General features: G+C 38.7%; 2 protein-coding genes across 10 annotated transcripts; one reads left to right on the forward strand and one right to left on the reverse strand.

Annotated features, from left to right (window-relative positions):
- Positions 1-10,244: 10,244 nt before the first annotated feature.
- On the forward strand, positions 10,245-95,014 carry TANC1 (tetratricopeptide repeat, ankyrin repeat and coiled-coil containing 1). Of its 7 annotated transcripts, none has more exons than XM_062637862.1 (26): positions 10,245-10,444; positions 32,442-32,516; positions 46,304-46,507; positions 56,568-56,669; positions 59,354-59,475; positions 60,433-60,625; positions 66,967-67,224; positions 69,490-69,615; positions 71,699-71,980; positions 72,853-73,004; positions 74,237-74,468; positions 75,684-75,850; positions 76,452-77,059; positions 77,497-77,605; positions 77,823-77,945; positions 78,992-79,228; positions 79,865-80,050; positions 81,431-81,509; positions 85,660-85,793; positions 86,457-86,580; positions 86,702-86,877; positions 88,058-88,190; positions 89,060-89,151; positions 90,232-90,378; positions 91,524-91,624; positions 92,444-95,014. In XM_062637862.1, exons 2-26 carry the CDS (start codon positions 32,456-32,458, stop codon positions 93,792-93,794), a joined length of 5,499 nt encoding a protein of 1,832 aa, XP_062493846.1. In that variant the 5' UTR covers positions 10,245-10,444; positions 32,442-32,455; the 3' UTR covers positions 93,795-95,014. The 7 variants fall into 7 exon arrangements, with proteins under 7 accessions (XP_062493846.1, XP_062493843.1, XP_062493841.1 ...); XM_062637859.1 differs by lacking the exon at positions 10,245-10,444 and adding an exon at positions 19,757-19,850; XM_062637857.1 differs by lacking the exon at positions 10,245-10,444 and adding an exon at positions 23,316-23,370.
- A 360-nt stretch (positions 95,015-95,374) lies between these two features.
- Positions 95,375-121,660, reverse strand: WDSUB1 (WD repeat, sterile alpha motif and U-box domain containing 1). Of its 3 annotated transcripts, XM_062637866.1 has the most exons (12): positions 121,557-121,572; positions 119,166-119,333; positions 116,263-116,684; positions 113,579-113,763; positions 109,807-109,899; positions 108,927-109,020; positions 106,726-106,759; positions 105,251-105,291; positions 105,052-105,158; positions 103,887-104,066; positions 98,781-98,921; positions 95,375-95,629 (listed from the first exon to the last, which is right to left on the reverse strand). In XM_062637866.1, the coding sequence occupies exons 3-12, from the start codon at positions 116,658-116,660 to the stop codon at positions 95,466-95,468; spliced, it is 1,437 nt and encodes a 478-aa protein (XP_062493850.1). In that variant the 5' UTR covers positions 116,661-116,684; positions 119,166-119,333; positions 121,557-121,572; the 3' UTR covers positions 95,375-95,465. The 3 variants fall into 3 exon arrangements, with proteins under 3 accessions (XP_062493850.1, XP_062493851.1, XP_062493852.1); XM_062637867.1 differs by lacking the exon at positions 119,166-119,333 and having other exon boundaries at positions 121,557-121,660; XM_062637868.1 differs by lacking the exons at positions 119,166-119,333; positions 121,557-121,572 and adding an exon at positions 121,190-121,402.
- Positions 121,661-121,896: the final 236 nt, after the last annotated feature.

Here is a 121,896-nt window from a genome sequence, read left to right on the forward strand (position 1 = left end):
ATGTACTTAGAATTTATTTAAATACCATGGTGTATGTGTAATCTGGTTTTACTAGTGTACAGTAATTACACAATGCTAAGAAGTCTAGCAGTGTGAATTTTGACTGAAGTTCTAGAACCTCTCAGCTTCCCCCCCCCCCTTTTTTTTTTAATAGCAAAGCTGAAGTGAACATGATTCTAAGTTATCAGGGCACAACTGAAAGGCATGTTTCTTTTTGTTTTAATTTAGGCTGAGGTGTTCCATGCTGAATGTATGCCTTAGTTGTACTGCACAATAAGAAACTTGAGCAAGTCCTGGGAAAGATTCCCATGCAGTGGAAAAAAAATCTTTTTCCTTGCATTTCTGTGTGTAAGGAAATCTGATTCTTTTCTTGGGATCCAAACAGTAGGAAGAACCAAGTGAAAACAGTCTCTGTTTGAATCCGTCTGGGGGTGGGGAGGATGAGTGAGGGAAGTAAAGGGAGTTGAACCTCTGGGATGAGAGGGCAGACATGAAGGAGGAGGAGGAGTCAAGGTGAAGACAGTGATTTGAGGATGGAGTTTAAAGTTGGTAGAAGGGGATACGGGCCTGAAAAACAATGAGACTGAGCATGGACTGGTAGTAATACAAGCTTAATAACAGGGAGGAGCAATTGTAAATACAAGTACAGGCAGTACCCTTGAGCCTTGCCTGCTTATGCTGTCAGCAAAACACAGCACAAATAGTCAATCCTGCCCAGTAGAGAGGATCATACTCTCCTACTGCTAATTTTTTGGTTGGGTAGCTCAGCTGACTGCTCTGAATTTAATTCTGCTGGGACTGTTCTTTGGTTTGGTTGGGTTTTTTTTCTTTATTAATGCTTGCAGATGAATAGCCATTAAAAATGTAGTTGAGGAGTCCAAGTAGACATAATATGAAAGGTACTGCTCAAAAATGTTTGTATTGTCAACGAGGCTTCTTTTTATTGTGTGCTTTCCAGATGACTGCAGTGGAAAGCTATTGCGAACGTATGAAACACTCCCTCTTACACAGAGAGATCACAGGTGGGCTACCCAGGATTAGTGTTAGCATTTAACATGAATATCTGCTTCATTTCATCCATCCATAAAATGTAAATAACTTTATATGTTGATTAAAGATTAAATTATGATCACAGGAGGTGGTGATTAGTAGTATGTGCAATAAGCAATTTGGTTACACCTTGAATAAGTAGGAAAGATTAAAATAGTGCTGCTCCTATGAAGACTGCTAGGGTTTTTTCCCCAGATTTCTTAACTGGTAGCTACTTGTAAAATATTATCACTGTTATTTGGACAACAGCAGCAATATACTTTATGGATATTTAAGTTGTAGCTACATGATTTGCAAAACATCTAGTTCTGCGTTTATCTATCCTACACTTTCCATTGCCTGAGCTGACTGTATATAAATAAGTATCAATATGAATGTAAATTATGTGAGTTAAAGCTGTCCGTATGTGAATTGATATATTCATGCTATCAAGGCCAAAAATAGCACTGTGCACTGTAGTATGTCAGTGCTTCCTACAGGAAGACTGTTAGTAAAATCTGTATAATTCTTATCTTTATCCTTTTTGTTTCTGAGGGCCTTTAAGGTGACTTTCTGTGAAATAACCTGCTGCTGAAAATTTATTTATATTCTGGCCAAGGGTTTAATGCAAAATGACATCTTGCAGGCAAAGGACTCTGTCTCTTCCAGAGTCAGATCCAGCTTTCCCCTGGATGCTAGATTAGTAACTAGACACCCAGTTCTTCTAGCCAGTTTGTGCTTAACGCACACCTCAGTGGAGAAACCATTTGGATACCATTTCCTGGTGCCTGGAAGAGATGGGGCTTCTCACACACTACAGAAGTAGGTAACTTGCACCCTGCTATGGAGAGAGTTGCTTCCTGCTGTGAGGAGTTACTCAAATACTGTGGGAATGGAGATACCTGGGATCCTTATTTCTACCTTACATCCCTAGTGTGGTTGGAAAAATTACTAGCTGTGTGCAAATTGCTCTGTGGGAATTCAGCTTGTTACTGCAGTGCTTCATCACTGCAGCTGTGTAAACACCATGTTGTGATGCAATGTTAACATGGCTACAAGTAGCAGTGAATAAACCAGTGGATCTGACTGCCCTTCTCTTGGTTCTTTATTTGATTTTGTACTTTGTTTTTTGTTTGGTTTAACTGAATGTTATTTAAACTGTTAGTATGCTCAGGATAGGGATGGCATGCTCAATGTAGAAGACAGCTGCAGGAAATTACTTTTGTGACAAATCATGGCATGCACTGATTGCTTATGGATGTAATACTTCTATTTTAAAAGAACCTGTCTACTACTACGTGCAGTGCACATTTAGCAAGTTCAGTGCTACACAGATGAGTTAAGCATATACAGTAATTCAGGTTCTGGAAGTATAGTGTCTACTGTATTGGCAAACAGGAGTTATGCAGCATAGGGCTCAGCATGTGCTTCTGAGAGGCTTCTAAGAAGCAACAGTCCTGGAAAAATGAACCCATGCACGTTCAATGCCTGGCATCTGTGTATGTACAGAACATAAATGAAGTGGTAGTATGGGACTTCCAAACAGCCTCACAGGAAGCCTGCGTTAATGTAAAGTATCTTCCATGTTCTACCTGTGTAAAATTTTCAGGTATAAAAAGAGGACCTAACAAAAAGTCAGGAGGCCAAATTTTGATAAATTATTTCATTATTTTTCTAAATGTAAAGCAGGTGCAAGCTCCTCTTCTGCTGTAACATACCTTGTGGAACAGGAAATCCTGGCAACTGATAGTTAGGGTTCTTTTTTCCTGCTTCTTTAGGATGCCACCAATGTGGTGGCATTGCAGGTAGTGTTTCATACTTGCTTTTCATGTCAGTAACACTTCCTAGACTTTGGCTGGAATCTGGAAGATTTATGTAGAGAACAAACTACCTCTTCTGCTTAAATGTATTTTGTAATTGAGACCATTGTATAATTAAGACCATTCTTTTTCAACCAAGTCTATTTTTACTCATATTTTGACAGCAGCACTATCAGTGCATTATTTTCTTATAATTTATTTCTATTTGTTAAGGTGTCCTGCTTATAATAATATTCTTAATAACAAAAGCTAAACAGGAAACTAAAACTGTATTTTAAACTAGTAAAACAACTTAAGTTTTTCATCCTGTTTGTGCCTTCCACACTGTAATCTTAGTTTGTGTTTGCACCATCATTGATGATACTATAAAGTTGTCTTATATTTTAGGAAGTTTGTTTTATTTAGTTCAATTCTGAATTCAGTACTTTGCCTTCATTATTTAAATATGAACTAAAATTAAATATGGAACATAATGAAACAAGCACAGTTGGTTTGCTAAAAGGATCAAAACCTTGTAGGAAGCCTATTTTCAGGCTTCCTGAGGGTTATTACAAATGATGCAGGCATTCTACAAAAGTGGCATGGTTTCAGGAAATTATTTCTTCTGTTGATCATTATTTCATCATGTTGATGTAAATAATAAGGGTTAATATGCAGTTGGTTTTACCTGTAGACCTCAAAACACCTTACAGAGATAGGAATGACTGAAGCCAAGTGGCAGTAAAAGTAGTGAAAACTGATTTCAGTAAATGTTGATTGGTTCAATGTACTGGTAAACTTGGTAATGTCACACATTCTATTTGATGGCCTGAGTAAGACATACGGGCCTTGCAGGGATGGATTTCCTCTTGGGTGAGGAAAGTCTCCACCTTTAAGACCCTGACATGTGGAGGGTGGATGGTACTTCACAGAGCTATGTGGGAATTTGGCAGTGTGCAACTTTAAACTGGTCTGCAATGAACTATAGTAACCCCCCGGCTGATCAGTTTAGCTGCAGAAATGTGTACTTCCTGCCTCTGGACCACTTGTGATTTAAATTTTTCTAAAGAGGGTAGGTGATGTTGGGGTTCAGTGTAGATATCGGGGTTCCATTTGTTCTGGCTTCTAGGCCTATGGCATTGTCTGTTTCTTGTCCTCAGCTGAGGACAAGAGTAGCCCAGCAGCTGATGGGCTGCTGCTGTGCTAGTATTCTGAAGAACACATTACTGAATCAGATGTGTACTGTTTTCAGTCTTACTCAGCTGCTGTAAACTTTAAAGGCACTTTGACTTCCCTGCTGAAACCAGTCATAGTTTTCCCTTTATTCAGCAAAACCATAAAGAGAACAATGATCCAGTGCAACAGCATGTTTATTATTCTTGTCAAAGCTGGCCATGGATTCTGCGCCTCATCATTACTCCACTCTTGCTGAATTTTAATGAAAAACTTTTAGATAATTTTACTAGCAGAATTTTCAGTCTGGCACTTCATTTATAACAGGCCACCAATGTTTAGTTCATTCTTCAGTTGAAGAGGAAGGACTATGCCAATTCTGAAGTCAAAGCATTGCTGACTCTCCACCTAACAAAGACTTTCCAATTCTCCGGTTGTTTGCTAACACTTAAGATTTTACAGTGGTTTATAACTCATATCAAGAGTAGCTTAAGAAATTTCAGTACTTTTATGTGTATACTGGTTTTGCCACAAGAGGCTGCTATATGCCTATGGCTTATTAAGGTTCTGCCAGCTAAGTTAGTCCTCAGAAAACAGCTATTTTCTTACAAGGAGGTATATTTTAATCTGCCGAGGAAGTTTCAAACTAAAAAAAAAAAAGATTAGTTTCTGAAAACATAATTTGGTATTTCACAGAAGACATGACTCCCTAGAAGTTGTAAAGAAGCAAAAGGCATAAACTGATGGTAGCAAAAAGTGGTATCTGATTCCTTATCTTTACTATTAAGCCTTGTTGCTTTTGTAGATGCTTTCACATTACATTCCTAAATGTGGTCACTTCAGAACAAATTTACTGCTTTATGAACCAGGCAACACTGAAAAGTTGCAGTGTTTCATATTCAACAGTTACACATAAAGGGATGAAATTTCTGAAACTGATATAATTTATACACAGTTCACTTCTGATGATTAGTTCAGAAGTTATTTTTATGTAACAGAATGATTGAGACTTTTTCAAAGCTATTCTAAAAAACTTTTATAATAATGGCCATTATCTTAGATGCATAATAGGCATTTACTGTATACTGAAATAGAGCAGTCACAAAAATTAAGAGTAACTTTAAAATTTAAATTCAACCTTCTACTTTCACTGTTCATAACTTTCTTAAATTCTGTCTAGTTTAGATTTTCCATATTTGGTATGTTTTTTCAAAGTTAAAGAGTTGGAGCAAACTGAACTATCTTTAAGCTACACAAGCCTTAAATATTTGTTCTTTTTAAGTTACTATCAAGAAATGTCAAAAACAGTGAAAAGCAAGATTATCTATTAAAAAACAGCTGAAATTGAAAACTTTTAACTCTGTTTACTTTGTGGCTCTCAGCTGTAAAAAGTAAAACAAGTCAAAAAGCCAAATTTAGACCGAGATGATTTTGTTGGAGCTGTTCATGGATGCCAGCCAAAGATGGGTAGGCATGTAACTGCTGACCCACAGTGTGTGTGCAATTGAACTCATCCATACAAAATCTTTCTGAGGTTTCTAAACACACTGCTTTAAAATTTGTTATGAAGAGCCCTCCAATTATGTTGAAAACTCTGGCTGCTGGTCCTTTAGTAGCAGCCTAAAATTGGCCTTGCTGCCTTGCATTGTAATGAAGAAAAAAAAAAGGGGATAGCTAGGGGGGTGTGTGTGGAATGGGTGGCAGAATGTCCCAAAGCTCTGCAGGCCTTGGCTTTAAGGAATTTAGAAATATGTCTGGCAAAATTGGATGCACTGCATGCATTTGCTGTTTCAAATGCATATACTGTTCTAAACTAATAAGCTTAAATGACCAGACCTTCCACAAAGGCCAGCTTCCCATATTTTTTTTCCAAATGTACATAATCGAAGGATTTGGGAATAGGTGTACAGAAGAGAAGCAAAGCATCAGGAAGGACAATAATAAAAATTAAGCTGGGAAACAGTGGCCACAAAAGAACATAAGGAACAAATTATTAATGAAAACAAATGTAAGGGCATTTGCAGTATTTTAGTTGATATCACTGATTATTATTTTTTACTATTTATTATATTAACACTTAAGCAAAGTAGCATCTACACCTATGGAAACTGCTGACAAAGCATCATAAGAGAGTAAACATCACAAATACAACAAGTTCTGATGTATTATCACTGAAATTACAGAGACTCTGTACAGAATGTGGCAGACAGCAAGTGCAAGACATAAGTTGGTGCATGTAGCGATCATAAAGTAGTTTGACACAGGTAGTTTGTAACTTGATAGTAAGACTCATGTTTTGCCTGTAAAGCATGTGTCCAACTTCTAGCCTGGTTTTGTAGAGAAAATGGGCCTATGTGTAATCCATGTGTGCATGTGTACTTGTTCTCCTTCCTCACTTTCCCTGCTGGCTTTAGAGCCAGTTAGTTCATTTCACATAAAATCAACCGAAAATAATACTTCAGTGGAATGGTATTGGTTGAAAACAGGTAGCCAAGATGAGACTACCTCCTGCTATTCTCCTAGTACACAAAAATGGCATTACAAAAGGAAGCAGATGAAGACATCAAATAACAGTGTACTGGACAGACATTATGAATGCTGCTTTTACAGACAAAAAAACATAAATGAGAACTTAGACCTTCTTAGACATCTGCAAATCCAACAGTCACAAAGCTATTGAATATAAAGTGGTGCTGATTCTACTATTTACAGAACAAGCTGTTTTCTTAAAATCAGTAAACTGAGAATTTTCTACCAAATTATTATTTTGCATGAGAATGAATCTGACAGGATAAAAGCAGCCACACTGAAAGAAAGCTCCTAGAATTTACAAAATTAACTTCTTTGAAGGACCCTCCAAACCCAAGCATTGAGATAGCAGGTTAAGATGAGAAGCCCAGCTAACATAAACAACACTGACACTGAGCAGAAACAGTAAAGTCTTGATTTTTTTATTTCCCCAGGATTACAGTGAACACTGCAGCTGTTATATTTCAGCTGTGTCTGAGGTTCTTGTTGTCCCCTCCACCCCAGAGGCTTTAAAACTACTAGAAGCTTGCATGATAATTCTGAGACTCTGAGGACAGCCATAACCTTTGTAAGAAGAAAAAAAAAAAAAGAGCTGAAGAATTTCAGTGGCTGGGAATGGACAAATGATCTGAACAAATGACTGTAAGGAGCAGAGGGCAGAACAGTTAAAGTAGAAAAACAGCTGTCGGCTAAATTCTTCTCAAAAGGAAGCAACTGATGAGAGCAAAAATCTTTATGTTGCTGGTAGCAGAAGCATTGCTCTACTGAGACAAACAGGGGAGCACTAAAATCAAGCCCTAGTTAAAAATATTTTGATTCTGAGCTTCCCTGTGGAACAGCAGGACTGAAATCCACTGTAAATATAACTTCAGAACTTCTGGGTTCATACACAGAGGAGGAGACAGTGAGCACTGGGCCTGATGAGTAGTAGATCCCAGAACGGTGGAGTCGTAGCTCAGTTTTTTGTCTCAGATTTCAGAGACAAAGACAAAATCATAAAGGGGTGCCAGAACTAAGACATTTCTCTCCGAGAGAGAAATTTCCTTTATTTCCAGATATATGCCTCATCACATAGTCAAAACAGAGGGAAGAAAATGTGATCAGGAGGATTCTCTACTGGAAGAAAGAAAAGCTGCAGGTGGAGTAGTATGCAGCATCCTACCCACATTCTGGGACAAGCCTTCAGCTACTTAGCTGCTGAAGTGACAGTGACAGAGGTGCAAGAGAACCAATGGCTCTGTGGTTGTGACCCAGAGATGCTTTGACTCCATGTCACTGTGCTCTGCTCATGCCATACAAGGCAGTCATGTCAGATGTTCCTAAGAGGATGCTCTTCTTGTACACAAGCCTGTAAGTTGTTTCTGCACCACAGAATGGAGTCTCTTCTGTACCCCTGACATTGAAAGATGCTCTGTGAAATGCAGAGATAGTGGAGAAGAGGTTCTAGAATATCCTGGCACTGCATTCTGTAGTTAAATTAAAATTCAGCTTTTCATGATGAATTGCATATGAAAATAAATTATATTTTTCTGAGAAAAGCCTTAAAAATTTAGATGTATTTTGGACTGTCCCTACATTTTCCTTGTTTGGTGTGAGGAGGATTAATTAATTAATTATGTGAAATTGTATTCTAGAAATTACCTGTAGGGAAGCTGAGTACTTTGGCCTTGTCCAGGTAATAGACAGAGCGTCAGACATTTGGGGTGGAAGAGGGAAGCAGTTTGAAGTTGGGAGAGAACACATAAGATGAATATTTCTGTTAATATTACTAACTGTTGTGCTCATAATGCTGGCATTCAAACCATTACTGCTAAACGTATGTCTTAATATTTAAAAAAAAAAACCACCCCTTTAACACTACAGCCATTAATGTGAGGTGGTTATCTAAATGTAAAAAACAGCTAGAGATAATGCTCTTTAATGGCTACTTTGCCACAACTTGTGGGGGTTATCAAAGGTGGCATTGACCTCAGTTAATGCACCAAAGTAAAACAAAAATGCTTCATTTTCTTCTAAGCCACCTTTTCATAGCATCATAGGAGCAATTAGGTTGGAAAAGACCTTTAAGATCATCAAGTCCAACCGTTACCCCAGCACCGCCAAGTCCACCACTAAACCATGTCACTAAGGACCTTGTCTACATGTTTTTTGAGCCTTTACAGGGATGGTGACTCAACCATGGCACTGGGCAGCCGGTTCCAATGCCTGATCACCCTTTTGGTGAAGAAATTGTTCCTAATATCCAGCCTAAACTTCCCCTGGCACAGCTTGAAGCCATTACCTCTTGTCCTATCACTTGTTACCTGGGAGAAGAAACTGACCTCCATGTTACTGCAACCTCCTTTCAGGTAGACAGTGATAAGGTCCCCCCAGGCCTTCTCTCCAGACTAAATAACCCCAGTTCCCTCAGCTGTTCCTCGTGCTCTGGGCACACTAACCCTTCACCAGTTTCATTGCCCTTCTCTGGACCCACTCCAGCACCTCAGTGTCACTCTGGTAGTGAGGGGCCCAGAACTGAACACAGGATTCGAGGTGCAGCCTCACCAGTGCCCAGGACAGGAGCATGATCACTGCCCTGGCCCTGCTGGCCCCACTGTTTCTGATACAGGCCAGGATGCTGCTGGCTGCCTTGGCTGCCTGGGCACAAGCTGGCTCATGTCCAGCAGCCATCAGTCAGCACCCCCAGGTCCTTTTCTGCTGAGCAGATTTCCAGCCATTCTTTCCCAAGCCTGTAGTGTTGCATAGGGTTGTTGTAGCCCAAGTGCAAGACTCGGCACTCTGCTTTATTGAACCTCATACCATTGGCTTTGGCCTATCGATCCAGCCTGTCCAGATCCCTCCATAGAGCCTTTATATCCTTCAGCAGATCAACACTCCTAGCCAACTTGGTGTCATCTGCAAATTTACTGAGGGTGCACTCAATTCCCTCATCCAGATCGTCAATAAAGACGAAGAGCTAAATACTTTTACTGCTAGGCATCATCTTCAGCCTTCAAATTGGTTTTGCAGCTCTCTCCTGCATCCTAATATTTCAATATCTTGGAAAATATGGATAGTCTGGAAACAGTGTTCTACTGTTGGTTTTACCAAAGCTGTATCATCCATGATGATTATATTCAGAGTAATACCACCTCCCTGTCCATGATCACTAATCCTTGTTTACATAGGCAAAGAGCGCACTAGGTCTTTTTTGGTGCGACTTTCATGTTGCATGGCTTTACCGCCACAGCCCCAAATCCTGTCAAGAAGTGCCACTTCTCAGACCAGACCACATCCCTTTCTATATCGTGGGTGGGGGACACTGTCCTCATTCCTGAACTTAGAATTCCCAAGCTGCCTGTCCTAAATCCCTTGCATGGCCCACTTCAGCAGGTAACCTGGATCACTCTGATACATCTTCTGTCATTATTATTCATATTCCGCTCATCTTTCTGTCCTCTGCAAATTCTTACAGGCAACTGTAATGTAAGCGAGTCCCCAAGGGAGTGCTTCTGCTGGTGAAACATTCGCCTACGGAGAAACGTGACGTCCATGGGGGTGACCCCACCAGGCCGCGGAGGGCGGGCATCGTAGCGGCAGCCCCGCTGCCCACCTTTCCCCGACCGCCCCTTATGGAGCTCCGGACGCGCAGCCGCCCTACTGGGCCTGGGGAGCTACGGGCCCGTGCTAAGGCAGCGCCGAGATCTGCCGTCGCCGTCCGACTCGACTCCGCTCCGTTCCGCTCCGCCCCGGTGCACCCCGCCCCGCGGAGAGGCCCTGTGGAGTGGCGGCCGTGGGGTGCGCGGGGCGGGGACTGCTGCTGCCGGCTCCCAGTGAGCTCATCCCGCCGACGCGCCCGGCTGCCCGCGGAGGAGCCCTGCTTGGGCCGTGCCGCGGGAGTGCCTGGGCGCGGGGGCCGGGTACCGCAGTCGGAGGTAAGCCCTTCCTCCCGCTCCCCCTCCTCCCGGCCGGCCTGTCCAGAAGGCTGCGCGGGGGCTTGGTGGCGGCGGGACGCCACTCAAAACTTTTTGGCCGAGGAGAGTGTACGGGGAGGTTGGACGGGCGCGGGGCGGGAGCTGAGGCGTGCGGTGGGGCTGAGGCGGCGGCGCTGAGGCGGCGGCTGCCCCTGCGGCGGGGCCCGGGCCGTGGCCGTGGCCGGCACAGGTGGGGGTAGGGCTGGGAGGAGCGCGGAGAGGCGCGGCCTGCGGCGGCCGAGGAGGCCGGAGGGCCCGGGGGCGGGTGGCGGGGGCTGCCCGGGCCGGGGGGACTGGAGGAGGTGCTCCCGCAGGGGCGAGGCCCGGGGCTGCTGGGCGGCCGGGATTTCCGCCTCCCAGCGCATAGTTTTACGTTTCTGTAACTAGTAAAATCTTTATTCCTTTATTAGTAGAGATTCTGCGTTCTGGAAAACTTGAGTTCTTTGTGGTTACTCGTTTGTGATAGCAGAACGCAAAGCAGCCTTGCTGAGGAGACATGTCACGACTGTCCCATTAGTAGTATGGCAGCTAAAGTTAAGGCATATGGCAAATGCAGCCGTTCATTACTCAGTCAGGCTTCGGATCTGCATGAAATGTTCCAGGCAGGGTTGGCAAGAAGGGAGATGTTCAGCTGTTTACCTTTCTAGATTGAAATGGACTGTGTAGGTGCATGTGTGCATCCGTTGGCGATGACCTTGTTTTGATTACTGAAACAGAAGGTCCTGCCCTTGTGTTTCTCAGTGTTGCCTGCTGTGATCTGAAGGATAAAATGATAATTTCATTCTTCTTTTAATATGCGAGTTACTAATAATGTATAGTAACTGTGTGTTTTATTGCATACTTCCTAAGGCGTTCTGATTTCTCAGTAGTATTATTTCAGTTAGTGGTTTGCCTTAGCCTCATAATGCATATTTATTTGGCAGAGAGTAAAGTGGGTCCTTAGTGATTGTTTTCAAAATACAGTGTAACGGGACACATCTTTCTGTGAGGATGAACCGCGGGGGTGGGAGGGGAAAGGAGGCTAGATCTGGCTCAGTGTGATAACTGAGTGGGTCCCCTCAACCCTGTTCTGTTTTATACCCACCTCTTTCTCCCCCTCGTGGCAATGCAAAAGTGGCACTCATCTGGGCTACTCTAGGGGTTGTGTTTTCTGACTGATGAATCAAATGCTGCTTTACCATTTGGAAAGCTAACAGTTGGCAGTGTGGGAGGTTTGCTTTGGGCTCCTGTGGTTGCTGGGTGTAAAACAGTTTGCAAGAGGTCTACTGTTTTGGAGTATGTTAGATGTTTTACTCATCCAGGCTACTTCAGAGATTTGTGGGATTATTCAGGATATGTGAAAGGCCTGTGTTAACTCGTATTTTTTGATAGCTGCTCCTTAAAAATAGCCTGATGCATAAAAATGCCACGTAATGAGGGAAATAAATGTTTGGATCCTGCAGTTCTCCACAGTAGCTTGATATGCAGCTGTCATAAATGAACTTTTCTCATTTTTTCTGATCTGACAGTTGGGAGCTTGAAAAATAGGGTTATGTTATTAAATAATGCTAATGAGCAATGTAAGTGCAAATACAGTTTCTTTCTGCTGCTGCTAGGGCAATGGATTTAGAGCTTCGTTTACATGGATGCCCTAAAGTGCTGGTTGTCCTGCTTCCTCAGTTTAGTTAACCATTGGAATGTCCAAATGGTGAAGAATTATGTCTGCTTCTGAGCCAAAACATATTTGGTTCATGGCCAGAGTTGCTCAGCTTCCCATAGCAGTCTGTAGGAAAAAGGCATTTTGTGTGTTGAACCACCGTCCCAAAGTTGATGCCATAGCAACACTGTGATCTGAGTATATACTTCTGAAGACAGCTAAGCAGCCTTAGGAGAGGTGTTCTGTTTTTCTTTAGCTGAACTTCTTAGTGTCATCAAGGTTAAACCTTTCTTTGAAGATGAAAGATTAATCTGCAAGCCTTCAAACTCATCAACCTGATCTGTTGGTTATGTGCAATGACACCTGTAAACATCTGTAAGTTGAAATAGATATTAATGGCTTTACAATTAAGATTTTTCTGTAGCAATGCTGCCATGATTAAAAACTTGTATTCCAAGCTCTACCAGGAGCTGGACCTTTATGTTTTCCAGAAAAACAGAGAAAGGCCAGCTTTGGGTTTTCTGTATGAGTAAGAGTTGAGAAAACTGGGTTAGTTTGTGTCTTTTGGTTGCTTTCAGCTCTCCAGATTTAAAATGGAGGTTGGAGAGTTTATTTATCACAAAGCTGTGGCAATTAAAAAATTAAAAGATATACGGCCTGACAAATGCAAAGTCTTAGTTTTAAAAAATTTGTTTGTGTATAGAAGGCACTGCTGATAGAAAACTGACTTCTGAACAATAAGTAAGGCATAGTATAACACCAAACTGAAAATAAAACCCGGAAGCAAGCACTGAAACACTCCATGATCGTCACCGGTTTTGTATTTAGTTTGAAAAGTGCCTTGTGTTGTTGTTGTTTGTTGGTGTGTTTTTTTTTTCCTTTTTTAAAAAAAAAGGAAAAAAAATTATTTTGGTGGAGTCTTAAACTCTGTGATATTGTCTTGAAGGAAGTAAATAAAGGGATCAGTTACACATTAATGCAGAATGTTTATTGTGTGGCCTAATATTAATGTGTCTACTTGCTATGCTATATGTTACTACCTTCTTTTAAAGTTCCTTGTTCAGCATGGCTGATTAAATCCTTCAGTATTCATTGTACTTAGAAAATTCTATGAGGATAGTCCAGCATGCTTACCTGATTAGATTATTTATCCAAGTGTAAAAGACAGTATAGAGGTGGCAAGATGCTTTGTATTAGGTATTTAGCTTTGCCATATACCTTTAAGAGTCTAGTGCAGAGTACCTTTCCTTCTTGCTTATGCTGGAGACAATTTTAGGTAGGGAGAGTCTGAAATGCAACACAGGTTTTCTGCCATTTTTGTTTTGTGCTTCAGCAAAATAGCATGCCAGTGATGTCCTTATCATAGCTAAAATGTTTTGTTGCTTTCCCCCACCCTGTCTTTCAGCTGCATAGAGAGACTAATCATGCTGAGTTTGCTTTGTAGTTATTTCAGGTTACTGTGCGGTATAGGCTTTCTTGTCACTCCGTCATTATAGTTCATGTTAATGTAATGACTTTAACTTTTAAAAGGCCTGTTTCTTTTGCTGTGTTTTGGGAATTCTGTTTTTGTTTTTTCCTTTGCACTTACTGACAAGAGGCACATTAAGGTATAAGCTTGATCTATAAAGCCACTTTGGTACTGGAATGTTAAACTTTGCAGTATTTTAACTTCAGTGCTTGGCCTCCCTGTATAATGTATGAAGAAGCTCCTGTGTGCAAGTAATACTTGTACAGGTTTGGAAGCAGAAGTCTAGGTAACAAAAATTGTCTATTCGTTATTTCTCCATTACGTGAATGGGAGTAGTTGCTGGAATATATGCTTTGTTTCCAGAGGTAGTGCCATCTCCAATTTAGTAATTCACTTCTTTACTTTTCTTGATCTGGAATAATCATTTCTAAAGAGGGTGCCAATTTGAAAACAGAAGTTCCACTAGCTTGCTGGATGAAGCACCTTGCAGATCAGCCAGCTTGCCAGATTTGAAGTGTCTCCTCATCTGTGCCTTGTTGTGTGGGATGTTAGTTCTCAAGTGTTTGCAGAGAAGAGTTTGCTATGTTTCATTGACTATAAAATGTTTTCAGCTTGAGAATCTCACAGGGTCTTAAACAGGGGTCAGTTTAGTGATAGCAGTGAATGAGTTTTTTTGCATAGCTACTAGCAGAAATTGAAATTTCTCTGAAGTCAAATCAAGAACTGCTTTTAGGATCTTGATGTTATTGAAGTTGGTGGCAATGCTCAATAAATTATTGCTCATTTGACCTTTTTTTGCAAATACTCTGTGTCAGCAGGCCTAGGGGTTATGGGGTTTCAGTGTTTGCGTAGTGACTGACTTGGTGAAGCGCTGCTTTGTGAAGTACTTCTTGGGCACTTTTGAAATACAGAAGACCAAAATAATTTGGGGATAGGGCTGGTCCTGAAACCGTCTAGTTCTTCCTCATGTGCCTTCACAGCTGTGAATTCAGCTGTATCTAGACATGTATGAAATCAGAAAACTAGATGCAACTTAGAGTTCTAGTAGTCTTGGATATGGCAAACATGCAAGGTACAAAGCTATAGATACATGTTGTTTTGAATCTCTGCTTTTTTTTTTGTCAGCTGCCTTGAATTCATGGTGTTCCTTTAAGTTAGAACTTGTGAATTATCAATAAATGCAAATTTCCATGGTTTAGATTTCTGAATTACAGGGTGGTGTCATAAGAGAAAAGACCTCTGTAGCCTCTGATAGAAGAGTTGTCATTCTCATTCTAGCCTGTGGTAGAATTTCCCCTCTCATTGGTGATCCAGGTATTACTCGAATATAACACCTTTTTTTTAAAAAGGTATATCATATTCCAGCATTGCAAGAATTAACCTCTCAAAGAAAAGCATGAAAGGTGAATGTGTGACATGTCCCACATTGTGCAGGAAGTGAAACAGTTGCCCTGATGGAGTGGGAATGGCCCGTGTGGGTGGTGTCAAGAAGGAGCCCCATGGGTAGATGCATCTTGGGACAAGGGTGGTGTGTGCATGTGCACATTTGTCACTGGGCTCAGTAGCTGAATGTAACCCTCCTTCACTTCAAGCTGTTTCTTATCCTTTCCCTTCTACCTGTATATTTGCCTTCCCTTGCTCAGACAAACCTGCAATAAAAATATTCAGGAATTAGCACGCTTTTAACAAAGTCTGAAGATTTTGTAAGGAGTCTTTTCTGCTTAATCCAAGCTACTGTTGTGGTTAGTCCTTTTAACTTGTCTGTCAAAGCACACTTGGCCATGTTGGGGAGCCTTGGCTTCTGGTTAAACTGCTGACTTCCTCCATACGGGTCACTTGCTTTTAAGTTTATTGAGTTAGCAGCTGTTGTTAGTGCTTGTGTTACCTGTACCTAGTAGCATTTAAAACACCATTTCAGAAAGATGTAGAGTGAAAGGGTTACTTTTTTCTTTGTTTGCTGTATATTTAGTATATTTGATCATTAACAGTTTTAAAAACAAAGGTGCTTGTAAAATGTTTGCTGCATTGCATTGGAGTTTGTGTATATGGTGTGGGTTGGGGTTTATTTTGTTTTATTTTTTTGTTTGTTGTTGGGGTTTTTCTTTGGCTTGTTTTTTGTTTTTTGTTTTTTTGTTTTGTTTTAGTTTTTTTTAAGACTCAGTCTTTTGTTAAATTTAGATCCAGCAGGAGAGAAGCTGGAACTTGTTAGCAACACAGGAAACGCCCTGAAAGAACGTTTTTGATGTGCATGTTTGTGTGTAAATGTGAACTCTGCAGCTATGTGGCTGGAGTTAGACTGCAGGGTGCTCTGCTTAGCTTTGAATAGTTTTGCACCTTTAAATCTTGTATTAGCTTCTAGTGGAACTTTGCTGCCATGTACTTTGTATAATTATTAATTATTAAATATCTGTGACTGTCAAAAGCTGGTAGTTTTAAGTCAAATTCTGAGTATTGCACTTAAAATAGCTGAGGTGTTTAACTGTGGAAAAGACAGAGTCCAGATTAAACCACTTCGTTTTATCTGGAAAAATACCAGATTTTGAGAGGTCTAGAGATTGAGCTGTTCTTCTTTCAGTCATGTACAGTGAAACTAATTAGTATCTTTCTTCACAGGTTCCTTTCCTTCCAATCTATATTTCTGACCATACTTTAGCAAGTTAGGATTTAAACAATGCGCAAGTAAAAATAAACAGGAGCAAAATATGACCTTTTTTTAAACTTAAATGAGGTGGAAGTTTCTAGAGAGTTTAATGTGTGAGTTGGTTTTGATTCAGGCTTGGATTTTTGCTATTTTCTGTGTTTGTTTGTTTTGGGGGGGGTGGTTGTTGGTTTTGAGCAAGAATGACAAAACACAGAATATTCTTAATGTGGATTTTGGAGGGAGACTGTTTCACACCAGAAATGCCTTTGAGTTTATTTAGTTAATATGCCTCAAGGTCTGTTTTATATTGGGCTAAATTCCCACTGAGGTCACAAAGGGTTGGGTTTTTTTTTCTGTGCTAGTAAGGCCTGAGTTCCTGGATTTTTCTACAATATATTCCAGAAACTGGAAGTTTGAAGCAGAGAGGGAAGAATATTATTGCCACAAAGTGTAGACATGGTTTTGCTATGGCAAAGTAAAATTTTCGGCACTTCCCAGCTACTGATGCAGAATCTTTGTGTTCAAGCAAGAATTGCTTTGAAAAATGCAGGAGACAATGGAAAGACATAGTGGGGGAAAACTTTACTTTATCCTCAGATAAACTACATTTGGCAAAGGTAGAATGGAATACAAGAACATTGTGTCTTCCAGCATGATATACCAAACTAATGTACAGTTTCAGAATCCATTGATATGTTTTAAACTCTGGAAATGAGAGCGCGGTGTGTGGAGTTTTTGTTTATTCTCTGTCTAAGCTATTTTTTGGGCCACTGTAGCGCATTACAGACGTATTTTCTGTAAGGTTGAAGGAAGTCAATCAATGAGTGATGGCAGCACTTTATTTACACTCATTTAGAGGTACTAGACATATTATGAAAGTTTGGGGAAAAAAAAGATCTAAATAGTGCTGGGTTTATTTTTGCTTGACCAGAAATGCTGTATTTTGTTTTTAAAAGACAATAGGGAAAGAAGGACAAAAGTGACATTAAGTTACTTTGTTCTGCTGGAACTCAAAGCTCCGCACCAGAGGAATATACGAAATGGTTTGTTAGGACTTTTTTCTTTTTCTTTCCTCGCACCCCTGTGCCTGCACAGAAGATTCTTCTAAAGCTCTTGCATCCTCTGCAGCAGAGTTGCATCTTGGATCACACTGGGCAAATGGGCTTCTTGAGAGAGCTCATTTTCGTAATGAAGTGTTCCAAGACTCTGCCTAACTGGCACCTGAGAAATCTAACATTGTCCCTCCAATCTGGTAAAAACAAGGTTTTTTTCTTCCTTCTTTTATCATTTCTGCTAATAGGAAAACTAAATGCTTTTCTCCTTAGCAAGCTTTGCTTGTGCCTTCTTCTTCAATTCTCAGTTTTCCCCATGAGAAAAATTGAATTTTGTTTATCTGCATTTTTTTTCTTCAGTTTGTAGGATTTTGAGGTGAGTTCTCGTTGATCTTAGATCTGTGTTGTTTTTTCTTTTTGGTTTTTTTTTTCATAAGTCAGTGAACTCGGCTCATCTGATTTACATGGAATTTGCAAGCACCCCATTAACAGGTTAAGGTGAGGCAATCTTGACAAACTTGTAAAGCTGTACACAGACCTGAGATTTTCATGAATAGTTAATTTTTTGAAGGATGCAAGTTTGTATTCCACCACTACTTAATTTCTGGTTGTGAGGATTTAAATGTGGGGGTTTTGGGCACTTGCCTGTGGAGGGTATGCTTTCTGGCATCTGAATTAGAGGATTTAGTGGTGCTTGGCTGCTTAATTACTGAAAGCAATAGGGCAACTGTAAAATTTTAATAAATATGGGCTTGCCAGGTATTTCATATTTTTGGTAAGAGCATGTAAGATCTTGTCTACACCAGGGAGTTACTGCAGAATGAGGCAGGGTGTGAATGTGGAGCACTTTTCCCCTTGCATAGACAAGCCTTTAATTTTTCTTCAAGAGCAGGCTCTGGGATGTTCCATGTATGTTCTCCCTCGTGTGAGGTCTGTAGTGGACTTATGGCTAAGTGTAGTAGCTAAAACCTGTATCTAGTTTATGTGAATAATCTAATTGATTTCAGTAGTCTGCTTTTGTAAAGAGAGTACACCACATGTTGGGTTGTGACAGTACTAAAGGGTTTGCTTGTAAGCCCGTTGTGGTAGATACTGCCTGTCATAAACGTTCAAACAGAGCTAATTTTAACGCTGTGGCAACGTCTCTTGATGCTACTGCATTGTACGTTAAAACGAAAAGTCCTTTAAGGGAAAAGGAATTGGAAGAATATGGATGTTAGAGTGTTTCCTTGTAGTTTACACTGTAGAAGAATGCCTGAGTCTTGTCCGTAAAACAGCATAATCAAATAATTAAAAACGGAAGGTTTACATTTCACAGCAGACATAAAAAAGTCATGAGAAGTGAGGAGCATAGTATTTCTCCTTTGCCACATTCCTATGGGTGAGATTTCAGGAGACAGTGAGACAATCTAACAGTTTGTTGTGATTCAGAGGAGTGGTTTTCCTTCCTTCTGTACCAGCCATGAGATCCTGCTCTTTTTCCTGTGTTGTCTCCCTTGCTCATCTGAATCTTCAGTGCAGTTCAGAAAACACAGAAAACTGTAGCAGCCCTGGCACGAGGTAGAAGAAATATGCAGCTGACCCCTTTGGCTGTCTTGTAAAGACTTGTCCAGTATGACTTTGAGTAAACTGCTTTTTGTTCCTCTTAAATGGACGTAAGAGTACTACCCTCCCTGCAGGTTGCTATGAGCTGTAATATGCTTTAAGATGCTCTAGGGGAGAAGAAGTAGTATATACAGATGTGTAGGGTACTTTCTGATTCACCTGCCTTCTAGATCATGTAACTTAAATGTTTAGTCTCTAGGCAGCCTCAAGAATGTTAATGTTAAATTCTCAAGTTCACTAGTTTATTTTATCCACTTGGATTACCGCTTTATGTGTGTGTATGTTCAATTGTGCTGATGTGTTATGGACAATGATAACAGTCTTGGTATGTATGAGCTTTGTGTTCTACTTATTTCTGCCTTTTAGGGTCATGTAGGAGTTACATGTGGCTCCACATTTTTTGGTGTTTTTTTTTTTGGGGGGGGGGAGGGGTGCGAATATCGGTTTGGTAACCAATCAATTTAGGCAGTTGCATTTTCTGAAGGAAAGAACTCTGTCTGTGTTGCATTTTCAATACAGGTTTCCAAGATCATCTTGTATGACTTGCCCTACTTGAGCAGGCGCACTGGACAAGATGACCTCCAGAGGCCCCTTCCAGCCTCTGGCATTCTGTTCCTCTACCATAACCAAAGAAGTCTTAATGACTGTGGTTATTTTTTGTCATCATGGGTATTTCAAGCTGCTGTTGCACACATACCAATCTACCTCTAGTAACTGAGGCTAGAAGATGCATACCCTAATGAAGAAAGTAGCAACATCAATTTTACACCAAATTAGTGTATCTTAAAAGTCACAATGAAACCTCCAAAAATGCTTACTTAATAATAGATATGTTTGTCTCTATTTTTAGGCCTGTGAAGCAGGAAGTATCTAATGTGTCCTTTGTATAACAAGTTTGGCTAGAGCTCTGCATTTGATTTTTGGCAAAAGCAAGTGGCTGTGATTCCCAGCCATTTCAAGATAAGGTATTTTATGATTAGGGATTATAGAAAACGTACTGTCCCAGAATTTCTAAGGATAGCTGACATGGAAAAAAAAAAAAAAAGAAGTCCAGAACATGCACCTTTATTGGGAATCGGTGTCTAAAATGGAGGCCTGTAGTGTTATGAGAAAATTAGTAGTAAAACAACAGCTGTTTTGAAAGAGAGGAAAATTTCATGAAAAAGCAGAGAAGGAAATCCTGAAGGTGTCTGAGGGCCCACAATGTCAAATTACACAAACGAAACTGCTTCCTTGCCACTTTGCATCACTTGGATGGGAGTGATGATAATGCTGTTGATGGCTTTGCTGTATAGTTTCCTTAATGTATTGGTAAAGTATCCAGGAATAAGATTAGCTTTGGTTTAAATATAGGAGTGAAAGTTAAACAGCCAGCACATGAGTGAAAAGATGACGTACCAGCGTGGACACACTGAAGGGAGCTGTATTGCTGCCTCCTTTGCTTTAGACTTGTTTCAGTCTTGTTTTCAAACTCCTGAGTGGACCAACTGTCAACTATCACAAAAATTTTCCTCTTCTGAGAGACCTTCTTATCATCTGTGGTGATCTGCCCTGCTGAGCTACCTGAAGACTGTGTGGCACTGGCTATTGTCAGGCAGTGTATGGTGCCAGTATGTATCAGTACTCTGTAAATTCAGCAGCATTTTGACTGGTCCCCTTTCCTATTGTTGTGTAGAGCAATTCTGCCAGGAAAACTGCCCATGCTTACTGTGAACTTGCTTTTCAGTAGATGAAAGACTGTGGAAGAAGCCTTCACTTCTAGACAAACATATTTTCATTTTATGTCCTACAATATTTTCCTTGAGTTGTATGCATCTATTAATCAAATACTGCCAGGTTTTGATAGTGCCTGCTTTGACTTTGTAGCAAATGATTTCATTTACCATTTGGAAGGAATTTGTTTTTCTTTTCTGAAAGGATCATCGGTCTGTTAAAGTCATTGGAACTCGGTGATTTTTTTAATTTTATTTTATTTGGCACATACAATGGGCCAGACTACCTGCAGTAGATGCAGCAGGTGGCACTTGAGGTATAAAAAACATCCCCTCTCTAAAAGTGTGCCTGAAGACTGTCATGCTGTGTGTTTATATATAGTCTGGTGGTAGAATCATCTCATTTTGAAGTAGAGCAAAGTTTCTTCAAATGTGGAGCTGCCTCATGTTTTTTTTCCTTTCTTCTTGTTTTGGTTTACTGGTTTGTTACGTGTAACTTTGTAGACAAACAAATATGGAAATCAGTGTGTTTGTTGGACCACATGCTAGTTTTGTAGGTCCCGAAGAGACCTGTAGCGTCAGATCACTTTGAAGTCACTGGGTTTTTTTGGATACTGCCTAGAGTACTGTTTTGAGAGCTGCCTCATCTTACCAGTATGCTCCACTGAAATTCTCAAGACATGCTCTGGTCAGGCTTGATTTTCTTGGGATTTTTTTTAGTATTGAGAAGCTGAGAAGATCTCGGTCGGTGTTCTTTAAACAGAAAAGAAGTAAAAGTGGTAGCTTTGCAAGCTCCGACTTCAAATACGCATCTTAAATCTGAAAATAAGATTACGTCCAGGCACCTGGATAAGTTTATGTAGGGTATGATTTCTCATCTGCAGTTTTTGGTAAGTTGAAAGCATTAAGCAAGTTGAAAGTGTTATTGGTTTAGCCTAATAATTTCTTCTAATAAAGTATTTTATGAAATTAAATCCCTTTACATGAGATAACTTCCTTAAAGCCTTAAGGTGATTGAAAGAAATAGTAATTTATTTGTTTCTCTATGTCAGCAATAGTCTAAAAGCCGCAACAAACAAGCAGATGGTGGTTTACGTATCTCAGCTGCAGTACTTCATTTGCTAAGCTTGTGGATTTTAGTGACATTTAGTAAGTCTAGTAAAATTAAGTCATTGGTACGCAGACTCACTAGGTGGACTGTATAATCTTCCCAGTAGTGATGTATGAAGGAAATGCAGTATTCACCTACTTGCCTACTGTGTGATGGGAGAACTTGTCCATCCTTTCAGGGGAGTCTGATGGTATGACTTAAAGAAAATCGAGTTTTGATTAAGCCAGTTCTCTCCTGGAACATTATAGACTAATTCTGTGTGTGCTGTCTGATGGGAAAACACTGACCATCTTAAAAAAAGGCATGTACTGAAAGTTGATAATAATTGAACTGTCATGATGTCATTTTGCTGTCTGCTAAATGAAATTTAGTGCTTTTCTCCTGTGGAGGAGAGTATAGAAATTGTATGTACAGCTGTAGGAGACAGTTTGTGAGTTTTAAAGTGAAACAAATCCAATATGCCAGGTAGGGTTTCTTAATCAGCTGGTAGGATTGCATTGCCATGCAGAAGAAATGAACTGTCACTGGGCTCAGAATTTTCATGTGGTGAGCACATCGCTCCTGATGCTGTAGGAGAAATTGTGTTCTTCCCTTTGCTGTAGCACAAAGAAGAGAGGATCCCTGATCAGAAGTAGGTTTTATGTAGCCCTTTGAAAATTCTGGGCAAAATTATTACAGATTTGTTGTGTTTCCTATCAGTTTGGTACTATTACATGAAGTTTGTAGGCTATCCTGTAGTAATAATTTTTTTTTTTGCTAAGTAGGTATTACTTCTGATACTGCTTGACTTTAACACTAAAAATATTAGTTACATCTAAATTGATTTCTTCTGCTTCTTCCCTCAACTTTCTAGATGATAGTGATTCCTTAATAGTACATGTTGTTTCACAGGAGCAGAAGAAGCTTGCTTAAATACATACTGCAAAGAGTAACCCATACAGGCTGCCTGTTGAGCCTTTTTTAAAGAAATGGGGGATCTACAACTGTTCTAATGGCTATACTGGAAACTGCATAATGCCTGTCTAGTCCAGAGACCACAGTCTGTTAAAATATTGGGTCATTTATCGCAGATACCAATGTGCTGTCTTTCCCTGTTTTCACTTTGCTAGATCATCTTGTCTTCAGTTTTCTGAGTCATGAAACAACGTCTAGAATTGCGGCAGTATGGAGGAAGCAGGTTTAAACTGATATAGAGTGGTGGGATGAAGGAAAATGGTTTTGCCTGCTGAGCTTTGTGAACTGCAGCCTGTATAATGTGAGATGGATGCATTCTGCATTACATTTACTTCTGACTGCTTGGAGTGAATCATGTTTTACAAGCAGCTTGCTGACATTCACCTGGAAATTAGGACAGTTGAGAAACGAGAGATGCATTTTATTTCAGTATGCTTCATCTTCCATACTTTCTGGAGAGGATGGTGCTGTCATACCTGTAACATACAACTACTGGGTAACAGAAGATGTGATTACTATGAGTAATAGGGTTAGGATTTTGGTTAGTGTGTTGTTTTTTGGGTTTTTTTTTTTTGGTCTTCCTTTCATTTTCTGTGTGCTAGTAAAGCTGAAATAGCAGTTCTTGACCTAGTTTTCATCCAGTTATAGGCTCTTGATTTTCTGCTGACATGGTGTGTGCAGGGTGTCACTTCTGCCAGCTGGAAAGTGGTGAGTTTTCTTGCCTACTGTTTTGACCCTCTAATAATCGATTTTGAAGTAGAGGGTTTGTTGCTTTTCCTGTTTTAATATGAGGAGATGGAGAGAGATGGGATAAAAGTGGCCATTATGACAAAGGCAAGGAAAAATGTACCTATTTCATTTTCATTCATATTTCATTTTCCTTTGCTTCCTCCTGCCTCAGTGCAAACTGTCTGTGATGCCCACTGGTTCTGGGGGATTGGTGGCTAGGATGCTCATGACTGTGTTTCCCTAGGACATTTTTAAACCCTGGTGACATTATTTCATTCCAGAATGTCTCTGCCTAGTGACCTGCCACTTAAAGAGGGGGCAACTTTTTATATTTTTTTGTTTTGTAACCTTTTTATGGAGGTGAGGGTTGTTGCTGAAGACAAGCAGTCTTCCTCTTCCCACCTGTCATCATTCTGCTCTCACCACACCCACTGACCTCCTTTTGTCCTCTGAAGTAAAAACTTGTTTTGCTGAAGTCTGTGCACACTGATCCCTTTCTTGCAAAGTTGGAGGAGAGATGATTCATTGGATTTAGGAATAAAAGGCAGTGGAATGATAGAATGTAATATAGTTCTGTGATAGCTAAAGATAAAACTGAAGGGAGAAAACAGTCCTGGTGAAAGTGGAGTTTAAGCTAAATGAGATGAGACTGGAAGAGCACAGTGGATCTTTTGATCCTTTGAAGAATTTGACGGTATCTTGTAAATGACAAGAGCTAGAGGGGTGAGGTTCAGAGAGAAGCCTAAATAGCAAAGATAAATAATTCAGTAGAGCTGAGAAGCAGGATTTTTTCCTGGTTTTTGTTAGTTTGATTTGGGATTTATTTTTTTTTTCTTTCTGTTTTCCTTTTTTTGTAGCTCATAACTGAAAAGAAGGGAAGTTTGTAGAAAATGGTAGGAAGGTATGGTTTTGGCATTTCTCTGGAGGGGCTTGGCTGAATGGGAGGAGAAAGGAACAAATAAATTTGTGTACAATCTCATCTGTAGTCAGATATTTTTCATATGAGAAACAGCTGCAAGTCTTTAAGATTTTATGGCTCCTCTGTTGACAACTGCTGCTGTTTTTTCCCCAGCATGGACAGGCAAATGACTCAGCTGATGATTCTTCATCCATATCATTGCTGAATCATTCAGGTGCTTATGACCTTTGGAGTTAATATTTCTGGCTTGAGAGTGCTCTTCATCTGTTTCAGTGCAAGATCAATTTCTTTGGTGCTTCAGGGTAGTAACAAGTAGCTGAAGAATAGTAATCTTTAAAATTGATAAACAGTCATTTCTCCAGTATCTGGCACCTGACCAAGAACATTTAGACAGCAGTCAAGTGAAGACACCAACCATCTTTGCCCCTGCATTGGCAGTCCTTGGAGACACTGGCCAAAATAATCTGCAGTAGGGTGAAAGAGTAGCATAGCAGAAGACTGAGTGGTTGCAGGATAGAATAGGTACTTCCATGTCATCTGGGAAGTTAAATCGAGAACCAGACTGGTGGGAAAAAAGCTACCGCAAAAGCACATTCTAATAGCTTATGTGATAATGAGATCTTTCTCACGCTTCCTCATCTTTCACCTCTTTCATTGTATTTTAATAGTGCTTCAGGGCAGAATTCCACTATTTGGAAATGAACAGCAAATTGGAAACTTTGGTGTTCTTTTACAGTCTCCTGTTAAATTGATGCGTAGCTTTCAGGAATGTCAGATAAGAATGGGGGGAATATCTCATAGGTAAGATTAATAATAATTAGGTTATTGAGTAAGGAACAAATGCCGTATAGCTTGTCACTTCTGTATCTGCATTGATCTCCCTACAAAAGAAAAGGGTAACGACCATTAATTGTAAAATACTTTCAATAATAGCTGGTTAACTTCAGTGAATTTGTTTAAGTTTGGCTCAATACAGCCTACTGGAAGGATTAGTTTATTTGACCTCTCCAAAAGCGATTGACTCTTGTGGCTACATCTCTGAAAATAATCCACTGTGATAGTAATGCATCTAAAACATGCATGCTGCAAACCTTTAGGGAAGGTGGACCAAAAGTTAAGAATGGAAACAAAAAATCTTGTTACTGATGTTAGTATCTGTTGGTAGTTGCCATACATGAAAAATATTCTTATGCAAGGAAGTTGCTGAGTTTTATGGGAGACTCGCAGGCAGAGTGAAAACATGGAGATATGTTTTCTTCTGTCTTTCTGCTTTTCAAAAGGGATTTCATAGGTAATGAAATACTTAATTTGTGAAAGATTTAGGAGTGAAGTAAACTTTTGTGTATGTCTGTGCTCAGAGCAATTTACATAACCTACCATTTGTATTTTATAAACCTGGTCCTGTTCTGGAGTCCTTCACTTATAAAAAAGCTGATCATAATGAAGTCTTAAATTGAAGGACTTTCTGCCCCTTTCCCTCATGCTCTGAATATAAGGCAGTTGTATGAAATGTTGTGTGTATCTGAAGACGACATTTGAACTGGTGGGAGGACAGCACCCATTTTAAAATGTATTTGACATGAGCTAGGGTGGGGGATCTGGTTTTGTAAGCAGCTACCATGATCTTTGATTGCATAAGCAAAAGCATGTTGAGGTATTTTCCTTCTTATGTAACATTATTAATATTGACCCTTGGATAACAAGTCCACATCTCATACCTGTTGGAAAAATGGAAACGACAGTTAAAGTTTTTAAAATGCCTTGAAATCTTGAAGGAAAGAAAAAACCTAACCGAACAACAAGCAAGTGCTTTCAGGGGCAGAATTTAAAAACTGGAACCAAGAAAACCTAAACCTGAATTGTTTACCAAAGCAAAACAATTACAGTAGCTGAAAACTTCTGAAATCTTAGTGAATGATTTTCTTTAAGCTTAGTTGTGGGGAAAGCAGAAATACAATATGCTTAGAAAGGACAAAATGCCAGCATTACTGGAAAATACCCTACTAATACAAATATTTTTAAACCAAAACAAGATCCAATATCCCATGTCTGTTTCAAGGGACAAGGAAGTATAAATATACAGTATTGCTGTTCAGTTCAGTCAGTCTTCTTGAAGTGTGCAAGATGGGTATGAAGAAATTTTTTACCTGAAGCTGAAATGCTTTTGGATACCTGTCCTAAAGCTTTACAGTTTGTGTAACCAAGTTTGCTGTTGGGCTTTTTGGTTTGGTTTGGTTATTTAAAAAAACACATAGCTTATTTGTAATCAGGATTTTGAAACTGTAATATTTGGTTCATTTCCTAAATGGTTCAAGTACGCACCTTTGGGGATTGTGAATGAATGTAGAAAAACCTAAGGTGCTGGCCTAAGGACAGTTTATTTTGTATTTTTCTGCCTGCTCAGAGCCCTTAGTGCTTTGTCTCTCCTTGAGTGTAATTGACATACCAAAAGGTGAATTTCTTTGGAAGTGTTTATCTTTCATTTTTTGCAGCATTTTATAGGGGAGAAGTCAGGAAATGTACTTTGCTTCCAGGTAATGGGCAACTTTTGTATTGGCACAGTATGTGTCTTGAATAAGCAACTGTCTCACATGCCATTTCTGTTCTGTAGTGGAACAGATCCTTAGAGAACCAACTGTCTGCACAACAGGGAAGTTGGCCTCAATTCCAGAAAGAGAAAATCTAGGATGGAATTGTCCTTGATTCCTTTTGTTTGATCTCTTATTACCCCTAACCTGTATCCTAAGAATAGGAGTGATATATACTGCAAAATTTCAGTTCTGTATCAAGCTTCTCTGTTCTGCCTAATAGGAAATTTATACCTGCCATGTTTGCAAAATAAGAAAGTTAAATATAATGTGTTGTTTAGGTGTTCTTTTTTTCTTTGTTGTTTTTTTTTGCCACTCTGATCTAGCTATGTAGAATATTATACTCGGATTCTGAAATTCATTAACAGCTCCAGATCTACCATTGCATAATGCAGACTTTCTAACATGGCACATGGTTAAAATATGGAAAAGAAAAATATTTTCATATAAAAAGCAGAGTGCAATAAATACATTTGGACTTTTATTTTCTTTGATGTCTTATCTTAGGAGGTAATCTGGGAGAGGGTGTTTGTGTATTTAGATGCTTAGAGTTATTTTTCTTTCCTTTTGGAATCTAATAATTAGATTTTTTTGATCTTGTAGTACTGGGAGGCATATGCCATTTAAAGTAAGAGTGAGGGAGGTAGAATTTACTACATTACAGCTTCTGTAATGGTTTTATTCTAGTCCATGTCATTCTCCTCAGAGTCAGAAAGTGTCCTCTCTGTAGCCCCTGAGCTAGTTTGTATGCTGCCTCTGCTAGGAGTTTGATCTGAGGTGAGTTTTGTTGGACAAAGGGAACATATTTGAACCAACCTAAGGGATTTACTCTTGTATTTCCTGCTATTCCCATCCCCCTTCCTCAGTATGTTAGGTACATTTCAAGTCGGTTCTCTTTTTTTGGAGTGTGAGTGGGGGTTATCCTTTAAAAGCAGTACATGCAGTATAGTGGCCTGCAGGATGTACAGGCTCAAAGGAAATAGTGCATTGTAAATGGTACAGTGTGAAATGCATGCAACATGTGGTCAGGGGTACAAATGCTAATTAGAAGCCAGTAACTAGTGGTGTACCCTGTGGGTCAGTATTGACTCTAATCCCTCTCAACATCATTAATCACATAAGGGCTGAGGTTGGAAGGGACTGTGGGAAATCACCTTGTCCAACTTCCCTGCTCAAGAAGGATCACCTAAAGCCACTTGTCCAGGACCACATCCAGATGGTCCTTGAATACTTCCAAGGAGGACGGGAGGCCCCACAACCTGCCTGGGCAGCCTGTGCCAGTGCTTAGTCACCTTTACAGTAAGAAGGTATTCCTGATGTCCAGAGGGAACCTCCTGTGTTTCAGTTTGTGCTCATTGCCTCTTTGTTCATTGGATTACTCTTTGTACCCATTACTTTTTCCACTGACTATTTTTAGGCTCACATTTCTCTTTGAGCTGCTAAGGAAGGTTTCTTTAGCACTGCACCTGTTCAAGATCCTTTAAATGCGGTTTATGATTACCATATTTTTCTTAAGAAAGATCCAGTTCTCTTGCATCAGTGTTATTGTCTTCACCTGCAGTAGGCTACCCCCCATGATGATCAGCTCTGTGAAGCCAAACTCTTTAATAATTACCTTCTTGTATTTGGTTCCAGTTGTGTTTCACCACTAAGCTGTATCGCTTTTGGAAAGAAAGAAAAAAAAAAATCATGCAATGGTCTCTGTAGGGCAGAGCTAGATGAGACATGCTCTGTGAACTTCAGCACTTCAGCTACTATTTCTTCCTTTTTTGCGTGGTGATACCAGTTGGATTTTAATAAAGTCACTACTGTTCAGCAAGACTTTAAAGATTTTAAAATGTTTGTAAGTAAAATTTACTGTACAGCATTGAGGTATGTCGGTACAATATACACTGAATAATTTTAGAGGAAACATTAACATTTCAAAGCCAGGCAGAAGTTGGGAAATGCCAAATTAAGAATGTCTCTGCAGCTCTATTTTGACTTCCCATTCTTTTACATACAGTTTATGTTTCAGCCTTGAATTATATGATTGAACACTGTTTTCTTCACTAAATGCTCTAACAACCCAAGAATGCTTACTAGCAACATTAAAAGCTACAATACCCTAGAGTACAATTAACTCAATTACAATGTACTGAAATGACCTGAGAAAATTTTAATTTAAAGGAACTTTCCAATTACATGTAAAGATGGGTTCGAAAGAACGCAGGACCTTCAAGTTGTAATATTAAGGTGAAATTTAAATATCTATGGTTTTGGACAAATGACCAGTGTTTAAATATGAAGCACAAAGTCTGTAATCATTCCAAACTCATGCAAGGACCAGTATCTTAATGGTGTGAAGTGGTTGGAAGGATTTGAGGTGAATCACAGCAGTTGCTTTCAGTTGTTGTGAGGTGGTTTTGTTTGGTGGTTTGTTTTTTGTAGGTTTTTTTTTTTGTTTGGTTGTTTGTTTCTTCGTGGTTTTTATAGAATCACAGAATCAGCTAGGTTGGAAAAGACCTAGATCAAGTCCATCCAAGATCATCAAGTCCAACCTTTACGCCAGGACTGCCAAGACCACCACTAAACATTGTCACTAAGGGCCTCATCTACACAGTTTTTGAACACTTACAGGGATGGTGATTTCACCACTGCTCTGGGCAGTCTATTCCAATACCTGATTATCCTCTCTCTGAAGAAATTTTTCCCAATATCCAATTCAAAACTCCCCTGGTGCATCTTGAAGCCATTGCCTCTTGTCCTAAACCTCTTGTGGCTTTTTTTCTTTCTTTTTCTTTTAAGAGTTCTGTACTAAAATTAGAAAGACCCTTTTAAAAATGATGATCAGGAAGGTAGGAAAGAGAATGCTGGTGCTGAGTTTGGCTGATAGATAGGAAATGGCTATTACAGCTGTCTGGTAGCAGTGCTGTACTCAGCAGTACTTTACACAGTTCTGTGATTTGGGAAGCATCAGAGAAGCCTGGTCTTTGAGCAAAGAACATTCACTGCAGCACTTGTAGTAATACGTTGAACAGCTGAAGTATATGCAGTGCACACTGGATGTGCCTGTTTTTACAGCCACTGCTGCCCACATGATATGCACGAGGAGGAAGCTATTCTGAAAGAATACTTAATAAACTTGGGAAGTGAACCATTTGGATTTTAATAAAAATGTGTTTAAGGTGTTTGAGTGGCCTCTGTGTGATACTGGCCCTGCGGTGGGGCTGTAAACGAAGTGTAGCATTCCTGGGCCCAGGCAGTGTGCAAGGGCATTCCTAGGTTAAACAAAGTCTTAGTTTGCATCTGGCTGTCCTTCGTACTAGGGGAGCAGACAGGACGTGCTTACAGAATGGAAGATTCTAGCACAGTTTATGCATAAAAGAAGCACAAATTTTGATTGTGTGATCCAGCCTTCAAATTTCTAATTTCCTAACTTCTGTGTTACTTGGTCTGTCAAGAGTTGATACATGGGATAGATTGTTCCCTTCTGTGTTAACAGTCTTAAAATATATAACAGGCTAATGAGGTTAGGTCTCTCCTCAAATCTTCTGCTCTTAAAAATAAAATTGCAGTGTCTAGACTGATGATATTTGGCATTATCTTCTCCATTCCCTCCACCTGCTCCAGACCTGAATTCTGGAGCACACAATGGGACAAAGGTGCCTTGAGAGGCCTCCTTAGTATGTCACAGCGTGGAATAATGACTTTCTTTGTTTTAGGGGCAGTGCTAGTCTTCATACAACTCATGAAAGTGGTTTATTTTCTTGTATCATCAGATAAGCTGTTTCCAGCTGACCATGTCTGAGTCTCTCAGAAATATTTTTTTTTTTTTTTTTTGTAATGGTGTACCTGAGGCCATGACTTGTTTTTCCTTGTTACTGCTTTTTGTGAGAGCTGTTGTATAAGGGAGGAGTGCTTCTTTTTGCCTTTGTAGAACTAGAAGGCATTAAGTACTGGGAAGGGGGAAGCGAGTGGGGAACACGTGGCGAGTGAGAGTGGAGCTACAGTACTTAGCTGTCTTTCTCATCCCCCAGTAATTAGCTGTTGGGGAACATGAAGTATATGGTATTTCAAAGGAAGTGACCAGAGCTGCAGTTAAATTTTGCTTTTGCTTTCTGTGTATAATCCTTAGATACTTTGCCCAAGACACAGCACAGAAGGTAGCATGTTTGCTGCAAGCTTGCCCTGGGATCATGGAATCAACTAGGTTGAAAAGACCTTTAAGATCATCAAGTCCGACCCCCATATCCCAGGACTGCCAAGTCCACCACTAAACCATGTTACTAGTGATGTGATGCGTGATCCTAAGGAGTGTAACTCATCATTACATCTTGCTTGAGGTGCTGTTCTGCCACACAAAAAACAGCTGCCTGTGTGCATGGAACTGACCCGGGGATCTGGGCATTAAATATAATACAGGCTTGAGAAACCTCACGGCTTTCTAATGAGTATGTGTTGTATGTGCTTCAGGTTGTTCACAGAAGCTTAAGAACCAGATTGTACTGATTTTTCTTTCTGCTTTATTTCATAAATATAAGTGAACTTTCTGAAGAACCCATGCTTTTTGAATGAAAGACTTGCTTTTCCTGTTGATTCCATGTGGGGTATATGGCAATCCATTATGTAAACCAGCATAGTCAGAATACATACCCTCCCCCCCCCCCCCCCCCCGTTGCATTTCCTGTACTGCAGGTTTTTTGGATTTTTTTTTTTTTTTTTTTATAGAGAAAACAAATGAAATTAGAATTTACAGATGCACTAGAAAGCTTTTTGGGAAAGAAGTAGTATTCATAATTCCTTTTATATCATTTTCCTTGCTTTGTGACTGAAGATAGTACCTGAAGCAGCTTAACTGTCTTCCAGGTTTGCACCCTGGATATATTTCTTTCTTAAAATTATTAATCCTCTGAAATTTGCAGCTGCTGCTCATTTTAAGTTGATTGTTAAATTTGAGATACGGAAGACAGAAATATGTGTGTGCTCTCAGGCACGGATAGATGGGCACAGGGACATGTACATAGCAGGGCAGTGATTTAGGTGTTTCTGTGTTGGTCAGTGTGTTGCATATACATAAGGAACAGTTGTGTAGTGATACCCTGTTCCATATCACCTATCTGTTCCATCCACCTGCAGTTTGGAGTCTCCAGCTGGTAGCAGGTTTCCAACATGCTGCTTGCTCCCCTGGCGATGCTGATGAACTCCCGTCAGGAGTTAGCCCTTTATTCTGCTTTATTTTCACCAGTGTCTTTCCCTATCTTACACCATGTTTAGCCTTATAACCTTAATTATATGTGGAATGTGGAGAATGCTGTATTATTTTTCTGTATGAGAAGACAGTGAACTCTTAATTGCTTAGTTCAAATATTAAAACATTCCTTGTGCGTCAGGAGTTTGCTTAATCAAGCTACGTTTTAAAAAATAAATGTAACTATCAAAAAGTTTCTTCTGATTGCCTTGCTGTTTTGTTTGCATTGACCCTGTCTTTACTTTGTTCGGTTTTGTGTGAATGGATGTTATTAATGTTACATTTATTTTTGTTTCTTTTTATTATCCTTTAGGAGCAACATTTAAAATGTTAAAGGCAGTTTTAAAAAAGAGCCGAGAGGGTGGAAAAGGGAACAAGAAAGACTCAGGTATGAATATTAATGACATATTTCGTGATGTAGATGAGTTGTGTCTTATAAATCCAGCAATTAAATGTATTCTGGCCCTGCAACGATGCCCTATCTCGAGGGCTGTGGGAGACTCCTGTGCTGATGCCAGCGGCAGGGAGGTCTGTCAGCCCTTGGCCCTCTGCTCGGTTTTGCCTGCACTGTTCACATGCAAAGCTTAGGAGCAGATCTGAATCCTCCTGGAAGGTGTATCCAGGGCAGTCCTTCCCAAATCGCTGCCCAGAAGGGCAGAAGGCAGCAGGTTGCTCTTGGTTCTTACTAAAGAATTACTGAGGGCTGTGTGTATTGTCCTGCCAGCTTAAATATGGCCCAAAGCCAGAGGTTCAGAACCCTGAACTATAGAAATAGATTTTAAACTACTTACTCAATTATATAATAGAAAAAAGCCCATATGTATTATGTGGGATAGAATTCTTATTATTCATGAATTTAGATAAAAAATTATTGACAATAAATTTAGTGAAAACATTTTAAGTTGATTATCAAACTTCTGTCATGTTCTAGTCTTTAACTACAGAAATTTTTGAAGGTTAAATCATTAATAAATTTTACTTTAAAGCTTACTTTACTATTAATCATAACTTTAGATAGCCATGACTTACCTGTATTGCCTTTCAGGAAAAAGGGTAAGTAAGAGCTCTTTAATTGCCATTTTTGAGGGCAGCAAAGGAGCAGCAATGTCCTTTGAAAAGGAACAATAGTTAGAAAAGTGCAGGTGCTGGCAGTTGAGAATTAAAATTGCAGGCTCTGTGCGGGCCATTCTGAAGTCTGCTGCAGTGTCTGGAAGGCTGACGGACCTGAGGGACGGTTACATTTTCTTCACAGTTAGATTTTTAACTCCAGACTTATTAATGTTGGCTAATACATTTGATTTCCTGATGAGTTATAGCCCAAGTTATCTGTAAGAGTGACTTTATGCTGTTTGGCAATACAAATTTATTACTCCCAGAATAAAAAAAAAAAGTAAAACTAGATATTTGTTTAATATTGTAAGGATAGAATATAGACTAACCCATTCATGTTTTTTTCAAGACCTTTAAAACAATGCAGTCATATTTTATTTGACAAACAAGTTATATATGTAGCTCGCATTGCAGCTTTTAAAACTATACTGAATTATTCTGAGTCCTACAAGGGGAGGGCATTTTAAGTGTTCTTTTGCAAAAAGCAGTTGTGTTCATCTGGCAGGTAATGTGTTCTTCAGGAAATTCTTGTGGTCTTCTGAAGTTTACACTCAACCAAGGTTTCTTTCTGAGTGACTGAAGGATGAGAGCTATCCTGAAAAGAAAAACCATTGACACTAGATCAAAGATGCACAGAAGTGATCACAGAGCAAGACGAAAGGCATCCTGTTAATTTTGTGTGTACTGCTGACTTGAAGTTACCAGCTGGAGTTGTTTAAACATTGTGGGCTAAAGATTCCTGTGGTGAGGCTTTCATTGGTACGTTTTTCCTTAAAATGCTAGATGGAAATTGGTTTAAGCTCAAAAGGAAAATCAGGCTGTTTGGAACAGATCTTCAACCAGGCTTTGATTAAAACCTGAAGCTTGAAAAGGCTTTTTCCTGTAGGTCAGAAAGCAAATTTTTTTTTTATTTTATTTTAGAATCTCATCACATCTGTCTGGATTAATGTGAGCAAAGAAAGGGTTTTCTCCCTTTGTTTTTAGAAACACAGTGATGCTGTATTTCTGAACACCAAGGGGACTGTTAGAGTGTGGGACTCTGGTTTTGTTTTCGTATGAGTTTTTTGTTTTGCTTTTTAAGCAAAGCTTTAGAGTTTCACGTATGAATTGAATGTTAAGGAAACCTAAGTATTGGGAATAATAATGCCTGGCTGGTGAAACCTAGAATAAGGAGGAATGCAGGACTCACTTTTTAAAAGGAAGTAATTTATACAGTGTATTGCAGAGATTTTGGCTTATTTTGCATTTGAAGATGTTGTGAAAAGTTTGAGAAGAAATGTGTGTGTTCCATTCTGTGTTACATTCAGGACTTCCTGTAAAGTTGTATTCAGTTTAATAGTTTTCTCTTTTGTTCCGAAGCACCTTCCAACTCTTTCAGCTGTAAGACATTTCTCAGCTTTCAGAAAAGATGTGAAGCAAGCGAAGGAGCCATTAGACTTTACAGAACTTATTTTTTTGCTTGCTCCTCTCCCTGGTTGTTAAACTCAACAATGAGAAATGGGATTTTTTTTTAATTGTAGAGTTGTCCCATTTCATGGCCCTTCAGGTCTTTATTAACAGCAGCTTCTCTTAAAATTTACTACTCTAAAGAACTATGAAGATAGTGCAAATGCATGCTAATGATGGAAGCTGACCTGAGAGACAGTTAATGTGGAAACATCCACCCTTCTAGCCACCATTTAAGAGAGTAATGCAGTAGTAATTTTAGATGCTTCTCTCAACTTTGTGGACACATAGATTTGATTTTTTTGCTTATGAAGTTTTGAAGAAGTTTTCAGAATTTAGTAGGAAGTAGATGAGTGAACACAGCTCAGCAGTGCCAGGCTAAATACGATCAGGAAGACTCCTGTGATCTGTTTTCACTATGTACCCAGTTTAGGAATAATGCTGAACAGCTGGAAGATAGTAGTATTTTAAGTTGCCACAGCTGTTCCAGAATTGACTGTGTGAATGTGCTTGCAAAGTTCTGCTGAGGTGTTTTTGGTAAATCTCTCATACTTCGTATCCTAATAGACAGATGAGAGATGCTGAGGTGTTCAAGAGCAGTAACTCCTGAAGTCTCTGGCTGGACCACTGGGATTGTTTCACTGTGACTGAAGTTGAATTGGAAGAGGTTTAAGTTAAACTGCAATATCTTGTTCTTAAGCTGAAGTAAGCCCTGTTGTCCCATGGGTTTACTCGTGCATGAAAGCAATGCCTGGAAGTCTGTGCAATCCAAATCTGAGTGGGATGATTCCTGTTTTACTGAATAGAGCTTCCTGTTTGTGCATTAACTGTATCTTATTGGTTTTACATGTGTTAGCCTTGTGGAACCAATGCAAATAGGAGTGGCATTTTTTCCCCGGGTTGAAGGCACAACTGTAGTATTGAAGTCTTTAAAAAAGGTTAAAGAACAAAAAGAAATGAGGATTGTGGGTTTTTTTTTAAATAGCTTGTATGGATTTTGATGTTGGAATTTCCTCATTTGCCCAGATGTAAGGGTTTAAGAGCTGAAGTGTACATATCGTTTTTGAAATCTAGCTGCTGGTAATGTTAATTACAATTTGTAATAACTTTTTTTAATTTAGGGTTATCTTGGAAAAAAAGGGTTGCAAGACTTAGGGTTGATGCTTTTTGGTGGAGGCTGAAGTGCTATGCTAAAGACTGGTGGTTTTTATAAACAACTTCTGCCCAAATCAGGTGAAAGACTGTCACATGGAAATCTCACTTTTGAATAGAAAAATGGCACCATAGGCTGTTCCAGTAGCAGTATGTTAGCAACGCATAGTTGGGCTCAGATCCTGCACTTTTTTCATGAATAATTCTTCTTTTATTGAAATGTGTTGATTTAGGTGCTGCTGGGAGGCCTTGATAGGTAGATGGCTGTTGTAGGATTAGGTAAAACCCGAATGAAGAAAAATTTGCATGTATCTGCAAACATATATGAGCGTAGATGAAAAGAGGGCAGTGGTGACAGTATGTTGTGTATGTGTAGAACAACTTTTCAAAACAAAAATTACTAAACTTGCTTCTAAACATGGATTTCAAGAGAAGGTAATTGATACTGTACTTGGGTAAGCTGATGAGCCAAAGAAACAGAATTTCAGAGAAAGCAGATCTTTGACCCAGGCATCTAGCTTTTACATCCAGCTTTTTTCAGGTTTTCTGCAGTATGAAGCAGCCTGTCTTTACACCCCTTCAGACATAGTTACTTCTATTCTATGGAAATAAGTATCTGTAGATTGATTTTTTTGTTTTGTCTTGTCCCCCTTCCTTCCATTGAAGTGATGTGTACATACTTAGTAAAGGACAGAACTCAAGGGGGGAAACACTACAGTCTGCACCTGTCAGATCAAAGTAATTGAAAGTAACTATTTTGTGAATGTTTAGAACCAACCAGGAAGAGGGCAGACAGGAACATTAACTTTTGTGCCCGGGAAAGTAATCTCTGTTTATAATACCTCATGTACACTGAACTGGAAATACGCAGCAGTTATTCTCTCCATTTGTCTTTGTTTCTCAAGGTTTTAATTCAGTCTCAAAAACAAAGTAAAAATTTGGTATTTTGTTCTCTTTGTCAGGTTGTAAACATCAAATAAATATTATCTCTTTAAACTCTGAAAGAGTTATCAAGTCCTTTAGAGATTCCTTCAAAGGTGTGTTTCTATTAAGAAGTGGCAGAACTAGCATTTTTTGATCAAGAGCCTACCAGAGTGACTCTCAGTAGTCCTTGTCATTTGTGCTTAGGGCACACCTTTTCTTCTTCATTGCCTTTTGTCTGTCTTTGTTTAATGGACTTAATTTTCTAGATTTAAGATAATCTCGTCTCTTCATTTCTACCCTGAGTTTCTTTCTAACTATGTTGGAAATTTCTTTCTGCTCTCTTCTGTGGTGTTTTCATACTTAAAAGTGGGTCATGTTTTCCTGTTTATTTCCTTGACATTTGAAAATTCACCTTTGTAGCCACTGGAAGATTCTCTGCCTCTGGTCTCTCTTGGAAGGAACTGACCTTTTTTCTTTTAGTATAGGACAGAAACTTCATGTCTTAGTGTCACAATTTCAGTAATCAGGGCCAGAAGACTGTTAGACCTCAAGTCCTGCAGGGCTACCTTCAAGCCTTGTCTGTGATGAGGTGACAGTATAAGGAATATACATAAGTTTCGGAATATACACAAACAGTCGGTTTTAATTGTGATTCTCTTAGTCTAAGTTCTACTCAGCTACTTGTTCTGAAGTGCTTTAAAATGCTAGAGATAGGTTTGTATTAGTATTTCCTGTTGGTTTTATATGCAGTCTGTAATTATGTTTGTTTTCTTTAACTGTCCTAAACTCAGGAACTTGCCTTTTTTTACTTACTAAGCAAAAGGCCGTTTAATATAAAATACTTGTAATTTATTCCAATTTAGAAAATCCCGTATATTAAATTCCTGCAGAACATGCCTAATTATTTCAGATGGCTTTTTAGTAGCATGAGCATTGTCATTCTGTTGACCCAGTATCAGGCCTGAAGGAACACAAATAATGGAAGTATTGTGCTTAGTTTGCTGTATTCTTCGTGCACTAAATCCCATCAGAAATTTAACATCAAATGGAGTACATGGTATGCATGGAAACTTTACTGATTTCAATAGAAATTAATGTGGTAAGTAATTAGGACTTTCAGGTTTTCCTGCTTAAAGCTTATTATCCATTCACATGGTACTCGATTAACAGGGGACAAACGATAACGTCAACAAAAAGATCATGTTTAGAATGCAGTACTATAGTCCTTTAAAGGCAGGTAATCTGGAGAAATGAGATCAGTGGTTTTACTTTCTGGATGCTGAAATAAAAGGTATTGAAGTGCTTATTTTTCATATGCATCAGACTTTCAGTGGTTGACTTCATATTCAGATTTTTTTTTTTTTAATTTGGGCTACAAAAAAGTTCCGTATTAACAGATCTGTATTAGATCTTGTTTGATTCTCCTGTAGATCAGGCTTGATTTTTTTACAATGCTCTTTTGAGACTTAGTTTCCTTTGCCTTTTCATTGTGTTGTATTTAGATATCTTTATGTAAGTATCTTTCACCTAGATATGAGTGTACAAAGTTTTTAAACATTAGGATAGAATGGATGCTTTTTTTTTCTGCATTATGTTCTGTTGTAGATTAGTATACTCTTAGTTATTTTGTTTGTATGCCTTGCTCTTATATACTAAACAAGTTGGATGAAATATGTGAATTTGAAATGTCTTCCTTTTTTTACGTATGATCAGATACAATTCAGAAACTGAAATTATGCTAATGTTCTTTTTGAAAAATAAAATGGCTCAAAGGCATGAACTTGGATCACTTGCAGAATGTTCTGCCATTCTGTGTTTTCCTTTTTTCCTGTTAGCATAGGATTCTGTTACCAGCCTGACACAAATGTGCTCAAATTCACTTTTTTTTTTTCTTTTTGCTAATGGCAACTAAATTGCTATGTTAAAGTAAAAGTGAAGTTTCTATGCAATCTTTTATTAAGACTTGCTACTTGTTCAAGTTTTTTTGGAGTTATTTCCCTGTAGCAGTAAAGGTTTGCCTCTCAGCTGAACTTGTTAAGTTAAATGCATATTTGAACCTACCTTTCTTGCTTTATGTTTTATTAAGGATTTCTGTCTGACTAATATACTTACATCCAAGCTGAGAGCATCAAGATACTCAGATTTGCTTCTGCGAGACTGAAAGGCTTGAAATGATTGAATAATGTAAGTTTGCATTTTAAAACTAAATATGCAAATTCAGTTGCCTTTTTTGTCCAAAATCTCTGTGTCCTAGGCTTTGAATTTTCAGTGCAAAGGGACTTTTTGGTGCATAAAATACACATCATCTAGTTGGAACATTGAACTTGTACTGGAATACTTTCAAGCTTCAGTCTGACTTTTTGTTGTTACTCTAAAAATATCTTGCAACAGAAGAAGCATTGTTTCATGCATAAAATATGGAGCTGGTTTTGATTACCCTGTGTTGCTTTGCCCACTTTCTGTGGCTGTTGACAGTTATTTAAGAATTTAAACTCCTTTTTTTGCTGAGCAGTGAGTATTTAATGTGGTAAATGTCTTTTCCCAGAAGTTAATTCCAGTGATATATCCCATTTATATAAATGGGGAGAGGGGGAAAGGGGGAAATATATAAAAATCTATGCCCTTGAAATATATAAAAAGAAATTACTTCAGTATTTCTAATAACCTCTATTTATCTTTAAAAATTGGTTGGGTTTTTGAAACTAAGCACTACAAGAGAACATTAGTATTTTGTGTACTGAAAAAGTAATCTAGAGTTCAGCAATAAATGCCAGAAAGTGAGCAAATAGCGTCAAATACGAGCATAGTTGGCAAAGATTGTCCATGTGGACCTTTTATTCTAATCTTTACTTGGTTTGTTTCACACTCAATGCGCTTCACTGCTTCTGGTACTCTGGCTATAATGAGTTTTCTTCCCATTCCATGCCAGTTTCTCCCTTTCTCTGGTCTCTCCAGAGTCTCAAGAGCCAAAGAATGAAATGTGGATCTTTGCTGATGCATGTATTTTACATGACAGGAGCCTATTTTCTCATCCCAGAAGGCTAGGATGAACTCCTTCACTTATCATGAATTTTTCTTCAACTCCTAATCTATGTTGGTAGTAGTGTGAGTGGTTACCTTGCCTGAACTGGAAAGCCCGGGTCACTTGGCTCCTTCTGTTCTCCTAGACTGACTCACTAAATCAAACTGGTTGTGCATGTACAAGTACACAAACACATAAGCATTTTACTTTTGAAGGACATAAATCCTTTAATGAGCAATTATCAGTGTTTTGCAGTTAAAATAAAGCACCTTATACACAGTCACTGAACCGTGTTGCAGAGTTCTGTCTGCAGTTCCCTCTAAATTCTGTTGAAAAATAGGATGGAACTTAGAAAAAAACATTTTTAAAATATCGAAACCACTGTGTTTTGTAATCCTTCAGCAGTTTCTTACTACGTAGACATAGTGATGCCTCATGCTGCAAAGTGCTTTATGACTTTCCTCATGCCATATAACTAACTTCTGTTTCTCCACTCATGATTTCCTTCTGAACTTTTTTATAAAGTCTTACCTTTGTTCTGCTTCGAATAAAGACTGTCAGGAGTAACGTGTGGGCATATTTGCATGTTGGATGTTTCTGTCTGCAGATACAGGCATCTGCCTGTAGATGGGAACAGTTTGCTCCTTGGGCTGTTCTTCACAACTCTGCAATTTATGCAGAGGTACCATGGAGTGCTTGGTGTAAAGAAAACAGGTGCCTCATGTTATGCTGTTAACAAAATTATCAGCAGTAGGTACTGTTGTTAGTCTTTTGCACACTCCCTATGTCAATGTTATTTAATTCCCTCTCAACTTGCACCATAATGTCTGCTCTAAAACAGCAGAGGAATTATACCTCTTAAGCTCACCTTTTCAGCATTTGATGGCAGAGATTCTCCACAGAGCGTTATGGGAGTTTGTGGTAGCTGTGTATGCAGAAGTTATCATAGAACTGCAGCACTGTGGTGACCCCGGATTGTGTCTGCTCAGCTTCTGAGAGTCTTCAGAGATGGGGGCTGTACAGCCTCCCTGAACAACCTTTTCCACTGCTTTGCCGCTCTCACAAGTTTTAACAGCACACCAGATACACAGATACACAAAGGCTAATAAATACAGTCATTCTCCATTCTGACAGAAGTGTCAGGGCAGTTTGCAGACAGAATATGGGCGTGTATATGTAGACTGAGCCAGCCGCCAGGTTTAATGCTGGTTGTGTTCTCTGTGGAGAATCTGATATATTTCTTGTCTTCACTGTGTATTGATCTCTGAGGAGTGTCAACAAAAGCCAGCAGTGGCCTTGGTTGACACACAGCCATAGACCAGTCCCATTAACATTCTCTCTTCCCAAGGAGAATGAGCAGTGGCTATAGCAGTATGTATAGCAGTGTTATACAAGTGCAAAGTTTGCAGCTGTTACATGGCAAAGTTTGTATACTGCTGCTTTGCTTTAAGGTTCATGCCAGAGTAATCTGGTCGGAGCTGGGCTGTTACAGTCAAGTTCACATTAGTTTGGGAGGTGGTGTCAGTAAACTTCACCCCAGGGTGCTTGCAAGGAGGCTGTTTCAGCAATAGGATCCTGTAGTGTTAACAGTTAACCTTTTTTTTCCTTTTCTTTTCTTCAAACATCTTAAGCAGAACTGCAGAATTTTAAGATTTCCTCTGCTGTAGCACAATTTTATGTCGGATACATTTTTTTAAGTGGCTTGAGAGTCTTTTGCTTCACTTTAGTAGAGAGTTTAAGGAGAAAAAGACACAATTGGATATACCAGAAATCCATACTGAGAGAAGTCTGTAGAATGCTGTCTGTTCTGCAGTCACTGTCAATATTCAGACTGAAGGAGTCTGCGTTTTCATTGGTCTAGCTTTTGCTAAACCTTTGTTTGGAAGATTGCGGTCCTATTCCTTCATATTCAAATAATCCAAATTCCTAATCTGGACCAAGCTCCAGTTTACATGTATTTTGGTAGTTAGCATTCTTCTGATTTCTAAGCAATGTATACTGAATGAAGAATTAGATGGGATTTATTATGTTTAATACTGCCATATCCACTGTAAAGGTTTTCATTTTAGTTATCCTCTCTATTCAGTAGAAGGATTAGCTTAATCTTACACTTCAAGTTCTCTTTTAGGATATTAGGCTCTACAAAATCATTACTTTAGTCAGCCATCCTTGTATCTTTTTGTCTCTTAAGGGAGATAAAAAAAAAGTAGTTTGTTAATCAGATTATGCCTTTCAGTTACATCCCTAGGTGCAACTAAACTGGGATTTGATTTCCATTCTCAAAGCTTTTTGTGTGTGGTTTTTGAAGCTATTAAGTTGTTTCCGTGGTTACTTTGACCACTGGATAAGAACTCTGGTGTTGATTGATGCTTATGAAGAGTTTTTTGTCCAAAGGCTGCTTGGCACTGGAAAATGTACAGCTTGGAGATTTTAAAAATAAGAAAGTGGGATTTCACAGGACCTGTCCTTATGTTTTAGTTTGATGTTATTAAAAAACTTGTGAGAGGTCATTTTCCTCCTGTTCCAGAGCTGATATTTGTCTGGTTTATGTTGGGATAGAGACTAAGAAATGTCATGTAAGTTTAAAGTATATTTCTGGTAGCTAAAATATTAGAAATTACTAAACTTTAAGTTAGTAACAAATAATTTTGGTTCTCTGTGTGCATCAGTGTGTGGCATCTGGCTATAGTCAGTCATTGTAACAAGTTGCATTTTGACAGCTATTACTCATGCATTTTCCTAGTATTGTTTCCCTAATACCAAGTGGAAAGGATAATGTACCTTGTGGATGCCACAAGCTTGTTGATTTTGTGTCTGTCTTATCATGTGTAGATACATGTGTAGATACAAGTATCTTACAGCAAAATTCCCGTAAATTGAAGAAAATGCATGAATTTGCTCATCAGCCCAATTATACAAAATAGAAAATGCAGGATTAAATATAAGATTAAATATACAGGATAGACTCAGAGACTTAGGAAGGAATTGTTTAAGCATATAAAAATGAAGCTTGCCATCCTACATTACCACATGTGTAATTTAACTATAGCCAGCCATAAATAACATCATTTTTATGGATATAGAACTTCCCTTCATGTATAGTGCAAGAATGATAAATTTTGTAGGTCCATTTAGAGAGCCCATAGGACAAAGAGATAGAGGTCATCTGTCTCTATTAGGTTTTGTCTTGTCACTCTCACTGTAGTATGGACTCCTAGCATATTATGAAATTGCTTATGTCTGAGGCAGGTGCTTTAATATTCAGTTGAACTGGTTTGTCTCTGTGGGAATGTGGTACCTGGCAGTCTTAAGTTGGCATGAAACAGCTGTGACTCCCATCCTACACAGTGAATAAAGGTGAGCCTCATCCTAGCATTAGCTGGAAACGGTGTATTTCCAAATCTTCTTCCCAGTTCTGCCTTCCTACATACTTATTTCTTGGTGGCCTTCCCTCACATCTTTATGTCTTCCTCCATTTTGGGGCACTTCTGTAAGGGAGAAACCCCGGGGGGGAGGGGGGGGGGGGCGGAGAATATCCCTGATTACTCTGAACGGAAGAGAGGAAAGAAAGCAAGCAGCTGTCCTGCTGACCATGTCACCAGCTGCTCTCCATGGACCTGGAGACTTCTTCAGCTGGGAGCAGCTTTTAGTTACCAGCAACCGTTTTATTCTCAGTGAACAGCCCCTTGCCATGTAAAGTTTAGCATCCCAGTGCCACAGGCTTCCATTTGCCATTTGTTACTTTGTTACTTAATGAGTCCTTCTTGGATCATGGAGGTCTTGGGGAGTTGCTTTCCTTGGAGAAGATCTGGTTTGTGCCTATGGCTGGGACAGTATTGAAGGGTTGTGGTGTTTTTTCCCCTTCTACTCCTGCTGTTTCTGTTTTCTGAGGTCGCAAATGTGGGGTTGGTGTGTTAGCTAGTGTCGCATTTAGTTAACAGCTTTTTAGAAACTCAGCTGTGCAGTTTCTACTTTCTTGGAATGATTTGTGTCTAACAGCTGTCTGCTATTCCATAGTGTTCTCACCATTTTTCATGTGTAACAAGCTTTTTTCTGCTTCAGTAGAACACATGACTGTTTAAACATGTTCATATGCAATAGAGAAGGATAAATTAAAATGAATCCAGAATTCAAAAGCCTACTAAGAAGACAATGAATTAAACATTGCTTGTTTGTGTCCTAGTAAAAGGAAAAATAGAAATGAGGGAATTGTAGGGGGAGTTACTAATCCTGAAGGTGGAGGAGGTGATTTTTGTTTGTTGTTCTCTTGTCTCTTGCACCCCCTCACTAACATTCCAGCTGGAATACTTACACAATTTCCAGATTCCAACCTTGGCAATGTATCTATTAAGAAACTCTAACAAGAATACTAGTTTTCTAACTGTAGTTTGCTGTGTTACTGTGCTGCTTCCTGGCTTTATGCTTACATTCAAAGGAAAAAAAATGGAGTGTCTGTGTGATTTTGAACAGTTTACAAAGCAAACCCACGTGTACTATGTTGAATAGTAAATAATAATACACTGAATGTTAAACCTGTGTTTGAGAACAGCTACCGTGAAAGTTTAATTTGTAAAAGAACATTTATAGCCTCTGCATTTCCACTGAAAGTGAATGGGAACTCAGTAATTTAGATATCTTGGTGTTTCAAAAAAATCTCATCTATGTGATTATAGTGTTTAAAATAATTAGTCTTTTTCTTCTGCACAGTACTGCAGTACAAAAGACTGTACTTTTATTTAAGAATGGTGTGTTAAAGCTAGCTTGCTAAAATACTGATTTTTCTTAAACCAATAGTTACACTCCTATAATAATTGCAATGGACTTCAAAAAAAGAAGATAAAGTTCTAGTTACTTAGTTTTTGATTTTCATCTTGACTTCATGAAACTGGAGTTGCTTCCTTAAAATCATTATCTATTACTATGAATTTTGTTTGAACAAACCAGAGAGGAGAGGAGGACTTCTGGAAGGTGGTGGTTTAGTTTGTTTCAGTGGAATAAGAAAGTAAGTTTTATGGTTACAAAATGTTAAAGAGAGGTTTGAATTTAGCATAGTGTTCTTCAAGACCATTTGTCATATGTAGCCCTCCCATGTGGTTCTTTTGAGTAAACAAGTATGGCTAAGAAAAATCCCAAGTAATCTTAAATACACGGACCTTTGGAAATAGAGAAGTAGACCTATCATTCAAGCATGCTTGGTTTTCTTACCTTCCATGCATACCTCTAAAAGAAAGAGAGCTGTAGTTAAATAGACAAAAATATTTTTACTCTTCTCTGGAGGTTAGGTTTGGGTTTGTTTGTTTTTCCTTCTGACATACTGTGGAAGTTCACTGTATGCAGTTAGTGCTCCCAGTACTCATATCTGGTAGGAGAACAGCTGTTAAAAATTGAGGTCAACAGTTGAACAACAATAAAATGAACATGAGATATGTCTTGTAGAGTCATATTTATCTGAAGTGTTTCCTTAGTGTAAGAAAATGGACCTGGTATGAGGGATTCATATCTGAAAAGATAGTGCTTCTCCTTTGTTTGTCCGTCCTTCTAGTTGTACTTCATGTACTGGTGTGTAACCATGCTAGTTGTTGCACATGGACTTGTCTAAAAAATGTTCTGGCATTCTCTTTCCTTTTGCATCAGTCTTGTTTTGCTGTATTTTACTTTTCGTCATACTGGTTCAACAGTAGTTCATGTAAATAATTGAGCAATACCCTAATTTAGGTATTAAACCAGGCTGTATTTAATTGTTAACCTTTGTATTTCAGCTGTGTTTCTGTCCTCTGACTAGGAAAACTCGTCACTTTCAACTTGTATTTCTGCTTTGAACCATTACTGTGAGCAATATATTTCTCTGTTTTTTGAAAACATATTCTTGATTTGGCTGAACTTGCATTTTCTGCACCATCAAGAAATTTCTGTTTTGAGCGTATTTCCCTGTTTTGATGTACCACTTAGTACATTGTGAACCAATAGCTTTTATTTTCCTCAGATAAAAAAAAAATGTTGCTGTCAAATTGCACATAACTGGATCCTCAGTTTAAAAAAAAAAAAAAACAAAAACCACAGAAAAATAAAGCTTAGGCTGGCCATATATGAGTGTGCCTTTTAGTGATCTACCTTTTAATTGTGTATAAGGGATAACCCAGCTAAATTGCTCCTTTAACAAGTTAAATTATTTTCAGGTGGTCTTGACTTTCAGCTATCACAGTGATCCTAAAATAAATTTTCAGCTGTAGAAATACTTTTATCTTATTAGGAAACTTGGTTTTACCTCTAAGGATGAAATCTGAAAAGTACTTACTTTGTTGAAAGTGAGGTTTTACTTCCAGCTTGCTGCCTCTATTACAGTAAAACAAAAGCTTGCATACTTTTTCTGGATTCTGCAGTGGAGGGTGCACAGTAAGATGAGTCATGCTGAATTGTTGCTGGCAAATACGTTTTCCTGTGTTAAATACTTGTATTTCAATGCAACTGCCTGTTTTTTATTTTGGTATATCACATAATGGATGACAAAAATTTATTTTTAGCAGGTGACTCCAGCCCAGAGAATGCCTTGCAGGTTATAGCAACATCTGGCCACAATGCAGATTTTCCCATTGGCAATCAGCCAGTCTCCGAGGACACTTATAGAATGAACTTGGCTAAAGGAGTCTCAATGTCACTGCCATCTTCACCTCTGCTGCCACGCCAGTCCTATTTGATGCAGTCAAGATCAAACAAAAAATCTCCAGGTAAAATGAAGCTGATGAGCAACTAACACCACCTTCATGGCACTTAAACTCAGGTTTACAATTTATACATAAGTAACATGGTAAAATCACGTTAATCTTTTGCAACAGGACCAAGAGTAGTGGATGCTTTTTGCGTGTTCCCAGGGATTTGGTGATCAAATAGAATGTATTATTTCATATGGCAAAGAATTATTCTAAGTGGTATCATGAATACCTGAATTGAAATGTATGAATATGTTTAAAACTGGTCATTTACGATTAGTACAGAAGCTAGGTAGAAGACAACTGCAAAAACCTTTGTGCATATATTAATGACTGTAAGAGTGTTGTTTGTGGCTTATGCAGTACATTTATTTGATTCATATCTGCAAACATAAATGTATTAATAGGTAAGTTGCTGCTGAAGTTGTGACAAGAAACTTGTTAATTTTCAGTAGTTGGGTCCTTAGTAATGACTGCATACTTATGTGTGAGCTTTGCTAAATAAGGTGCTCCATCTGGTTCCCTTTTATCAGCATTGTGCACATATATATCATTCCAACACACTAGCATCGCTTGGGTTCATCCAGGTCAGAGCTTGAGTGTCAGGTGAAATTGTCCATATTCCTATTACTTATGGAGACACTCAACAGTTTTGGGTTCTTTGTTGTAAAGTTTATAAGCTCTAGGAACAAAAAGTGTTGAATGTTGGTTTTTGTCAGCATTGAGAAATGTCTTGGTTAATGACCCATTTGACATAAAATTAAAGAAAAATGGTGCACAAAGAATTGCCACAGGATAGTAAATGCAATTTGTAACAAGTATTCTTGGTTTAAGTTGCCTGTCAATATTTTTTTTCTCTCAAAGATCAAAAATAATAATCTCACTTCACGCTTAAGTAATTTGGGGTTGATTTTGACAGTTCATGTACAAATTTTGAGCCACTGAATGATACTTTGTTATTTCTCTCTTACTGCAACTGACTGTCATCCTAAGCAATTTTAAAAGGTAGGATGAAGCCCTTATAATGGGGAAGGAAAGGGGATTTTGCCAGATATTTAAGAGGTCAGGATCTAACTCTCAGTTTCATTACTGTTGGGAAAACTTAACTGCATTCTAGGTACATTTGAGTACATGAGGTATAACCTTCCCACTCTATGATTTAGTTTAGTGACATACATTTTTAAAAGTAGAGTGTAGGTTGCTGTTTCTCTTGGAAACATTATCTGCTATTTCTTTGACTTTCAACAAACTATACCTGGTAGAAGATCAGTTAATATAAATTACCTGTCTAGCATCTGGAGTGGGAGTAATAAAAAGAGTGTATATTAATGTACTGATTTCAAAGCAGTCTGGTTAAGTGGCTTACAAATGGCAAGTTAAAGATTTTTCAGGAGATGATTGCACAGGAGGTGAACACAGGATTCTGAATTTAAGATGTGGTAATGAAGTCACCTGACTAGTGATAGAATAAAATTCTAATTTTAGTCCTCTCAGTTAAGAGGTGAAGACAAAGAAACTACTTAAAGATGTATTTTTCAGTATAAATCATACCATTAAGATTTTTTCAAGTCTTTGAAACTCTGTAATTGAGCAGAGGACGTGCTGTGGGAAGCTTGGTGTTTTCTGTCCATTTAGATTAAGAGGATTTGTCCCATCATAGGCATATTTGTTCTACGAATAATGTAATTATCAGATCTCAGATTTGGACTCATCTTGCTGAGAAGATCGCTTGGGTACCTCACTCATGAGGGAGTTAGATTTATCTGTTCAGAACAGGTTTGGAAATCGCTGGTCCAGGGAACCCCTGGGCAAACACAGGACTTGCTGGTTTTGGTGGCTCTCCGAAACTGCTATCCTGATCTCTGGCACACCACATTCCATTTCCTTCCTGTCATCTGCCACCCCTCATGGTAGGGGTTCAGGCCTGAGACCAAGCTGATGAGTATTCATATACTAGGAGACCACTATGTTAGCGGTGTTAGCTGCTTTATTGTTCCTATTGCAGTGGAGAGGCATGGTGACTCATGTACGCAACTGAGAGGGTGTCTTTGCTGCTGTGTGTGTGTGGTCATAGCTGCTTTTTGCCCATCATCTGAAAGTAGGTCAGCCACTAGAACCTCCTAACGCATAGGCAGGAAAAACCACCAGAGAGCAAGCAAATTTCTTCACTGGAACATGGAAAGCTGCACCATCCGTTTGCACAATCTGCTATGGGTGACATTATGCTTCAGTTATTTGCATAGGAGGAGCTTTTTCTTTGTGAGAAGAGCTTGGAAGAGTACCAGTGTTTCTGGCCCTGGTTCAGTCTTCAACTCTAACTATAAAAGGAGGGAAGAGAGAAACTATATCTTAAATTACTAAGGAGCCTAAAATTATTGGCAGAACTAAAGTGACTGGTTCATTTGGAGTCAGAAGCTTCCTTAATGAAATAGTTCATTGAGGAGGAGGTGGATAAAAGCAGAAACAAACAGCAAGGAAAAAGTTGTCAGCAGGACAGCTCTGGGAAGGGAAGCAGTAAATTAAAAACTGTCAGAGTAAGTTGAATTTCTTATAAACCTAGAAGGAGCATTGCTTGGACTGGTAATCTTACAGGTATGCAACAAAACCAATATTTATGTTCTTAAAGGGGTAATAATTGATTATACACGGATTTATAATGGAGATTAAAAAAAAGTTGGTTGTTGGAGTTTAAGGCGTGAATGAAAGATGCTGCTGCCCTTGGAGCAATGTTTACTGACTTAAATTATTGATACCATCATGCTTGAACAGAGAAGGAGGCAGCTTTCCTTTTAAAGACACCACTGAATGCACAAGAGGACTGCTGGAAGACTCTTCTATAAATGTGCAGTAGTTTTTAGTTTTTAAATTAAACTGTAATTAAAACTTTTTATTAATAAACAAGGTAATCAACATACCTGGTACTTGAGACTAGACTAAGTAAGAGAACTGGTTTCACCTAAGCCTTCAGCTTTGTGCATTGATCTTGAGAATGGGGGGAAGCAGTTCCTCTTGCATGCAGTAAGCTGCCCAAGTGGAAGGTCCATCTGCATGTGGGTTGGGCAATCTGTCAGTGCAGACACAGAGTCAAATATTTAATGCAGATGGGAAGGAAAGCTATGTTCAAAGCACAAGTTACAGTAATTTCTTGGAAAGTCAGCTCTTCTGCAATAAAAAAAAAAAAACATTAAAAATCAGGAAAGCAATAGGTCATAAACAACAACAACAAAGTGTCATTATAGAATTGTATATATTTATAATTCATCTACACCAGGAAGATACTGGGGTAGCTCTGGTGATACCAATTTGAAAAACATACTTTAAAGCTAGAGAAGGGCTGCAGGAGTGACTAAAGGTGTAGAATGGCTCTAAAATCATTTCAGTAGATTCAGTTGGTATACTTCTGCTTGGGAGAAAGACAATTTTAGGGAAAAGGAGACAGTATGATTACTGTTTCCTGCAGTTCTGGGTTAACTTGTGGATGGCGCAGATTGTTAAAAGAAGGCAGGGATAAATTCTTGGAAAGAAAATCCATCTAGCACTGTTAAATAGAAAGTGACCACTTATGACTTGGGAAATGATAAGCCACTTAACACAAGTCACAGAAAGTGGACCAAGGAAGTATGTTTTTCCCTAACTTAGATTTTTCTCTGGCTTTTGCTGCTGATGAAACACTGTTCCAGATGAACCTTTTATCAGATCTGATTCAGTCATTTTACACTTTCAGAAGAGAGCTTCCATTGTGCAGATACAGTTCATCTTTAAATGGGTCCTTTTTCATCCATGGAATAATTCATGTCTCCTTTTCTAGGTTGGTGTATGAAAATAAACTTACTATGAATTTTTGTAGTTATTGTGATGTTGTGCACCAGATTTGCAAGTACTGTAGGTCGCTTCCACAGTAGTTTGTGGGGAAGAAAATTCAGTACAGGGTCTCCTCCACAGCTTAAGCTGTGAGGGTTAAAAATCCGTCCTGAAGATATTTCCATTCTGATCTATTCCCACATGACTGATACGTGTTGCTCTGGTTCTTCTGGAATGGTTGCTTTTTGTTCAGCTTTGACATATGTAATTATACTTGTGCCTACAAATGACTGATTTGGACTATTGTCACCTTAAATAATGTGATTTTTGTTTCAAAGGAATGTATTTTTAGCTGCTTTCACCAGGGCCAATGCCCCATGTATTTGTTATGAAATAGCATTGAAAGAGCACCCTCTGGTGATAGTTGGTAACTAAGCTATGTTTTAGTTTAAAAAATATAATCATCCTACAGTCTTTAGGTAGAAATATAAACCTGTGTTCATGTATGACTTACATTCCCTGCCCAGTATTTCTTAACTAAGAAATAAGGTTATCACCCTATTCCCATATTGCACTTTTAGAGGGAGATCTGAAAGAACAGATAGGTCCCATGAGGAAAAGCATCTGTACTCCTGTAGAACCAGGTTGTACTTGGGGCAGAAGGTACAGGCTGTGGTGTAGCAGGCAGCGCTTCTCTAGGCCAGCTGCAGTGTGACAGGGCAGCATGTTGCCTCAGGGAGCCTGAGGCCAAAAAGGGGAGAATTGCAAGTTGACTTTAAAAGCAGACCTCTGCCTTGAAGTACTTATGAAAATGAACAAGAAATAATGTAGTTTTTAGAGGCTTTATGTACCATCAGAGGCTGCTGCCAGAAGGATGAATGGGACACTTGGTATGATTGCAAGTGTCATAGCCTAAATATACTGTGGTTTTTAATAAACAAAGTATGAGATGTCTTGGAGAACTTTGGCATGCCCTTGAATTTTGAGTCAAGCAGAAGGATTCTGTTTGAAGACAAGAGAACTACCTTATTGAGGGTGATGTGGTATAGTTAGCTTAGCACGCGTCCTGCAGTCTCTCTTCAGTGCACCCGTAATGGGGTTGACTTTGTTAGGGAGGGAGATTGCAGACAGGAAAAGGAGCAAAAGTTAAAAGCCTGAAGTGCAGCCCTAAGTTACATATTAGCAGCAAGGAGGAGGGAAGCCAGCCTATTGAAGTTGTTCGCAGTGTGCAAGTTGCACACCACATACTAAGAAGAACTGGCGAGCTAGTTATGTTTTATCCAGCTGCTGCAAGTACTTTCAGAGGAGGGAGAGAGGCAAGTCCTTCTCTTGTTACTAGCGGGAGGGAGAAAGTGAGACCTGAAGAGCTGCCATGGCAGAGTAGTGCTTAGCAAAGCAGCAGCACAGTGAGCCAGTTACCCACTAGGTCTGAGGCTCAGTTTGTGCCTGTTCTGTTGTTTGTTGTTTTGAGGTGTTTCAGTCATTTTTTCCCTGATTCCAGTACATTATATCCTATTTTATTTAAAACTCTTCTTTTGTTATTGAGGATGTATTTTTGTTGTCATTGTTTAACAGAACATTCACCTCCTTTGTTTTGAAAACTGTACCTTTGGTTATATTTGTGTATTTAACTTAAGGAAAGGTGCCAGCTCTATCCTTCATTGTTTTCTTGAAATATCACTGTAAAACTAATTAGAAGGCATCATTTGTCAAATGCTGCAGTAACATGTGTGGATGCAGTTAACTCCTGTATACTAAAAGAGTTAGTAGCTGTACAGGTGCACTGAGGCGTGGTCATGATTGACAAATGTAGGCTTCAGAAATAGTGTGGAGATAGTGAAATATTACTTTTACAGTTATTTGGGAATATACCAAATATAGCCTTCTACTTTTATCTGATAGAACTCTTTTGTGTCCTGAAACTTACACGTCTACTTGATAAGTTTGTGAACTTTTGTCTTTTGTGTATATATATATATATATATGTATATATATATTTTTTTACTGAAAAAGTTTATATTTTTAAAATCAGCTTTTCAGTCTGGCACTTCATTCACAGTATTATAGTTCCTACATAAAAGAATATTTTTTTTGCTCCTTTCTTTTAAAGACTGCATGATTTCTCCATGAAATAGTATCTGATGTGTCATTCTGTAAGCTTAAGGGATTTAAACACTATGGACTGTAATTTTAAAGCCCTTTTTCTGTAAGTTTGAGTTTATGTAAAACCAGTGTAAGCTACATTATGAATGTTAAATGCTTCCATCAAAAACATTGCTATTAAAAGGTTCCTTTAAGATTATAGCAGGCAAAACTCATGATGAAGCATTGGTTAAAAATGGGCATAAGCCTGTGAAATCACAGTGTGGGCTTATGAGCCATTAGGACACAGTTTTCATTAACATTCGTTTTGTGCTGACTCAGTGATTCTCTAACCAGGTATCAGTATACTACTGTGATTATAATGAATAAGTTGGGGAAGTTTAAAACTGCACACAAGAAGTTTTAAAAAGCCCACAATTTTGTCATCTTTACCAATGATAATCAAGTGCACAAGAGTGTGATAAAACGTGGACTTGGGGGATATTTTGCTTATTTTACAGATGCTCTATGTAAATGTTACTGTGTTGTTCCTTCATAGGAGCCTGTAAAATGTCCTGTCTTTCTTCAGTGGATAGGCTTCCCTGGGCAGAGAGAAACAGATACTGTCAGAACGGGGTGGCTGAGTGCAGCTGCTTTCTTGTGAAAGTATTCCTCATCCAGGACGTCCTGAGGGGATGAAGGACTAAGTTCATTCAGCTGGTGTACCAGGAGCTCAGTTTAGAGGCGGGGACGGGACATGGAGAACATGTGCCCAGAAGTGTAACTAGCTGTTGCTCCAAAGGCATGCTGCGAACTGCCCTTGGATCACACACAAGTGCATCTAGCTTTCTTGGAGCTTCCTGGCTTCTGCGCTGTCTTTCTTCGGAGGCACTGGTCAATGCTCAGATCCAGAGTGCTGGCATTCTGCAGTTAAAGTGTGGACACAGAAGTAAGGGACTTATATCCTGGATGTCAGCATTTCCTGGCCTGCTGCCATTTTGTTTCTCATAAACTGTAAGCTAAACTGTTAGCAAAAGACCTTCCACTACCAGTCACTAGTTCTGCAATGTGTGCAGAGTTGGAAAGTGAAACAAGTTGAAAACTGCAGAGTTTGGTAATAACAAAATCCATGTTCTGCAGCAGCATTGTAGGTCTGCTGCTTCAGAGGCTTGGTGGTTTTGCCTACTGTATGTTGTTTTATTAATTTTTTTCTGCTTTAAAAAAATATATGTAGCTGTAACAAGGTAGTAGCCTACTGACAAGTTAGCCTTGTCTGGAGTTAGTTACTGAGAGATACAAGAAATAATTAGTACTTGAATTCTTCACCTGCTTTCAGTATGGGTTTACTCTGACGAAAGAAGGAGCTTGGAAACACATCTTTATTCTAGAGTTTCGGTTGCTTAACAGCATGTCAGTGCAAACTTAACCAGTCTGACCAGGGAAGACACATGGCTGAGATCTTAGGATTTTATTTTGTTTTCAAATCTATCAGATTTTATTAAATAAAGGATCTAAAAAGAATGCTTTTTGAAAACCGAGAACTGGCATGACTTTAAAGATAAAGTCACTGTAGCTTTAAACTTTCTTTTTGGTATGTGCTTTTAAAAAAGACTTCTGAAAGTAGTTCTAATTCTGGGTTCTAAACAAAGTACGTAACTTGGAAACTAATGAATTTGATCAGGTGAAGGATCTGGGAAAAAAGGCGTGTATAGCATAGTGCTGATAATTATTAGCGCTTGAGATTTTTAGTACAATTTAGATGCTTCTGGTAAGACCAAAATCCTGCTGTGAGGTCTTGTGTCTTTTCTGCTGAACTTAAACTGCAGAGTGAGATATTCTGGGAAAGGGAGAGAGGGATACAGTAGGAAAGCAAGGGGAGAAGAGCTTCCTCAGAGGAGAGGAGGGAAGTAAGAGAAACTGAGCCTGGCTGGGGGAATCAAGTTGCACTGTGATTATGTGAGGAAGTACAGCTGTGATAGGATGCCTTTGGGTTGGACCTGATCCTGTAAGGACAGTTTGGAATGGGTGACGTGAAACAAAAGTTTTGTGGGGAAACCTTGCATTCCAGCATCTGGAAGTGCTTCACCAGAGAGGGCAGTTGTCCTGACATCTGATATTTCAAACTGTCCAAGATTCCTTTTGTAGTGCTTAAATGCTGCTTAATTACTCCTACATTAATATTTTTCTACTCCTCTGGCTTCTTTTAGTTTGATGAGGCTCATTTAGTAAGCACTTGTATTCAAGATTTTTTCTTCTTTTTATTGTTCAGTATGAGTTTCCAGTATCTTCTCTGCCTTAGAATCGCGGAATATCTCAAGTTTGAAGGGATAATGAAGTCTAACTCCCTGTTCCTTGCAGGATTCCCTAACTAAACCATATGACCAAGAGATAAGATACAGTACAGTATTTAAGCTGAGTTCTAGCATTTCAGCTTCTCCCATTTGAATTTGACAGAATTCAGCTTTGAGGTTCTTTGATGCAAATAAATAAATAAATGTGACCACAAGTAGAGCGCAAGAAATGTTTCACATGAAATATGCCAAGTTCTGCATGCTTGCGTTTGAGTCTCTGATTTTGATATTATGATGAACAAAATAGTAAAAGTAATATATAAACATGCAAGATACAGAAGTGGAATGCTGCCAGTAGCATGGTTTTCTCTTGTGCTTTGTCACTATGGCTTAATATACCTATTTAAAAATAATTTGGCTGCAGCATGTTGGACATATTTGCAAGTGAGGAAACTTTCCTGCTCTTACAATGATGTTATGTGACAGAGAGAACTTAAGATTATAGCTCTTTAACAAGAGGTTGTATTTAAAGAAGAAGGGAAAAATTGTGTTGCCAAAGATGGTGAAATCCACAGAAATACCTTCGTTTTAATATTTTGTTAAGCCCAGCAACTAACCGTGTTTCTAGGCACTTCCAGCTAAAAATTAGGTGGTTCTGGATGAAATACTGGAATTGCTTATCATACTTTAAGCTCACTAAAACTTTGAAAGTTTCAAGTGGCTTTTTACACACATGGCAAGAAATTGGGATTGTGTTAAGGAATATTTAAGACAAAATTTGCGGTTGAGTTTTCAGTACCACTAATGATGATGTTTCCATTCTGCATGTCATTTACATATCTTAGCCTTCCAGTGTGTAACTTGTCAAGTTTCCCTGTTCACACTTTTTCAAAACTCTTAGGTTGCAAATGCTTTTACTGATACAGAAGTCTTGCGTGTGAGTAAATATATGATGGAGTTTGAGGTTTATGACATACTGAGGATTAGTGTAAGCAGTGTAGCTGCCTGTGCTATCTGTTGCTGACTTCTGTTCAGAATTTCACCCTGTGTTTGTAGCTCAAAGTGTTGATTGAGTAGTACCCCTATGCTTTTTCTGGTAAACATTTAGAGGGCAGCACCTCTCCCTTTTGTTATGCAAATTGTGTCCTTTCCATTTTCTGTGGTTGCTACTAGACCATATTTAGAAAATAATAGGGACATAAACGGCCTGAAACCAAATCATGATGCTAAAAGTGAGTGGAAAGAGTGAATCAGACATTTTTTTTTAGAAGTATGTGTGTGTGAGTTCATCTTATTAATTCTTCTTAATACTGAAGGTGGTATGTTTGCTTAGTATGTATGTCAACATTAAACTGCTGTTTAATGAAACCAGAAACCATTAGTAGCCACCAATGTTTTCTTTTGTTTTTTTTAACTCATCTTCACCATTCCTTATTATCAGGGCATGTGTCAGTATCTGGAGGAAGTACACTGTAATATAAAGCATTTTTGGTTTTAACTTGTATCTTGTTGCAAGCTGCCTAGTGGTAGTCTTTCTTTCTTGGCTTCAAAGATGCTGATAATAAAATTATTTTCCTGTTACAACAGAAAATAAAAGCTCTGATTCGAGGACGCCCACTGGAAGTTGTCTGAGTTTGAACTTGAAAAAGTTACTCAGTTCATATATACAGGAATTTTTTTCAGGCAAGCAGATTGGGTTTGTTTTCCAGCAGGATTCGCGTTCCAAAAAGCCTGAAGAGTTGTTTTCTCAGAAGAGTGGAAGTGCAGCAGCTTCCTCATCTTTACAGTAGCAGCTGTGTATGTAAAAAATAATTCCTCTACTTCGCAGAGTCTAAACAGTGTACCTCTGAAACTTGTGGTCCATCTGGAAAAAATTAGTTACACTCAGCTCATTCCCATTGCAGGTCCGATCAGGAAGCCCAAGTATGTGGAAAGTCCTAGAGTGCCAGGTGAGGCAGCTTTACCACTGAGGAAAGGATCGGAGCAAGGAGAGCCCAGTCAAAATGGTAAAATGCAGTTCAGTGATACTTCACTTGGTAGAACAGATATTCATTTCAGACAGTGATACAAAGGGGCCCACATAGTAAGGAAATAAGACTGTTTGTAAGAATGCTTTGTAGATTTTAACATGCTGTGGTAAGGAGGAGATACTTGCCATTATACTTATGTGATCTGTGGAACTGTCTCAAGTGCTTGGACCTGTGTGTGTACTGCAGGCAAAATGATGTCCGAGTGTTGTTGACTGCTGCATATGCATACCAGAACTTTTCTGAACTTGTTTTTGATGTAAATTGAGCCCAGGTGTGTAGCTCTGCACAGGAAACAATGCTTCATTTCAGAAATTTTGTAAAAGCTTGCTAAACAAGAAGACAGGAACAGTAGCCTCCTGTGTTGGCTATTACAGTGAAAAGCTACCTCCCCAGTATTGACATGTTCATCAAATTTGACTAGTGCAGCAGAGTGTGACTTTTGTTTTGACCATGACATTCACTGTCAAATGACCTGTTTGTTGGTATATGACTATATGCACTATAACACGGATTTTGTATACTTTGTATTTTTAGATTAATTTTTCAGCTTAACTGACCTTGTTGAAGTCATTGCATGTAACTGGCAAGGTTCCATCTGAAAAATTGTTTTCATTTTGCTTCAAATTTAATGGAAACTACAGTTTTAAACCCCAATGTTTTTCTTTTTTAAAAGCCCCTTATTTTTGATCTGTACTAATGAAAATAGAACTCATCGTAGTTGTTTTCACCATCATCTTCTGTATGTCATCCTCTGGTATGTTATAGTTTCTCCAGTCCCTCTTGTGCCTCCGTCTTCACAGCTGTCTTGGTGCTGGCATTAAAGCTTTATGTCCAGCTGGGAGAGCATGTCCCTCATCTCTCTAACCTAAAGGTGACCATCTTACCATGATCCTCCTCTATAAAATGCTGTACTCCTATATGGTGAGACTGATGAAGGTCTCCAGCATTAAGGATTAAACAGTGGTTGCTGGGTTGAACACCTCATACTCTTGGCTTATATCTCTGCTCCTGGACTGAATTCAGTACTATGCCCGACAGTTACTCAGACTTGTCAAAGATTAATATTTTAGTATAGCAATAATAGTGTTTTGTAACTTTTACAAGAGAATGAAGATGTTGATTTTGTGAACTCTGTGATTTCCAGGATTGTAAGATTAATTGTAATCCTTGAAATGACAGTTTCACAGAGAAAATGTTTTTTCCAAATGTGTTTTCAAATATTCTAAGACCTGTAAATTTGCAAATTATTCTGAGATAAAAAAATTTTGCTACCTGCTTTCAAAAAAGACACCATTTCATAAATTTCCTCCTTTGGGGATTAAGAGAGAATCAAGTAATTCTGTTGTCCAGAGTAAAACCTTAAGCTGTCCACAGTATTAAGAAATATGAGCATTCAAGTAGGCATTGAGCTGGGGCAAAATGAAGATGGATGACCGACTAGTAAATGATGCATATTTGCCAATCATGGGGTTTATGTCACTCATAACATTGAAATATTATTGAAGTAATTGTTGAAAAATTGTTGAAGTAATGCTTACTGGTCAAGCTGTTCACTTTAGAGCATTGCTTTCTGTGTTTTTCTTACAGTCTGCAGCTTGGGGAAAAATGTGCTGTTTATTGCAAATGCCACTGATTGTCAGCTGAGTGTAGTGAGGTTAGATGCCATGTGCTCTTCATGAAAAGTAAATGTTGTCATGACATTCATTTGGCTTAGTCAAGCCATAAAAGAGAGACCAAAGTAAAAGGAGCAGTTCAGCCTTTTAAAATTATTATTTCCTTTTCCTTCCCCTGGCTCTGCTTGTGTATAGTGTAGAAGGTAGTGCAGCTAAGAGGCTTTGTGGGCCTTTTAAACTTCATCAGCAAATCCGTACACTGACATCTCTCTCCCCTTCTACATTCTTCTTCATTCTTCTTCATTCTTCCTTATCCATTGGAACTTTTTGTTGCATGAAGCCTCCAAATTTTGAACTAATAAAACTGTTTGGATGTCCCTGCTGCTTCTACTTGCAAGGTGCTGACATTCAGGAGTGTCATGCCCAGAAGCATTGGTTGGGAAGCAGCAGCATAGGCTCCTGTGGTTTTCCCTCTTTTCAGGGTCAGACAGGAGCTACTGCAACCAGCATTGCTATAGCTGAGGATTCCTACTGTTTCTCCAAGTGGCTAGGTGATGCTCCTTAATTAATTGTCTGAGGATGGGACAGGACTACATATTTTAGTGGACAAAATAAATGTTATACAAATGTTTCTGCTAGGGAAGATGATTATGGGTTGGTAGATAATGCCAAACTGTTGGCATCAAAGAAGGAAAATGGTAGAAGATGCTAGCTTGCCAGATTATATTAGCAATAGGTGTTTTCCCTAAGCAATTCATGATGGGCTGTGTTTGTTGGCAGTTGCCAGCACAAACCAGTTGCACTGAACCTATTTCTGGTTCGACTGGCAGGGTGGGTTTTTTTTTCTCCCCTAGATTTGTGCAGAAGATCCAAGACCCACCAACAATAAGAAGTCTGATTGTTGTTTAAGTGGCATTAGCTTCTCTGTTAGAAATAGCACAGACAGAAGAACTGATGTTTACATTTGATTGTACTTTTTCTATCTTTTGTAACAGCTTCCAAATATTAGACTCTAATTTTCACCATCTTTTTCTCCCCATTCCAAAGCAAAGCCTGATAAAGACTCGAGCTGTTCTCCTGCAGCACAAGAATTGATGACAAGATTGGGTTTTTTACTGGGAGAAGGCATACCAACATCTGCTCATATAGAAGAGAAAAATGAAGTCATGGTAGGATAATGGAAAATAATATATTTAATGTTCATCCTGTTTCTGAGGGGACTAATGTTAATTCCTCTGTTTGCTTTTTGCAGTTACTTGATAACAAAATACAATCCATTTTAATAGGCATATGGTAGTAGAATTGTAAGTTAATTATAATGAGTGTGTCTGATTGTTTTGAAACTGTGAGTTGATTTTGCATTCTTAAAAAAAAAAGAATAGGCTTCTCATCGTTTCTGGATGTTAAACCTAATCTACTATGAGTGTGAATAGCTTCAGGGTTTTCTCTGCCTTTAGTATTTAGGAGGAACTTTTTTTTTTTTTAACCTTCTGTTCTCAGTGATTTATGAGAATGAAAAATGTCAGGGGTTTGTTAAAATAGGAGCATGCTTTTGGGGTAGTGTGTGTTTGTTTTTTCCTGAGAAGTTCATTTCCATTTGACAGTCTGTCATTTGGGGGTAGAGAGGACCTGGGGAGAAGCAAGCAGCTACTGTCCATAAGAAACCCATCTGCTAATCAAAGCTGCACAGTAACGACCAACCTTTCCTCTCTCCACTTTTAGTCCCAGACCTCATAAATCTTAGTGCATCAGTTTGGGTTTCAGTGAATAAGACTCCAGTTCTGATGTTTTTAACCCAAGTTAAATAAATAAATACTGGGGGTGGAGGAGAAGGGTATCCAGGAAGATGTTTAATAGAGAAGAAATCTGCCTAACCGCAACTCTTCCACTGAACTGTAAAACTCCTTTTTTTTTTTTTCTTCAGAGGTCACTTTTTAAGATTAAGCTGAAAACGCTGTCATCATGATTCTCAGTAAAGACAAAGCTGCTGCTTCTTGAATTTTTTGCTTGAAAAATGGGCTCTTTGCTTTGTTCCTACTTTGTTCTTCACCTTGATGTTTCTGATTTTCCACATAGTAGTGTACTGCCTCCTGTGTAATAACTATTCCTTTCTCTTCACATTGCAGTGTACAGTAGCCAGTCAAGGAGTGAGCCCATGTTCCACCCTCACAAGCAGCACTACATCACCTAGCACTGATAGTCCCTGCTCCACTCTCAATAGCTGTGTTGGCAAAACAGCCGCTAACAAGGGTAGTAGTCCCTGTGGAACTATTAGCAGCCCGAGCTCCACCCTGGAGAGCAGAGACAGTGGAATTATAGGTAAGGATCTTAACTAGTAAAGCAATTCATACAAATTAATAGTACAAATCTGAACAGCTGCTTCCTATCATTGTGGTAATTTTTGTGCTGTCCATGGATCCTTTTTCAAATCCTCAGTTACTTGAAAGACTGAAATAATATTCTTTGTAACTGTTGCTGTTGTTAGTTGTGTATTTGTCTTCTTTTGTTTTCCTGGTGCAGTTCCAATTTCTCTATGTTTTCCTTTAAAATAATTGACTTCCTCTGTTTCTCTCCAGTTTTTATATTCTTCTACTTTTCTTATTTTTCCATTATATATGTCTCTATAATGCATTTTGTAATGGTGAAGCCCAGCATAACTTGAAGCTGGTTTAATTTCCAGCTGAAGAAAAAATAATTGATGTTACTTCTTATGAAAATAACCTAAATCAAGCTGTTTAAACTTAGTGCAGACTTTTGAGTAATGGGCATGAAAATTAAGGTAAAATGGAGCATCATGGAAGAGGTGAAATTGTGCGGTCCTCTGCAAAAGAGAGGGGTGAACCAAGGCTATACATGCATCTCTTATAGGGACTGTTATTTTTAGAGAGGCAGCTGCCATCACAGACCAGCTGTTACATAGCTCCTTTTACCAAGTCACTGAATATTTCAGTAAGTCTGGTTGGTGCTAAAGGAAAGAGCTAAATTCTTTGCTGCCTTGTTTGTGCCATCTTCCCTACTACTGCTCCCTGCCTTGGTGGGACTTTGTATTGCTGTCTGCCTGTACCTTCTGGCACCCAGGTGGCTGCTTTAATACTAGTTTCTGAAAGGTCAGACTGAGGTTTGGAAAGCATATTTTTCATGTTGTTATAAACTGTTGTAGGAAAGTTTCTTTATTGGTTTGGTCAAATTTATTTTAATTTTTTTTTTTTTTTTAGTGCTGAGTCCTTAACCGGTTGATCCCTTTTAAAATTGATTTTGTAACAGCTGTTAAGCTTACCAACAAAAGCACAGAATGCCCCTAACCAGATGCTTTCTCAATATACAGAAGTGAGCTTTCTGTTTTATTTAATTCTGGACTAAAGGTGGACTAAATTTAGAGAGGCTGAAAAAGGGAAGCAGTTCTAAATCTCGGATGCCTAGATTTGACAAAGTAACTTGAGACATGTCATTGTGTTTGTGAACTTCGTGCGTTTTTATTTACAACTTGTTTGTAGGAGGAGTTGCAAGTGAAAGTGGTCCCTGCTTGTCATTGTGAATACTACCATGATGATCGTTGGTGTAGTGCTTGCTAAGTAGTGATAATACATGTTTTCATAACACAGTTGATAACACTTTACTCTGACTTTGTAGATGTTCTTGCATTTTATTATAAAATGAATTGGTAGTTATAAGCTATGACTTAACATTGTTTTTACTGAGCAGCTATCCTGAAAGAGGTATTCTTCATGGGTGAAAAGACTCATTGTATTACATTTAAGCACTTCAATTTTAGAAAATGATTCTGTAAACCTTTTCCATAGAAGATTTATAAAACCTGTTATGGTCAATTTTGTGTAAGATCTAGTTTTGAGCTAGAATTAATATTTTGATGTAAATGAAAGGATATATCAGAGTTGTTGCTCCTGGGTTTATAGATTTCGGTCACTGCCTGACTTGAGAACAGAGTACATTAGTTGTAGGTTTTGTCAGAATTTAGGGTTTCCCATTTTGCTTGCACTGATGCAGGTATCAAACAAACTGAAATGATTGTACAGGTGAGTATATTGGTATAAAAATAGAGTGATGTATGACTAGAAGAAACAGTAATAGCTCTGGTTGCAAAAAATACCTGTCAATATACCTTAGTTATTTTCTTGTTTAAAATATTTTATATATTTTTTAATATATATGCTTTTTTAATAGAGTAATTTAGATCAGTTCTCCAAGTGACAAACTGGGCTGAGAGAGTTGTGCCATTAAAACAAAACAGGCTTCCCAGATAGGATACGATTACAAAGATACTTTTATCTTTATAAATGCACCTATTTTAAGCTTTTACTAGTTCTGGAAGTGATGTGTAGACTAGCTATTAGGCATTTCTGCTTAGGCATGTTTCTTAAAGGGAAGTCATGTTGGTTTGGAATACGTAGCTGTTTGGAGATCGAAACCAGTGTGATTGCTCGTTTGTTTAAAGTGGTGCTGCAGTGAAAAACTTCATGGACTTTGCAAAAAAATCTCAAGTTTTAAGGACTCTCTCCTGTTTTGTATGCAATTTTTGTTTATATCAGTGAGAGGAACGTCAGTGTGAATATAAATATTGGCATTGCTAATACACTAAATTGTTTCTCTGGTATATGATACAGAAGGAGAAAAAGGGATCCTATTTCTCTGTTAATTACATATTTTCAACCTTACTGAGCTCCTCTGGGAGGTGCTGCAGCCCAGGTGAGGTATACTTGCATGTTTTGTACACACAGCTTAATGTCACAGAAGGTACATTTCATATGCAGATATTTTATGAAGTCTTGGCATAAATAAATGCACATTATCAATAATAAGACTTATCCAAGTTCATCCAAGACTAAACATCCAAGCAGCTGCTGTTTTTGCAATGGAGTGGGTTCCTTCTTTCCTTATGGAAAGGGGGGTTAATATGCTGGAGCTGTGTTCTTTAATCTTCTTTAAAACCTGTTCTTGAGTGAGAGCTTCTCTTCTCTCAAGTGGAAATTACAGATACTGATACGAACCTCCTACCCATGATATGCAAGCTTGAAATAGTCTGAGTATATCCATATTCTAAATGAGGTCAGAAATAGCTTCATATGTGTTTAAAGTAATACAATGGTATGGCAGCTGTATAACTTTGTATACTAGTATAACATTGTATATATGCTATAACATTGTATATATACTATATATACTATGTATATAACATTGTATATACACTATATGTATGTATAGTAATATACTAGTGTAACATTTGTATAACATTGTGTAACTTTTTTAATACTAGTATTTTTAAGAAAGTGTTTTTGAACCCAGTGATAAAATTTGGTTATTGAACTAATTAAAAGGAAGGGGTTTAAAAAATAGGAGAAAGAAGAAAATAAGTCCTTTATTGTACAGGGACAGGAGAAGATGGTGGACTTGTTAAGTGTACGAGTGTGAGATCAGTGGAGGGAAACCCAGAGAAGATAGGAACGTGGGGAGGCCAACACCTGTATCAGTCCTTCAGTCGAGTATATATGGTTCATGATCATGGGACAGTATTAAAATCATCTGCCACAGCTCTGCAGGGCTGTCACTTATGTCTCAAATTAAGGGAGAATTTGAACATGCCCTGTCCATTGGCAACCCATGGCAGCACCCTTTCCATCTGTAACTCCAAGAAACCAAGGAGAGAAATAAGATCATAGAATCATAGAATAGTTAGGGTTAGAAAGGACGTTAAGATCATCTAGTTCCAACCCCCCTGCCATGGGCAGGGACACCTCACACTAAACCACGCCACCCAAGGCTCTGTCAAACCTGGCCTTGAACACTGCCAGGGATGGATCATTCACAACTTCCCTGGGCAACCCATTCCAGTGGCTCACCACCCTTACAGTAAAGAACTTCTTCCTTATATCCAATCTAAACTTCCCCTGTTTAAGTTTGAACCCATTACCCCTTGTCCTATCACTACAGTCCCTAATGAGAGTCCCTCTCCGGCATCCTTGTAGGCCGATGCATCTGTCTGACAAGTGCTTTTGTTTTTTTTAAATACAAACATTTCTGTGCATTGAAATTTGTTATTAGTAGTAAATGTGCGTTTTAAATTATGTTTAGTAAGTATATGTTTTCTAATGTCTTTGACAGAGTTCATCCAACCATGAAAATAGCTTGCACTTTTGTGCTGCTTTTGTGGGCTTCCATTGTATTTCTACTCCCATTATGTTTTCTGGGCCAGCAGACTCTGATAGGAGATCTGTCTTTTCTGGCTTTCCCTCTTTTCACTTACAGTTCAGGTTTCCTTTAGTTTTCTAATGTTTTAGTGCTGTAGTTGAATTCTTCCTTGCTTCTATTGAGTTTGACATAATAGTAGTGGAGGCAGGTTTTAATCTTCAGCAATGAGCTAAGTAGGAGAAAAAACTGGGCTACTGGCCAAAATGTAGCCACTGATACTAGCTATTTTTCAGTATGGAAGTCTTGAGCAGTGAGGTTTCTTCATGCCACATTTCACTCCAGGAGGAATCATAGTTTTAAGTATTTCATGCTTCAGGAGAAGACAGATTTTTTTGACACCATCATAAAAATGAAATAAATTTGTCATATGGAAGTAAAGTCTGAGCTGTGTGCAAAGGTTAATGGGATGTCTCAAAGCTTTTTTCTTCTGTTGCCTGTAAAATGTACGTCATATTATTGGTATTTCTTACAATATGAGCTCTTGAATTTAAGCATCAGATCTTAAATTCTTATGAATGTGAGACTAAGCTGGAAGAATGAAAAGTTGTGTGAGTAATTCCTCATCCTGCGGGGCTGAAGTTGCAGTGCAGTTGATGTGGAGGAGCAGTTGGTGCTTATTCTGATGGGACAAGCCAGAGTTTTAAGGAGCAGTCTGCATTTGCATTTTGTTAGCAGTCTCATATGGTGGTATGTTGCACTTAATGATTTGGTCAGTTGAATGTAGAATCACCACATCCGTACTTTCAACATTTAAGATTTTATCCTGGGGAGGACCCACAGTTTACCTAGATGATATTTGAACTGGTATTGGGGTTGTTTGCTTGGGTTTTTTGTTTTTTATAATCCTGATGTTCTTTCGTTCTGTTTTGTATTTTTCTCTGTTGCATTCAAGTCTTCAAAAAGCATTGAGTGTTGGCTTAACCTGTAATAAATATTTGTTGTTCAGGTATTTTGTGAAAGTTTAACGGAAGTGTTGAAAACATTTTAAATGAAACAGTAATTTCACTATTAGACATACAAACCCCAGTATATATTTGCAGAGTTCTTATGCAAGCACATTAGCCTAATTTCATCAAACATTACTTCAGTAGGTCTTCAGGAGTATAAATTCTTCACACCTTCAGTTATTGCAGGAGGCCTTGATTAACTACAGTCTTGAGGAACTAAAGATGCACTCTAATAACCCTCGGCCACCAAACTGGAATATTTGGAGCACTCCAGATAGTGCAGTTAGTGTTGTTTTAGCTTTCATCTAGTGAATCACTAGAGCAGTGGAAAACCACTGTTCTGTAATGAAGTATGCAAAACCACCTCTGTGGTTTTCAGGTGCCGTTAAGCTGAGGCTCTGTCTGTGTTACTTATTTCGCTTTACCTGAAATTTTCATACCAAAAACACCCACATCTTACTGCCCAAAAGTTTCCCTTAGTATTGAGAAATAATTTGCAAATGTTTTCTGATTAATTTATAATGACATCAGAAAAAAATGAAAAGGTTTTATTTGAGCCTCTCATTTACTTCATACTGCAGTACACTGAAATGCTTTAAAAGCCCAAATCACTGTGTTTAATAGAATCTGAAATCTTGTTCATATATTCTACAGGGGCTGGTCAAACATGCTTATAGCCTTGTGTGCTTTTTCTGACATTGAAATATGTTAGGTACTTAAGAAAGGAGTAATACATAGCTGAGTTGATGGCAGTTTTCTATCAAGATCAGTTTGCCAGGTATGTGAGTGCAGGCAGATTGCCATCCTAATGTAGCTATGCTATCTATGTGAGGTGAGCTTGGTCTCTGAACAGCAGTGAAGTTTTATCATGTGTTTCACAAACATACAGGACATTTAATCACAAGAAGGCTTGTGGAAAGCCTCCCAGCTTTGGAAGAACTGTGCAAGTTTTTTCAAAGTGTTGAATTTTGAATTGTTTTTGTAAAATATTAGTCTTTAAAAAAAGTGAATTATCAAAAAGATGCATTTAAATTTTGCTCTTGCTCTAGATGCTATTCTTACTTCTTAGTAGGCTTTTGTTGTTTCCATGATTACAGAATGGTTTGAAAATTTGCAAGATCTGTTACAAAATTTGAATTCTTAAATGAAGTTGACACATGTTTTGGGGAAGTAGTAGATTGTTTATATAAAGTCATAACTGTTTTGGTGTTGGTTTTATTTTGCTTATTCCTCCCATCACAAATTACATAAACTTAAGGATACAGCTGGATTCTTCAGAACAATTTTCTTGTTGCCTCCTTTCTCAGGTGTTTTTCCTAATCTGAGCAGCTGTGTTACTTGGCCCTTCTAGATAAATAATATTCCTTAAAATTAACACAATACCCAGTGAAGAAATACTTGAATATCTATTGGGCCCAAATGCTATTTGAGTATGAAAATTAACATGAGTGTACTATTTTCCTCTGTGTTCTTTAGTTGGGTTTGGGTTTTTTTTTTCTCCTCTTTCAGCAACTATAACAAGTTCATCAGAAAATGATGATCGTAGTGGATCCAGTTTGGAATGGAGCAAGGATGGGAGTTTCAGAGCTGGAAGACATCAAGGGATTAGTCATGATCGAAGAACAGATAACTGTTCACCAGTTGCAGAAGAGGAAGCAGTTGGATCTGCTGAGAATTTGCCAAAGGAAGTACCAACAGGAGAGGGTCCCATTCCTTATGCTCAAAATACTGGCTCTTTAATAATGCCTCGTCCAAACTCCGTTGCAGGTAAAGTCCTGAGGTAGAACAAATTATGTTTTTAATGATAGGACATTTCTGTTGAATCTTTCTGTTGTTAGTATGAAAGTATTTTTATGGAAAAAATGACAAAAAGCATGTCCTAAACTGACTAGATGAGCATTACCTGAGTTACTAGAATTGTCGTACAGAGGGCTTTTATAGCACTTTTTAGTAGGTATTGGTTAGGACTTTAGCAGTACTTTAAAAGTCCATCAGTTATTCTGTATCTAATGTCAGCTGATCCTTAAGGTGGTTGCTGTCTCTTGCATGTACTCACATTTGCTAGATGTGTAAGTCTGATGTAGACCAAGACCAAAATCATAGTTTGATCTCTGTTGAACAAGTGGCATACATATTTTTTTAAAGCAGTATGTGAAATTTTGCTGTTTAGTTGAATCATTCATTCAGAAAATGTGAGTCTGTTCGGTTCTGATAGATACGTATGTGACCTTACTATTGCTTTTTCTAACTGTTGTGAAATAAGCATATCTCTGAAAAAGCATTTCTGACTTGAAATCTATTTAGAGGAAGGAAGTATATGTGTTTATCCCAGAGCAATCTAACAAATTGTAATATACTAGAACTGCAACAGGAAAGGATGCTAATGTGCAGCTTTGTAAATGTTAACAAGAATTTAAGGCTTGTCAGTAACAGCCAAAATCCAATGCTAATACAAACAAAAAAACCCATTCCTACATTTAGAATGCTTCATGAAATGTTATGAAAGATACTGGAACACTCACTTCAGTCTTAATAAAGGTAATTTGAGTCTTTAAAATACCATGAAAGTTAATAGAATATTATTTAAAAATTCTGTGGTTGAAGGATTATTTTACAGCAACATACTATATTATGAATACAATAATGCCCAGGTTCACAAGGGACTGAAAAAACTATGGGTTTATAGTGCTGGAAAGTTAATGCTCTGTGTGGACTGTCCCATGTCAAAGGAAATGTACTATCCTGATTTTAGATGTTCCAGTCTCTGACAGTGGAGAGATGTTTGCTACAGATTTTTGTGAAATCTAACATGCTTTCAAGTTGTACATGACTTTTTTCAGGCTTTTGAGTGCTGGTGCTAATTTTCTCTCTTTAAAACTTGGATAACTGTGGTACATGTGCAAGAATTTAAATAATTAATCTGCAGGATCCTTGCAGATAAGGGTGACTGAAGAAACTTTTCCTAGATGAACATGGGATTGGAAGTTGTCACACCTCCAATCCCTGCTAGAGAAGCAGGAGTGTTGTTTTAGGAATCACTGAATTGTGTCTTGCTGTCACTCTTTCCCCTTTTACTGTGTTTCACTTCCTATTATGGAGTTCTGTTATTCTCTTCCTGAAGAAAACTTGCTAGTTCATGAACGCGATGAAGGTGATATTCTAGTTCTATGGCATATGTCAAGCTACGTGTTCTGCTCTGATTATCATTTAGAGCATTTGAATTGCTTGTATGTGATTCATAATTTTGCCACATACTTGATCTGCATGTCTGTCTAAAACTGGAGATGGACGCTAGTTTTGCTGGCCCTAGGATATGACATGGGAGGAAGCAGAAAATACCTCTTCATGGATAGAGCGGCTTTCCTTTTTGCCTTCTTGCTGGCCTATGTCAGGAAGTTGTCAGTGCAGTCCAGAAATCTGAATTGCTTATGCCCTGCTGTGATGTCCCTCCAACAGATGGAAGATTTTGGATTTGGTATCAATTTGAAAACTGCTTTTTTAATGTGAATATTCATTTCTGGTGAAAAAGTATGTATCCATGATATAACTCAGCATATATATTCTCTGGGTTTTCAGTTCTTTTGTATAGCAGTCATTTTGGTTTAAGAAATTAAGAAAATGAAAAATGTTACCCAGAATTTTATAGCATTTAATACAAAAAGATTGTAAATGTTTCCTCACAGATAGTGTGCCAGCAGCTAATATCTGAACATGCTCATAACACTTCTGACCTCACTGATATGGTGGTTCTCATGGTAAAAAAAGGAAACTGTGTTAACAGGAGAACTGTTTACTACATGAGGAAGTTAAGGCAGATGTGAGGGCCACCTAGAAGGGGACGAATCCGACTAAATATTTAGTGAACTTGATTGAAAAGCATTTTGTAAATATTCTAAATTACTTCAACCACTGCCATTGTCTAGAAAAAACTTATCTGTAAGTATTGTGTTGAGGAAAGAATGGTAATAAATAGAAATGCTCTTTGTAACTTATGCTGACAGAAAAATCAGCTTTGATCCTTTAATATTCTAGCAACAAGTTCAACCAAACTGGAAGATCTGAGTTATTTGGATGGACAAAGAAATACTCCCTTACGCACTTCAATTCGTTTACCTTGGCACAACACTGCTGGTGGGAGAGTGCAGCAGGAAAGTAAAGGTATGCATGTTTACATCTGCATCTGTCTTGGTACAGTCATACAATTCTTCAGTAGTTTTGTAACATGGATATTTTGTGATCTTTGTAAACTCCCCTGCCTTATGAAGTGTTACTTTAGAGTGCTCCTGACAGATCATTCAGTATATCTGAAAATAAAATGCTTGCTTATACTTTTCCCTGCATAATGTTGAGGTTAAAAATGATATGTATGGCTTTTAATAAGAAATCAGTATATTGCCCAAGTGTGCATGGGCAGTGTAGTTCTGATCATGTACATCTCCAGATTGAAACTGTGTAATACTAATTCAGGAACTACTGAGTATTTTTTTCACTGCTACGTTTTATCATGTGACATTCAGTTAAGAGTGTACTGCAACTTAAGAAATACTATGCTGCATTTAAAATCTTCAGGAGGCTGTCTCATCAGAATTCTGTTTTAGAAAAACACAGCTGATCTGATACCATTAGACTTATTTATGACTAACACATATTTGATCTCTGAAAAGTTGTGGAGTTCAGGGGACATCCCAGAAGACTGGAAGAAGGCTAACAGTACCCCCATCTACAAGAGCTTAAAGGAAGATCCAGAAAATTGTAGGCCCAATAGTATTACTTCAGTCTGCGGGAAAGTTATGGAATGAATCCTTCTGGGGGCTATCATAAGTCAAATGAAGCACACGACTGGGAAAAGTCAGCATGGATTCACCAAGGGGTTGACAAACTTGATTTCCTTCTGTAACAAAGCAACTTGCTTGGTTGATGTGGGGTGAATGGTGAACAATTGTCTACCTAGGTTTCTCCCAGGGCGTTTGAAATGGTTTCCCCACAACCTCCTGCTAGAGAAACTGATGCATTACAGCCCTGACATATGGTCTCTGTGGTGGTGGTGGGGAAACTGGCTGTCTGGCTGCCCCCTGATGTGGTGGTGAACAGCTCCTTTTCCAGCTGGGGACCTGTCACCAGTGGGTCCTCCCGGGATCAATACTGGGCCCAGTGCTCTTTGTAAATAATCTGGAAGGTGGGATTAAGTGTACCCTTATGAAGTTTGCCAGTGATACCAAACTGAGTGGGGAAGTGGACATTTAGAAGGAAGAGCCATCTTGCAGAAAGACCTGGACAAGCTGGAATAGTAAGCTAACAAGAACCTTATGAAGTTCAGCAAGGACAGATTTAAGGTCTTGCACCTGAGAAAAACATAAGAAGAGTGCCTCGACCAGACTACTACAGATTTGGTCAAGGAGGCGAGTTCATCTGTCACAACCAATAAAACAGAGCAATTTAAGCAAATTCCTAGTAAAACTGATCATATATAGGTGCTCTGCTGTCTTCTTTAATTTGTGTTTTTTCAGACTTGTAGATTAATGCTGAAACAGCATTTGTGTAACATTGGATTTGGTTAATGAATGCTCTTCAGAGCATTATATTAGTGCATATTATTATTTCTGTAAATTTTAATGTGTTTTATGCAACCAAAGCCAAATTGTTCCAAACTATAGGTTTTCTGTTTGCCAAACGTATAAAGTAATCAAACATGACTACACTTTCAGCTGTGCTGTGTAATTTCTGTTCTTGTGGCTTCAAAATACAGAACTACAGAGTAGTAATTTTTTTTCCAACATTACTTTAAAGCTACAGGGTTAAAACAGCAAAAAAATATTTATTCTCTGTACCTTTTTCTGTTTCTCAGTAGATGTCTGCAGGTTTGAAGACCTGACACTGAGATGCTCAGCAGTGTAGCTCATTCTAACTGAGCAATGTTTGGCACTTCCCCATTTATAGAATTGTTAATGCATTAAGAAAACTTGTGGATTCTGTGACTTACTAACTTGCTTCAGTTGTAAAAAAACTCCTCAGATTTACACTTGTATCTTCTTTTCTCTAGAATTTAATTCACCTAGGAATAATGGAGGTGACCTGAGCTGAGCAAATCGGTCTGTAAGGTTTTCATGATGAAAGCTCTAGGAAGTCTGAGTATGAACACTATTAATGAGGTCACTGAATGAAGTGATCTTCTGAAACAGTGCTGTTTTATTGCATGTCAAGTTTCTTCTAAGTAATTTTTCTCCCTGTCATCTCTTCTCAGCTCTTTTCATTCCCTATAAGCCTCAAGACATTTTGCTGAAGCCACTGTTGTTTGAAGTGCCAAGCATAACAACAGACTCAGTATTTGTTGGAAGAGAATGGCTGTTTCAAGCAATTGAGGAAAAACTGAAGAATACTGATCCATCAGAGATCAGAGGAGCAGTCATTACTGGAAATGTGGGATTTGGGAAGACTGCAGTTATTTCACGGCTGGTGGCACTGAGCTGCCATGGAAGTCGCATGAGGCAAATAGCTTCAAATAGCCCTAATTCATGCCCTAAAAGTATGTTCCTTTTCTGAGTAACTGTTTGGGTTATTGTACTGATAAAAATAGCTTGTTTGGGTTTTTTTGGCTTAAGGGCTTCATCAGCTTCTTGGCAAATACTTGTTCCCTGCTGTGAGGAAAGGAAACTGTTAAAATTGCATGCTTTGACAAATACCTTCCAGATAATATAGCGGGGGCCCAGCCAAACAAAAGAGATTGTAAAATGAAGACTTTATGTAGAATCTCTTCCTTCTGTCAGGCAGCGTGTACCCTAAACTCTGGTATTGTGACTCTAGTAGCTTGTTCTCCCATTAGTATGGAAAGTGACAAGTGACGTGTTTCTTCGCCACTGCAGACCATACGCGTTTCAGTACCATGCATTTTCCATAGCATTTCAGTAGAGGCAATAATAAAGCTATGGAGAAACCCATTCTGTATTCTGCTGGGATCTGTAGGATTCTGTCACCTGAGCCATCCAGTGCCTACCATAACTGGAAGGATGATGTGACTGTTACTGCTGCTTCTTCTACTGATACTTCAAGTAATAATAATCTTATAATAATGATATATTGTTTATATTTCCTGACAATTCAGTCATATAAAAACTATTGGTTTAAATGAGTTGTGTGTACAGTTTTAATAAGGGCACGCTTCGCGTCAGTATGGTTTGCTTTCAGTAATCCTGTAGTTTTGATCTACAAGTCAGTGGAATTGTTTTAAAATTGTGGCATTTAATGTCCTGTGTTTATCAGACTAGTTGCAGGCTGCCTTTAATGCTACTGTTAAGTTTTCATTTTTACTTTAGTGGTAAATATATTCTGTCATGTTTTCCTAGAAAACAATCTGCCATCAGCAAACTTGGTCTTGTATTTGTTGTCTTTTAAAAATAGGTGGTGATTCCTGTCAGGACATTCCCTTAAGTCAGTTATCCCCATCTGCTCCTCCAGCAAATGGTACCAGTACAATAAAGACACTGAATTGTCCTAGTACTCCTGAATACCAAAATCAGACAGGTGATCCTGTGAGACGCCTTGCTTCAAAGGTGAGTTCCACTTACTAATAGATTTTCCATATGTTAGAAGGAGTCTAACCTGAGGCAGACGGTCGCCTGGATGTGCTATTGGTCAGTGGTGAGAGAACAGGCAGTAACCTTGGACACTTCCAAAAGATGTGTACATTTCACAAATGGTGAAATCAGCTACTGTCCTTCTCTACCTCTCAAGCTGTTGTTTGAATTCTGCTTGCTCTTAGAAAGAGTTAACATTAAAAAATTCACTTCTGTTTTATGTGTGTATGGGTGAGTAGGATCCTTTACTTACAAAAAGGGGCATGTGTTCTCTACAGGTAGATGCTCAGCCTACCTTCCAAAGGTAAAAATCTTGGGGAAAAAAAGATGATAAAATGTTTGGTCTGTGTATAATCCATCTATGTTCTATGGTGCAGGTTGAGTCTGAATGTAATCTTTCTATTTTCCGTGCTCTGAGAGTCTGAAGTAAGCAAAAGTTATTTTTGCATTAGGTTATTATGGTAATTGTGGGTTTTTGCCTAATTATTAAAAATTGTTGCTATCTGAATTGCATGGTTTATGCCAATAGAGAAAAACATGATGAGGTTGTTGTTGCGGTTTTTAAGGTGATGTGTATTATTCAGAAATGATGTTATGAAAACACTGGAGTGCAGACTGTTTACTGTGAACACCATGTTTTCCTTGGGGTTTGGTTCTTTTTAAAGAAATATGGCCTATGTTACATTTTAATTAACACACTCATTTGTGATAAGCAGAATAAAGCCAGTTGTCCTCTTACCCTGTTTGCTACATGAGTATGCCTTTAATAGCTGTCTGTCATTTACTTTTGCCTTAATGATGATTAAGTGATTCCTTGGGTCAATGTGGTGTGTGACCCAATGCTGTTAAATTATAGCTAATAGGTTGCTTAGTCAGCCTAAAGTTATTCTTCTTACAGTAGTTAGCTGTTTACTCACTGTATCCAAATCACATGAACTGAAATGACTATGTTTTCCTGCCAGAACCTGACATTTTGGTTTCACTTCCTCTTTGCATACACTGCAAGGTCAAAATCCATTCCATTACCTTCTTTTCTGTATTTTTGATAGGAGCCATCTGAGACCAGTTGTGGAGTTGGATAATTATTCTAACCCTAAAAAGTATTTTGTAGCTGAAAGAGAAATTCACTTTTACAATAATCAGACTAACTAGTAACCAGTATGTGTATTGAAGGGGTAATTCTTTCTTTTCTTTGTTAAATTCTGCAGGTTGTTGCTTATCACTACTGTCAAGCTGACAACACGTACACGTGTCTTGTACCAGAATTCGTCCACAGTGTTGCAGCTTTACTTTGTCGTTCAAATCAACTAACAGCCTACAGAGATCTTCTAATAAAAGAGCCTCACTTACAAAGCATGCTTAGCCTGAGATCGTGTGTCCAGGATCCAGCAGCAGCTTTTAAAAGGGGAGTGTTGGAACCGCTTTCAAACCTCAGGAAAGGTAGGTTAAGCAGAAAGTGGAAACTGAATCTGAACTGCAGAAAAAGTGAAAAAAAAAATTTAAGAATATGTATTTTGAGGCCCTAAGAGAAATAAGTAAAGCAAAACCCTCCTGGAGAAAGGGATTCCTTAACGGTGGTCGTTGTAACAACAATGGGTAGCTTTTGAACCATTGTTTGATATTTTTTTTTAAATAAAATTCTATGAAACTTTAATATTAAAGTTTTTTTTTCCCCCAGAAAACTCAAGGATACCTTTGTACCCTGAATTTAAGGTTGGCACATTTGCATTAAAGGATTTTGTTTTCAGATGCTTTTGAGTTTTGTCACACTTCTTTGTTTTGTAATTTTCTGCGCCTAAACACCTGCAGAGTGGATGTGGTTTTTTTGCTTGCTTTTAAAACTGATATGGCAGTTTTCCAAGAAAGTGTGTAACAACATGATTTTTATATTCAAAAAAAAAAGCAAACTCCTTGAAAACAGCAAGCTTCAGAGTATGTGCCAGCTTGAGCAGGTACTTGATACATGGCAAGATGGGGAGATTTGCCAATGTGTGAACAGAGCATGTGTCATTCTCATGAAAACTGGTTTGCAGTTCTTGAATTTTGTTGACTGTCAACAAAATTCCTGTGAAATCCATTGGCAAATCTAATGTTTACCCCCAGGATTTTCATCCTTATCAAGTGCTCAAAATGAATATTGCTAGTTTCTTGAGCTGTTGCAAAATAACTTCTTGTTAGAATTGGAAGTGTAAACCAATGCCTTATGATTTTTGCAAATTGTAAAATATTTTGTTTGGTAAGTCAAAGGATAAATCTTTAAGTAAATAGCTAATAATCAAAAGCAGTGTTAACTAATAGCTTAAATAACCTACATATGCCTTCTTCCCATATATGTGCATCTCTTCAGTTAACAGCCTTGTTTAATCTTTTAACTCTTTTAAAATCGGCTGTGAAATAGATCCATAATAATAGTGCAGTAAAAAGCACTGTTGTGATTGCTTCTATTTATAGTCATTTTATGGCAGTGTTGTTTTATATCTCTTAATGCTTATAGTTTCCTAAATAATGCTTGAATCCTTAAGACATATTGCTGCATATAAAGATAGGTTTTTATTTCTTGAATGCTCAACATTTGGGGATTAAAAATGCATCACTTTTAATGATGTAGGAAAATCTGTATTCATCCTTTCCTTTTCTCTTATTTCCATATTTCAGAGCGGAAAATTCCTGAGGAAGACTACATAATTTTGATAGATGGTTTAAATGATGCTGAATTTCATAAACCTGATTATGGTGACACAGTTTCTTCATTTATCTCAAGCATAATCTGTAAGTTTCCTCCCTGGCTGAAGCTCATTGTGACCATAAGAACTAATTTTCAGGTAAATACACCTTTTAACTCTTCTCTTACTGTCAAAGACCAAGTGATCTTTCACATTGGTGCAACTGCATTAATAGGAAGAATACTGAACCATAGAGTACCAGGTTGGAAGGGACCTCAAGGATCATCTGGTCCTACCTTTCTTGGTAAAAACACAGTCTAGGCTAGATCTCCCAGCACCCTGTACAGCTGAGTCTGTCCGCCACTTCTCCAGGATATTATTCCAGTGGCTGGTTTTATGGGAATTCAGAGTAAAGTCTCTTGGTTTGGTTTGGTTTTTTTCCTTCCTTCTTTTGTTGTTGCTTGTTTATTTACAGTGCAAAAGTATGATATTGGAGGCCTCTTTTGTTTAGAATTGCTTTCTTGAGTATGCCAGTAGAATTGATAATACAAGAAGTGGTGAAATCAGACAAAGTTTGCTTTAGCAAAGCCATCACAGAGATACTGAATTTTTGTAATCTGTTTTGTGCTCATTAAAGAAGAGAAATACAGCAGAGATGTGTTGTTGAGCTTTTAGTGCTGGAATACTGTAATGCCTGTGTGTTGGGTTGGTTGCTTTGGTTTTTAATTTCCTTCTTTTTTTCTCCTTCTCCTCCTCATAGGAAGTAGTACGTTCACTGCCCTTTATTGCAATATCCCTGGACAATTTTCCAGACAACAAAGAAATTCATGAGGATTTGAATGCCTATATTCAGTACAGAATTAATAACAGCCAGGAAATTATAAACAACATATCTTTAAATGGAAAAGCTGATGCAGCTATTATTGGGAAAGTGAGTAACCACCTGATCCTGAGAAGCCTGGGATCTTACCTCTATTTGAAACTCACTCTGGATCTTTTCCAAAAAGGTCACTTAGTAATCAAAAGCGCAAGCTACAAGGTTGTTCCAGTGTCTCTATCAGAGCTGTACTTACTTCAGTGCAATATGAAGTTCATGACAAACTCCGCTTTTGAGCGAGCCCTGCCAATATTAAATGTGGCACTGGCATCCCTACATCCCATGACAGATGACCAGATTTTCCAGGCTATTAATGCAGGACAGATAAATGGTGAACAGCAGTGGGAAGACTTCAGCCAAAGGATGGAAGCCCTTTCATGTTTTCTGATAAAAAGGCGTGACAAAACACGTATGTTCTGCCATCCTTCCTTCAGAGAATGGCTTGTTTGGAGAGCAGATGGTGAAAATACTGACTTCTTATGTGAGCCAAGGTAAATGAAACCTTCACTAAATGATGTTCAAAGAACTGCAGTTATCTTTTATGTAATCGTTTGAATTACTAAATATACATTTTATCTCAAATTTCAGAAGGATTCAGATCTTGTAGAATTGTGTTTTATCTGTGGTACCTGCAGTGTACTGTGAGATGAAACAAGACAAAAGGAGAGCAGTTTACAAATCGGTGTCAAACCTGTATTGGTTCTAACATAGGCCCCTGGTGAGGTGACAGTAAAGAAATATTAGGAGTGTGTTTCAACTTTGAAATTTGCCTTTTTTCTCTTTGCATTATGGAAAGAATATTGTTTAGATGAAGTGGTGTGTTTCAGTAGTCTGACAAAGAAAGCTGAGCTATTATGACAGGCATACAGATGTGTTAAGATATTTACTGAAAGTATAAAAGCAGTTCTCTCTTAATCTTTTTTACTAGGAATGGACATGCTTTACTGGCTTTCATGTTTTCTCGACAAGAGGGAAAGTTAAACCGTCAACAAACTATGGAACTTGGTCATCATATACTTAAAGCTCACATTTTTAAGGTAAAGTTTACAGCTTAATAGGTTTTATGACCTATTCATATGAATGAGTCATAGAGATTGTCCTCCATGTTGCTTTAATAATTTATTAGAAGCTCATAAGAAATACTTGGTAGTGCTAACAGACAAAATATTAACTTCCCTTTATGCTGGTGAGTTGTAGATTTGAATAGTATTTCTAATCCTATAGAGAGATTTCCTGTTATGTCTCTTCTGGTAGGGTCTCAGTAAAAGGACTGGAATTTCTTCCAGTCATCTTCAAGCCTTGTGGATTGGTTATAGCACTGATGGACTGTCTGCAGCCCTTGCTTCGCTGAGAAACATCTATACCCCCAATGTGAAGGTAAGATAATAAAGCACTTGTGTGCAATCAGTGCTTCAGCTGCTTCAGCAGCATTGGTAGTGTAACTATTAACCCTTTAGGGGAAAAAAGCCACCACTCTTTGCGTCTGTAACTGAACTCGTTTATAACCAGTCTTCGTGAACCTTTTTAAACCTGTTGTTAAAGTCCATTGAAGTTTCCCTTGATAGTTTTGCTGGAAAGAAGGTTTTGACCCTGATTTTGATGTAGCCATGCTCCACAGCATAGATAAATGTGTGGATGCACTTTCAGGGGGTCAGATGGACCACCTGATTTGCTGGGCAGACTTCAGCCATGTTTTCTTGTAAGGGAGAGTATCAAGGGGAGATGTAAAAGGGGCGGTACTGTGAGAGTGAAAGGATGCAAGATGTCAGAACTTTGCATTATTGTTTGAATCCCTGTATTATGGATAGGGAAATCTAAGTTGGTAAGTTGCAATTCTAGCCAATTGCTAAGCCTTTTGGTTGGAACTTTGTGCGCACATGCACACACACACTTGCATGCTCTGATAATGCTTTTAGAATCATAGAATCCTAGAATGGTTTTGGTTGGAAGGAACTTTAAAGATCATCCAGTTCCAGCCCTTCCGCCACAGGCAAGAACACATACCATTAGACCAGGTTGCTCAAAGCCCTGTCCAACCTGGCCTTGGAATGCCAGGGATGGGGCAGCCACAGCTTCTCTGGGCAGAGAGATTGCTTTTTACGCAATCTGGTTCTCTGTTAATGGAGTCAGATACATAAATCTGCAGAGTAGCAGCAAGTCGCATGGATGGAATTGTCATGAGAGAGTAGTGAGTTTCAGGGAAGAGGTAAGTTTTCTATTAGAAGTACACACTAATAGAATAATTATTTGCTAACAGACAATTTTAAACTTTCATATTGCTAGATATGTGATAAAGTCAATGTCTGCCAATAAAATCTCCATCAAAATTGGGAAGTAACATACGAGTATTTGAATCAAGATGTCACAGTCTCTTAATAAATTCAGACAAATCTGAATAAAAAGTTGTTTAAATTGAATTTTAGGTGAGTCGGCTGCTGATCTTGGCAGGAGCAAATGTGAATTACAGGACTGAAGTCTTAAATAACGCTCCAGTGCTGTGTGTTCAGTCACACCTTGGACATGAAGAAGTGGTCACTCTTTTACTAGAGTTTGGAGCTGCTATTGATGGAACTTCAGAAAATGGGATGACAGCACTTAGTTATGCAGCTGCTGCGGGTCACATAAACATAGTTTCACTGCTGTGCAAAAAAGGTGCAAAGGTAAGCTCATGCACAAAATTGCAATGTTTGCAGTCAAAAAAATCATGTAAAGACCTAAGAAAATTGTTGATTACACAAGTAGTATATAATTGGGGCAGGGTATGGGGAAGAACATCTACACAGGCTTCTGTGAAACAGTTTCAGATGCCACCCATCACAAGCCACTGGCCCCTCCATTCTGCCAGTTTTAGGTCCACCTCACTGTGTACTTAATGTAAGTGTGTACTTCATCAGCTTGTCCATGACTATCTTATGAGAGACAGTGTCAGAAATCTTACTATAGTTGAGGTAGATAACATCCACAGCTCTCCCCTCATCTACAAAGCCCGTCACCTTGCTGTACAAGGCTGACAGGTTGTTTAAGCATGACTTCCCCTTAGTAAGCCCATGCTGACTACTCCAAATCACCTTTTTGTCCTTCATGTGTTTGGAAATGGTTTCTGAGATAGTTCTCCCATTGCCTTCCCAGCAACTAAGGTGAGGCTGTTTGGCCTATAATTCCCCAGATCTTCCTTCTTGCCCTTCTTGAAGATAGGAGTGACATTTACTCTCTTGCAGTGCTTGGAAGTTCTTCTCATGGCCTTTCACTTGACTTTTTAACTTTGAACACCTTTTTTCCCTCCACCTACAATGCAGGCTGACTATGTAGACAAGAAGGGCCAGTGTGCTTTGGTCCATAGCGCACTGAGAGGGCATTGTGATATCCTTGAATACTTGCTCAATGTTGCTTGGATAGCTCCATCCCAAGAACAGAATTCATTAAGAAGAAGCCAGGCGTTGCAGCAAGCTCTAACAGCAGCTTCCAGTATGGGACACTGTCAGGTAGGTTGGTAGTTCATATATGTCCAAATCTGTTTGAATTTATCAGAGTTGCATAACACTGCTTGCAGCTATTTTTGAAAGAAGTCTGGAGAGCAGGACTATTGAAACTTCTGGTATTTAAAGTAGTGTGCACTCTTAGCAGCAGTTGTAAATGCTGTAGTTAACTATCCAGTTATATTATTTGTTTCAGGATTTGTTTATATGTAATTTTCTGTGTTTTTTTTCCTGTCTGTTCCTAACTGGTTTTCTGTTGTCCTAACTCCGTAGTGGTAACGATGATATTCTGTATCTGTGATCCACTGTAGCATGTTTCTACTTTAGGATGATTTCTGGGTTCTTTAGGGTTTTTTTCGTAGTATAACAAGTTGCATATTGCACATACTTGGACATGCTTAAATTTTTAACTTGGTGCACATATCAGGCTATAGACTTCAGCTTTCTTCAGCTTAATGTCACTTTAGACAGAAATTTGGGGGTGTATGTATGTGTATGATAACTGTCAGCATTACAGTACTATTCAGTAAAATGAACACTAAAAGTAAGCAAATAAGAAATACTTAAAACGGTTTAGATAATACAAGGTAATACAAGTATGTCTTCTGTTCACTGGAAAAATAAACCTGAACCTTGGCATAAAAGTAATTGGTAAGTAAAGATCATACTAGGCTGATGGGATTTCCTGTGTATGTATTGTGATGTGCCAAAAGTGGAAACTTAAAATCTCTTCAATAAAACCATTTCAGTATTAAGTTCTTTTAAATCTATTCTTTAAGTGCCATAAGATCTGGTCTTTAGAGTTGTTTGCATGATTCAAATACAGAAATGCCTATGTGCAATTAATTTATTGTATAATATATAAGCCATCACTGTCTCACAATATAAATTGGAGGATTCTGAACTATGATTAACTTGAATTAATGGATAATTCCTTCACTTGTAAAAGTTGCTATCCATGACTCAAATGAAAATAGTCAACTGCTGAATATCAGCAAAATAGGTCACATTAATCATAGTTACTCTTACCTGAAAATGTCCATCTTTCCCTGGTTTTAGGAGTGGGATGCGTTATTTTTATTTTTGGCACTGTTTGCCTTGATTGTTGTGGTATCTGTAGGTCATACAGGAGCTCATTAAATCATAATAATGCAAAACATCCTGAACCAGTTAACAGAAGGGCGCTAGGCTTTATTTTTAAACTACTTTCAATAACAGTCATCTTCAGGTCATACTAAAAATCATACGGACCTTGCTTTGATGGCTTATGAGCAATATCTCTTCATTTTCTTTGATTCATGTGCATTGTTTTAAATCTTTTATCCTTTGTTATGTTGTGCAAGTGATGGTTTAGTGACTCACATCTCTGCTAACTGATTTTGACAGGTGGTTTGTTACATCTTGACAATTGAAAAGGATCATGGAATAGACATCAATGACACTGATGCCTTGTGGGGAGAAACAGGTATTTTGTTTCTTCTGTTTTCTCTAGAGTTGCTCATTTAAAAAATAACAGATTCTGATTTTTTGAACTTAATTCTCTGTGGTAGAAGTTGTGGGAAATACCAGTTTTAATAATAAAATGCAGTGTATAAGTGTAGAGTTTTTAACTTAATAAATCCACTCCTCTCGTATTGGAAAGAAGAGTTATTTTGTATTAAAATCACTGAAAATTACTGACTTCCTAATTAAATTGGAATTTATATGTGGAAATACAGTGCTTTGAGCTGCAGTGTGAATTTCTTAGGATTATCTGAGAATTTTTTATTTTCTTTTTTTGTTGTTGTTAAATCTCATTTGTTTGCAAGAAATGCGAGGCAGTTGACTCATTTATTCGAACGAGACTGTGGATGAAAAGACATCCCTCTGTGTGGGAAATGCCAGATCTTTTTTTTAAGACAGGCTGTAAGCTGTGCAGGCTGCAGCTGGAAGGTTTCCTGGTTAACCATATGAGTAGCATCTCAAATTCATTTAAAAAGCTGAGATTGTACAAGCAGGTGTGAAAACCATCTCTTTTAATTATTGTCAGTAACCTCTTCACATACCGAAGAAGCAAACGTTCTTAATTCCTGTGCATGTACAGAACTCTTGTTGCAAATACAGTGAATTCCAAACCCCATACATCTCTTTCCAAACTAATTTTCCTTTAATATTTCTTGACAATGTTTTGTATTTAAGTTCTTTATGTATTGGATATCTTTGCTAATGAAGTAAGTACTTCCTTATGCAGTGCTAAGGTGGCAAAGGTCTCTGTCCAGGTAACTGTGGGCAGTTCCCTGCAGCATTTTTTTGCTCTCTGAAATAGTAGTAAGTCTGAGGCAAGAAAAACATGTAGAGTGAGTCAAGGTAGTCACAGGTTTACCATTACATTGAATATTCAGTTAGCAAATTGTCCTGGGTTCAGCAGTAGCAGTCATTTTTCTCCTCCTTGGTAGCTGGTGCAGTGCAGTGTTTTGACTTTCAGCTCGGGAACAGAGCTGATAACAATGATGTTTTGGTTTGGCCAAGGACTTTGTGAGCCTCATGCTCTGCCAGGGAGGAGGGGAAGCTGGGAGGAAGCAGAGACAGGACACCTGACCCAAACTGACCAAAGAGGTATTCCATACCACAGCACGTCATGCCCAGGATGTAACTGGGAGTTAGCCGGAAGGGCTGGGAGACTGCAGGGTTGGAGGAGGCATCGGTCAGAGCTTGGTTGGGCTGGGGGGGGCGAGTTATCAGTTGGCTGGTGGTGAGGTGTTGTATTCTCTTCCCTTGTTATTTCCTTTATCATTATTATCATTGGTGGTAGCAGTAGTGATCTGTGTTATACCTTAGTTACTAAACTGTTCTTATCTCAACCTGTGGGAGTTGCATTCTTTTCAATTCTCCTCTCCCTCCCTCCGGGAGTAGGGGGAGGGCAAGAAGAGGGGGAAGTGAGTGAACAAGCTGTCTGACTGGGTTTAAACCACAACACGAATGTACAAAATTTATGTGGAAAGAATTCTAATTTATATGCTGCTGGAATCTGCACAGTTTTGTATGTGTGGGTGAATTTATGTTTGCATTGTACTGAATGGTTCTTTGCAGCCTATTTTGCAAATGGGAGTATGATGTGGAACTGGATAGTGGTAAAGTTAGAAGGATGAGGCAGATAGAGTGAGGAGCGCAGTTTTAAAAAGGAAAAATCCATCACACATTGAAATAGCATAGAACAAACTTTAAGATCATTCCTTTTCATGCAGTGACATGTTCCAGAACAGCTTGTTTCTGTTCATATATTTGTACTGCTGTTAACCTGCTTGAATCCTGAGTTGGTTCTGCTCATTGTGGAGGCTGTTTCAATAGCATTTTATATTGTGAGTCTTTAGAGGGAAAGACAGCTAGAGATCATCATTCCCAGTATTTTAGCCCATTAACGGTGCTGAAGGCCACATTTGTATGAAGTACAGGTCCAAGGCAAATTAAATAGCAAATTCAAGTGGAGCAGATAAAAAAAAGTCATGTAACAGATGAAGTGTGTGAGCATGTTCAGTGAAGACTTCTAAGTGTTATCTGCATTTCCCTAGTTTACCCTTTTCAAAATCCACATTAATCTCAGTTGCAAAAAAATAATCTTAGGTTAAAGACGTCTCTGAGATGTTTTCCAGCCTCATATGTTCTGTACAGATTAGCTAAATTTGAACATCGTTCACTGTCTAGTAAAACTGATAGAAAATAGCATCTCTTTGGTTGCTCTCAACTTTTGCAGAGTACCATTAGGCAGATCAGTCATATTTTGGAGTAGAATAGATGGAATTCCTGAGCAGAGTTTAGCCCTAATGTTGTTAAAGCTAACTGGAGGAATTGTTTTGTCATCTTCTACCCAAGTTAGATATAGGGAGTTACACTGTTGCTGTAATGTTAGTTACACTGTGAGCTAAAATGCTGCTACTGACAGAATAAAAAATGTGAAGTTTTTGAATGAGATGATTTGTTTTCCCTTTGATGTTGGTATCTGTAAGAGTTACTTTCCAGTTGTTCAGATCAAAACAGTTGATGTAAATGTAACATAGCAAAATACCAGTTGGTAAAGAGTGAATGGGTTAGATATTGTAGTTCTAAAAAAAGGAATGTGCTGCTTCCTGCAGTGTTTGTAATTTCATTCACTTGCAGCATTTGTAGCAATTGAAATAAACTATCATGTTTGGAAATGCTGAAAAAAGAGTAACAGGAAATTCACAATTTGACCGACTTCTCATGGGAAAACTCTATGATATTAGGATTTAGAAAACAGAGGGGCTAGTCCTTTGCTGATTGTTGCAGAAGTCAGTGCGTGAACCCATTTTCTAAACAATGTTAACATTACTGATGATGCTTTAACACAACAACAAAAAAGCCACTTTAATTTCAAGCTCCATTTAAAACACACAATAAGTTGATGGGAAAAGGGGAAAAAATCATGATGGGGAATATACTTTTATTTTCAGCCTTCAGTGAGTGTCACAGTGAAAAGGTGTATGATAAGCTTTAGGAGAAGGTGGCAAGTTGTTTAAATGTGCAGCCTTACAGCAACACTTAAGCATTACTGTACTGAGTCCCACAGTATTGGTGTTGAATGTATGGAAGCCTGCTTTCTCATAAGACACATATTGTGAACACAGATGTGCAGTAATTTGTATCTTATGAATGTCTAAAAGATCAAAACAGTGGTTTTAATTCTGTGCTACATGGACACATTTGCTGCTACACTGTGTTGAACTGTTCTGTCTCCAGTGTGTGTAGGTGTGTATATGCAGTTGTGATACTCTGGTGTTTCCAGACAGGGCTGAAAAAGTAGCTGCCCATAGTAGTATCTGTGTTTAAAAGCTGCAAAGTTACTGCATTTTAGGTAGAGGTCAAGAGCACTCGCTTTTGATAACATACACTGTTCTGTTCAAAGAAAGATTTTTAAGGTGATTAGAATGTTGATGTCTCTTGTGTACTGGAAAATGTACAGTAATCCCCTGAAGTCTAGAGCAAGGGTTAACACACAGGAATTAGAACTATTAATTCATAACCTACTGTGCTTTTCACCATGAAAACCAGGGAAAACAGTCTTAACTAGTGCAGAATGAAGCTAAAGCTAAATTGTCCAAGACACAGGCTTTCTGCAGGGATCTACATATCTGATGTTTTATACTAAATCACAGCTAGGGATCAGGTAAAACATACTTCCTGAAACTTGAGTTACAGTCCCTTTGCTGAATCCAGGAGCTGTTTCCATCTTCACCTTTAGGAAGGGCCAGATGGAAAGAGATGAAACTTTCTTGCCTTGAAAAAAATGATTAATGAAAAAGAAACTAGAACAGCCAGGTGGGTTTATCCAAAATGTTCGTAAAGATTCCTTTGAAGCTACAGCCTGTGCACATGATACAGCTCTTATCTTTGAGAATCATTTCACACACATCCCCCATCCCCCCCCCCCCCCCCCCCGTGGTTTATTGACTTAAGCTGATTCTGACTAATTCACTTGAGGCTAGAAATAGTTTATGGCAATACTACAGAGCAGCAGAGTTGAAAAGATTGGGGCTTCAGTCACACTCACATAATGTGCTTGTGTTAAAAAATGTGGTAAAACAGGAAAGAGATGATGTTGATGAAAATGCTTTTCTTAGCTCTGACAGCTGCTGCAGGAAGAGGGAAACTGGAAGTCTGCGAACTACTTCTTGAACGTGGAGCTGTTGTGACGAGAGCTAACAGGAGGGGGATTCCGCCACTTTTCTGTGCTGTGCGGCAGGGGCACTGGCAGGTCTGACACATCTTTGTGAACTAAACAGATTCCTTTGGGAAGCTGTCCTCGATTCCCCCCATCTTTATTCCTGTTATAAGTTAGTGTAGATTTTCTAATGCGTGCTTGCATCAACACCAAAGGAATGCGTTCAGAAGCTCACTTTTAAAGTTATTTAAAATGACAGATACTGGTAAATAAAGAAGCTGTGGCTGCCCCATCCCCGGCAGTGTTCAAGGCTAGGCTGAATGGGGCTTTGAGCAACCTGGTCTACTGAAAGGTGTCCCTGCCTATGACAGGGGGTTGGAACAAGGTGATCTTTAAGGTCACTTCCAGCTCAAACCATTCTGTGATTTTATACAGAGGATTAAAAAGTATATCAACTGTATGACAACCTTGGTTATAATGTACTTGAAAAATAATAGATGAGAGTTAAAATATTTCCTAGACCAAGAACAGAGGCAATTTCACATTCTCCATACTGCTTCTCTATTAATGGAGAGAGAACCTTAAGAGTCAGGAGCTTTCCTCATGCTGGCCATTCCTGTCTGGAGAAGGCTCTGAACTGCAAACAGATTTCTCAGTGATTGTTATAAATAACACCTTAGTCCTTTTCTTTAAAAGTTCATTCTCTTAAGGATAAAATTTGCCAATTTATTTTTAAATTGCTGTTTTCTATTTCAGATTGCTAAACTTCTAGTGGAGCATGGGTCTGATGTGAATTTAAGTGACAAACAAGGCCGAACTCCACTTATGGTGGCTTCTTGTGAAGGACACTTGAGCACTGTGGAATTTCTGCTTTCTGAAGGTAGAAAATAAATAGTGGTTCAAGGCTGCACAGCTGTACCAGAGACTGCATCTCTGTGAGTTGAGTAGTTTTGCTTATTAAACAGGACATCTTTATAACAAACATCATTTTCATTTTACAGGTGCAGCTATTTCCTCTCTGGACAAAGAAGGACTGACAGCTTTGAGCTGGGCATGTCTGAAAGGCCACAGGGAAGTGGTTCAGTATTTAGTTGAGAAAGGTGCAACAACTGATCAGACAGACAAAAATGGACGAACGCCCCTAGACCTGGCAGCTTTTTATGGAGATGCTGATATTGTGAGTAGAACTAACAGCAGGAAAACAGCTTCTGTTAAAATTTTCATTAATACAGACCAAAGCTCAGAAGAAGTATTGCCAACAAACCAGGAAGGAAATCTGAGGAAGTAGCAAAGATGCTTACACTGCTAGCAACTGGACTGCAGTGCAAGCATTTTCTCAGTGAGGTTTTGGTACAGAGGTAGTGATGGTAGAAGTCCAGCATTATCCCATTATGTTTTACTGTCTGCTGTTGTATGCAAGTCTTTTAAAACTCAATCAAAAGGAGCATTTACAATTTCTGCTTTGGATGAACTGGAATTAAGAAAAAAAAGGAAAAGGAGCTTTTTCAGACATGAAAGGAAAATACTTTTTTTTTTCTTCAGGCTCTGCAAAGCCATCGAGGTGACCTGTCAGGGTCAGCTGGGTGCCTTCATGGAACAGAGATTCCAGATGAGGGGTGTAGGAAGAATAATATTGCCAGAATAGATGAAATGCAGAAAGATTTTGCTTCTTCATCATAAGGCATCATTAGTTGTCTTTGATAGGTATTTGTCATGCTTTCCATGACTGGGAAAGAACTGTTACAAATGCTGATGCTTTTCATCTTGCAAAGATGGCACTGAGCATATCTCAGTGTTACTGTCAGCCTGATAATGTGGTACTACAAGGCCTGAGGTGAAAATTCACTTCTCAATTTGTTTCACAGGTCATTTCAGAAATAGGACAACTGAAGTTCTTTTTCAAGTCCTGTTCCTTTCTCGCATAGTACCTTCTTCCTCTGTAGTGAATGTTAAAATGCAAACATTTAAGGTGAATTTAAGGCATTTTAGGTGAAGTTTTTCTGAATCTGAAATGGACCGTGACTGTAGCTGAGATCAAAAGGATACAATAAGGTTAAAGTCTGTATCTTTGAAATTACAGATTTATTTTTTTGAGTGTCTGTTTTGTCCATACGCTTCAAAACTCGGTAACAGTTAGTGTAATGTTACACTGTACTTGAAGCTAAAGCCACGGGGCCTGCACTGCTGCTCTGTTCTCACTGCATTCATTACCCTTGGGCTTGAGTTGCTGCCTCTGCCTATTGGCACGCAGATCATGACCAAAGGAGGGAAATGGAGGGATTAGGTGGTAGCTTAACTATCCCACTGTTCTGCCTCTCCTGCCAATGTTACAAGGCCTGTCTTGTTTCTCTTCACAGGTGCAGTATTTGGTAGAGAAAGGAGCAATGATTGAGCACGTAGACCACAGCGGCATGCGGCCACTGGACAGAGCTATTGGATGTCGTAACACAGCTGTAGTGGTTATGCTGCTGAGAAAAGGAGCTAAACTAGGTTAGTAAAACTGGCCTGTACTCAAAAGCAGCAACTGAATATCTGCTTTGCTAGAATTACTGTCATTTTTGTAGAGTAAATAAATAAATCTGGAAGTGCACACTAGATTTTTGCTGATTGCATGGTTTGCAGATGCCTGCGCAAGAGAAATCTCTCTCTTAAAGGCAGACACTCAAGACTCGCTTCAGAAGTGAAGAAATGAAAAGCACTGTGTTCTTTTCTTTGATGTGTTGATGAAGAGGTTTGGAGGAGTCAGTCTTTACATGGTTACTCTATCATGATAAAGAAGGAAATGATGATTGCACCATTACTGATACTTAATTCTAGGAATTATTTAGATTAAGAAGTTTTACATTTAAAGAACATTTTTAATAGATTATAGAATTGCAAAGAATGGTTAAAATTGTACATCCAATACCTGGTGCAGATGTGTACATAGAATAGTTAGGGTTGGAAAGGACCTTAAGATCATCTAGTTCCAATCCCCTTGCCATGGGCAGGGGTAATTTTTGAATCTGTAGTGCCTCTAAATCATCATTTATTATTGTTTGGGTACTACGGATGATCAAGTACAGATCCTTACTTACGTCTGGACTTTACGGTGACTTTTATACTGACCTGTTCTGCTTAATACCAAGGATGGAATGAATCGGACCATTTAGTACCTGGCTCTCTATGTGTGGCAGCAGGGCAGGTATGGATATATAACTATCTTAAATACATGTGCGCACAGTACTACTACTACTACTACAAATAGTTCTATGCAGGTGGAATATCTATCGAAGTAGGATTAGGCTTTCTAGGGTCAATAGGTATCAGACACACACTTGCTTCCCTTTTGTCAGAGATCCTTAAAATTTAACTTGCAGGAAATGCAGCATGGGCAATGGCCACCTCCAAACCCGATATTCTGCTTATTCTGCTGCAGAAACTGATGGAAGAAGGAAATGTACTGTACAAAGTAGGTAGATTTTTTTTTTAATTATTTTTATTTTCTGACAGCAGAACATTATAATTTAACTTCTGAATGTAGTTTAAAGGTCTTTATACCTCCTTTTATGTTCAAACAAGATGTGTACTTGCACATCCTTTTATGTTGGGAATGAGGCCAACAAATCTTGAGAACCCTGGGAAGGAATCACTGAAAACTCCTGTGTAAATGAAATAAGTAACTGAAAATTTCAAGATGGATAAGTACATTTTCTTTCTGTTGAGCAAGTCAGTCTGAAGATTTGTAGCAGGCAGTTGCTGCTTAAGAGCAACTCAGAATAAAAGGTGCTCGTTTGAAAGTGCCTTGTTGAATTAAGTGACATTTAGGCATGTCCTTTTCTTCAGCATAATGTTCTTTTGCATGCTGTTTAAGTATATATTGAGGTAAGTGACAGCTCTTTTGATACGTTCTTTTTACTAATGGTGATACATTGCTTAAAAGAGGAACTGGCATTATTTGGTAAACTGAGACATCTGCTTTACTAGTGCAGCACAGTGCTGAATGGCTTTATAGAAGCATCATTCAAAGTCTGTTTTAGCTACCTGTAACTTGTAGGATCTTTTATAAGTGCCCTCAAATACCTGCCACCTTATCTCTGATCTTTTTTCTGTATCAAATGGCTTTGCATAGTAAAGAGAGACCCTTCAGGCCTTGCTGTCATGAATTAGATTCTCCCAAAACCTAGGCCTTAAAGTTATGATCAGTTACTTCATCAGGTATTGGGCTGCTCTCTTTAAATAAGTAAATAATTAATTGTACCTGATTTTTTGTCATACAAGTAGTATGTATTAATGCAGTATATCCTGCTGAAATACCACTAAAGGTATGAGTTTAGAAACAAACACAGACTTCAGTTAACATCCAAGTTCTCACCTGTTGTCTGTGTGCAAGTGCAATTCATACTGCGTATGTTTATTTTATTTAAATTGGGCTCTGTGTTTTTTACTTGAAGAGCACCTCTTGGTACATGTCAAGTATCAATGTGCTTTTCTGCAACAGTATTGTGACATTCAGGGTTCCTGAAAAGCTTCTTGTTTCTTACCTTTGTAGAAAGGCAAGATGAGAGAAGCAGCACAGCGCTATCAGTATGCCTTGAGGAAGTTTCCGAGGGAAGGATTTGGAGAAGAAATGAAAGCATTCAATGAGCTGAGAGTTTCATTATACCTAAATTTATCACGATGTCGCCGAAAAACAAATGTAAGCTCTTACTGTTCATCTGTTGCCTCTCCGGCATAGGGAATCTTAGGCTTCTGTTCTACTCCATCACTGAGTTTGTACCTGGGACATTTATTTCTGCTATTTTAGAATTCTTTTCACTGTATCCTGCTTCTGGGCTTTGTTGTGTCAACAAATGGGGACAGTTCATAAGATGAGGTCATGTTGCTGTGGGGGATCTGTTACAGCTCTTCTTAAGAAATCCGGTTATTTTGGAAGGACAAACTGCTGGATGGTTTTGGTACTTTTTGAAAAGACAGAATGGAAAATGCTGCTGCCGCTACTACAACTAATGTGTGTGTGCATTCCTTACCCTATCCCACTGATAAACTCATTGCATTTTGCTAACCCTGAAGTGCATCACTTTCCATCTAAAACTCAAGTTCATCATGTTGCTCTGTTCTTGCATATCGTCTCAGGACAGGGGTTTTTGGTGTTAATACTTCCCAACCTCCTGTATCCTCATGCTCCATATAATTCAGTATTGTGAACGCCCTGCGCCGTACATGGCTGTTAGAAAAATGAGGCTTGCTTCTGCCTTCAGCTTCCCCATAGCCATCTTTGCCCCTGTTTAAACCCTGCTTTTGTCAATTCCAGTCTAACCAACAATTTACTGAACTCTTACTCTGTGTTCTTGTTAAATGAGGACCAAATAAATTCCATCCAGTGCAGTTCTTCTTTCAAAATTTTACATACCTTGTCAGAGGCAGCTCTGGACTCGGCTAAAATATTTCCTGAATTTTCTTGCTTTTCTCTAAATTTGTAAGTCTTTAACTGACCTCTTTTCAAAAGACATTTGAAAGTCTTGCTGTTTGGGGTTTATTTTCTTTTAAACATGAAGTCTCCTCTAGCATTGTAACGTCTGTGGGTTGAAGATAACGGTATCCTGCTTATATTAGCACTGCTTTTAGCTACCTTGGAGTCAATTTCCCTTAAACATGAAAGGCAAGAGTAGCAAGATGAGGTCTGTTCTCAGTTTTTCAGAAAGTATCGGCTCTTGCTATCTGATAAAGGGACTCTTTGTACTGCATAAGGTATCCACACTACTGAAGCAGTACCATGAGTACAGGGCATGCACCTTTCTTTTGTTGTCACTGTATAATGAGTACATTTGTTGAAATTATTAGGACTTTGGTATGGCTGAAGAGTTCGCTACCAAAGCACTGGATCTGAAACCCAAGTCTTACGAAGCCTATTATGCTAGAGCAAGAGCTAAGAGGAACAGCAGGTACTGTTTGGTTCTGTGCATCTTCCTAACACCTTCAGGTAGCTCCTTGTCTTTTCCACTAGTTGTATTTAGAATTTGCAGAGAAAAAGTTCTTTTCCTTGTGCACTTTCCATCTCTATTAGGTCTCGGTATCAGTTAAAGCCAACCCAGCCCTGAAAAGCAATACTGAATAATCTTTTAGGCAAACAGCAGGTAGTTCAGGAAGTAACAGATTGATACAACGAGGGACTAAGTGTAAGAGCAAACGGGACTGCTACTCCAAGTGATTCAGCAGAATGCTGGCAGCAGTGTGCCACCAGACTCCAGCACTGCATTACTTATTATTGAGTTTATTTATGATTTATTACTGGGTGCTTCTGTAGGACAGGATATGTTGAATCATCAACAGTTCAAGATAAAAACAAGGGGAGCTTGAGAAACAGCAAACTGTAGTGGTATAGCTGAAGTCTAGGGAGAGGTGCCTTTTATTCATGAAGCAGAGTTCAGTCACCTGCTCAGAAGGCAACAGTGAAGCATTTACAAGACGAAGCATCAGTTCCTAGTGTTAGCAGCAGACTGCTGCTGCCTTCCTCAAGAAGCTGTTGAGATACCAGGGAAGGGTTTAGGGCTGGGTCTGCGCTTCCACCATAGGAAAGAATTTTGTGGCTTGGAGAAGATCCAATTCTTATATTGTCACCAGCTACATCCAGAGATGGCAGATCAGAATATGCCTTTGAAAGTCAGGGGTGTGAATTAATTGTAGGCAACGCTGAGACTTACATGTGCCCCTGGTTTTGATTGGGTTTAACTGAGGGTTGTTTTTTCTTTTTCCCTAAACAGAAAGCTACTTGCTGCTCTCGCTGACTTGCGTGAAGCCACACAGCTGTGTCCCAGCAATCAAGAGATAAAACGGCTCCTGGCTAGAGTAGAAGAGGAATGCAAACAGTTCCAGAGGACACAGCAACAGAAGCATCAGTCTCCACAGCTACTACAGCAAATTAACAACTCTGATAATGAGGAAGAGGGCATCATACAAGGTGTGAATGACAATTTTAATCTTCAAGACAGGGAGGATGAACTGTCACACCCTGAGGAATCTGTTTCCTGTTCACAAAGGCTGCAGTGTTCCTTAGCTGCTTCATCATACAGCAGGACCCTTCAAGAAGGTGTTCAGCAGAAAGCTAGATCTGCGTCCCCTCAAAGCAGAACAGGCAGTAAATACCTGAGAGAGCCAGGCTTGATCATGCAGCCAACAAAGCAGGCACAGATTGTGAAAACTAATCAGCACCTGAGCTCCATCCAGCCTGGACCAAAACCAGGAAGCAGTCCATGTAATGCAAAGACACAGTCATCTTTTCAGCATCTTCCCCAAAGTCCCTTGCCAGTCCGGCACTGTAAAATTCAGCATTTGGATGGGACAGGCACATTATCATCCGGAAGCATTTCTGCAGGTCCTAGTTCTGAACTGTACAATGAGAAGTTTGTGTCCAGCCAGTGTTCCCATTCACAGCATAATGAGAATCTGTCCTCACATTCTTTTGCAAGCAAGTCTAAAACCGCCGACCGGTTGACAGCCTGTACGCCAATGAATTTCAGTGAAGCAAGGCAGCAAAGTCCTGTCCCCTGTAGTTCTCCAGCTGGTAGTATGATTCTCGCCAGCTCAACCAGCAGCTTAAGTTCAGCCAGTAGTTTTTCAGATAGTATTAAGGGGCTGGGCCCAGATGTTCGACTCAAGGAGAGTAACGTTCATCAGGTTCAGAGTACTGCTGAACACAGACCTCGCAATACCCCATTTATGGGGATCATGGATAAGACTGCAAGGTTTCAGCAGCAAAATACTCAGTCCAGTCGTACTTGGCACTCTCAGGCATCAGAGGGATTATCAACTCATGTTGCTTCTGGGGGCATTCAGCCCTCCAGTTTCGAGCAGTACCCAGTCAAGCACTACCAAACTAAAATTTCCTCTACTGGTGCTGCCCCAGGTGACAGCAGCCAGAATGGTCTGCAAGCTAAAGACCGCGAGGAGCTCAAGTGCCAAATGTCAACCCACTGTCAAGACAGCAGATCACCTAAACAGGCACCGCATTTATACCCAGATGCGGTATCACAGCCTCACAGCAGTAAGGAAGGCCATCTGAGCCATGGCACGGCTGCGAAACCAAAGCGATCATTCATTGAATCAAATGTATAAATAATACTGTGTATATTTACAGGGTTGTAAAACTTGGCTCATGACATCATAGGGTATTACGTCTGTACAAAGTACTGATGGCTGGTCACTTGTGAATATGCAGTCCATGTTGGCCAGTTTTCAATGGGCTACAACCACTTCAAACTGGTCCTACCATCACAGGACAGTTACAGTAACTGGAACAGCAAACCTGTGTGAAAAGAGTCTGTGACGATCACCTACCCACCACGCTAGGCCCTCGCACAGACGAAGCCTTTCCATCCTATTTTACCATCAAGTAAGACTTTCCTTTTACATAGGGCTTTAATCTCTGGTTATATTACATCTCACCACTTACTTACGTAATAATTGTGCCTCTCTAATGCTTAAGTGCTTACTTCTCAAAACAGTGTTAAGAAAGATAATCTGCTGCATAATACTCAGATCTGTATATGTATGCTTTTTTTTTAAATCAAAGATAGTATTTTATCACTTTTCTAGTGGGATCTAATTTGGGTTGCATGATGTACATTTAGGAAGCATAAATAATTTGTGTCTGAGTACAATATAAGTGGCCATGTTTGGACATGTAAATATAACTATTTTTAGTAACTAGAAGAACTCAAGTAAAATAAACGGTGACATCTGCATGTGTATTGAAAGGCTTTGACCATATTGGTTATTGCACTGAAGAACACAATATTATGGCATATTAACAATAATCGCACTTTATATATAGTTTATCTAATCACCTTTGGGTGCTATCTTAAAACAAAATGATTTATTGTTTATTGTGGAAAAAGGTACAGCAGTGAAATCTTTAGGAATTGTTTTTATGGGAAACCTAAGAAATTGGTGAAGATGAAAGTTTTAGGAAAAGTGTACACACAGCTGTGTGACAGGATGAAGTTGTGAAGTTTCTCAGAGGAAATTCGGTTGGAAATCGGTGAGATCGTTCTGCAAACAAGGAGCTGTAATGCCATCCCTGTGAGTACAGGTAGGTTGGAGTGGTCAGTGTGCCAGGCACAGTTCACATCCTGTTCGTGGACAGTGTTGGACATTGTGAACAGCCGTAGCCCCTTTTACAACTTCTTTTTGAGTTTGCATCATTATGCTTTAGCTTATTTATTGTTTACTGTTTCTTTGATACTTTGTACAACTCCTATATTAGTCTTGTCCTCTAGTTCTATTTTTGCACAGCTACTGTATTTTTTCCATACAAAATAAAGATTATTAATACACGTGTGGGAGGAGATGCAGTCCCTGATGGTTACAGAGTAAACGCTCCAGCTTTTTTAGCTACATGTTCAGGAATACGGAATAGACAAAGACTCATTTTTGGTTTTTAAATTTTACAGCTTATATACTCTGCTATTTCTTACCTTTTGCAAGACTAACTTGGCAAAATCAAGGCTCAAAACTCATAAAAGTGATGAAATTGTAAGAAAACTTTATTTGAAAACCAGAAGTACCACCAAATGAAATTATCAGTAACAGATTTTCAGTCATTTTCTGGGAGCTTCCAACAGTGAAGATTTTCCTTCTAACAAACATTTGAATGTCAGCCACTGCTGAGAAAAGAAACACCATCCCCCCCCCCCCCCCCCCCTTGTTTCTGATGCAGTTTTTTCTTTTAGCTGCATACAGTTTCATTTCAACTGATTTGAACAAATGACTTCAGAACTTGGTGGTTTACACATGTTTCTGCTGAGTCTCCAGCCAGCGGCTGATTGCCATTTTTAGTGTCCTGTTTGGTGTAAGCATAGGAGAGGGGAGAGGAAGATTTGTCATGGGACTAGATCGTCTCTTACTGTTGATCCAGTTTTCTATTGCTTCCTTTTCATAGGAATAGCCATCTACAAAGAAACCATAATCAAAAGCTGGTATTACAGATGCTTGGGCACTGTCACATGGCACAGATTTTCACTATTTAAATTTAAAAGGGGTGTAAGGGAATCAGTATTTCCAAACAGAATTAAGATACAGAAATATTACATGGTTTGTGAAAGCTTTACGATAGCCCATATTTGCTTCAAATTACATAGTTAAATGTATTACAATAAAACTTTATACAGCAGTATTAAGATCAAAATCTGATTCAACTTTTTAAATGACACTGTTTTTGGCAATCTAACAAGTACAAGCTCTTTGAGAAGGCACTGCAAATTTATCAGCCAGTTACAGCTCTGTCAGCTCACAGATGCCTCTAAAGCAGTGTATGTATATGTGAGAGATACTTGTAGCTGGGCCTGAACCTTCCTCCAAAGAGCCAGGTCTGGCTGTGAGTATGGGGTGGGGGCAACAAGGACACACAAAATGTCAACTCCCTTTTCTGAATTGGAACACTGATGTTTTGCTGCTATGGTGATTTGGGCTGCCCTGGCATTTTGCCCCTCTGTGGGTAGCAGAGGCAAATCTGCCATCCACAATTGCTAAACTGCCCCTTTACCACCCAAGGGAGTGGCTCTGACAAGATCATGGAATTCAGTCATGCACATGCATGTATTTGTGACTAAGGTAAGCAAGTGGTAAACAGTGCAATTACATAAAGGCTTCTTGTGTCCTTAGATGTAGTTAAGGAATTATAGATGGTATGGATAAAGTTCATTGCAAGGCTATAAAAATATCATCAGAGCTGCCTGCAAAGGGTCCTGTGCCTGTAGCCATGCATGTGTAAGTGAGAAGCACTGGAATAGTGAGGTGAAGTAGCCAGAAACCTGCACTGCCAGTCAGTGTTTGTAACACTAGGGTTTGCTCAGCTCCTCTGAAAAAAAGTTCCTTTTGAAGAAGAAAAATCTGCTCGTTAGTTCTAAGTGATGCTGAAGCCACCACCCCAGACACTGTCAAGCCTCATCAAGCAGTTGAAAGTGATGTTCTCCCCCTGCCCCAGTACCTACAAAAATGTATCACCAGCTTTGTGTCTGCTAGTTAGGGACAAGGGGAGAGGAAAGAGAAAGGGAACTGAACAATTACTGCACATGAAACAGAGCTGGAAATAAAACCAGCCTCTGTTTAGAAAAAGAGTCCGTAAGAGGGGGAGGGAGGGAGGGAAACACCCTGAAATAAAACTGTGCTTTACCAAAAATGCATATTGGTGTTGAAATGTATGCCTTGGGCTAATAAAACTGTTGTTAGATTTTGATCACAATTTAAACAAACATTTCCATTTTCCATTTAGCTAGAACTGAAGTTCTTGAGTAACTTTCAAAGAGTAATTTTCCCTTCAGGAACCCTTTATAGTAAGCAAAAAGACACTGAAAGCTGACCTTGAGTGCAAAGCACCAAGTTACATCATGCATGTGTTCAGCCTTTTTACATTTAAATGCTCTGTGATGTGAGGTGAAAGCTCACTAACATCCATCTAATGCATCTGTACTGCTCCTGTGCAGTACTCAGCACTGAATGCAGCTGCACACAGCTGGCCACCGAGCTGGGCACTCGGCCCTCAGCACCTGCACACTTTCAGGACTTCAGCCCTTCAAGCCACACAGAAGCAGCTGTTTGTTAGTAAAGAACAGACAACTACAGACAGGCTTGCGCAGAAACACCTCTGATGAATCACAAACCTGTGTCCTCCACCCTGCCGCCAACAACAGCGCCACGCTCTTACTTCCTTCTCTTTTATTGAATATGAGACACTTAACATGGGGAAAAAATCTTTCTTACCTGTGCTGGTCACCTGAGTGACAGAAACATGCAGTGTGGCATTCTACCTTTTTATTTACTTTCCTTAAATTTTACACAGCACAGAGGCAAAGACATCTAACTTCAATTTCAAGCTGCAAAACTGCCTACAGCTTAAAGCCAGCTGCGTTCATACAGGTGCTTCAGTTCTACAGTGCTGGGCCACTATTTACTTCTCAGTGAAGTAGCCAGATAGTGAATATCTGTACCTCACTTGTCCTGCCACAAACCAACCCTTCCGCTGCAATTGCTGGCATTTCTGTTGTTATTCATCAACTTCCATAAAACCAGTGTGGCACTCCCAGCTGTGCCCATCCTGGGTTCAGAAAAGCAGAGGAATCCCATGTCTCGAGATAGGAATCATACTGCTGACATGAATGCTGAATGACATGCAGGCACTATTTAGTAAATACTAGAATTGATCAGACACTCTGAACATTTCACTTTAAAATGTCAACAGTTTCCCTTCAAAATGCCTATTTGATTTTCTAATACACATTGGAATAGTGTCTGGCAAAGATTTACAGCTTTTCAACAAACCCGTCCTGCTCTAAAACTATGTATCCTTACCTCAAAATTATATTAAATAAAAGATACTCAAGTCTGTCCTTTTTCTTACTGCTACTGCTTAAGAGGTCAAGCACTGTTAATTGCAGTGCTTATCACTCCAGCAGTTAGCAAATGTTTTCATACCTTTAATGTTTTAGATCTCAAAAGTCTGGCCTGAAACCTCAAAACAGTATGAAGTCAGCCACTGCTTACAGAGCATCAAAAACATGTACTGGTCTTTTGATCATCATACCACCCCCCCCAAGGTCAGAGCTATACAACACTGCTTCTGCATACAGTGCTTGACTACAGAACATGTTCTGCTCTTTGCATCTCTCAGCTCCAAGGTCCCGATGAATTTAAGTAAATCTCATTCTGTACAAACGTTGAAGTGCCATATACATAGTGTACTACAAGTAGTACGAGCCTGGTTTTCACTTCTACACCCCCACCCCCATGTGCACAATTACACTTTGCACTTACCAAGACAATTCTGAAACAGAATTCCAAGCCCAATCACAAAGGCACATAGAGGACATCACATTAAAAAAAAACATTGTACAACCTCCTCAGTAGAGCTGCCATGGAGCAAATTGCCTGATACAGTGTTTCTCACCATATGAAAAATCTAATACTGCAAATTAAACATTTACCACAGGGTTTTTTTTTTGTTGCAACAGCTATTTACAATAGTTTTTCTAAAACTGGCAAGATAGATATGCCCATTTTTGTGTTCCCAGACCTATCTTTACCCAACGTCGTTTAAAGACATACCTGCTGCAATGACAGGATCCTTCATAAGCTCCCTTGTTATAGGACATAAGAACTCATCAGGGATTGTAATGGGAACAGAAATTGTTTTCATCCTCAGTTCTTCAATTTTCTGGAGGACTTTCCTGCGCAAGCCTAGAGACTCTGGAAAGTTATTGGTACATGAAGTGGACAACACAGACATGTAAGGCAAAGAGCTCTTGAAATAACCGGCAGTTGTGCTACACGAAACCGCGCTCCATCTCACCACCCCAACCTAATACAGGAAAGTCTGCAGACACCCCTGTCCACCACTACAAACAGCTCAGCTACAGAAGGTCACTCCTGTTGGCTCAAGATAAGTCTGTGCGCTAATGGAAACAAACAGCAAAGTGAATGCAAGTGAAACATCACAGCAAAAATCTGGCTCCCAGGCAGAACTGCATTTTAGTGGATGCATAACAGAATCACACACACTGCTGTATATGCAAAGCTAAACTGTAAGCAAAACTGAGATGGGGCGGAAGGCAGCAGTATTTCTCCCTTGAAACTGGACTATATACACAACAGTATGAAAGTATAGTAGTGCACAACCAACACCCATCAAATAGAAGACGACCTACCACCAAACCACTGGTGTGAGAACTCATCAGCCTTGGACCAGTTTTGCCCTGCAGCGTGGCACAGGGTCATATTTATGTCACAAAGTGCAAATCACACCTGGCTAATCCAGTGGCCTTCTATGACTCTGTTGGCAAGTAAGGGAAGAACTACGGATAGCACCTGCCTGGACTCCTGTAAGGCCTTTAGCATGGTACCACACAACAGCCTTTTCTCTGAATTAGGTATTTCAATGGATTCACTGTTAGAAGGGTAAGGAAATCTGAAAAAAAAAGAGCTGTGCCCATGTTTGAGATAGCAGCTGTTTTTTCCGACCTAATTGTGAGTGGAAGAGAAAAAAGAAACCTGACAGTGAGAAAAGCAATTTTATAGTTCTGTAACTGTCACATTATGATCTTAACCTGTCAAGACTGGAAATGCATCCCAGAGACCAGCAATCTTCATCTTGCAGCAGCATAAAACATTCCTCCTTTTCAGAACTGTTTTATGCCAAGAAACCTGCAGATGTGATGTGTCACAACTTCCCTGCTAGTGGTGTTAAATACTAGTTCCTACTCTGGTTAATTTTCCGTCTTCAGTACTAAAATAAAGAGTTGATACAACAGTCTTCCAACCAACTGCTCTACTCTGCCTGCAGACTGCCAAGTGGGCTGGTCTTAACACATCAGTACTCCCAGCTTTACTGCAATTTACAGCAATTGATCAGCTGCCTCAAGCAGTGTGTGCAACGGGATAAACTCAGTCACACTGATATGCAAGTCACTGTAATCAGCGAAGACAAAAGATGTCACAGTAAGAAAAGTACACGCAAAAGAAAATAAATCAACCTATGTTTCTTAGGAAGTATTATGAAATATGTAAAGATAAAAACAATGTAGGGATTGAAATACAGTGCTGAAATACAATAAAAGTTCAGGCTTATTCTTAGGAAAAGTCTGCATGGCAGTTTTGTAAAAATCTGTAAGATCAGTTTGGAACCAGTTTGGAACCAAGAACAAATAAGCATATTTTTACCATAAAAGGTAAAAAAGGAACCAACTAATTCTGTAGTTATGACTGGATTTTGAGGGCACCTTCTGCAGTCTTCATCACGTGGGCAACTTTCCTAAATTCCTCTCATGCAAACAGATTAAAGATTATTGCATCCCATTTGCAGCTCAGTTAACTACCTCCTGCTTGATTCTCTAGTCAGGGATTAAAGAATTACCCATAACACATTATCTTTTGAAAACTAGTTATAAAAGAACACTTAAGATTTTGTTGGTATAGTCAAAGCACGTGCAATTTTCTGTTTAACTGATATAGAGCGATTCCCCTGTCGTTTACTCCTACTTCAGAATACATGTAAGGCATGGGAAACCACAAGTGATTCACATTCTGCTCCAAAACGTTGGTTTCAAGCTCATTCTCAGACCCAGCATTTCTTCATAAAGCTGTGAAACAGGAAAGAACATACTCATACTTTTTGTATGTACAGAGAGTAAAATCTTAAAACCAAGAGAGGGAGATAAAGCCCCCACATTTTGATAGCACATTGCTGATGAACAGAAGAAAAATCAGCCTGATCAGAGATTTCAAAATTCAGTTTATGTGTACTTATCCTTGGCTTATGTTAGGGACACACTGTAGTAAGTGAGGAAGTGTTGAAGTGTCTTTAAAATAATCTGTCCCCTTTACATACCTAACCCAAATTAGGATAGAGTAACATAAAAAGAAACCTGCTCAATGTGCTGCACAAGAAGGGAAAGTATTTGGAATGCCTCCAACTTCGTTACTATTTGTGATATTACAGTACAAAATACTTTGTATGTCACTAACCCCTAAACTGAAGGTGTGGTTTTCCAAAAATTGGACCAGATCTCAACTCCTGCCCTCACTCTACAAACACAATGAAGTCAAGAATCACCTTACATTAACACATGCAGTTAGCCTGATAGGAAAAAGAGTAGACAGGCATGGAACAATGTTACTTCCACCTTCTATTCTGAATTAGAAGAGCATACGGATTCCTTTTTTTTCCTGACGCAGCTGCATCACAGAATTGCAATGTGTCACTGGGCTTGTTCAGAATTGGGAATCCTGAACTTTGTTGCATGTACACCAGCTTTTCAGCCAGAATGTATATAACTGTCACTTTACTTTTGCGCAACATCTTCCAGAGTTTAATGCAGTGGTATTTATATTATATGACAACTAGGTTGGAAAGAAGCTAATTCCGTTTGCATGGTAATGCAGCATTCTTTCAAAAAGCTGTCAAAAACAATCAAAGCAACTAACGAAATGTTATGTGAACCAGTTGCTGACTGATTTCTCTTAGATTAAATAGCTTCAAAGGCATGAGGATACACGTGTTATTAAAAGCAAATTGGAACTGGAGCAGAGACTTAACACAACAAGAAATAAGGAGCTAGTAAAATAACAGAAGAAAAAACTCTCCTATCATTCATGAAGTAAAATGGTCTAAAGAAAAAAAAACAAACACAGAAACCTCCCTTTGCAAAGACTATAAAAAAACTCAAGAGCTCTTTGGCAAGATCTTATGGAACTGGTAAATGCTGGATTTTTTGAGCAAAGAAAACAGGTTATCAAGGAGAGAAAGGACATGGTCATTCAAAATTTAGTTAAACTGCAATTTAAATAACACCAAAAAGCATGTAATTTTCAGGCAGATAGTATGTTCCTGCCTATTTTGTAAACGCTTGAGCCATGGCAGATAGAGAGCAATTCTTCAACTCAAATATATCAGGCTGTAATTTCTATTCTGTGCCAATTATAGTTGTAGAACGATATGTAGAAGCAGGATCACAAGCATTTATCACTTCAGAACTGATTGATCTGAATGATTTGGTGCCTTTGGCCAGTATATTTCATTATTTGTCTTTAAAAACACCTTTCATATAACCATTAATTAACCAACTTGAAGGAGGTGACTCTCCTTGTTTACTCCACTCTCATGAGACCCCACCTGCAGTACTGCACCCAGTTCTGGGGCCCCCAGCATAAGAAGAATGTGGAACTGTTGGAGGAAGTCCAGAGGAGGCCACAATAATGGTTGGGGGCTGAAGCACTCTCCTATGGAGACAGGCTGAGAGCTGGAGTTGTGCAGCCTGGAGAAGAGAAGGTTCTGAGGACAAGACCTTACAGCAGGCTTACAGTACCCTAAGGAGGGGATTACAAGAAAGCTGAAGAGGGGCTTTTTACAAGGGCAGGTAGTGACAGAACAGGGGAGAATGGCTTAAAGTTGAAAGAGGGAAGATTTAGATTAGATATTAGGGAGCTGTTCTTCATTGTGAGGGTGGTGAGGCCCTGGCACAGGCTGCGCCCAGAGAAGCTGTGGCTGCCCCATCCCAGGCAGTGTTCAAGGCCAGGCTGGACAGGGATTTGAGCAACCTGGTCTAGTGGAAGGTGTCACTGATCATGGCAGGGGGGTTGGAACTGGATTAGCTTTAAGGTCCTTTCCAACCCAGCCCATTTTAGGATTCTATGAGAGTGGAACTGATTGCTTCACATTGCATATATGTTGGTTCGTATTTGTGAAGTTGCTTATGTTTATTAAGACAGTAAGTAATTTCAGTCAGAACTTACAGCTACCTGATACTTGTGAAAATCCAACTCTATCCTATAATCTTACAATGGGTGTTAAAGCACCTACTGAAGAAAAGCATGGCAAAAGACCGAAGTCTTGAGAACAGAGACTGAGCAGTGAGCGTTTTACTTGGTAATAGGAAAAAATATACTGAAGATACTTCAGCTCATTTGTAGAATCAATCCTCACTGCATCCTTTTATAGCATATGAAAGAGTCATAAAGCAACAGCTTCCCATAATCAGCCCATATTCTAGATATGCTCTGCCTAAAGCCACATCCGTCCTTTGCATCTTATAGCCTGCCTTACGATGAGCTCCCACAACTCAGATTTTATTTTCTTATTTGAGGTTGAACTGCTCTTGATAGCATCATTACAAATCTATCAGGCAATACATGTTTTTGTTGATTTTTTTTCCCCATAGAGCATGCTATATTCAGTAGCTCAGTTCTCATCACTGGTCACATTGAATTCAATTCTCAAATGACCTTCTAGTCAGCATTATTTTATTATCCCCAGCTGGTGACTGCTGCAACACAGTTTAAGTTACTCTAATGTTAAAGCAAATGCTTGCAGAAACTGATAAAGTCAAGTGCCTTTTGTGGATGACAATGCCTGAAAGATTCCCAGCATGTCTGTTGATTTCTAGAATTCTGTCTAAGCCAGACAAGCTTTGCTCAATCCTTACTAAATGTCAGCATCAAATGCTTCATCTCCAAAAGAAGTAAAACTTAAAACACATCTTGTGTTCTTCCATTATGGTTACAGAACACTTCAGAATTTCACTGCTAAATTCTAGATAGTTGACCACATGGTATTATAGACATGGCAATTCCACAAACTGATAGGAAAACCAACATTTCATTCTAACATTTCACACATACACTAAAGATTTAAAGCTATTTGCATTCCTGTACTCTTACCAATTTTTAATTCATTAATCAGACTTTCTTTGGTAAGATTCAGTAGTTCCTTGCCATCAATGTTATTTACTTTGAAAAGCCCAACAAAGTCTGCTAAGTCTTGTGCACAAAGCCAGGCCGAAACATCATCCTCTGACCAGTCCTCAACAGCCACCTTAGATGCATTTTCTATGGTATTTCCTTTGGGAAGGAAAGATAAGGTAGTTAAAAAGAAACCCAAACACCACCATTCCACAGCTCCCACAGCCCCCCAAAAACCAAGAATGAGAAAAAAAAAAACCAGTTCTAGGATCAACGGCAGTAATGAACACTGTTTTTCAAGTGTTTGCAGTACTATACATTCCTAAAGGTAATGCCTTTAGACACACTGTTAGGGAGAAACATTAATTTGGGTTTGTCTTTTAGCTATCAATTTTCAAAATTTAGAGGAATTTAACTTCTCAGATGCCCACATTTCCACCAAATTTGAATTGAACCTAGAAGACGAAAGCATCAGCAGACACTAAACCCAACTTTCACGCCTCTTTAGAAAAGCAGACAAACATCCACACTTAATCCTGTGCTTTGGACAAAGGTCTAGGTACCCTTGTTCTACATACTTTAGGTGCTGATATATATTTTAACATTCATTATCCTGATATTTTCACCTGTAACAACTGGTAAGCAGTATTTCTTTTTGACAGTTATGCTTGCAATTAGCGTATTTTCCCTTTAACTCATTGTCAATGATACTTGTCCAAAAAATCTTTCAGCACTCTGGGAATAATGTTCATCTCTTAAATGCTGTCCAAAGAGTAAGAAATGGTGAATATCAGAAAAGAAGATACTGCAGATTACTCAAATACTCTAGTACATCTTTTCTAAAAGTAATAAACCCCAAACCCACAAAATAATAATAAAAAAAAAACAACACAAAAAGCACACACACCAAAAAAAAACCAAAAAACCACCACCAAAACCAGAAAAAAAAAAAAGATCAAAAAGATAATACCACTGTAGGACACCGGTAAGATCAATTCAGAGAAAGATACATAATGTGCACATAATCCTGAGATTACACATTAACTGCATGTGAGAAAAGATGGGGTTTTTTGCATCTTCAGAAGGCAGTCACCAATATCGTGCTTTAAATTTAAAGAACTGATTACAAATACTTCACACTAACCTGCACAGGGTTGCTTAAGGTCAAACTGCCATATGTTCACAGTTTTATCCATGGAACCTGTGGCAAGTAAGTGACTATCTGGTGCAAAAGCACAAGTTGTAACATATCTACAAATAAAAATAAATGTGTGAAAATTCAAAAGGAAAGAACCAAATTTCTTTTATTAACAGTAAAAGAGAATACTCATACGAATTCTTACCTGGTATGCTGAGACAAAGTATAAAGGGTATTGCCAGTACTCTGTAAAAAAACATTTGTGATTTTAAATCTTGAAGAATAAAAAGAATGTTTATTCATTTGTACATTTTCTTTCAAAATAAGGAATAATATTGCTTCTTGGAAGATAACAGAAGTTACCTTCAGAGAAGCTGCACAACCTTGCCAAAGCTATAAGCAGCAGCATCCAAAATGCAATTTCAATCTCCTGCTTGAAGCCCCCCGTGCAATTCCTGGGAGCACTGCTATCCTTTAACAATCAGGCAACATGAGACTTTCAGCATACCAATGCCAGAAGTACCAACTGAATTATTTCCATCCATATTGGCTGGCTGCTCATGTGGATAAAAACATTTTCTCTACAAATCTACGATTAGAAATGAACCAAAAGTGAAGAGGTAACTAAAATTCAAATAGACTTCATGCTACAATCCTTCAGTTGGGCCAGTCATAAATCACCCCTGCGCTTCCCCTATTTGTCCACTAGATGCTACTAAACCCCAAATTTCTGAATCCAGCTTTACTTACGATTTGAAAGAAGTTCCTTCTTATGAAAAGATGCTTGGAAAAATTATTGGAAACATGAAGATGACTGGAAAGGTGACGAGCAAAGTTATTCTGAAACACTAATTGACTGGTCAGCATTCCAGTTTTCTGAGCCATCCATCATGGGGAAGATGCCCTATTTTAGACTGAAATCTCTCCTCCCACCAGTGTTTATTGGGACTGTATCAAATTAGCGATTTGGATGAAAAACTTTAACTATAATTGAAAAAACTCATCAGTACAGCATTATGCGCAGAGCAAGCTGGAGAAGCTTAAAATTTGTTCATCCTCTGTTTTCAGCAAAATTATTATTTTTAATACCAAAATATTTAAGTACTAAATACTTAAAGTACCAAAGGTAAATACCACCTAGAGGTGACCCAATGAAGTATGTAATAACTGTATTATAGAAAATGCCTAAACAATATGCTTTAAAGCCATGGTATTTAACATAATTTTTTTCTTGATTTATTATTGTTTATGTGCACTTTATATATAATCAACTAAAGAATTTATATGACCACCATTCCTGATTTTATGTTCAAAGCTACAGTCTTTCTTGCTTTGGAAGCTAAGATGAAGTTAGGATCACAAAAAATCCTCAACTTCAACATGAAAATAACACACAAGTATGGAATCCAGTAGAGTACTGAATAATACTCTGCCATAGAGAAATCAAATAACAAAGCCCTCAAAGAACTGTAAATAAAAAGTGAGAAAGACTGATCAATTCTCAAAAGGCATTTTTCCTTAAGCTCCTTTCCCACTCCCCTCAAATGCACAGTAAATATTTTGGGTCTATATAGTTTCTAGTCTTTAGTATTTCTTTATGCTGATAAGACACTGAAGAAGCAGTGCTAATAATGTAAAGACAAGAATCCAGTGAATGATCTTGCAGTATGCTATACTTACAGTTTCATACATTATGACACACTTGTCCACAGACCTTAAAAAAAACAAACAAACCAACACAGTGACATTACAATGATGCAGAGAGGAAAAAGGAACCAATTTTTAAGTAAGAGGAGGAAGAGAAAACCTTTTCCACAAACAAAATAAGAGCAAACAGATTTCTTAACTCCCCTTTATGGAAACCTTGGATATCCAAATCCTCTCCACCCATGCCCACCTTCAAACACCACCACTGATGAACTGTACCTCCAGCATAATGTAAAAAACAGTAAATACGAAAGCTCTGCACTTCCATGAGAATTTCTGATGTACAGGATTTGCACAGTGCTTATGCAAACTGGCCCCCACTCCACTGCTCCCCTGTCTGTACCATAGCTTCTTATACCTTTGCAAGCAATATCTGTAAAGCAGATGCGCAGTATCTGTAAAGCAGATGCACAGAATCTGGCTATCCACAACCTGCTCTCAGCACTTCTAATTATTTTTGAAACCATTTCACTTGCAAAGCAAGCTAGAGTAAGCAATGCAGTGCAATACATAAAGTGGTGCAATGCAATCAAAACATAAAAGATTTCATTAAATATAAATTGCATAGTTATTCACCATGACAGCAGTGTTTCTGAAAGACTTTATGGATAAGACATTTCACTTATGACAATATAAGCAAGAACAATAATCCATCTAAATGCAAAATAAAATAACTCTAGATCATAAACATTCGCAATGACCTTTAAATTCTGAGAAATACTCCCTTGAAAAGAATGCAAAAGCAAAACATCAAAGCAAGCTGTTGTTTCTGGGGTTTTAAGTTTATTTGCTGGTTACTGCACTCTTCTTTCCTTTTACCTTTGCAACACGTGAGTTCTTTCCATTTCAGTTTAGAAAGTCTTAGTTAAAAACTTGAGTTGAATCAGTTTTTGGTTATTTCCAGTTGCCATTTAGACAGTTTAGAAGTGATTAAGCACTTTTCATGAGAAATGCAGAATAAAAGTATACAGTCATTAATATTCATAAAATCATAAATTATTATACCTACCCAATTTATAATTTCCTCTTTCAATCGCTTGATCCCTGAGGAAAGCCAGTAGTAACAAGCTGACAGTTCATCTTCGTGCTGCTGATCACCAACAACTACTTGAGCCTGACAGTCCAATTATTTTTCCACACAACTTACAATCCAGTTTTCTGATCTCTATTCTCCCTCATCTGGCTGTAAGACTACACTGGAAGATCATGTCAAAAGCCTTGCTAAAGCTGAGGTATAAAATGCATGCTGCTCTCCCCTTGTTCACATATAGCTTTCTCACCACAGCAGGCACACTGGTCAGGCTGTTTGACGTGTTCAATTCCTGCTGCTTTCCCCAGATACAATGTGCTGGGAAACAGGATTTGTTCCATAACCTTCCCAGAGGCTGGAGTTAGGCTGACTGGCCTGTAGATTGCCAGATCCTCTACCTTGCCCTTAGGGGAAGTGTGACATTTGCATCTTTCCAGTCATCAGGAATCTTCCCATCACTCCTACCCTCCTGGGTCTTTCAAACATAACAGTGACCTCACAATGACACTGGCAACTCCCCTGTCACCCTCTAACAAAGACTAGTAGTAATAATATTAGTCTCTAACTGAGCAATCATGGTTAATTTGGGTCTTAACCATTATTCTGTCCAGGGCCAACATCAAAACCACAGGTCTACAGTTACCTCAGTCATGTAGTTTTTACAGAAAAAAAAGGCTTATGTTGCCATACTATTGATGCGGATAGGTGAAGAAATATTTAATTTCAACCAAATCCATCAAAGACAAAATTCTCCAGGTATTTAACTTTCTAGAAAGTTCATGAAAGTATGTGAGAAGGAAATCCTAAACGGTGTCCCAAAGAGATGGTAAGATTGCAATGTAGATTTATGTTTTAAATATATGCTAGAGTATCCACCCAAAAGGCCGCATAAATGCCCCAAAACCAGGAAATCATGAATATCATTACAATATTCAAGAGAACAGAGCTAGATTTCAAACTCAACCACTCACGAGACACAGACCAACTGAGAAAACACTTCAATAATTCTGGAGGTTACAAAACTATTCCTTAATTATTGGAAATATATTTTGAAATCTCCAACTCTATTCTGTTTTACACTACTGAAGCATGAACCTGGATAGTCATCTGCATGAAATTTAAACAAGTAAAAGATACTGCTTACCCTGAAACTAACATCTGCCCATCATGAGAAAATGCACAAGCCAGAACTGGGGCAGAATGTCCATTCAATGTGCATTTATATTTTAATTCAACACCTAAAAATACAAAAAGTAAATTATTGCATATGGACACATTTGAAAAGGTGTAAGGGAAGCTGCTTTTAGAAGCATAAAGCTGCAAAGACCTAACTTTGTGACATACTGCCTATAGAAAAGGGGATAAAAGATCACAGAGACAACATAATTGTAACATCTCTGACTTCCTCACTTTGTAGTCTTAGCATGTCTTACCAGTGGCTTAGAGAATTAAATGTGTACACATATATTCATCCTTACAGTTTTATGTATGAAACAGATTATTAAAAAATACACACTCAAGATGGTTTTGGCCATCTGCCTCGTCTCTATGTATGTGTCACACATCTACACTGCAGTTTTAGCAGGAGCCAACACTGTTTTCATTTCTCCAGCTCTTGTTCAAGAGCCAAGATGTACTAAGAGATGAAAGGAAACTTCTCCCTGGCCTGAGAGATTAAGAGGTTTCAACCTACCAACCTGCTTAAAGGTCACAGTAAAAATGTTACTGGTTCTCAAAAGACCAAAATGCTAATTAAAACCAAATGTTTATCACAACATTACGTTTGAGAGAATTAGGAGATTTTTTTTGAAACCTTTACTTTTGCAATTATTGATAAACAGATCACTAAGTAAAATCTAGAAGGCCAAATGTCACAAACTGATGCATGCCTTAGCTGCTCTCCTGCTAAACAATTAAAATACAACTTTAACTTGTGGTTAGTTTGGCTCCAAATCCAATTAAGATGTTGAAATATTAAAAAAAAAAAACCAAAACAAACCAAACTTACAAATCAGTATACACACCTAGGAAATCTGCAACCAAAATAAGCCAGAGTTTGATCTGATTATCTTGACCACATGAAGCCATCTGGAAGTATCTGAATCCGTGTTCACCATCTGATAAAATTCAAATATATTAATAGGACTCAAAAGCACTGAAAATAAGAGCATATCAGTAAACTGTATCAGCATTCTTACACTGGAATTTGGTAGATTTCCTTAATCTCACTACTACTTTTAAGAAGTGCTAATTAAAAGAATTGCAGAAGTTCTAAAACCATTTAAAAGTAAGAAATAGGTGTCATTGTTACACTGTTTCCTGAGCAAGTACATAAGGACGAGAACTGGGCTGATGGCAAATGCTGGATTTATCTACTAAGTGCACCAATATAGTCTTTTAACCTAAATTGTATGGTTATATCAACTTCTTCCACCATTCAGTAGTTCCCAAACTTAACCACATATGCATGTACAAAATTTGAGAACATCTGACAGGATATTTTCTAATTTTAGAGGTTCAACTTTTCATTTTTATAAATTAAGTCATGTTGCAGTCCAGCCTACCACTCAAGAAACACTGAAGGAATTAAAGACAAAATACAACAGTAATAGCTTTTCCCTCCTTATTCACGGAGGGAATGAATATTTCTGAATTATCATCTTCCACTTCCATCTTCTAAATGCGTTGTTTCAGCCCATTATCAATTATTTTTTTTTATTCCTAAGTCCTGCATCAATTTAAATCTGCTCTTCTACTCCATGGAGCCGGCATAGCAGCCTGTCACAAGTCACTGTGAAAATACTTCAGCGGCATTACCTCTGCCAGTACCAAGGTCTTAGAATTCCTGTAAGAATCACCAGGATTACAGTCAGAAATCAGAAAAACATAACAAACATTTTAAGGGCTCATCTTTCCATCTCTGTAGTTACTAGAATTGACAAAATATTTTTGTCAAGTGTCTTACAAAATAACCTGAGATTTCTCTCATTTTTCCACCACATAGAGTATATTTTAATTTGATATGGTCATCACAATAAGTTAGTATACACAGACCTGTTTGTTCACAGAAACAAAGTTACAACTGTGGCAGATCTTAAGACTTAAAGATCTTAAGACTGAAATCTGTTAAAGCATCAAAGTGCATCATTTTGCTAGGATTTTACACTGTAAGATTCATGTCTTACAGACTGATGAGTAGCACACGTTAGCTGTGTTGTAAAAACACATTTCTTGGTAACTAAGAACATGTCACTTGGGACCTTGTCTGTTCCTCTTATGGAACTATGGATGAATGGAACTATGTATGAAAAGTTCCAAACTATGTATGAACTATGTTCCAAACATGGAACTATGTATGAATCCTCTTACAATGCACAGACTTTGATGTTATTTTACAAGTTACTAACCTGCTAAAAGGGTTATTACAGTGCTGTACATGCACAGCTCTTTGGGCAACTTGGAGGAGGACTACACAAGAAAATTTTAGCAAGATCTGCCAGTTTTTGACCAGTATCACAGCTCATGTGTACTCTGAAAACAGGTAATTTCACTAAGGTTTACTTATTCAGGAGGAAAACACAACTTTGCTGACGAATAGGAAAGCACACACAGCATTAGAACTGCTCCAGATGCAATAAACTTCTATGCAACTGTGACTGAATCCACTTTAAAGGTAGGTGAATCCTCTGTTACAGTCTAAAGCACAAAGAACCAGTTAGAAACTCTGATTCTAATTTTGCTCTGAATTAAGTAGGTAAAGAGAATCTCAATCTAAAAACATCTTTACTTGTACTTGTGTGGATTTTGTAATGTGCCAATAATTCCATTTGGAATGAATCCTTTGGTCATTAAACAGCAAAACACAAAAATGAAAACTATTGACTTCTAGTAACATATGTCTTAAATAAAATCAGGAATGATCATAAGTCACCTAAAATACAGAAGAAAACAAAACCACAGTGTAGGAAATACTTGCTTTCTTGCCTATTTCTCTCTATCTTGGCAGAAGGTTGAAAACTTGGTAACATATTTTTTAAACCAAGAGAATAATCTCAACAGGAAAGGGAGCACTGGAAATTACACTCTGATGTGGTTCAGCTTCAACATGTTTCTTTGCCCTCAGATGCAGGTCTTAGTTCATGATGGAATTTTTCCAGCAGCATTTCCACCAAGAAAGATCTGGAGGTGACATTTACAGATTATACCCATTTCTATTGTGACTGATTAATTCAGTGCTGTCCCTACACCTTTCAGTCGATTGACCGCTTTGGTATTGTCAGCCACTAATTCTCTGTACTGAAGTACACGTTCACATTCTATTTGCTCATCTTTCTAATACTTTTCCCCACTTCTGCTTTCTGCAGTAGCTGTCACTTATAATTTCTGGTACCTTTGAAAGAGCAGCTCATGTACTCTGAAAGAGAAGCCTACATTATCTTTACAGAAACCACCTTGTCTCCATAGTAGATTTGGAAAGCTCGAAAGTATACCGACAAGGCTGTCAAGTCACAGCATTACTTCCTAAATCTGACGATGAGGTTTCTGCTCAATCTCCCAACCTCCACCAAAAGCAGATGAATATGTGATTTTCTGACTCTTTATCAATTGCTTTTACCTGACAGAACTACACAAATGAACCTTTCAACCTTTCAGACTCTAATAAGTATTTCAGATTTTCCAATATTTAGATATTCAGTTATGACACTTTCATGTAAATTAACTTCTACCATGATATTTCAAATAGAAGTTCTTACTGTTTGTGCAGAAGTTTCCCTTTGCCCTTCAATTCTCTCCCCATCCCACTGGGAGAGAGTGAGCGAGCAGCTGCCTGGCCTGAGCTGCCCACCAGGTTTATACCAAACAAATTTAAAAGTCTGTAGACACAAATGCAAAGCTTTCCCCCAGAGGAAATTTAAATATGCAATTTTCAGTATACGTTTTTTGGCATGTAGAGAAATCTAGGTTCTAGGTACTTTAGTTCCACAGAAAGCCTTACAAATATAAAATGAATGAAAACTGAACATATTACGCAATGTGACCCTGAGAAAGGCCTACACCATGAATGCCCTATGTTTTTGATCTCAATACTCAAATACATACAAGAATATCAGATTTCATTCGCAAAAGAAGAAAAGTAATATCTTGCTTAATCACAGCTGTGAAGAAGCACATAATGACAAAACTGAAATGCAATTTCTACAGATCAGCTAAATCAGCTGTAGGATATTTGCACAGTACACCTTAGTGGGATACACTAGATTCTGGGCTTGCTGCTCCCCTAAGTTCCTCCAACTGAGAAAGTCAGGTGCAGGAAAAGTCTCCTATATTCACATCCCACAGCTCAAGCATTTGCTTAATAGATTTACAGTTTTCTGCACCGCTTTAACCCAGCCCTGCTCCTGGGGGAACCAAAGTCTGAAAGAGTAAAATGGGAATGGTAATCAAGCACTGCATTTTCTAACACCCTCGTCAGCCTTGGGAGATCGGCTTCACTTGGGAGATCGGCTTCACTTACAGACACTGCCCAAACACCTTCTAGAACCCTGACAGGATAATTTGCTACTGAAAGCTGTCATGAGCATGCTGATCACCTTGTTTACTGACCTACTACATTCCTTGTCATCAACCTGACCACAACTTTTACTTAAGAATATTCTGAATGTTCTAAAACATCAGCTCTACCCAATGCCATTTCTATGTTGAGCACTGATGACAAAAAGAGTATGAAAACAAGAGCTAGAGAGAAATTTTATTTTTTTTTTCCATATTCCTTCCCTAAAGAGTCAATTAACTAACCTGAAACTGGCTGTGAAGAAATATCACAGCAGGTAACTCCAAGATCATGTGCTTTCTCATTACACAGGCATCTCATTTTGTCATCCCAAATGGTTAAATCACCACATGATGATCCAGTGACAAAGAAATTTCCATTAGGAGAAAACGCACAGGCCACCAAAGAACCATCTTTAACATTCCCAGATCTGAAAAGCAAGAGCACACTGACTTTGAATTTAGAGTAAGTAATGTTTGGAAGAAGCGATCTCTAAAATGTAATCTGATACAATAAGCCAAACTGTTTTGAGTTTTGCACTTTGGAATGTGGCAACAGAAGGGAGAGGAACTCAAGACTGTGGAAAGAGATGCAAAATACGCAAATAAGCACACTGCAGAAAGTAGGACCAGCTTTTTGACTGCAGGAGGAAAAATGTGAGATGACACCCCAGGGCAGTAACTTTAACTGAATGATAAAATAATCATCGAACTATAGACAATCTGCATGGGCTCACCACTTGAAAGGCACAATGCACTGTTAAAGTTCTGTGGGCAGGATAAATTTTAAAAGTCAAAATAAACACACAACTACCCTAACACAGATTTACATATACACAGACTCCCATAACTTCTCTATTCTGTTTTTAAAGACAAAACAGAACACCTAGTAACCCATATGATAAACTACAGCTGAGCATAAGACTTTTCTGAGTTATGATACAGGGTTAATTCTGGACTACTTTTACACAGGTCTCTCTAACCAGACCCAGGACCTTCAAAAAAAGGATTGACTCCTTTGATTTTATCATGAAGAGCACTACAAAATACACTATGGTGCTTCCCAGTTTTATATGTACAATTCTTTTCCTTCCTGCAGCTTTTAAAACTTTCCTTCTTTCACACAAAAAGCTGCAGTCTACTCTGAAAATGAAACAGTAAAATGCATAGTACTATACATGTTCAGAGTATGCATTTAAGACTTCCAGGCCAGATACCAGTATCCTAACTACTGAACAGGAAACAGAGAACACTTTAAGAAATACCCATAAACTAACTTGCTTTCATGGTGTTCATATCCACCATAGAGATTTAAATAGCTGTCTGACTTCATGATTTGAACAGTCAATTGCAGCAGCTGAGCTGATGAGGAGTAAGTGAACACCTTTGTAGTAATTACCACCTGTATATTCAGGCAAGTAGCATAACACTGTTGTAAAAGGCATTCTCATTTTTAGCATGAACACAATGTACTGTTGTAAATGAAACAGAGGACCACAGAATGAAATTAGCTGGTTAACTAAAAGCCTCTGACATGATTTTTAAGTACCATGATAATTTCTAAGTAATACTGATCTCAGCTTTAAGAAAATGGGACAGGTGTACTTTATCTGCAACTAAAAATTACAGCAAGAATAAAAATAATCATCACCTGAAAACATATATACACATCCCAGAATATATACAATTAAAGTTAAGCTGACTACTCCTGGTGTGTTAACACTTTGAAATGAACTTTTATAAGTGAAGGGGACAAGACAGGACTGGAATGTTCAAGTTCTTCCTTGTTGCTTTACAGTGGTAACACCAATATAGAATAATTTGTGCTTAAAACAATATAGTTACTACATAGTCGTTATACACCCACCATTCAACTAGGAGGAAATTCAGGATTTAGGCAGCATATATTTGTAAGAAATTACTTTTAAATATTTCTGGTGTTTTTCCTGTTAGTTATAAGTATTCTGAATAAAAAAAGAATGTCATCACTAGTAACACCTTAAAATAGATAAACCCTTAGGCCATTTATTCTCTAAAAACAAAGCAACCATTTCAATGGTATTTTTTGCCAAGGTGGCAAAAAACGATTAAAATTCTGTTTACGGACAGGTTTCCAGATTTACATGATTTCAGGTAACTATACTCATTAATTTTGAAAAATTTTATAATTCCCATTTGAATCACTGAGAGGAAGGCAAAGGGAGAGAGGCTACAAAAGTAGTAACATGTGTGAAGGGATTACCAAAACCAAGTAAGTCTGGCTTTCTGAAATGGAGGCTCCCTCATCCTGAGTGAAACATCCTACCAATTCCCTCAAATTATTAACTTCTTACCTAACTTCAGAGAGATGTTGTGTAATTGCTGCATAAAACCTAAATAATGTCTTGCCTAAGTACAGATTACAACTGACCTGAAGATTTTACTGAAATGCAGAGATGTAGAAGACGACTTTGAAGATCACCTTAAGGTTCATACCTTTTAACTGTGCAATATCACTAATAATGCTCATCTGCTTTGTTTCAAGTATTTCTTGGAAACCAGTGTGAAACGTTAATTAAAAATCACTGTGTATAATGCAATACAAAGGCACACAGCACAGTCAGGCTCCATTGACTAACTGTATATTACATATTACAGTTTGTTGACAAAATACATGCAGTATGCAATGCATCCTCATTTCTTATTGAACCAAGAAAAACACTTCCATGAACTTAAAAAAATAATAAATAAAAAATAAATAAAAATCAGAGAGACTCGGCACATCTCCCTCTCCTATGGATAATCTTTTGGTCTTCCAAATCTTATTCCTGTTTCTTCGTGATATCAATCAGTGGTGTGAGTTGCAAGCCTGTACACAGAGCATAATACTACATAAATTATATATCCCTGTCATCGTAAACAAGGCTGTCAAAGAAATATTTGGTACTCACCTGTAGAGTTTCAATGACTGCACATTCCAAAGAACTACACTCCCATCTGCTGCCCCCGACACCAGATAGGTGGAGTCAGGAGAAAATCGGCAGACTCTAACAGGACTGCTGCTGGGCTGCTCCAGCACTGCCAGCATCCGACCATCCTGAGTGTCCCAAATCATGGTAGTGCCATCAGTTGAACATGAAGCTAAAATGTGTCCCGATGGAGAGAAGCAGCAGCAGTGGACAGCATATGTATGACCTTTTAAAGGTGAGTATGGAAGCTCAGTAAAGTTGTTTAAAGAATACACGCGAATTGTTTTGTCCAAGGAACAAGTAGCCAAGCACGATGATGAGAAGGCACAGTAGTTGATATCATCACTATGATCTGTTAAAGTATGTATTAATGTTGCCATTTTATCTACTTTCAACAAAAATACCTGGAAAAAAGTTTAACAGTTAGACTTAGTTCTCTTATTTCAGCAGTGAAACATGCTACCTTAAGAACACACATTCTCCAGGAAAAAAAAACAAAACACAAATTCATTTGCAGAGGCAGACTTTTGAAACAAGGGGGGGTACAAAATCACAAAATGGAATATATAAGCCTTTAGAATTAGTTTTAAGTAATGTTAAGTTTGATGGCTTTGTAACAGTAGCAATGGAAAATTACTGAGGTGCACGATACATAGAAAAAAAAATAAGAGTACAGCTGGAGAGCACACTGAAAATTCTTGTACAAGATAAATAGCTATAGTTGACATAGTTTTACGAAAAACAGTCTAGAAGAACAGGATGCAAGGATAAGGAGTATCTGGGAATGGCAGGTGTCCAGGATGGGCTACAGTTAAGCGAACTGATAAGTAGGAGGACAGGAAGATCATTATGTCTGTGGTGCTAAACAACCAATTAAGCTGGTATAAGCATCTACTGCGCGTGCTTCAAAGGCTGCCAGAAGTGATGGAGATTGTTGGAAGAAGTAAATGACCCTCAGAGACCACCACCACAATTCTGTACACATGCAGGGAACTTTCTGGAAAATAATGTAATCCGTACGTAGCCTCATGAATATGTATGTATGCCCAGGGACTATATAAGGATGGCTTGTATAGCAATACAGGAACACACATTAGGAGGAGCCTAACATGCCGTGTGTCTCCCGGCGCCGCAATAAAGAATACGTGCTTGTCAACTTGAAAACTTTGTTGGCAAGTTTGTTCCTGGAGTTTTCTCCAGATCACTTTCCATCTAAGCATTGTTTTACCTTCGACTTAAGTCAAAGATTCATCACAGCAATGACATGAGGGGTTTACAACTTGGTTAGAACAATGTATCTAAAATTTTAATACAAAGCTGCAATTTTGTGGTACGACATGCAAGATGACGTAGTGGCTACTTGATCTTTGACCAAGAGCAAAACAAGTTATTCTGATTATTTAATTTACACTGAGAAGTTCACTGTTTAGATTTACTTATATTTGCATCTGTACTAGAGGACAGTGGAATAAATGGACACTGTACAAGACAGTCAAAGCATTAATTAAGGTTGCGCCAGGAATCTTAGGATCCTAAAATGGTCTGAGTTCACAGGACCTTTAGAGATCATCTAGTCCAACCTCCCTAACACTGGCAGGGACATTTTCGACTAGACCAGGTTGCTTAAAGCCCCATCCAACACTTCAAGATATGGGGCATCCATAGCTTCTCTGTTCCAGTGTTCACCATCTTATAGTTAAAAAACATTGTCTCTTACCCTGTCACCACAGGCCCTGGTAAAGTCTCTCTCCATCTTTCTTACGATCTGCCTTTAGATACTGAAAGGCTGCAATCAGCCTTTCTCCAGAGGCTTCTATTCTCCAGACTGAACAAGGACAATGCTCTCATCCTTTCTTCGCAGAAGTGGTCCAGCCCTCTGATCACTGCTGTGGTCTTCTCTGGACCCACTATAACAGATCCGTGACCTTTTGTAGTGGGGCTCCCATACCTGGATGCAGTGCTTCACCCACGGTCAGACGAGAGCTGAGTAGAGGGGCAGAATCACCTTCCTCAACCTGCTGGCCACACTTCTTTGGATGCAGCCCAGAATATGACTGGATTTCTTGGCTGCAAGCACACATTGTCAGGTCATACCTGAATTTTCATCTACGCATATTCTCTGTCATCTGGCCACTTGCTAAGGGTGCCCTCAATACCACTGCCAATGGCACTGATGAAGATATTAAACAGTACTGGTCAATGTATGGACCCTTGAGGGACACCCCTTGTTACTGGTTTCCATTTGGACATTAAGCCGTTGACTGCAACCCTTTGGACATGGCCAGCCAGTCAACTCCTTACTTTTCTAACAGTGCATCTATCAAACCCATCTCTAATTTAGAGACAAGGACGTTGTATGGTGCCTTATTAAAGGCCTTACAAAAATCTAGGTAGACATTGCTAATTCTTCCCTTATCCACTTCCCTTATCCAGTTACTCCATCGTAGAAGGTCACTACCTTATTATACCAATTATTAGAAGTATAGTAATTACTTAATTATTAAAGCAATACATTTTTCTTAAATATGATCTAAATTTAAAAAGCCTGATAAGGTTTCCTACTGGATCTAGGCTGAAAGTTATGAGGTGTCTCTGTATTTGCTTTCAAACCATCCTTCTCTAACTGAAAGTCAGATCTATTTCCAAGCAATCCACATCAACAAAATGTGAAGTGTGGAATTAGCAGAAACATGTCACATCATACCTATAAACCTAAGCCCATTAAACAGATTGCTAAATATCCAGCTAGGAGGAGGCCACAAACATGTGCTAGGAATGAAACACAAATTACAGACAATTTCACTTAATCTTTGCTTCAAAAGACTAAGAGTTATTTTGAACTAACAGCTATGGGAAGCAAGAAAGAACAATGAATAAAAGCTAACGTAAGGTATAGTCTTGGGATGTGACAGCTACTAATTTGCTGGAAAAGAGCCACTGCACCTTCCTTTCTATTATCTTCCCTGTTCTTGTGAAAACAAGTTACTATATGTATCACAACCAGCTATACCTCTTCCTGGAGAGATCTGGTTAGGTAACTAAGTGTGTGACCCCTGTCAGAGGGAGGAAGAGACAGGTTATTTTCTCATCCCTGCAATACCCAAATATTAAAAAGAACATTTAGATCCTCTCTCAGCAATGCTGTGCCTCTGCTTATATAGTAGCCAATGCAAAAAGGCAGGCTTTGGAGCACTCAGTGTAAGTAAGGGTCAGGAGCAGAAGTGCCTCACTGGAAGTCAGACGGCTGGTCTAGAGATCAGTGACAGAGCCACAGTTGCTTTACTGGAACTTGAAAAGACACTGCTTTTGGTCCCTCCTAATCACCTACGCCTTCTCTTTTTTCTTGGTGGTAATGAGTGAAAAAGAAAACAAGCAATATTAATTCTTATGCATAGGGAAAAGAATGATCCAGAAACAGACAGAAAGCAGCAGGACAGAGACACATACGGAGATGGGAATCTAAAGTACTGATTAGGGGGCAGGGGGGAACAGAGCCGATCGGAGTACTGCAGAAGATTACAAACATTATGACAGAAAACATCAACTGACAGCTGGAGAAAATTTCAGTTGTGTGTGTGCACAACGCTTTCCTTGTACTGCCAAGAAGCAATGTCATTTTTATCTTTGCTATTCTTTAACATTTGTGTGCTACAGGGCACAGAGGATGCAACCAGGATAAGGCCCCACTGTTGTGAGTGTAGTACAGAAAAAAAGGTAAGTCTTGTACTAACAAACTTTTGAGCCACCTAAAAAGAAGCAAATGAAGATAACAGAAATAGAGTAACTGAGCACAAAATAAAGGGGTGCCTGTTCAGAATATTTTAAGGAAAACGTAAACATTAGGAGAGTCCTGCAGAAGCGAACAAAGATAATGTCCGCTATTTATTCGCTTTAATTCGTTATTATAAGAAATGTCTTCAGTTATCCATTGCTCTAGCAGAAATCACTTGGAAATCAATTAGACTCAAGAATAATGCATAGGCTATACCAAAAATATAGAAAAAACAATCTCACACTTCTGTATAAACATTTTTAGCAACTATACTATACTACACTTACACGTACTTACTTCCCACTTACAACTCAAAAAAAGTACACTTGTATGTCATCACAGGCTCCCAAAAAAGTAATCAGGAAGCAGTACCAAAAAGCTTTCTGGAAATTATTCTAATCAGGAGCTTGCTGGAATACATCCCAATGAATTACACCTCACAGTTTCATACACTCCTTTTAAAAACATTGTTTTTAACATTGCTTGTTAGAGCACAGCTGAGCAAACAATTGCATATATTTAGAATAAAACTGATGTCCAGGAAAGCCTTTAAAAGGTACATTCTGACTAGTTCCTCCCTATGCTGCAGATCAGTCAAGCTTCCTGAAAATAAGGAAGTACACACCCTACAACTCCTGAAAGTTGGCTATGCTGAAGAAAAGCAGTAATACCATTTACACTGAGTTAACTTACCTAAAACAGCAGCCTATGATTTAAGTGCTTTATTCTGAGCAATAATTTCAAAGATGCAACCGTAAACAGGTGTGTTTTGATATATATACACACACACATTTGGGTTTAGATATGAATATACACATACACATGTCCATATATATGTGGACATATAAATATGCATATGTATAAACACATACATACACACACGTGTTTATATACACACATAGTCACAAACGTACCTATAAGTGCAAAGTAACTGTTCCCTTAAGGCAGGTGGCAGCGTCTGGCAGCTTACAGCATGCCAGTTTAGTTAGAGATCACATCTTTGAGTACTATTTTGGCTTCAGGATTCTCCCAATTTTATTACTTTCTCTTTAAAACCATTAAAGAGATTAAGCAATGTCAACAACATCTGCAGAAGGAAAACTAACATCCTTTAAGAAACAGACGAGTCAGACAAACCCTGACACCTGGAAAGGTGAGGCTGAAAAGGCACCCTAACCTCGTTGTTACGAGATTTTCCCTGTGGAAAAGCAAACCTAGCAACGTGAGTTTTCAGGTCTCAATCGTTTAAACTAGCTGAGGGAGCAAAGAGACCCTGCAACATCTGCCACCAGAGGGAGGTTCAGCACTACAGCATTACTTTCTTCAGCAATTACAACATTCTCCTAACCCATGAGCCACCAGCAGTCACTCACAAATAAAAATAAAAAAAGCAAACTACAGCAACGCTACTGACAGCCCTTTTTCTGTCACCGTCGCGGACACCCTACCACCACCTAACGCCACTCCACCGGAGGCGCAGCCCGGAAATCGGCGGGTCCCTCACCCCGGACTCTCACGGCGCTTCGCTCGGGTGGGCCCTGTCCCAGCTGCGCGGACGGCCCCGGCGGTCCTTCCGCAGGGGCAGCCGCAGAACCCGCCCAGGCTGAGAGGACACAAGACTGCTGCCTCTCAGGCCTGCCTCGAGCTCCCCTTTGAGGCCAATTCTCGCAGGACCCCTCGCCAGCCGCCCCGGAACTCCCCCGCGGCACCGCCACGCCACAGCCCTGCGCACGCGCAGCACCCTCCCCAGCCCTCCGTCCCACCCCCGGCTACTCAGCGTAGCGGAGCCAGAGCTGGTGTCCCTGCCCTGGGCTGCACCACGGCTCGAGGGCCGGAGGGGGAGG

Source organism: Pezoporus occidentalis, unplaced genomic scaffold (assembly GCF_034315485.1).
Source record: "Pezoporus occidentalis ecotype Australia unplaced genomic scaffold, CSIRO_AGI_Poc_V1 ctg54, whole genome shotgun sequence".
NCBI classification, from domain to species: domain Eukaryota; kingdom Metazoa; phylum Chordata; class Aves; order Psittaciformes; family Psittacidae; genus Pezoporus; species Pezoporus occidentalis.

Excerpts from the sequence above, each read along its gene's own strand:
- TANC1 (XM_062637857.1), top strand. The coding sequence starts at position 23,331 with ATGGTGTGTGCAGGGTGTCACTTCTGCCAGCTGGAAAGTG. Across the intron at positions 59,476-60,432 it reads AAGAGAAAAATGAAGTCATG|TGTACAGTAGCCAGTCAAGG; the intron begins GTAGGATAATGG and ends TTCACATTGCAG. Across the intron at positions 86,581-86,701 it reads GGAATTTCTGCTTTCTGAAG|GTGCAGCTATTTCCTCTCTG; the intron begins GTAGAAAATAAA and ends TTCATTTTACAG.
- WDSUB1 (XM_062637867.1), bottom strand. The coding sequence starts at position 116,660 with ATGGCAACATTAATACATACTTTAACAGATCATAGTGATGATATCAAC. Across the intron at positions 109,021-109,806 it reads TTTGGTTGCAGATTTCCTAG|GTGTTGAATTAAAATATAAA; the intron begins GTGTGTATACTG and ends TTGTATTTTTAG. Across the intron at positions 104,067-105,051 it reads CCTTAAGCAACCCTGTGCAG|GAAATACCATAGAAAATGCA; the intron begins GTTAGTGTGAAG and ends TCCTTCCCAAAG.